Source organism: Stegostoma tigrinum, chromosome 29, assembly GCF_030684315.1.
Source record: "Stegostoma tigrinum isolate sSteTig4 chromosome 29, sSteTig4.hap1, whole genome shotgun sequence".
In the NCBI taxonomy this organism is placed as follows: Eukaryota; Metazoa; Chordata; class Chondrichthyes; order Orectolobiformes; family Stegostomatidae; genus Stegostoma; species Stegostoma tigrinum.
In genome coordinates this window covers 40,337,431-40,481,609 of record NC_081382.1, presented here as the reverse complement: position 1 = coordinate 40,481,609, position 144,179 = coordinate 40,337,431, and the positions used below count along the sequence as shown (strand labels likewise).

Genomic DNA, 144,179 nt, shown 5'->3' with positions numbered 1-144,179 from the left:
CCGTCAAAGATCTGGTTGAGAAAAAACAGCACACAAAGGCAAAGGATTTCTAAAGCTATCATTCACTGTCATTCTGATTATACTAAAAACTCCACCCTTAAAATACAAAAGGCGTCTCGAACAAAAAATACATCATCCTACACAACTGAGATGCAATCTGAGGTTATAGTTTAACTAGCAATTAATTTTCGGGTGCTACTTTAAAGGAAAGAACATTCCTGATTACTTTTCACTGCTCTGTCCAAGACAGTATATATCCAAACCTTTCAGCAACTGCAAGACCATGTTTTCACTTGCTTGGCTGTCCCTAGAAGTGCCAGAATTTCTTATTCCTCCTCACCCACTCCAGGTGTTGCTGTGGTAGTATTGACTCTCTCAGCCTCAACTATGAGACACCTAACGTAGGCATCATTATCTCAACCTTCTTCTCATCGCAATGTTCTCAGTTGAGAGAAGTCTGTGTTCGATGAATACAATCCAAACGTGAGTCTCCAAAATGCAGAAGACAATAACCAGCTAAGTCCTGGTAAAGGAATCTCTTCATCTGATTCATCACTCAAGAACAAGTCTTCTTCCTTCTCAAAATCAATGACTGCCACAAATAAATCTTTTCACAATCATTTTGAGTTCCTCAGTGTCTTCGAACAAAGCTTAGCAGCTATCATATCAGCAATGTTATGAAATATTCATAAAAGGTTGCTTGGCAATGACACATGCTTTGAAAGATAGAATTCCACTTAAATGTTCTATTTATAGCCGACATTGATCATAATTTATGTACTGTTACATGGCAGGACGGTGGCTCAGTGGTTAGCACTGCAGCCTCACAGCGCCAGGGACCCGGGTTCGATTCCACCCTCGGGCAACTGTCTGTGTGGAGTTTGCACATTCTCCCCTGTGTCTGTGTGGGTTTGCTCCAGGTGCTCCAGTTTCCTCCCACAGTCCAAAGATGTGCAGGCTAGGTGGATCGGCCATGCTAAATTGCCCGTAGTGCTCAGGGGTGTGTGGGTTAGGTGGATTGGCCATGCTAAATTGCCTGGAGTGTTCAGGGGTGCGAGGGTTATAGGGGGATGGGTCTGGGCGGGATGCTCCAAGGGGCGGTGTGGACTTGTTGGGCCGAAGGGCCTGTTTCCACACTGTCGGGAATCTAATTTCCTACCTGCAGTGCTTCCGGAAATTTCCCATGTTTTCACTGCAACACTAAAACTTGCTGCAATCCCTTTCAATTAAGTGCCCTCTTCCTTAAAATCTGACAATGGGACACTTGCCATCATTAACAACAGCCTCTCCAAGTAAACATTCCTCTGGAGGACACCAGACAGTCAGGCTATTTGACTGAAGGCCTTGATTCAAGAGTGAACTCAACATTCAGGGAGGCACTTTCCAGCAAAAATCATCGCATATCAGTCGCAAACTGCGTGTAGTTCTGTTCCGGGGCAGCTGTAGCATTAAATGCAATCAACAAAAGCAGCACAGAAAATAGTAATTTTGATTAATTGGCTTATGTAAGCAAGTGACTTTTCAAAAATCAGACGTAGGTAGATGGGTAGGAGTTTTGCTATTTGTCCATGGGACATGTATCACTGGCTGAGCCACCATTATTGCCGTTGAGGTGGCAGTGGTGAGCTGCCTTCTCAACCCACTGCAGCCCACTTGCTGTGGGTTGACCCACAATGCTATCAGGGACGAAAGTCCAGGATTCTGACCCAATGACAGTGAAGGAACGGCGACATATTTCCAAGTCAGGCTGGAGAGAGGCTTGGAGGGGAACTTGCAGGGGGTGGTGTTCCCATGTATCTGCTGCCCTTGTCCTTCCAGATGGAAGTGGTCTTGGGTTTAGAAGGGAAAAACTCAGCAGGTCTGGCAGCATTTGAGAAGAGGAACCAGAGTCAACATTTCAGGCCTAGTGACCCTTATTGCGAGTTTCTCCAAGTATTTCTGTTTAGGTTTCAGATTTCTGACATACATAATTGTTTTTTGTGGGTTTGGAGGGTGTTGACTAAGGATCTTTGGTGACTTTCTTCAGTGCATCTTGCAGATAGTACACGCTGCTGCTACTGAGCGTCGGTGGTAGAGGGACTAAGTGCTTGTGGATGTGGTGCCAATCAAGTAGGTTTCTTTCCTTTGTTCATTCATAGAGTGAGGACAGTGCTGGCGAAGCAGCATTTATTGCCCATCCCTAAATGTTAAATGTCAACCACATTGCTGCAAGTTTGGAGTCACATGTAGGCCAGACCAGGTAAGGATGGCAGTTTCCTTCCCTAAAGGGCATTGGTGAACCAGGTGGGATTTTCCCCAACAATTGACAATGGGATTCACGGTCATCATTAAATTCTTAAGTCCAGATATTTATTGAATTCAAATTCCACCATCTGATGTGGCAGGATTCGAACCCAAGTCCCCAGAACAGTATCTGGGTCTCTTGGTTAACATTCCAGTTATGATGCCACCAGGTCCTTGCCTCCTTTGTCCTGGATAGAGTCAAGTTGGGCGTTATTGAAGTTGTACTCATCCAGGCAAGTGAGGACTATTCCATCACATTCCTGATTTGAGCCTTATAGATGATGGATAGGCTCACAGGCAAGTTACTTGCTGCAGGATTCCTAGCCTCCAACTCGCTCTTGTAGCTTCAGTATTTATAACAGGTAGTCCAGTTGAGTTTCTTGTCAATGGTAACCCCCAGGTTATTGATAATGGGCAGTTTCAGTGATGGTAACACCATGGAGTGACAAGGGGTAGTGGTCAGATTTTCCTCATGCTGGAGATGGTCATTGCCTGGCATTGGTGTGGTGTGAATGTTACTTGCCACTTGTCAGCCTAAGCCAGGATATTGTCCAGATCTTGTTGCATTTGAACATGGATTGCTTCAGTATCCGAGGTATCATGAATGGTGCTGAACATTGCTCAGTGATGATTGCACACCCCTACTTCTGACCTAATGATGGAGGGAAAGTCATTAATAAAGCAGTTGAAGATGGTTGGACCTAGGACACCACTCTGACAACTGACCTCCAACAATCACAACCATCTTCTGTGCCCAGGAATGACTCAAACCAGCAAAGAGTTTGCCCTGGGTTCCAATTTTGCTCGGACTCCTTGATGCCACCTGCAGTTGAATGCCGTTTTGACATCAATGGCATCACTCTCACCTCACCTCTGGAGTTGTGAATTTGTCCACGTTTGAACAAAAGCCATTATGAGGGCAGGAGTCCAGTGGCCCATGCCGAACCCAAACTAGGTGCTAGTCAGCAGGTCACTGTTGAACAGGTGCTGTTTGATAGCACTGTTGTTGACACCTTCTGTCATGTTGCTGACAACTGAGAGTAGGCCATTGGAGCAAAAATTGGCTGGGGGCTAGATTTGTCCTGCTTTTTGTGTCAGGACATACCAAGGCAATTTCCCATAGCAACACAGATGCCAGTGTATTATCTGCACTGGAATAGCTTAGCTGGGGTGAAGCAAGCTCTGAAGTACAAATCCTTCAGTATATTAACGGAATGTGGTCAGGACTCTGAGCCTTCGCAGCATCCAGTGCCTCCAACTGTTTCTTGATTTCACGTTGAATGAATCAAGTTGGCTGAAGATTGACATCTGTGATGCTGGGGATCACTGGAGGTGATCAAGGTGCATTATTCACTTAGCAGTTCTGGCTGAAGACTGCTGTGAATACCTATGCCTTATCTTCTGCACCAGTGTTGGGCTTTTCCATTATTGAGGATGGGAACACTTGTGGAGCCTTCTCCTCCAGTGAGTTGTTTAATCATCCACCATAATTCATGATTACATACAATGGAATTGCAGTGCTCAGACCTGATCCAATTAGAGAGATAATTTATTCTGTCCATCACTTGCTGCTTATGCTGTCTGGTATGCAAGTAGTCCTGTGTGGTTGCTTCACCAGGTTAACACCTCATTTTTAGGTATGCCTAGTGCTGCTCCTGGCATGCCTTCTTACACCCTCTGCTGAATTGGGGCTGGTCCCCTGGCTGGATGGTAATTGTTGAGTAGGGAATATTTTAGGCCACAAGAGTGAAAATTGTGCTGGAGTACAATTCTACTGCTGCTGATGCCCAGTCTTGATTTGCTAGAGTTATTCAAAATCTGTCTCATTTAGCACAGTGATAGTGCCACACAACACAATGGAGGATATTCTCAAAGTGAAGGCACGACTTCTATAAGGACTGTGTAACAGTCATTCTTACCATTATTATTATGGACAGATTCATCTGCAGCCAGTAGATTAGCCAGGATACTCCAACAAATCACTGACTAGTGCCCCACTTGGACTGAACTCACTATTCCTGCTGTCATTAGGTTTATACCCTGTAACTTCCTGCTTAAGCAGCACTGTGACAGCCCTTACACTACAGGAGTGACAACAGGTCAAGATTCAGACCATCACCATAAACTCAACAGCAAAGATAGGCAACAAAACTCTCACCTTGCCAGTGATGCCAGAGATTCCTAAGTGCGTTGGAGACTACCCATAATTCCCAAGTGAGTCCAGCAGGCAGAATCATCTTCAGGTTTTGGGGGAATGTTGTAAACAAGCTGATGTTGAACCAGAATGTGTGCAACAAAGAGAAGCCCTGAGATGCATCCCAAAATTTAAATCCTTTCTGCAACTGTACAAAACATGCAAAATCTTGATCAAGACCAAGATTTGCAATAACACCAAAACTGTTTAATGAGAAATCTAGCATTGCCACATCGAGAAATTAATTTTGATGGAAAAATAGGGATGTTTACAACTGTGTTTCACACTTGGAGAGACAGGACTGAAACAGTCACTTGGAAAAACAAGGGCAAAATAGACTTCAAAAACAAAAGATTTTCCTCTGCTGCACCGTAAGGTGCCGATCCACAAATTCCCTACAAACACCTAAAGGCTAGTTAATAAATGGAGACTCATGGAACAGAGAGATGGCACGAGCTCAAATAGAAGACTGGTTTAAGTACAAATTGGAAAACATACTTGGTTGTCTTTTAGACCAGAAGGAAGGAAGTAGATGGTGAAGTTCCTGAAAGGTCACTGCCAGGACTGCCTTTTTTTGGTAGATATAGAATGACTTAGATATTGAAATAAAGCTTCAAAACTTACTACGGCACCAAGCTTGGAGGGGTGGCCCTACCTCTGAACTTGAAGACCTGGGTTTAAGTCTCACCTGTAACAAAATTCTAAACAGGTTGATTAAATTTTTTCTGAAGGTGTGGCAGGCTGAGATTGAAACTAATCAACTGCAACAATACTGGCCTTCACTGCAAGTGGAAATATCAAATGCTTAGCCTATTAAACCCTTTTGCAATCTTCCAGGTGTCAGATGAATCACCCCTCAGCCTTCTCTTTGCTGGAGGTTTAGAACTCCAGCCTGCTTAGGCTTTCCTGACACTCCATTTCAGTCAATACTTCCACCCTTTCCAGTGCTTCTATTCTCTTGTATCCTGGAAATGAAAACTGAGTACTGTATTCTAAATGCATGCCAACTAAATTTGATATTTCAAATTAAAATTTATGTAGTGTAGTGTGCATTTTCGTGTAATTACAGGTCCCATACATGTCACTTAGCAAATCATCCCGAGAACTTCACAGCAAACAATCACAATCATGTGGAACAATAGACTCTGGCTACAATTAACTAATGTTTCTAATTATAAATTTCCATAACAATGTGATCCTACACAGCCCACCTGTAGCATGCCATATATGAAGTAAATAAGGCTCAACCACAACAGGTTGTAACACTTTCCACAATTACAGTAAACATGCAGCACTTTGCTGCAGTTCTCAACTCCCAATTTCCAGAGAGAAAATATATCTAGGATACCAAATAAACAAATATTTTAAAATCTCACACAACGATTGGTGTCTCTCTCAAACCAAGGAGTTCCCTAAATTCAATTCCCCAGACAGACCTGGGTTAACTTCTCAACCAGGGTGGTAAATGGATGCTGCATTTGGCATGTGTGGGTGAGATCGGCAGGAAAATTAATTAAGCCTGGGCTGCACTTCAGACTGCTATCTGACTGGAAATGGTCTTCTTGGTGCTGGGAATATGGTTTCATTATGATGACCCCACCCCAAACCAATGTCCTCCCCAACCCATATCATAACTGAAAAGACCTTCTCTGCTAGAAGATCACTGCTGGTTTATTGTAGCCTTAACTCCACTTTCCTACCTATTGCTTATACCCTCAGATTCTTGACCAATGAGAGTCAATCTAAGATCACAGGAACAGGAGTAAGCCATTCAGCCCCTCAAGCCTGTTCCACCATTCAATGCGATCCTAACTGCTCTGTAGCTTAACGCCATATACCTGCCTTTGGTCCCAATCTTTCAATATCTTTGAGTAATGGAAAATCTCAGAATTAACAACTGATCCAAAATTTGATGCCAACTATAGAAGAGTTCCAAATCTTTCCCACTCTGTGTGCAGAAGTGTTTCCTAACATCTATTCTGAACAGTTGGCCCTAATTCTTAGGCAATGACCCCTAGTTCTAGAACTCCCAACCTGTGGAAATAGTTTATCGTTACCTAACCTGTCTAACCCTGTTAATATCTGGAAGACTTGCAGACTTGCTCTGCCTTAAAAATATTTAATGACCCATGTACACCTCTGAGAAAAAGGTCCGTAGACACTCAGACATCAAAATAATTGTCATTTACATCTTAACTGGAAGACACCTTATTTTGAAACCTGTCCCCTAGTTCCAGGTGCTCCTCCAAGGGCAAATATCTTTTTGTATTCACCATTTTTTAAGCCATGTTTCAATAAGATCACATTTCATTCTTCCAAACTCTGGATACAGACTCAATATTTCAACAGAAGACTCACCCTCTTATCCCAGGAATCAGCCAAGTGAATCTTAACTGCTTCCTTGACGGAACTACTTGCTACCTTTTTCAATAAAATTTGGGAAATCGCATGGAAACTCACTACATCAAAGCGCCTCCTAGCAGCGAATCCTTAGTTCGGAAGGGAAATGTTAAAAAGGCAAGACGGGATTAAATGCATTAAATTTAAAAACAAAAATAACATTTTGCATCAAAGGAGCCTTTTCACCAAAAGCCACTCACATCTACTAACAAGGTCCTAACAAGTGGTGTGAGCATTCAGGTACGGACTGAAATCAACATTTCCTGTAATCCTACTTGTTCCATTTTGATCAAATTGACAATACCTTAAAGTGAAGAAAAGATTAGATTAGATTCCCTACAGTGCGGAAACAGGCCCTTTGGCCCAACAAGTCCACATCCCCCCCCTTGAAGCATCCCACCCATCCCCATCTCCCTATAACCCACACACCCCTGAACACTACGGGCAATTTAGCATGGCCAATCCACCTAACCTGCACATCTTTGGACTGTGGGAGGAAACCGGAGCACCCGGAGGAAATCCACGCAGACACAGGGAGAATGTGCAATCTCCATACAGACAGTCGCCCAAGGCTGGAATCGAACCTGGGTCCCTGATGCTGTGAGGTTGCAGTGCTAACCACTGAGCCACCATGCCGCCCTAAAAATGACTTGCCCAGGCTGAGCACTAAAGTGACCAGGGAATAGGCTGCCCCCAGACTTGAACTCGGGTGGTCAGAAACCCGTGTGCTCACCATTACACCACGGCAACCAGAGCAAGTAAGTGACTTCCCCAGGCTGAGCACTAAAAGCCGGTGACAAAATTAAAATCAGTCACCAAATAGAACATTTTCCAGTTAAATCTGGTTTCAGTGACTCCAGTCAGAGAGATTCAAACTTGGAAAGTTCTCATTCTAACTCAGAACATCCTCTTCCCTCAGTTTGACTTTATTGCCGTTGCTAATAGGCTTTTTAAACATAAATCTCTCTACAAGCCATTTCATGTGATATCCTGCGGTATATTTTTTGGAACAGCAGGACTCTGCCCATAAGCTGCTAAACATAAATCTTTATACTTTAAATCGTGGGAGACAACATACATGTCAACCCATTTTTCCAGCCGCAAGGATCATGTACACTGTGAAGTTGACCCCCTTACCTAATTTTCATCCATGACTTGCTATACCCTGCATTAGTCAGCCACAGCTTTTCACCCTGCAAAATGCATAATTTTACTTACCACTACTTTAAAATAGGTGCATGGGATTAAGCAACTGTTGTTATGAGCAAGATTGCAAAGACAGGGGGGAGTTTACAACGAACCCAGTCTTTACTTCAGCTGACGGTATTCCAAAACAGCAATTAAACATACTGGCAATTTACCTTTAAAAGCCCGTCCCCACGTTTTGGAGGGCTTTTTTCCGTGGTTTCTCATACTCAACTTACATTCCAACATCTACAGTAGTGACCCTTTGTGGTTGAGAGTATCAGGTCAATTTATGAAACAAAATGTGTTCCACAATAAAAAAAATACACACAAGTCTATTCCCAACATGGCTCTCCCAAAATTGAAGTTGATTGTAAAACCTTGCTACATGATACAGAGGATCCAGATACACTCCCACACACAAAGCAATTTCCATTTTGCAGTAATGCATGGATGTTTTGTGGAACACAGCAGATACTCTCACAATTCAGGACAAAGCTGCTTCTTTAATTTGGAGCCCATCTTCCACCTTAAATACTTACTCTCTCTACCACTGGTGCAGCGTGCCTGGATAAACCACATTCAACTTGCCAAGTCTGCTGTGACAACACCTTTCAAAACTGTAGCCATGGCCTCCTGGAAGGAGGGGGGCAGCACGAACGTCGGAGCTCCAGCACCTGCGAGCACTCCAAGGAACACACCATCCTGAAATGAAGATCTATTGCCCCTGCTGGGTTAATGCTCAAACTGTCTAACAGCACAGTGAGTGCCTCCTGCACATCTTTGCTGCACTTCCTCAAGGCCAGTCGGTGACTAGTGATTAATGCTGGCTTTGCAAACTGTACTCACTTCCTGAGTGTGTCTTTTTTATCCCCCCCCAAAAAATGCCTCATTGTTGTATTAAATAAAAATCCAGGGAAACAAGATGCCGGATTTAAACATAAAACTCAAGCGATCCTCTTTGACTCCTCTCAGATTCTTTATAACCAGGGTATTTACAATGCTGTGAAAAAGGACCCTCCTAATATCACACAAAACAATTATCAAACTTTGTCAGCCAGCACGCAGCTTTGTACAAGAGCAATTGAAGATACTCTCTATCACTCTGAAGTTTAGAGTGCAATTTGTAACTTGCCATTTAATGCAGCTGTCACCGAATGACTATACCGGTATATGCCTTTCATTCAGCACCTATAATGCGTGATAACTGCCACAGCATTCTCACAAATGCATTCCTAAAGACAGGAGAAGTTGCTGTGTTTCTGTTGTACTGCAGACTAAACCTTAGTGAAGTTTCAGCAACTTAGTTTCGCAGTCTGTTTTAAAAGATAACACATTATAAAATTTGAAAAATAGTCGTTGGAATTGGTGAATGTAGTTTTTTGCGCTTAGCTCTTTCCGCAGTGCTTTCTCAAGCTCCACAATATTTCAGGCGGCTCAACTCTGCTTGGTAAGAGGAGCTATTTCTGGCAGCATCTCCAGAGTACAAAAATTAAACAATTCAGCTTCTCCTGTAAGTAAGCATAATTCACAAATCCTAATTTTATCCAATTATTACACAAATAAAACTGATTTTTTTTTGTGGATACATGCGTTTCTGTCCAACTAGGCATGATACTCAAATTGAACACTGGAATTACAGGCAGACTGACACAAGAGGGTACTGTGTCCAAATCGGGAATCAGCTGAATCCTGCCACTAACTGGAATAAAGCACTGATCGAACACAAGAGACAGTCAATAAACAACAGGAAGGTGGCATCTCAAAGCAGGAAAGTTTGTTAATCCGTTATCTGTATGGAAATCCTCTGCTTAATCCATTTTCTGATCTGGACAAGCCGACATTGGGATGATCTGTTGTTTCCCTCTGAATCCTGTCTAATCTGTTTTCTTTGTAGGTTTCCTGCTTTTCCACATAATGACAGCAATAAATGTTCCTGGGAGAAGAGGAGAACAACACAGGGTCAGCACAAATCCACTTTTATTGTGCAGAATTTACATCACAGAAACAGGCACGTTCAGCCCAGGATTCCTCCCACCCTCACCCATCAACAACACGGCCTTCTCCTCCTTCCTCTCCATCCCCCTCCCACTGTTTATCCAGCTTCCCATTAAATACATCTATTGTAACTGCTCCTAGTGATTCCACATTCTTTTCTCTCACTGGGTAAACTTTGCCCTGGATTCCTTACTGGAAATATCAGTGACCATTTTTTTTTAAAAACTTCATTCACTAGATGAGGGCATCGCTGGCCAGGGCAGCATTTATTGCCCCATCCCTGATTGCCCAGAGGGCAGTTAAGAGTCAACCACATTGCTGTGGGTCTGGAGTCACATGTAGGCCAGACCAGGTAGGGATGGCAGTTTCCTTCCCTAAAAGGATAGAATAACTTTTCAATTATGGGTGCTAGTCTAGTCTCCTTCACAAATAGAAATAATCAAATGCTTGAATCCCTACAGTATGGAAGCAGGCCATCCAGCCCATTGAGTCCACAACCACCGTCTGAAGAGCGTCCCACCCAATCCCTATATCTCTATGCATCCCATGCCCGATCCACTTAGCCGGCATATCCCTAGTCACTACAGGTAATCTAGCATGGGCAATCCAGCTAACCTGCACATCATTAGATTGAGGGGGGAAACCCACGCAGACTCCACACAGACAGTCGCCTGAAGCTGGAATCAAACCTGGGTTTCTGGTGCTAACCACTGAGCATCGTGCCACCCCATATCTCCACACTCACCCCATCAAACCTTCACAATTTTAAAGAGCTTTATATCATACTCTCAGGCTTTTCTTTTCTACAGTTAAAAACAAAATCAAGCCTGTTTCTGAAAAATTCTAATCTCTCATTTTCTTCGCGGCTAGAGGCTGTATTTTATGTCCTTTGACATCTTTCAGTTTCCTGCTGGTTAGAAGTATCACCTTCTCTTACTGCACGTGACTCAGGCATTACTTTCACTGGCTATGAACAGACATTGAAAGAACTTTAATTTATCCTGTGTCTTTCACACCCTCAGGATGTCCCATAGCATGTCAGTCTCAATGAAATATTTTTCAAGCATAGTCATTGTAGTTAAGGCAGGAAATACAGCATTTAGACACAAACTGCAACATGATACACAAGCAGGTCATCTGGTTCTTGCAATATTTGTTACGGTATAAATATTGACTAGGAGACAAGAGTCAACTTCCCTGCTTATTTTTGATTAGTGCAATGAGATCTTTTACATTCAGCACATAATCAGTTTCTTTTGGCAGCAATTTTAGGAATGATCACAAGTTTTTAAATAAAAAACTGAATCTGAAAACAGAAAGTAGAGTCCCAGAGCATCACAAGACACTAGAGCAGGAGTAGAAGTAGGCCACTTGGCCCATCTAGTCTGCTTTGCCATTTTATGGGATATGACTGATCTGATAACTCTGAAATCCACTTTCCTGCCTTTGTCCCAACACCCTTGACTCACTTACTGAATAAAAATTAGTCTCTTAGGCTTGAATAGGCTTCATGACCTAACTGCTATACTGAAGAATTCCACAGACTCACTACTCACTTACAGAAGACTTCCTCCGTATCTATCTTAAAAAGAGTGACACCATCCCCTCTATTCTGAGATTCCACCCTCTGCTCCTAGACTCTTTCTAAGGGAAAACAACCTCTCAGCATCTACCCTGTCAAGACCTTAATAATTTTGTGTGTTTTAGTAAGGTCACCCCTCAGTCTAAAATTCCAATGGGTACAAGTCCAACCTGCTCAGCTTCTCCTCATAACTAAATCCCTCCATGCCTGAGATCAGCCTAGTGATCTTTCTGTGGAATGCCTCAAGTGCCAGTGTATTTTTTCTTAAATAAGGGGATCAAAACTGTTCACCATACTCCACCTGTGGTCTAACTAGTGCCTAGCATAATTCCCTAATTTTTTACTCAATTCCCTGCGAAATAAAAGTCAACAGTTCATTTGCCTTCCCTATTACCCACTGAACCCAGATGTTAGCTCTTTGTGATTAAAACAGAGGGATTCAAAGCCTTCAGCCATTGCTCTTATTCATATAATATTCAACCTTTGTACGCTTCCTTCCAAAGTGCAGTACCTCACACTTTCCCACATGACATTCTACCTGCCACGTTTTTGCCCACTCAATTACATCCATATCCATCTTCAGACTCTGTGTGTCATCCTCACTACTTACCTTCACATCTACCTTTCTGTCACCTGAAAGCTCCTCTATAGTGCATATACTTCCCTCAAAGTAATTAACAGATATTGTAAATAATCGTGATCCCAGCAGTGAACGCTTTTTCACTTCACTAGTTACAGGTTGCCACCTGAAAATGCCCCCTTTATCCCAATGCTCTGTCTTTTACTAGTTAACCAAACCTTTACTCATGGGCACTCATTAAGTTGCCTTATGTGCAACCACTTATCAAAAGGTTTCTTAAAATCTCAATATCTTAGCTCGACCGGTTCCTCAATATTTATTCCGCTTGTTAGCTCCTTGAAGAATTCAAATAAAATTGTCAGGCGTGACTTCTCATTTAAGAAGTCAATGCAGCAAATAGTACTGGTAAACCAGAGGGCTAGCGAAGTTTTAAGAGCCAAACAAAATATAACCAAAATAAAAAGAGAGAAAATACATGGAGGGTAAACAAGTCAGCAGTATTAAAATGGACATCAGGAGCTTCTTTACACGTATAAAAATGGAGAGGGGGCCAAAATGAAGATAGGTCCCTTAGAGAATGAGGCTGACGAAATAACAATGATGAATCAGGAAACGACAAAGCAATGGAATAAATTATCTGCATCAGTCTTGGTGGTAAGGATGGCAACTGCCTTCCAAAAATACAAAGTAATCAATGATCAAAAGGGGCAGAGCGGCATAGAGAAAACATACAGGGAAATTAGTGGGTTAAAGGCTAGTAAATCAGCTGAATGCAAAAGGTTGCATCCTAGGATATTAAAGGAATTAGATGCAGAGATAATGGATGAACCGGTAGTAACATTCCAGGAACTCTTAGGCTAATAAGAAATTCCAGAGGTTTGGAAAATTGTCAATGTATCATCCTTGTTCAAAAGGAGAAAGACAACAACAGAACAACAATAGGCCATTAAGCTTGACATCTGTCATTGGAGGAAATATTAGAGATTATTATGAGGGATAGCAATCGCATAGCATTTAAAATTGTCAAAGTACTTTGTATTATGTATTTAAACATTCTGCAAGTAAGCCGTATTTGATTATGCTCTGGAGGAGTAGGACTTGAACTCAGATCTTCTGGTTCAGAGGTAGGGATACTACCAGCAAATAAGGCTACAGCAGTAAACCTGTAGCAGAGGAGGAAACTAAAGAGGTCAGCGCAGAAACACAGTCTTTTGTTGAAACAAAGAGTGAAGTCAGGCACTCACTTACCAACTAATAAAACCAGGAGAAGACCAGCAACTGCAGGCAAGATCACAGCATACTCACGCGGCAGGAAATAGCTGTGAAGAATATGGCTACTGTCCACAAATGGCTGCAACACAAGAATTGTTTTGGTCATTCTTTCTTTAAAATAAAAAAAAGTGGATAAATCCAGAGTCAAAAGCATTCTTACTCCAACGGGAGGCTGCAGGGTAACTTAAATATTCTCTGACTGGAGCGATTGAATTATAATAGGAATGTTCAACGGTGATTATTGTACATATAAATAGCCAGATTGCTACCACACAGGCTGAAAAGGAGATAAAAATGGAATTTCACAGCAGAGTGATTGTTGGAGACAGTGTGTGGCAGTCATTTTTGCTCCAAGTTGGGCGGTTGCAGCCTCTCCAAGAGTCCGTGCATGCAGATCAGCGTCGGCACATTGCTTGCAGCACCAACTTCTGATTCCAGAAGTCACTGCCGCACACGGAGGTCCACACAGACAAAGAAAACTAGCTGGCTGTAATCCCTCAGAACGAGGACGACACATGCTCGCTGCAAAAAAGTGCACTTAGAGTCATTTTGCACCACTGCTACTAAACATTTTAGGCTAACCAGGAAGCCAAAGCTGTCAACGTGTGGAACCACAGGAGATGGGTAACATTCTAAATGAGTAATTCTCATCAGTATTTACTGTGGAGAAGGATATGGAAGCTACAGACCTTGGGGAAATACAGTATTATTTTGAAACGTATACATATTACAGAAGAGGTGGTGTTAAATGTCTTAAAATGCATAAGAGTGGCTAAATGGCAGGACCTGATCAGGTGTATCCCAGAACTTTGTGGGAAGCTCGGGAAGAGATCGCTGGGCCCCTTGCTGAGAATGTTTTATCAATGATAGCCACAAGTGAGGTGCTGGAAGACTGGAGGTTGGCTAACGCGGTGCCACTACTTAAGAAAGGTGCTAAGGAAAAGCCAGGGAACTATAGACCGCTGAGCCTGACGTCAGCGGTGGTTAAGTTGTCAGAAGGGATTCTGAGGGACAGGATTTACTTGCATTTGGAAAGGCAAGGTCTGATTAGGAATAGACACCATTGCTTTATGCTTGGGAAATCATGTCTTACTAACTTGATTGAGCCTTTTGAAGAGACAAAAGACTGATGAAGGCAAGAGCCGTAGAAGTTCCCACACAGGCTTCAGTAAGATGTTCAACAAAGTTCCGAATGGTAGACTGGTTAGCAAGGTTAGGTCACAACAAATGCAGGGTGAGCTAGCTAATGGGATACAAAATTGGCTTGAAGGTAGGAAACAGAAGGTGAGAGTAGAGGGTTGGTTTTTAGACTGGAGGCCTGTGACCAAAGGCGAACGCAAGGATCGGTGCTGGATCCACTACTCCTTTCCAATTACATAAGTGATCTGGATGTAATTATAGGATGCATGGTTAGTACATTTGCAAATGGCACCAAAATTGGTGCTATTGTGGACAGCAAACAAGATTATCTCAGAATACGATGGGGCCTTCGTCAGATTGGCCAATGGATCAATGAATGGGAGATGGAGTTTAATTTAGACAAATGCAAGAAGCTGCATTTTGGGAAGGAAAATCAGGACAGGACTTATGATAGGGCCCTGGGGAGGGCTGCCAAACAAAGAGACCTATGGGCACAGGTGGATAGTTCCTTGAAAGTGGAGTCGCAGGTAGACAGGGTGAAGAATGCGTTTGGCATGTTTGCCTTCAATGGTCAGTGCAAATGGTACAGGAGTTGGGAAGTCATGTTCAGGTGTACAGGACATTGGTTAGGCTGCTATTGGAATACTGCATTTAATTCCGGTCGCCCTGCTACAGGAAAGATGTTGTTAAACTTGAAAGCATTCAGTAAAGATTTACAAGGATATTCCCAGGATTGGAGGAGTTGAGCTACAGGGAGAGGCTAAGTAAGCAGGAGCTTAGTTTCTCATGGAGTAGTGTCACAGGCTGAGGTTTATAAAATCATGAGGGGCATGGATGGGGTGAATAGCCAACTTCTTTTTCCTTGGCTAGGGGAGTCCATTGCTAAAGGACATAGACTTAAGGTGAGTGGGAAAATATTTAAAAGGTATCAGGGTGGGGGGTGGGGGGTGGGGGGTGGGCAAGCTTTTTGTGCAGAGGGTGGTGCGTGTATGGGATGAGCTGCCAGAGGTGGTGATGGAAGCTGGTACAATTATAACATCTAAGACATCTGGATGGGTACATGGATTGGAAGGGTTTAGAGGGATATGGGCCAAATGTTGGCAAATGAGACTAGATCATAGAATCCCTATGTGGAACCAAGCCATTCAGCCCATCGAGTGCACACCAACCCTCTGAACAGCTTCCCACCTAGACCATGTCCCTATCCTATCCTTGTAACCCTGCATTTCCAATGGCAAGTTGACCTAATCTACACATCCCTGACACTATGAGAAATTTAGCGTGGCCATTCCACTCAACCTGCACACCTTTGTAGTGTAGGAAGAATGTGTGAACTCTCCACAGACTATTGCCTGATGGTGGAATTGATCCTGGGTCACTGACGCTATGAGGTAGCAGTGCTAACCACTGAGCCACCGCACCGCCCCAGTTTAGGATATCAGGTTGGCATGGACGAGTTGGGCCAAAAGGCCTGTTTCCATGCTGCATAACTCTATGAATCCTGCTCTTATCATCAGTGATAGGTGCATCAGTAGGATTTACAGATCAACAATCAATCTGATGGGCTTTGCCCTGAGGTGTGCCTTGAACATGTACTTACTGGCCTAGAAATAAAAACACTACCCACTGTGTTATAAAACATCTTATTTGGAGGTCTCTATATGATGGAAGTTAATATCATAATTTGCTTCATAATTTTTTCAGGCATATCTTTTGGATCATAACTTAGCTCACACACTCATCAAACTGCCAGCTTTCCTATTGATAGAAATCTGCAACTTCTGGAACCGACTGCCTTGCCAATAGCCTAATATTTAGACATTACTTTAACGGAAACTGTTTAATATTAGATTACGTTGAAACTAAATACTTCCATTCAGAGATTGATAGACTTTTGGACACAGTGAATTGAAGGACATGGGCAGCAGGTGAGTAAGTGGGGTCAAAGTCCAGGATTAATCACAATCAGTAAATTGAGGGGTCACAAAAAAAGGAAACTTAAACAATTCTGGAAATTAATCCAAACTCTCACTATCTTTCTGATTCATGGAATTATTTAAACTATCTAAATCTATCGATGTCAAATACTTTTAAAATCAGCACTCACCAGAACAATGACCCAGATTGTGTAGTATGTGAAAACCACTAAGCTGAACCCCACCAGACCCATTCCAACCACTTGGTCTGCTCCTGTTGCCTGAGAGAGGAAAAGAGGAGGGGTTAAAGGAGAAACATTGAAAAGCATGCCCTTTCATAAACGGCCAGTAAAGTTCATACCAAATAACTGCCAAGCATTCTAAAAGGCAAGAATCTAACTATCTCCCCTTGACGCTCACAGTTGAATTCCTCATAGTCAACATCCTGGGTTCACCACTGATCAGAAACCTACCTGGACCTGTGCTGAGTAGCTCCACAAAGCCTGCTGCACTATTCATTAGACAAGTCAAAAGCATGAGGGAACTGTCCACTTAGTTGGAAGTGTGCAGCTCCAGCTACATCCAAAAACGTCAACACCACCCTGAGACAAAACAGACCACTTCAGTGACATACAAACTAGCACCTTCAACTTTCACTTCCGCCAATGCACAAGGGAATGGTACCATCAACAAGATGCATTCGGGCAACTCACCAAGTCTCCTTCAACAGCACCTTCCTAACACACAATATCTACCTCTAGAAAGAGGGGGGCAGCAGGCACACAGAGACACCACCACCTGCAAATTCCCCTCCGAAAGACACGCCATCCAGGCTTGGAAACGTGTCATTGCTCCTTCACGCAGAGAGTGTCAAGACCGTGAGATGTTATTCACTTGTGAGAAACTATGAAAAAGGAAACAGAGGAGCAGAAGTAGGTTATTCAGCCCCTGAAGTAGCCCGAGCATTCCAGATCATGGCTGATCATCGACAACAACATCACTTTGCTAAGCTATCCCCATATCCCTTACTATCGTAACTAACTATAAATTTATTGATCTCTGTACTTAGGGTACGACGAAGCTCCCACAGCCCTCTGAGGCACAGAATCATAAAGAGTCACCTCCTCAGGTAAGAAATTCTTGATCATCTCAATCTTAAACAGCCTGCTTTCCTTCTCACCCTAAAGTCAATCTAGTTCACAGGAATATTGTGCAGAAGAATGGTGAAATGCTGAGTAGAACAAACAACTGGGAAAGCTAATACAATGCTTTGCTGTTTGTTGAGAGGGGGAAATCAAACACAAAAGGAAGGAGATAACAAGGCGCAGAGTTAGATGAAAGGTTTTGGGCAGACAGGGAAACCGGGAGCAGTTGCGGCAAAAGGGAAACGTAAGTAAATCCAAACAGAAAATGTCAAGTATTCGGACTGAGACAAGTCAAAAGCACAAGGGAACTGTCCAATTAGCAGGAATTCGGACAGCACGGCACCCACCTCCACACTGACCCTCCCACCGTGAGGCGCTCCCTCAGCGCTGACCCTCCGACGGCGCCCGCTCCCTCAGCGCTGACCCTCCGACGGCGCCCGCTCCCTCAGCGCTGACCCTCCGACGGCGCCCGCTCCCTCAGCGCTGACCCTCCGACGGCGCCCGCTCCCTCAGCGCTGACCCTCAGACGGCGCCCGCTCCCTCAGCGCTGACCCTCAGACGGCGCCCGCTCCCTCAGCGCTGACCCTCAGACGGCGCCCGCTCCCTCAGCGCTGACCCTCAGACGGCGCCCGCTCCCTCAGCGCTGACCCTCAGACGGCGCCCGCTCCCTCAGCGCTGACCCTCAGACGGCGCCCGCTCCCTCAGCGCTGACCCTCCGACGGCGCCCGCTCCCTCAGCGCTGACCCTCCGACGGCGCCCGCTCCCTCAGCGCTGACCCTCCGACGGCGCCCGCTCCCTCAGCGCTGACCCTCCGACGGCGCCCGCTCCCTCAGCGCTGACCCTCCGACGGCGCCCGCTCCCTCAGCGCTGACCCTCCGACGGCGCCCGCTCTCTCAGCGCTGACCCTCCGACGGCGCCCGCTCCCTCAGCGCTGACCCATTGAAAGTGCCCGCTCCCTCAGCACTGACCCTCCGACAGTGCCCGCTCCCTCAGCACTGACCCTCCGACAGTGCCGGCTCCCTCAGCACTGACCCTCCGACAGTGCCGGCTCCCTCAGCACTGACCCTCCGACAGTGCCCGCTCCCTCAGCACTGACCCATTGAAAGTGCCCGCTCCCTCAGCACTGACCCTCCGACAGTGCCCGCTCCCTCAGCACTGACCCTCCGACAGTGCCCGCTCCCTCAGCACTGACCCATTGAAAGTGCCCGCTCCCTCAGCACTGACCCTCCGACAGTGCCGGCTCCCTCAGCACTGACCCTCCGACAGTGCCCGCTCCCTCAGCACTGACCCTCCGACAGTGCCGGCTCCCTCAGCACTGACCCTCCGACAGTGCCCGCTCCCTCAGCACTGACCCATTGAAAGTGCCCGCTCCCTCAGCACTGACCCTCCGACAGTGCCCGCTCCCTCAGCACTGACCCTCCGACAGTGCCCGCTCCCTCAGCACTGACCCATTGAAAGTGCCCGCTCCCTCAGCACTGACCCTCCGACAGTGCCGGCTCCCTCAGCACTGACCCTCCGACAGTGCCCTGTCCCTCAGCACTGACCCTCCGACGGCGCCCGCTCTCTCAGCACTGACCCTCCGACGGCGCCCGCTCTCTCAGCACTGACCCTCCGACGGCGCCCGCTCCCTCAGCACTGACCCTCCGACAGTGCCCGCTCCCTCAGCACTGACCCTCCGACAGTGCCGGCTCCCTCAGCACTGACCCTCCGACAGTGCCCGCTCCCTCGGCACTGACCCTCCGACAGTGCCCGCTCCCTCGGCACTGACCCTCCGACAGTGTCCACTCCCTCGGCACTGACCCTCCGACGGCGCCCGCTCCCTCGGCACTGACCCTGTGACAGTGTCCACTCCCTCGGCACTGACCCTCCGACAGTGCCCGCTCCCTCAGCACTGACCCTCCGACGGCGCCCGCTCCCTCGGCACTGACCCTCCGACAGTGCCCACTCCCTCGGCACTGACCCTCCGACAGTGCCCACTCCCTCAGCACTGACCCTCCGACGGCGCCCGCTCCCTCAGCACTGACCCTCCGACAGTGCCCGCTCCCTCAGCACTGACCCTCCGACAGTGCCCACTCCCTCAGCACTGACCCTCCGACGGCGCCCGCTCCCTCAGCACTGACCCTCCGACAGTGCCCGCTCCCTCGGCACTGACCCTCCGACAGTGCCCACTCCCTCAGCACTGACACTCTGACAGTGCCCACTCCCTCAGCACTGACCATCTGACAGTGCCCGCTCCCTCAGCACTGACCCTCCGACAGTGCCCGCTCCCTCAGCACTGACCCTCCGACAGTGTCCACTCCCTCGGCACTGACCCTGTGACAGTGTCCACTCCCTCAGCACTGACCCTCCGACAGTGCCCGCTCCCTCAGCACTGACCCTCCGACAGTGTCCACTCCCTCGGCACTGACCCTGTGACAGTGTCCACTCCCTCGGCACTGACCCTCTGACAGTGTCCACTCCCTCGGCACTGACCCTGTGACAGTGTCCACTCCCTCGGCACTGACCCTGTGACAGTGTCCACTCCCTCAGCACTGACCCTCCGACAGTGACCACTCCCTCAGCACTGACCCTCCGACAGTGTCCACTCCCTCAGCACTGACCCTGTGACAGTGTCCGCTCCCTCAGCACTGACCCTCCGACAGTGACCACTCCCTCAGCACTGACCCTGTGACAGTGTCCACTCCCTCAGCACTGACCCTCCGACAGTGTCCACTCCCTCAGCACTGACCCTCCGACAGTGTCCACTCCCTCAGCACTGACCCTCTGACAGTGTCCACTCCCTCGGCACTGACCCTCTCTCACTCACCATCTCCACTCGCTTCGGCCAAACTTCCACTTCCGGAGTCAGACGCAACGTCTTTGTTCCTGACCAATCAGCGCCTTGGAGGTTTAATTTCCCCCGCCCCCCCGTTCCCCATTCCTGCTCGTTTCCGCGGCACCTCTCTCCCATTGGCCCCTGTCGCCATCAATCATCACCCCGTGTCGCTCGCGCTCATGCCTGCAATGACGTCTGGTGCTGCTGCACCGCCCTCTGTCGGTGAGGGCCGGTAGTTTCCCCTGAGTCACTGATTCCCTTTCCCCATGCCACTCTCCACCACCACCAGCCTGCACATCTCCTGTCCCCAACACAGTGCTCAGTCCCAATCCCCTCATTCCCTTCCCCTCACTCCAAAACCTCATCCTCCATCCCTGCACCCCATCCCAAACCCAACCCCCCATCCTAACCCTACTGTTCCCGCCACTGCATTATTATCAATTCTCATTCCCACGCCCTTTTCGTTTATGTCCCATACTATCTGTTGAACTCTTTCTGGAGAGGTCCCTGCAGTCTGATGATCAAGTTAAAACTGTACGTTCCATCAAGCTCATGAGGTAGCCTCTTGTCATTGCAAAATCAATCTTCTCGCCCCATCCCAATCCCTTGGCTCCACCGCTATCCCAAACCCCAATCCCAGCCCCATCCAACACCAAATCTCTCCACTCCACCTCCTTTCTCAAACCCGTTTTCAAATCATTCCCAGACCAAAAATCAATCTTCTAATGCAAATATATCACAAATCCCAGCCCAATCTAACCAATTTTCCCAGGCCCAAAACCAACTCAGTTGAGCAGTCTCACAATCTAAACCATCTCTTCCAAACCAAATTTGAACCCCAAGCCCAGCCCAGCATATCCCAGCCCTCCTTAACCCCAAAACTGTCTCCCGAACCACCCAGCCCAGCCCAAACCCAATCCCAATCTAGTCCTCCAACCCCACCACACCCGGCACCTTCCCCTGCAACCGCAGGAAATGCTACACTTGCCCCCACACCTCCTCCCTCATCCCTATCCCAGGCCCCAAGATGACTTTCCATATTAAGCAGAGGTTCACCTGCACATCTGCCAATGTGGTATACTGCATCCATTGTACCCGGTGTGGCTTCCTCTACATTGGGGAAACCAAGTGGAGGCTTGGGGGCCACTATGCAGAACACCTCCGCTCAGTTCGCAACAAACAACTGCACCTCCCAGTCGCAAACCATTTCCACTCCCCCTCCCATTCTTTAGATGACATGTCCATCATGGGCCTCCTGCAGTGCCCCAATGACGCCACGGGAAGGTTGCAGGAACAGCAACTCATATTCCGCTTGGGAACTCTGCAGCCCAATGGTATCAATGTGGACTTCACCAGCTTCAAAATCTCCCCTTCCCCCACCGCATCCCAAAACCAGCCCAGTTCGTCCCCTCCCCCCACTGCACCACACAACTAGCCCAGCTCTTCCCCTCCACCCACTGCATCCCAAAACCAGTCCAATCTGTCTCTGCCTCCCTAACCTGTTCTTCCTCTCACCCATCCCTTCCTCCCACCCCAAGCCGCACCTCCATCTCCTACCTACTAACCTCATCCCACCTCCTTGACCTGTTCGTCTTCCCTGGACTGACCTATCCCCTCCCTACCTCCCCACCTATACTCTCCTCTCCGCCTATCTTCTTTTCTCTCCATCTTCGGTCCGCCTCCCCCTCTCTCCCTATTTATTCCAGAACCCTCTCCCCATCCCCCTCGCTGATGAAGGGTCTAGGCCCGAAACGTCAGCTTTTGTGCTCCTGAGGTGCTGTTTGGCCTGCTGTGTTCATCCAGCCTCACATTTTATTATCCCCAATGTAGTCCTGTCTCTCAACCTCAACTTAAACTTTTGTGTAGCCCAGTGTCCCAGTTCATCTCCAAAGTGATGGATTGACTCGTGCCACTCTCTGATTTTCAAGAACTACAGTTCCTCCTCCTCGTTGTCTCCTGGACAACCATTTCTCCGAATTAGAGAGTTGGTAGAAAGAAGGGTCTAGGCCTGAAGCGTTAGCTTTCCTGCTCCTCTGATGCTGCTTGGCCTGCTGTGTTCATCCAGCTCCACACCTTGTTATGTCAGATTTGTCTGAATGAGTCAGCCATCATGCAGATTTAGAGAGTTACACCACTTCATCAGCTGCAGGGCAAAGCTGTGGCACAGTGCAAATTGAACACAAATCACATATTCAGCCCATCAGGCCCCTGCTAGTGTTGATGCTCCCTTTTACCAGGAGGGGTTGTAGGTAAACAGCGCTCTAGAAACTCTTAGAATATTTCCAGACTCTGATATAGACCCTCTGGCCAGCTGGCTCTACCGCATCTTCCTTCATTCCAGCCCCCTGGACAAAATGTCCTTTAAACACCACCATCCCCCCCACCCCCCACAAGACTGCACTAACCATGTGCTCAGTTCTCTCACTGGTGCCTCTCCATTCTCCCCTCATGCCCTTTGTGGTTCTTACCTTGTCCATGAGACCCACATTCTGGCCATTCATACCTATTCCCACAAAAGCAATGGTCTTCCTCCTCTTTCCCTCCCTCTGTTAGATGATTTTACTAACGGTCCGCTCTTTTGTCTCTCTGGTGCTGTCCCTTTCACCTTTAACTTTTAAAAATTCATTCACAGGATGTGAGGCATTGCTTGCAAAGCCAGCATTTGTTTCTCTTGAAGTGAATGGCTTGTTTAGCCATGTCAGGGTGCAGTTAAAAGCCACCCATGTTGCTGTGGGTCTGGAGTCATGTGTAGGCCAGACCAAGTAGGGATGGCAGATATCCTTCCCTAAAGTAAACTGGGTGGGTTTTTACAATAACAAATGATGACTCTCCTGGCCACCTTTAGGTTTGCTGTTAACTTCACATTAACTAATTTTACCAGGAGTCCTGGTGGGATTCAAACCTGTGAACCAAGAACACTGGTGAAGCATAGCAATCCAATGATGTTATCACTTAACCACTTCCTCTTCTGTTATCACCCTTCTCTTCAAAAAGGTCTCCACTGTCCTTCCCACATCTCCAACCTCCCATGTCTCCTCAAAATTCTTGGAAGTGCTGCAAAGGAAGGATATTATCAAGGTGGAGAGGGTTCAGAAAAGATTTACTAGGATGTTGCTGGGTATGGAGGATTGAGTTATGAAAGTAGTCTGGGACCTCTTTTAGTAGGAGGTTGAGTAGTGACCTTATAAATATTTATAAAACTTATGAGGGATTTGGATCAGTTGACTAGCAAAGGGTCTTTTCCCTAGGGTGGGAGAATTCTGAACTGAGGGGCATATTTTTAAGACTCGTTTAGTTTGGGAACATGGTTGACATGGACTAGTTGGACTGAAGGGTCTGTTTCTATACTGTGTGATTCTGTGACTCTTGTCCTAAATCCAGGTCCACTTGTCCATAACTCTACCCAGTTACCCAACCAAGTTTACACTCCTCCAGTTGCAAAACAGCTCTTATCAAATGTCACAAGTGACATCCTGTGACAAAGTTAAATTTTCCCTCTTCATCCTTCTTGACCTGTCTGTGGCCTTTGACCTCACTGACCACATCATCCTCCTCTCCATGATGTCCTGCTGGGAATGCCTTTCTCTCACGTGGCTCCATTTGTCTCATTGCACCCACCTATGTTTTCTCTTGCTGCCCCTGTCTCACATCCTCTGGTGACCCCTCTCTCTCACCAAGAATGGATATTTTCCAATCAATCTGTTTGGAGATATTATTACACACCACTGGACCAAGTGGGACTTGAGCCCATGGAACACAACCACTGCACCACAAGAGCCCTTCGCAACAAGGATAGACACTTGGGGCCCTCTCATTTACACCTGCTCCTCACTGATATCATCTAAAAGCACCATGTTGACGTTCATACACCCAGCCCCGCTTCCCCACCTCTCCTCCACTCCTGCTAAATGCATAGACCGGAGAGTTTGCCCCCAGACACCCATTGATTCCAGTTTTGCTCGGGCTCCTTGATGCCACACGCGGTCGAATGCAGCCTGGATGTCAAGGGCTGTCACTCTCACCTCACCTCTGGAATTCAGCTCTTTTGTCCATGCTTGAACCAAGGCTGTAATTAGGTCATGGGGTTGAATGACCCTGGCGGAACCCAAACTGGGCATCACTAAGCAGGTTATCGCTGAGCAAGTGCTGCTTGATAGCGCTGTTACTGACACCTTCAATCAAAGAAAGGGACATCAACATTGAAGGAGGCAGAGATTTCAGGTGGGAATTTCTCCTCTGCCCAGCAGCTGAAGACATAGCCACTAATGTTGGAGTGATTAAAACCAGGGGAACGCTGAAGATATCGGAATTAGAGGGTGCAGAAATCTTTGGGGTCGGGGGGGGGAGGCAAGGCCGAAGAATATGACAGAGGCGAGGGAGGGATGGGGAGACCAGCGAGCAGCTTGAAAACAGGGGTGAGAATTTTAAGGCAAACTAAGAACTGCGGATGCTGGGAATCTAAAAACCGAAATTGCTGGAAAGTCTCTGCTTTCTGTCTCCGCAGATGCTGCAGACTGCTGAGTTAATGTTCCCGGTCCAGCGACCATTCCTCAGAACTGGTGGTAACTAGGAAAACCTTGGTATAAATGCTGAAGACAGCAGGTGGGAGAGGCACTGGGGGTAAAGGAGTAAGTGATAGGTGAAGCCCAGAGAGAGAGAGAGAGAGAGAGAGAGAAGCAAACAAAGAGGTGGATAATGGAAAGCCGCAAAAAAGCCCTGCTAATAAATAGGTGAGAATGGATTGGCTATGCTGAAAGGGGCCCATATGCTAAATTGCTCGTAGTGTTCAGGTGTGTGTGGGTTACAGAGGGATGTGTCTGGGTGGGATGCTCCAAGGGGCGGTGTGGACTTGTTGGGACAAAAGGCCTGTTTCTACACTGTAGGGAATCTAATCTACTCATCTAGTCATCAAGGCAGGGCCTGGGCTGTGGAGGTGAGTAAAGGACAGGGAAGGTACTGTTCAGGCCTTAAAATTGTTGAACTCGATATTGAGTCCTGAAAGCTGCAGGGTTTTCAAATGGAACATGAGGTGTTATTCTTCCAGCTTGTCCTAAGCTTTGCTGGAGCACTGCGGTATGCCTGAGACAGACATGTTGGCTTGGGAACACCCAAGGCCCAGACACACCTTCCAGGTGAAGCAACACTGCTCACAATGTGGTCTCCTCAACACTGGGGAGTCGAAGCACAGACCGGTCGAATGCTTTGCAGAACATAGAACAATACAGCGCAGAACAGGCCCTTTGGCCCTCCATGTTGTGCCAACCTGAGAACTAATCTAAGCCCCTCCCCCTACACTATCCCATCATTATCCATATGCTTATCCACGACTGTTTAAATGCCCCTAATGTGGCTGAGTTAACTACATTGGCAGGCAGGGCATTCCACACCCTTACCACTCTCTGAGTAAAGAACCTGCCTCTGACATCTATCTTAAATCTATCACCCCTCAATTTGTAGCTATGCCCCCTTGTACAAGCTGAAGTCATCATCCTCGGAAAAAGACTCTCACTGTCCACCCTATCTAATCCTCTGATCATCTCGTATGTCTCTATTAAATCCCCTCTTAGTGTCCTTCTCTCCAACAAGAACAGACTCACTTATGGTTCTGTCGGCAAAAACGACCACGAGCCTCCAATTGCCCGCCACTTCAACACACACCTGTGTTCCCTGGCCAGCATCTTTCTGTTTTTGTGTGTGATGAAAATTCTGAATGGGTCAGCTTCCATGAGCAGGGCTTATTGCAAAACTGAGGGGCCGTCCCAGTGTGAGAAAGGGGCCTGTACAGTCCCACAGGAGTTAACGTCACAGCTGAGGCTCCAGTACAAGTGGCTGACTGCAAACAGTTTCTCTTCAGTTGCTGACTGAAGCACACTTTCTCACTCCGATAATACTTACACGTAGAATCAGTGTGAGGAATTCCTCCCTGAGATGCCGAGCCTTGGAAATCTCCAGTGGACATGCTTGCTGCTGATGTTATGGGTTTCAGCCTCTGCCTCCCAGCAAGTCGGCTGCATTAAGGTGAACCCCTGCAAATGTATAATGCAGGATGGATCTGGGGTGATTAACCTGGCAGCAATGGGAGACGCCAATGGATTCCTGGAGAAGAATACACCATTAACCAGTTCAGGCAAGGAATCTGATCCCGAAGGTTCATTCTCATTTAGTCCCTGCCTTCCCTTCAGTGAACCTGCTGAATTTGCCTTTGAATGCTTGGAGGTGGCAGTTTGTCTCGTTCTCAGGTCCCGAGCTCCAAAAGGGGAGAGGGTGGATTTTCTCAACTTCGGAAGACATGAAAATAACGTGTTCAGCTACGACAACGATTCACGAAGCCTCACTGTCACTTACCCTGGTAATACACTGACTTGGTTTGCCTTTAGAAAGAAGGTAGTACGATGGCTCAGTGGTTACTTCACAGTGCCAGGGACCCAAGTTCAATTCCACCCTCAGGCTGTGTAGAGTTTGCACCTTTATGGGCTTCAGATCGGTATGACAGGTCGGCACAACATCGAGGGCCGAAGGGCCTGTACTGTGCTGTAATGTTCTATGTTCTCCCCGTGTCTGTGTGGGTTTCCTCCGGGTGCTCCAGTTTCCTCCCACAGTCCAAAGATGCGCAGGTTAGGGTGGATTGGCCATGCTAAATTGCCTGTAGTGTTCAGGGGTGTGTGGGCTAGTTGTGTTAGCCATGGGAAATGCAGGGTTACAGGGATAGGGTGGGTCTGGATGGAATGCTCTCCAGAGGATCAGTGTGGATTTGGGCTGAATGGCCTGTTTCCACATTTTAGGGATTCTGTGGAACTCTACCAAGCACACGCCATGCCCAAAAATGATTGATTTTTCAAAGTTTGTTTTGTTTCTGTAAATTTTCAGGAAACAGCTGGAGTAAGTTGGAACAGCTGCAAAGGACCAGTCTGGCCCTCTGATCTCCTGATTGTGGAAGTATGATCCCTGGATCCTGTAGACAATGAGTGTGCAAGGGTTAAATGTAGCCCCTCTGAGAAGAGAGGGGTAGGGGAGAGTGCATGCAGCCCCTCTGAGAATAGAGGGGGTAGGGGAGGGCATGCAGCCCCTCTGAGAATAGAGGGGGTAGGGGAAGAGTGCATGCAGCCCCTCTGAGAATAGAGGGGGTAGGGGAGGGCATGCAGCCCCTCTGAGAATAGAGGGAGTAGGGGAGGGCATGCAGCCCCTCTGAGAATAGAGGGAGTAGGGGAGGGCATGCAGCCCCTCTGAGAATAGAGGGGGTAGGGGAAGACATGCAGCCCCTCTGAGAATAGAGGGAGTAGGGGAGGGCATGCAGCCCCTCTGAGAATAGAGGGAGTAGGGGAGGGCATGCAGCCCCTCTGAGAATAGAGGGGGTAGGGGAAGACATGCAGCCCCTCTGAGAATAGAGGGAGTAGGGGAGGGCATGCAGCCCCTCTGAGAATAGAGGGGGTAGGGGAAGAGTGCATGCAGCCCCTCTGAGAATAGAGGGAGTAGGGGAGGGCATGCAGCCCCTCTGAGAATAGAGGGGGTAGGGGAAGAGTGCATGCAGCCCCTCTGAGAATAGAGGGGGTAGGGGAGGGCATGCAGCCCCTCTGAGAATAGAGGGGGTAGGGGAAGAGTGCATGCAGCCCCTCTGAGAATAGAGAGGGTAGGGGAGGGCATGCAGCCCCTCTGAGAATAGAGAGAGTAGGGGAAGGCATGCAGCCCCTCTGAGAATAGAGGGAGTAGGGGAGGGCATGCAGCCCCTCTGAGAATAGAGGGGGTAGGGGAGGGCATGCAGCCCCTCTGAGAATAGAGGAGGTGGGGGAAGAGTGCATGCAGAAGGTCTACATGTCTTGCTTGAAACTATTAAATACACCAGAGTCAGAATCCACGTTGGGGGCTGTTGTGGCACAGTGGAAGTGGGCCCTATCCCTGAGCTGGTAGGATGGATTCCAGTCCCATCTGATCCACAGGAATGTAATAACGTCTCTAAACAGATTAATTCAAAATTACCTGGCAAGTCCACCTTATTGTGTATTGTACCTTTAGGAGGGTTCACTTTTAGGTGATCCATCTACTGTGTACACAATGGATAAGTCCCAGGGCCTATGGTATCTACCTCAAGTTACTGAGAGAAGAAAGAGGGGAGATTGCTGCGGCCTTGACCAAGATCTTTGTAACCCATTGAGCCACTGGAGAGGTCCCAGAGGACTGGTGAGTAGCTAATGTTGTTCCTCTCTTCAAGAGGAATAGGGACTAATCCAGGAAACTATAGACCAGTGAGTCTCACATCAGTGGTTGGGAAGCTATTGGAGAGAATTTTGAGGGATAGGGTTTACACACATTTGGAAAAGCTTGGCCTAATTAGGGACAGTCAGCATGGCTTTGTACAGGGCAGGTTATGTCTCACTAAATTGATTGAACTTCTCGAGGAGTGAGGAAGGTGATCGATGAGCGGAGAGCCGTGGATTTTACAGCTGTCGATGTGGTCCCTCATGGGAGGCTCATCCAGAAGATTGAGCTTCATGGGCTCCAGTGACTTGGCCACATGGCTTCAGAATTGGCTTGGCCATAGAAGGCAGACGGTGGTGGTGGTGGAAGGGTGTTCCTCAGGCTGGAGGAGCGTAACTAGTGTTCTGCAGGGATCCACACTGGGAACTCTGCTGTTTGTGACATACAAACAGAACGTGGATGAAAATGTAGGTGGGTGGGTTAGTGAGTTTGCAGATGATACAACTATCAGTGGAGTTGTGGATACTGTAGAAGGTTGTCAAAGGATACAATGGGGTATCGATCGGACCGAGGAAATGGCAGATGGCGTTTAATCTGGGTAAGTGTGATGGGCTGCACCTTGGAAGATCAAATGTTAAGGAAGAGTACACAGTTAATGGCAGGGCCATGAACAGCATTGATGTACAGAGAGGTCTTGGGGTACAGGTCCATAGCTCCCTGAAAGTGACCACACAAGTCGATACAGTGGTAAAGAAGGCATGAGGCATGTTGTCTTTATTGTTCAGGGAATTGAGTACAAGCTTCTGGGTGTCATGATGCAGCTTTATAGGACTTTGGTTAGACTTCCCCCCTCCCCCCCTCCCCCCACACACACACAGAGTGTTATGTATAATTCTGGTCACCACATTCCAGGAGGGAGGTAGAGACTTTGGACAGGGTTCAGAAGAGGTTTACCAGGATGCTGGCTGGATTCGAGGGTAGGCGTGAAAAGGAGAGGCTAGAAAAAACAGGGGCTGTTTTCTCTGGAGTGGGAGAGGCTGAGGGGAGTCTTGCAAGAAGTCTATAAAATGATGAGATGCATAGCTCGGGTTGACGGTCAGAATCTTTTTCCCAACAGCTGAAATGTCTAATACAAGGGGGCATGAATTTAAAAAGGTGTGAGGGGTAAGTTTTTTTTCCACACAATGTCAAACCCACGGCTAGGAGTGGTGCTTCAGGCAGATAGGTTAAGAGCGTTTGAGGGGCTTTTAGGTAAGCATATGAATATGCAAGGAATGGAGAGATATGGACCAAACGCAGGCAGAGGGGATTAGTTTAATTTGACTTTATATTCCGCAGAACAGTATGGGCCGAAAGGCCCATTCCTATGCCGTACTGTTCTGTGCTCTAATAAGAAAGCTAACGGCATGCTGGCCTTCATGACAAGAGGAATTGAGTATAGGAGCAAAGAAGTCCTTCTGCAGTTGTACACGGCCCTGGTGAGATCGCACCTGGAGTATTGTGTGCAGTTTTGGTCTCCAAATTTGAGGAAGGACATTCTTGCTATTGAGGGAGTGCAGCGTAGGTTCACGAGGTTGATTCCTAGAATGGCAGGACTATCATATGTTAAAAGATTGGAACGACTGGGCTTGTGTACACTTGAGTTTAGAAGGGTGAGAGGGGATCTGATTGAGGCGTATAAGATTATTAAGGGATCGGACACTCTGGAGGCAGGAAGCATGTTTCCGCTGATGGGTGAGTCTAGAACCAGAGGACATGGTTTAAAAATAAGGGGTAGGCCATTTAGAGCAGATTTGAGGAGAAACTTCTTCACCAAGAGAGTGGTGGATATATGGAATGCTCTGCCCCAGAAGGCAGTGGAGGCAAAGTCTCTGGATACTTTCAAGAAAGAGATTAAAGATAGTGGAATCAAGGGTTATGGGGATAAGGCAGGAACAGGATACTGATTGTGGATGATCAGCCATGATCGTAATGAATGGTGGTGCTGGCTCCAAGGGCCAAATGGCCAACTCCAGCACCTATTGTCTAATGTTATGACTCTACCTGCCTGTGTCCCTGCTTTAGACTTGCAAGCGGGGCATACAAGAAATCATCTGAAATGTCTTTTTCATAATTTGTGTTTTAGTCAGTTTTCTGCTTAAAATAATCAATATCCTCAGACAGAATCACAGAATTGTAACAGTGCACAGGGAGACATGTGGCCGGCCAATGTTAGCACCGACTCGCTGTGTATTATGATTTAGTACCAAACGTCTGCCCTCTTCACCACAACCTGCACGATGTTTCTGTTTAAAACTCAAACGCGGGCGACAGATAAGATGTCCAGTTTTAGCAGGTTTGTTAATGTTTTAAAATTTAGTTTAGTGCTTATTGGGCTGTCGGATAACATGGCGTTCGCTGTGTCGTCCTCGGTCCCAGTCGCTATGTGGTTCCATGTTAAATTGACCCTGCTACCACGCTAGAGAAGCTGATTAGGACACCTTACCGTTAAAAGGGGCTATACAAATACAAGCGGTCGTTGTTGAATTTTACATTTTCCTTCGTTTCTTCTGTTATCTTACAGCATCACAGAGCAGCCCCTTACACACAGTGGTTCGGTTTAACTGCAGCTCCAGTCACTCTGTGGTCCTATCGCACAGCGCAGAGAACCCCAACCGGTTACAGATTGACGTTAAGAACCCTTGTGCCTGTCCCAACAGCTGTGAGCCTCAGGATGTGGGTCCGAGAACCATCATCTTAATCATGCTCAGCGTAGCCACCACAGTCTATTTCCTGTTTGGTAGGTGAAACAAGTTGTACTTAAAATAGTTCCTTTAGTGCACAGATCCCCAGGTACTGCACGGACATTCACAAAAAGAAAATATGAACGTGGAACGAGAGCCAACTTTACTGGCAGTGTTCAGGGGTTTGATTAATTGTTTAAGTAATAGAGCCAGTACAATGGGCTGAAGGGCCTCCTTCTATGCCAGAAACTGAACAGGTGTAACACTGTAAATAGAGTAGCCACAAGAGCAGGTCAGGAGGTTAGAGAATCCAAATCCTACAGTGAGTAACTCACCTTCTGACTGCCCAAAGCTTGTCCCACCACCATCTACAAGGCAGAAGTGTGATGGAATACTCCCCACGCGCCTGGGTGGGTGCAGCTCCAATAACACTGAAGATGCTTGACAGCTTGTAGGTCAAAGCAACCCCCTAAATTGGCACCACAGCTACATTGACAAAAATGCACTGCAGCACTTCACCAAAAGATCTGTAGACAGCGCCTTTCAAACCCCACAACCATTTCCACCTAGAAAGACAAGGGCAGCAAGTTCTGTCTGTCTAAGCCACTCACCATCCTGACTTAGTAAGGGAACAGTGATACACTTCCACCACACTTCAGGAACCCCCCCCCCTCCCCAACTGCACCACGTGTACGCACACCCTAAGGACCACCGGTGGCTCAAGGCAGCAGTTCATCACCACATGCTGAAGGGCAGCTGAGGATGGGGCAACAAATAGTGGCCCCACTTTGTGACTGACACATCCCATTACCGAAGAAATTCCATCGCTACTTGTGGGACTTAGCTGTGTGCAAATTGACTTTTCCTATTCCTATATTATAGCCAATAAAACACTATCACTCTAGCAAATCGTGGAGTAACAACTTGGGTTATGAAAAAGGTTTGTAGAATTGCAATGCTAGCTGTCTACAATTTAACCCATTGAAGGTGAATCAGAAAACTGGCAGCTTTGGGTTACTGGATCACTTCTGCGTTGAGATATCCAAGAGGTTTAGGCAATGGATTGAGAATCTATTTCATTCAGAGTACATGTGCAAATCCCACTCGTGCTGGTGCTGTATAAAATGTTCGAAAGCTCCTGTAGCAGAGTGGTAGTGTTTCTACAGCCAATTAAAAGATGTGGTTTTGAATCCCACCTGCTCTGGAAGTATCTCATAACCTGTCTGAACAGACTGTTCAGACATAATTTAAAATGCAAAGCTGTCTCCACCCTGCAGCAAGCCCACCGCCCCTGAAAAAAAAGAGTAAAGCACAGCAATTCTCAATGTTCCAGTCAACATTTCTCTTAATCACAATCTGAGCACTTGACTTTTTAAAAAAATCTTGCTGTACTCAAATTGACCGTGACATTTTCTGAATTACAGCAGTGACTAGTGTGGAAGTAGGCCATTCAGCCCACCGAATCTCAGCAGCATCCCATCCAGACTCAACCCCACCCAACCCCAAGCCTGCATTTCCCATGGCCTACAAATCCCCGGACACTATGGGGCAATTTCACATGGCCAATCCACCTAACCCACACATCTTTGGACCATGGGAGAAAAAACCTGTGCCGACACAGGGAGAAGGTGTAAACCCCACACAGTATTCAAGAGGAGTGGGAGTGAGGCAGCAGTGCTAAAGACTGAGCTGTCCTGCAAAGTTGCTAAAGTTTTGATTATAAACGAAAATAGCCCCACATTTCTAACTTGTGCTCCCAGTATATTTTAAAGAACAGCTCATGTTTAGTCAAGGTGCCTGTGTAAAATGAGCACTCAGGAAACCAGGAAACCTCCTTGATCTGCAGTCAAATGATCTACCACTGAGCGATACCCAGTGTGTGTACTGCACACAGTTAAGACACATACCAGAGCACTTAAAACCGTGAGATGCAGCCCAGTTTATTGAATCCGGGTGAACTCTGCTACTAGAATTATCAGCATGCATTCTGCAATGTACTCTCTTCACAGTGTACAAACACTTTGTTTCTATCTCAGGTTTCCAGTAACATCCCACAGTATTTTGCTTTAGACAGTTTTAAAATTGCAATTACCATCTCCAAGACCTTCCATTCATCACAACTGTTTGTTAAATGAGAGCCAGTGAAGTGTGAATTTGAGATCCGTCTCGTTATTTTCTCAGGTTTGTGCATACTGCGTCCAGTCAGAACTCCTAATGGTGTCGAAATCATTCCCAAAGAAAATATCTGGTGCAGTCTGTGCTATGCATGTGTGGAGAGGAAGAGAAAACAAGAGGAAGCCTCAACATCGCCCATGAAGTAAGATGGCCCAAACTGGAACTTGTATTAGAGACATGGTGTTGTAAAGGGTTCATACTCACCTCTCTGTCAGAGAATGGCATATAAGCCAAACAAAATACTTTCACAGGGTTGGTCTCGGTTTGTCAGTGTTTTCCAAGCCTGCTCCTTGATCTTCACAACTAGTATCATCAAGACACAAACATCAGATCGGGGGGCAGCAAGAGGGGCATGTCTCCATTGGGGGGGGGGGGGAGGGGGGGAAAGAGGAGGAGGAGGAGGAGGAAGAAGACAAACAGGGGGAACCAAAAAGAGGGAATCAACCATTTGTATGTAGCATGCAAGCGAGGAGGCAGTTTGGCCCATGAAATCCAAGGTAACCACTGACTAATAACCTAGGCTCTCTCAGGCCCCTGTAAATCTGATTGGGGGGGGGGGGGGCGCGCACTAAGCCAGAAGTCACACAACGCCAGTTTATAGTCCAGCAGCTTTAAATCTAAAAAAAATCACAAAAACTTTTGAAGCCACTTCACCTGACACAGAGGAGCAGCACTCCAAAAGTTTGTGATTTTAAATAAACCTGTTGGACTATAACCTGGTGTCATGTGAATTCTGACCCTGTAAATCCACAAGTTTATTTCCTTCAAATGTCCATTTGACTGCCTTTTGAAACCATTTCTGCTTCCGTCAAGCAGGTGAGAGAGTTCCAGGTAGTTACTATAGGCTGCATAAATATTATTTCTTATTTTCCCTTGTATCATGCTTAAATTCTGAAATCCAGGCACCAGTCCCCCAAAAGTCCTTCTACCATCAGCTTGTGGATAGAGATTTTTTTCTTTGATCTAACTTACTGAAGTCAGATACAAATTGTGCACCTCTCAAAGGTCATCTCAGTGCTTGGAAAACAAGCCCAACTTTTTCACTATAACCTGGTCACATATCATTCCTCATCCTCCTCCCAATACCACACAAGGTTCAAGCTTCTCAAACGTTTTGCGATTGCTGCATCAGGGAAATACTTATACCCACAGGGACATCCTGCATGTGCTAACACACTTCCAGAGATGCCCAGCCCTAAAAGTACTGACACCTACTGCAGGTAGTTGCCATAGCAGGGATGAGACTGGACTAAAATGTGACAGAATTCAAAAAGTTTGTGTGAGGAGCACAATGGAGGACTGATTTTACAGATGGGCTGACAATCCTGAGTTCCAGATGCATGAGCAACAAGCATGGTGGGTGGGTTGAATGGCCCAGTGCATAGTCTGTCTCTCTCTGCCACAGAATTGAAGGTTTGCTGTAAGGACTTAGACACTGGACCCTGCCATTAACACCTCAGTTGTACTGTAAAGTAAACACCAAAAATTGTACAGATGATGGATGCAGGAACAAATCCCTCCCTTGTGCTCAGTAAGATAATCTCAGTCAACTTGAGAGGTGAAACTTAACTCACTCTATAAAAACTAGAAAATCTGCTTAGGTTCCCACTGCAGAATACCATCCCCTGAAGCTACCTGCTAAAACGTGATGAGCAGTAATTACTGCGATCTGTTAATGGAGAGGAGGAGAGGAATTTCTTCACCCAGAGAGCCTGTCTCAAAGTCGTTGAGGCCAACATATTTGTTATCAAAGGTAGTAAAAGCACCTCTTGTGGCTAGAGGGATTAAGTGATATTAAGTGAAAGGGAGGGAAGAATTAGGGTATTAAACTCAAATGACCAGCCATGACCATACTGAATGGTGAAGACTGGGAGGGGTTAAATGACCTGCTCCGATTTTCCATGTTTTTATGTAGCACAAAAACCACTTGAAAAGGCATGAGGAACTCAGAGGAGTTTTATGGGACCTCAAAAGGAAAGTCTGAAAAAAGGTTTAAAAAAGTCAGATAGGAAAAAGATTGGCTGGATAAGACAGTCTCAAATGAAAACAGTACACCTTCAGCATAGTAGTCTTTCAGAGGCACATGGCAGTCTCTTGGTCTGGTGTGGCCTCCTAGTCTCAAGGCGATTCCTTGAAAGTGTAGTCCCACCATGGCTAAACACTTAAAGAATGTAATGTTTGAACTTTCAGCTTTATTTCTTTATCTTCTACTCTGCTTAAACCAAAGTCTGCAACGTGCAGCTTTTAACCTTATTTCCTATGCTTAACTTTGTTCTTTCTACCTTAAGATTCTTTATCTAGGTACTCCTACCTAAGATGACTTGAGTGGCTACATTATACACTTGTCATTGTATTCCTGTACTTTTGTACTTGAGTACATGACAATAAGATCAAAGTCAAATTGTAGGGCTCTATATCTCCCGTGAAAATGAAAAGCCCAAGCAACTGTGCTGAAAATAAGATTCTTATGCAAAACACAAAATAACAGCTTTATTGTTAATACAGGTCCCCAATATTATTTATTTCCCAGAAAACAGTATTACATGATACTGTTCCTATACACTTCAAAATATGAAACAAATAAGGTTATTACAAATATTTTTAACCAATTACAGTACATTGTGCATTCTAAACATATCTAAATGTTTTACAATATTCCAGCTGATAAACATTTCTATAAATTCCACATCCTCTGGGCATTTAAGAAACCTGTACACCCACCTCCATAGGATCACAAAAATAAGCGTCTAAATATATCTTTCAGAATACATTCTGTAACACCTTTACTTTTAACAAAATCATAGAAATCTGTCATCATTTACTTTTAGTTCAGAGTTAGGTCTCAGTGTTAAATCCATCTAAGGAAGGGCCTAATCTCCCAATGCATAGCTTCAAATGCTTTCAGAAATATACACATTTACTTAAGGCAAGTAGAGTGCCAGGGAGCCACACGTCATTTGCCCGATTACAGCTGGTTAAAAGGAGTTGTTCAGGATCACTGTTCTACTGAAGGTGCCACTTGGTCAGGTAATAGGCACAGTATGGATGTTGCCATCTTCAGAATGCTGGCATTTAATAAGCTATTTTTTTTTTAAAACGCCCTAAAAAAAACCTTAGTATTCCATATTAGTCCAGATTTGAGATGATGCTGCTTACTAGCTGGAAGGTCCAGAATCTACAAGATTCCCCACAATTCCCAGGTAAAGCAGGGAAATCTTGGAAATTTCAAAAATCCCAAAAAAGGTAACAAGCAACATATCTCAAGTGATTAAAAGAACAGAACACTAATTAAAAACAAAACTCCACTGGTAACTGGATGCTGGACTAAACAGCAAAGCTTACCAGTGAACCTGTGACTCCTTTAAAACAGCCAATGGGCCACTAGAACACATGATCAGCAGTAGGAACGACTTCTTGGAGTGTACAGCAATTTCAATTTCCCTCATGTCTGGCACATTTTGAAAAAGTGAAGTGTCATTTGTTAACAAAATTATCCAAGTAGCTGCAGTTAGTACAGCTTTAGCAATAAAAACTTTCCCACAGGGAATTAACTGTTCATTTGCTTGGAATTAATTCTAGTATCTCAATGATTTTTCTCCCCACCCACCACCCCCAAAAAATGATCTCTCTCATACACCCAGAGTCCGTCTGCCTGCCTTCTTCACACTCAGACTGACTGACACACGCACACCAAATAACTGTCAATCAATCTTTGGAATTAGGAACAAGTTTCCTTCAGGTTCTACGGTAAATTTTAGTTGCCTCCAAAAATCCCAAGCACAAGATTCTGAAAATTGAGGCTTTCACAGGAGACAGCAAATAGCTCCATAGGTCTCATATTCAATGGAAACATTATAACTAGGTTGTCTGCTGCTCATTAAAAGCAGCCTCTTGTGGAATTGGAAGAAAGTAGGATGCAGTATTGCGGAATTTAAAGGACCAAAAGAGATTAAAGGCTTTAGTTTTGATTTCGTTTAATACCACTGGAAGTTTATATTCTTTGGCCTTCCTATCCCTCCCTAATCTACTGAAATGATATTCAGCTGAGATTTATTTACCCATTATAGAATGAGCACACTGTGGGCTTCGTCTAACTCATCCAATTAACAGCAGGCACCATCCATTTTAACATCCAGAAGTGACTACATTTGATTGCTGCTGTTATATCTTGAATAGATGTACAACAAAACAAGGTTTTCATCGATTCTTCTTTCCTCCCCCCCCCCCCCCCCCCCCCCCCAACCAATAGTTGCTGCTGATAAACCATGAGAACTAAGGTACTGCAACATTTTGACCAATTAACCTGTACAATAACTGGGCAGGGACTGCCTTCGTCAGTGTGGCCTGATGGCACTCCATCATGCAAATGTCTTTAGTCAGAGGTTACAACAGTCCAATATAAATTCTCACACTAATACCAAAAAATGCTGCCTTTTACAAAAGAAAATCAAGAACACGATCAACATCAATGCGTAACATTCTAAACACCAATGTCACACTGGGAGATATTTAAGGGCTATCATCCCACTGTGACAACAATGACAATCCAGCCAGCCTGCTGACTGGAAGTACTGAAAGACAAAGAATCAAAATAATTCAGAAACAACTTTAAAAAATAAAGTGGTCAATATTGGACAGTTTTACAAATAAAAGCATTCACCAAATAGTTAGTTTTTTAAAATCTGTGATCAACATCTGATTGGCAGAAATTAAATAGGACTTGGAAAGTAAAAAAGTGCACCTGAGCTCTAAAAAAGTGGATGAATGGCTGCTACAGTATTTTCTTTAATGAACTGAGAAAAGCAAAACGCACAAACCACATCCAAGACGACAAACATTCTCACTGTTTGTGATCTTATGGGAACTCCAGTTTCCACATGTGATGCACTACCATGAACAAAAGTCTCAACTACTTTGTGTCACAATTAGACATTCTGCCACTGCACCTTTCAAAGTTACTGGTTTCATGAGGTCTCATCAGTAAATGCAACGTGCAGGACAGAGACCGCTTTGCAAGCCTGTTCTTATCAGTGCTGAGGTGCCAAGGCCATCGTTCTACTTAGAAGGAAATCTTACAGATGGGATGGTGCATTAGCATTCTAACATTGCTAGGCCATGATGTGGTAGCAAAGGAACCGATACCGAGACAAGTACAAAAGGCGAGGGAAAGGGGTAGGTGCCCACCTACCAGCTTTACAACTGACGAACAACATGAAAGGGCGAGGCGAGGGTGAACATAAAAAAGCATGTCAAGGGGAGCAAAATAAAAAAGGATTAACAGACTACTGGTCCAAGTCTCATTACCAAGATGTTCTGCTTTGGTCAAATTAAACTAGCTCCTCCAACAGCAACAGCCACAGCACAAAATGGAGCTCTGAGTAGGTGACAACTTAGTTTGCAATCCCTGCACTTAAAAGTAATGTGCAAACTGAAGATCTGTCAGTAGGGTCTGTAGCAAGGCGTTATCCTAATTATTAACAGAGCAAATAAAAACAGGAAAAACCTTTGCTAGAAAAAATAATCAATAAAACTGTTCCTGGTGAATTTAATTTAAAATTAATTGAACACCTTGACGCCAATAATCAAATGCTACTAAAATGCAAAACTTGTTATTCAAACTTAACCCTTGATCTGCTGGTTTCATTGCTGAAAGTATCTGAAAAAAGTTTAGTGATTCTTTGTTTAATAAAAGTCAATGGGGGGGGGGGGGGGGGCGGGCGCGCGGGGCGGGAGGGAAACCATGGTATTATTCATTTTATGGATGATCCCCAGTTTGTATGTAGCTCAGCTTCAGCAAAGATATTCTGTAGAAATTCCTGTAGTGTTGGCTCAGCTGCCTGTTTGCACTAAGTGTGTAGTCGGGTACTCCATTTCGACCTTAAGGCTATTTGTTTAAAACAGACAAGGTGATAAATCTATATGGTCAAGGACCAAATTAAAAATAACCTAAACATGGGTGGATCTAATTATATTGACATATTTGTTGATAATTAGTAAGTATATTGTTAGATAATGTTGCAGTTTTTTTTAAACTATGCAAATGAAGAGTCATAATTATCCCAGAGGATTATTGGGCTGCTCTCATCAGAGACACACGACTGGTGGTGGTTTAACTTGGGGGTCACCACACCTCAGGCAGGGGGAGAGCTTAAGGAGGGAGGACCCACAAGGAGAACTGAAAGTGTGCTGTTGGAGTCAGTCTGCATTGCAAACCAGCCAACTGGCACACCAAAAGCAAAACACGACTGCACAAAATATTCAGAGATAGTGGGAACTGCAGATGCTAAAGAGCATCCTAGACCCTTCTAGGCCCGAAACATCAGCTTTCCTGCTCTTCTGATGCTGCTTAGACCGCTGTGTTCAGCCAGCCCTACACCTTATCTGCATAAAATATTCAATAATTTAAGCTGAAATTAAAAATATTATTTCATTCAATATAATTTTGCCAGTGTGGCAACTTTCCACCTTGCAGATGTAGGAAGAAATATACTGGGCACAAAACTTTTGATGTTATTTACCCACATTGCTATAGAACTCCCTACAGGCAATAGGCGCACTTTACTGCTCTGATTAAATGCCTCCTGCAGACACTGTCAGGCCCATACAATAATGTCTCACTTCAGAATAACTGCACACGGGTGACTCACCAGCTCTGGCAAGGGACTAGCATGAAGTCAAGACAACATCCACACAGTAAAACACGAGGATGAGTTTGATGGGATTTTACATGTGTGTCGACACGGAGGAGCACACTATTCACTGAAAAGGAAAGACTTCCTACTTCTAGATTATTTGACCAAATGGGCTTGTGCTTCAAAGACCCTGAACTACAGTGATTAAACAAGTGGGAGGGGAGGCCAGGAAGATCATCTTGAACAAATATGCAGATTTTAGTTGCCTGAAGGTGGTTTTTCGGTTATTTAAGAACCAGTCTGTGCAACAGAAGTAATGTGCCAGCAGGTTAAGTGTTAATTTTGGCTCTGCAATCAAAAAGCTTAAGCAAGAATTTTCCTCACTGGTTGTCACAGAACAGTTCTTAGAACAGTACAAAAAAAAATCAAGAGATAAGATTCATCATAGCCTTGAATTTTAGGCCTCAAATATACCACAGATACAGATAGTGGACTAGTTAACCGTTCACATTACGTCAAACTGAGCCACAATATTCACAAGTGGCATGCAATATGCAATAAGCAAGACGACAAGGCTAGTGTAAGAAATGTACAGGTCTTCAAAGTGCATAGCTAACCAACACCAGGACATTCAGACAGGAACAGGAAAATGACACTGTTAAAGAGCTACAGCCTGTAGTCATGAATTACTGGACTCGTTTGCTCCAGAGACAACAGATGCTGCTTGCAGCAAACAAGCTCAGGCCTGAATAGGCCAAGATCTGGCATCACATTATGCGCTCATAGACCAACAGGTCTGAGGCAAGCAATGCAAAGGAGTGCACTTCCCAGACTCTCAAGTCTTCTTACTAGATTCTTCAAAGGGAAGAACTGAGTGTAGACTGGTGTCGTACTGTACAAAATACACAGCCAGCTGGTAATGCTGTGGAGCAAAAAGCCGTGACCACTACTTTAGTGAATCCCTCAGATTGACTGGGAAGTAAAACTGTACTCTACTGGCCCATCATCAATCTTGGGGGGTGGAAAAACAACAAATTTCACCCCCAAAAGGTTTACAGGAATCTGGTTTCAAAGCAGGAAAAGATTGTACTAAAGCCACTTACTAACGGCTTTTGAGACACTTGCCTATTATCGTTCTGAACAGTTGGGCATAAATTAAAGGTATTAATAGTCATCCATTGGCTGGTTCAGTGGTGCATCGCTAGGCTTTGCAAGTAGGAAGCACAGCACACAGGATTCACTTCTCCTCAGAATACCTTCTAACTAGATCACTGTTGTTGCAACAGCATGCCACTAGACTGGAACCTTTAAGGCCAGCCTTTTAGTAACAGTTTGGATAGTACTGATTAAAACACATTTGATTTATCTTTTGAAGCATAACTATAAAAAAAACTTGATTTATGAAGATGAATGAATCTGCTCCATGCCTGTAAAGAAATTTGCTCCTACAACATGCATTAACAATGTATGGGCATGAATATGGCAAGTCCCTGACTTGAGTCGGAAGCATCAGACATGAAAAATGTCACTACTGGACAAAGAAAAAATCCTATTACTTCATTTCAGGAGAAATCCAACACCCCACAGATACACAAATACTCTGTGCAAAGACATCACCGTATTTGATGTGTCTGTTAATAGCGTCATGGTTGATACACTGATTTGGAATTGGGACTATCACCATTTTGATAAAAAAAGAACCTCCTTCACTTGATGGCAATTATGCTGAAATTTAGAGAATTAAATGAAAACTTTGTTTTCTAGTGACCAAAATCACAATCAATTTTGGTGGATTAAAACCAAACTGATTTCCTCACACACAGCAACCTCAATATCTGGGGAAAAACAGAATAAAATCTTTCAAAGCATTTAAAAAACAAGTTTCTTTATGCAACAACATTGACAGGGCAATGTGCAGAATTTAGCGCTGGTCTACAAAATGGCTGAGGAGGGGAAGCAAGTACTCTGGTTCACCTTGGAATAACACTAGGATGACAATATTTCAAGGAAAAACTATCCCCTTTAAAACGCCTCTCAGCCAAGACTGTTTTGGCATTTAATTGTTGTTTCAAGAGGATTTCTGGAATGACATTTCAATGTCACAAAAACGATTACTTCTCAGCTTAAATCCTGATCTCCGTACTGGTTCAGTAGGTTCCAAAACAGAAACAAATGGAGGTCTTTTCTTTGAAATGGGAGCCAAGTCCCACCCAATTCCCTATTTACTCCAATGAAGTCAGAATCAACAATCGGCCAATTCTTGGGTGGAGAAGGTTTTTGGATACAAATGGCCACCCTCTTCTTCCAGTCCAGCTGAGTTGGTGGGTGGCATGACCTGATGGATAAGACTAGAAGTGCAGTAGGCAAGGAGCTCAAAATGGAAAGTGGTTAAGTAGGTGCAGAGTGGCTCAAGTTTCTCAGCGGCTCTCAATAACAACAGGCTCAAACACACCCGCAGACACCCTGTGGAGAAAGAAACAGCTCATTACTTACAGAAAACAGACTGAAAACAGACTGAAAACAATCATGGCATTTTCTTGCTGGGGCTCTGACACTAAGTGTAAGAACTGTAAGGACTCACTTGAACACAGTACAGGTTGGACGGTGGAAAATGCATTTTCAAAAATTGGACAAGATGCCCATTGAGAATTTAAACTCTATTGATGTGAGAGATTAGTTGAAGGAATAGCTGACATCCTGCATTTAACACTTCTCACCCTTAAAACATACCAAGGCACTTCACAAGGGCACTATCTTGTTGATAGCAGAGGAAGTAAAAAATTCTTTGCATAAAATGTTTTAATGTTTTCATAAGGAATGTGTTTATAATTTTAGTACAACTAGTACGAGGAAACGCTTTCCTCAGGGGGCGCTGTTCATATTGTGTCCAGTTCTGGTCGCCTCATTACAGGAAAGATGTGGAAGAGTTGGAAAAGGTGCAGGGGAGATTTACCAGGATGTTGCCTGGAATGGAGGGAAGGTCTTATGAGGAAAAGTTGAGAGAGCTAGAGCTTTTCTCTTTAGAAAAATGAAGGATGAGGGGTGACTTGATAGAGATGCACAAAATGGTTAGAGGTATAGATAGAGTAGACAGCCAGAGACTTTTTCCCTCGGGTGGAAGTAGCTACTAAGAGGTGAAATGGTTTTAAAGGTGAGTGGAGGTAGATATAGGGGAGACATCAGAGGTAGGTTCTTTACTCAGAGTGGTGAGGTGTGGAATGCATTGCCGGAGAGGATAGTGGACTCGGCCTCATTAGGGGCATTTAAGTGGCTATTAGATAGGCATATGGATGGTAGTATAAGTTAAGGGTGGAGGTTAGATCGACCTAAGGATCAGGGTAAAAGTTTGGTACAACATTGTGGGCTGAAGGGCCTGTACTGTGCTGTGTTAATGCGAAACAAAACCTCGAATCATGTAATTTATGCACCTGCCAATTACAACATTGCATTCAAATATTCGCAGATTTAAAGGATAAATAAATCTTACTCCAGAAAGTATTCCTCTGAGCAAAACAGCAGAATGGCAGTGATGACTGAAAGGGCCCAACTTCATTTGAAATACAACCCTCTTGTGATTTATCTACAGTACAAAAGAACCATTTTGAACAAAATCCCACACCAATATTCTGTGGTTCAGGATAAATTACCCAATGATACAGGTCTACTCAGCTACAGTTATGAAACACACCTGTTCCCCAGCTGAATGCCACCGAGTGCTGTTGTTCCATCTCTGCTTACAAACAGCCTCAAATTACTGTCTGAAAATGAGAAGAACACAACATCAGCATATATCGTACAAAAAAAAAACAAACAGCAGACACCTGCATAGCTTGAGAACATTTGCCTTGGGCAGCAGCTCTTTTTGAGAACACTAATTCAGACTTGAATTCATATAGCACCTTAACATGTCTATTAAAGCAAGTAACATGTCACATCATGAAAGTAGCTGTTTAGCAGGTAAAGACATCAGCCATTCTGCAAGTATATTTAAGGCCAAGATAGATTTTTAATCACTTAGGGAATTAAGGGGTAAGGGGTAAAAGGCAGGAAAGGAGTTGAGGATTATCGGATCAGCCATGATCTCGCTGAATGGTAGAGCAGACCCAACAGGCTGAATTAGTAGACTTCAGATCCTGTGTCTTATGGTCTTACAAAAACAGGGAAATAAAAGACCAGTTAGTTACAGCTTAGAGGAGTTTGCTAAGCAATTTAGCTCAGGGCAGGAGAACTACCAGCTCTCCTTGAAGGAATGGTGGCCTGACATCATCTTGTAATGTACAAGTCAATTGCAAACAGAGCGCAGTGGTGGGGGTGGGGGGGGTACGAGAATAGATGATTTCTTGGATTTAAAAAGATTCATTGAAGAGTTGGGAATTCTAATAATCTAGCACCCCATTGGTAGTGCAATGGACTGTTGCACTGAAATGGCAAAAGGATTGAGAATCAATTAGGTTATTTCTCCAACTGGAGTTTTTTTGTGACTGCTTCTCCCCCCAAAAGGTCAGGTTAGAGGATTTGCAGTTGACTGATGAATGTTAGAGGCCTGAGAATGAACATTTGGTTGAGAATCAGTGGAGAAAAATCATAAAAAAGGGGCCTAAAATAAAACACAAGAGACGTCAGAAGTAGACCATATGGTGTACTGAACCTGCTTTGCCATTCAACATCATGGCTGAATTTCAATTTCAACTCACTCCCCAAAACATGACAACAAAAGCTCAGCCCTGCTGGCCTTAAGTGTATTTAGCAAAACAGCACTGGAAACCTCTGCGATAGAGGCTTCCAAAGATTCACAACCTTGCATTAAGAAAATTTATCCTCATGTCAGCGCAAACTGAACAGCATCTTATCTTGAGACTTGATCCGGTCTTTTAGATTCCCTGGCCAGTGCAAACAACCCAGTATCTACCTTATCAAGTCCCTTTAAAAATCATCCATGTCTAGATCTGTCTAGAGAATAAACATGTAAATTTACTCAGCTTCTCTTCATTAGGATAACCCTATATTCCCAGGGACCAATCTTAAGAATCTGTTGTACTGGCTACAATGCATGTCTTTAAAAGAGACAAAGTGCTCCATCAACACACTTTCTCCCCGCAGCCCACCCCCAACTATAGCACAAATGCTGTCCCCCCACGGTTCATGTCAGGTCTGAAGAGTCATCTAGACTCGAAACATTAGCTTGCTCTCTCTGCATGGATGCTGCCTGACGCACTATGATCTCTAGCATTTTGGTTTTCCCAGTTCATTCTTTGGATGGAAATTATGTAATTTACAGGTACTTTTTGCTTCTTTGCAGAGGCAGATGACTGATTCAAAACTCTCAAAACCTTTCACTTATTGGTTAAAAAGCAACAATGTACAGCAACTGATAAACTGGCTTTCTTCAGGTATTTTCTCCTGCAAGGAGGGATGCAGCACCTCTCCTTCTGAACATCTGAAAAGCTTCCGGCCATACTGATCACATCCACAAGCTGTTAAACAATTCAGGAGCTAATCACAGCAGTTGGCAGTCAGATAAGCGCCCAACACTCCTTAAACCAAACAACCTCTCTTATTCTGGCCAAATCTCACTCGCACAGACTGCTGACTTTGTCTGCAACTGACTGCCCCCACTGGTTGAATAAAGCAGCAGTGTAATTACCAAGACTTGTAAAGTGGTGCTTATCTTAAGTACAGCAACCCCTTCCACAATCCTCAATTTTTAAAACCATTCTTTTCCAGTTGTGAAGGGTCACTGAACCCGAAACATTAACCGATTTCTCTCCATAGAGGTTGACAGATCTGCTGAGATTTTCCAACAATTTGTTTTTGTTTCTTTTCCAATTTCAGTCAAAAATACAGAAAGTTTTTATACTAACCATAACTTCCCGAAAACCCTATGAGCTGCAATAAAGGGCTGCATATTTCAATCTCATTCAAGAATCTAAAGAGAAGGCAGATAGACTGTCTTATCTTGTATGTGGGCAAGGAAGTCTTCCTCTGATCAACTGATGAAATGAAACTTTTACATTGAGCACTACTTGGAAGAAATCCTGAGGTGACAAGTGCAGATTGCACTCTGGATGAAGGATTTCAATCTCTATCAAAAGTGAGTTATTATAACCATTTACGACTGGACCTGCAGCAAGCAGTGAGGAACCAAGGAGGGGAAAACCTACTACACCTTATCTTCCCAAATCCACCAGCCACATATGCATCTTTTCGTCAGTAAGAGTAATCACTTCACAGCTTCAGCAACAAGAAGTGGAGTTTTTAAAAACAGAGCACAGAAAGCCATTCTCCCCATCAGGCCTGTGCCAGTTCTTTCTAAGAGTTATCCAGATTCAATCCCATGCCCTTTCTATGAAGTAGCCAACAGTTTTCCCTTTCCACATACGCATCCAATTCACTTTTGGAAAGTACTGAATCTGTTTCCACAGTCTTTTAAGGCCATAGATTCCTAATTATACCCTGTGTAACAGAATATTCTCATTTCACCTCTGGCTTTTTTTGCCAATTATCATGTCTGAGATAAAAACAAAGTGCTGGAGAAACTCAGCAAGTCTGATAGAATCTGTGGAGCGAGAACAGAATTGATGGTCACATCCAACATGTGAGCATTAGTTCTGTTCTCTCTCCACAGAGATGACCAGACTTTCAGCACTGTTTTAATCTTGTTCTATGCTTTGTGACACAGACTTTTGAAACACATTATAATCTCAGCCTCAAACTGCAGCAAAGCTAAGAGTGACTGCACAAATAACTAGGAAATGGAGCATGAAGGAGTACAGGAAAGACAGTTAAGTGGAATGAGATCAATTTGGAGATATAGAAGAATACAGCCAAGTGTCCCAGCCCATGCTGTAATTTCTACAGTACTTGCGTGGTCCAACTGGCAATACTGAGGTAAGATTTGGCAACTGCCGAAAATCAATATATTTCTACAGCTCTCGTCACACAGCACACATTGTGGTTTTCTCTATGAGTAATGGAGGCATGTGATAAACTTGGTGGCAGAGCCCAGATTCTTGACAGTAACATCAATCACACTGCTGGACAGAGATGGAGGTCAGCACACACACACACACATCTAAACAACACTCTGCCTTTTCTTGCGAATGTACAAGTCATACCAACCTCAATATATCTTCAATATTAGATAGCATTTTGGAAGGACGTAGACTGACCAACCACCCCCATCTCCTCTTTCTCCACCCACCCCCCCAACTTGGATGGTTTGACTGTAAACAGTCCTCCTATCTACTGAAAAGGCAGCACAACCACTTGGAGGAGGTAACAAATAGCAGACAATGTCCCTGAAATAAGAGTGGGAGCTTGGCAAGCTTACCTTCAGCATTACTGACATCTGTGAAATCTTGACTCTGCACGATTTTTTCCACAATGTCATCTGCATCGATTCTGGTGTCATCAACCCAAGTAGGTTGACTCTCGACTGTTTCCTTTTTCCGTCTGAGGAACGTGAAAGCCATTAGGAACAATAGGCTTAAAAATTAGATCAACAGCCAGTGCACGAGGAGCCTCAAAAGTTAGCATAACCTCTATAATACTTTACTGGAATGCTGACTGACAGGCCTTTCCTGTCAAAGTCATTCTAGCTGGATTTGGATATTTCATCTTGTGAATCAGCAAAAATCCATCCGGTCTCTCTCCCCAGCAAACCACACACCTGCATTTTCCAGGTGACGTGCAAAAATTAAAAGACTAACCGCAGCATCATCCACACAGGTCAGATGGGTCAGCACAGCATAGGGAGCGACACAGCATCTGAGAGATTTAGACACAAAGTACTTGTTTGCCAAGCCACCAGCACTTTGGTATTGTTAGTGATCCCGAATCAGAGTGGAATTTACAGACAGTGCACTGTGGTGCTGATAGATTGCACAATACTTCTGCAGCACAGGCACAAATAGGCCAAGGTCACAGATCCACAATGCATTAAGTTGCTTTTTTGTCCCTTCGTTATTGGGAGTACATTGTTGACACACTCCAGGTTTGATAATTATTTCTAAACTTTATGCTTTTTTTTTGCACAGTCAAACACAATACAGGTCAGATAAAGATTCATGTACTTTTTACTTTGTCCACATTCCTTCAAGACCAATTCAGTTTTTTTTTTTGAAAGAGGCTGCATATTCAATACTAAAAACTGTAATGGAATATTCAAGTCTCAGACCACACAGAATCACCCAGTAGAATAATCAAGAGGGATTACCAGTGGTCATTCCATACAGGACATTTGCTACCAGCAGAAACAACTTTCATCAAATAAGTCTGATTTGGACTGGCCTATGAAAGGTCAGCTTGTATCCTAAATAAACAATAGTTTGGGGACAAATCAACACAGTGCCTCTGAACGTCTTAACTTGGTCGTGAGACAAGATACATGGAGAGAGGCTAAATTCCAGATATTGAGCTATTTGAATCTTGCTCATTTGAATTTATTTATTGCTCAAACAAGGAGAATCATGTAGTATCTGACAATAAGTGAAAAAAGAAAAGCACAATTTCAATTTGAACAAAGAATTGAAAGTTGCTTCATTTGGATCATGTGCAGAATGTCTGCAAAACTCAAGCATCTGGAGCTATAAAATACCCACCCGTTTAGTGAGACTTTTCCAGTTAGGGAATGTAGGGTGTGAAGATGCATTTGCTGACAGTAGAAAATCTTTAATTGGACAAGAATGCTTTATCTACCAGGTTTTTTTTTAAAAAAAAGAAAATAAAATGTGCAGAAAGTTAGACTATAGACAAACATTTTCTGATCTGAAACAGACAGATCTCAGATACAGGACAGTGCGGAGTTTGAAGAAATGCAAAGACAACATCACAAACTGGTAACAGTAACACCCTTCACATTAAAACTGTACACACAATGTTCCGTGGTCTCACCTTCTATGGGTCCTGCTATCAGGATGTGCACTATCCAGAGATAGGGAACTACCTCTTTTAAAGAGAACAGCTGTGTACCTGGGTGGCCTTTCTGGTGGGAGTGCTGGCCTCGGGGGCCGGGGTGGTCTCTCCGCTTTGTGTTCCTTCTCCCCCTCTGTGCTTTCAACAGTTATACTGAGCCCTCCAGAGGCACTGCTGCTGCTGGATGTGTTACGCCGGTGAGTTAGGTCCGAAAGGCTAGAGGACCGAGAGTGCTCAGTGCTGTAACCTGTGTTTTAAAACAATATTGAAATTGGAAATAAAAATGTCTCAATTACAAAGAATTTTCCTCTGCAGATTTTAACCGTGCACTGATTTTCCAATTTTGGGACCATTCTTCTTTGTTCTAATTTTAGTCAATGACAATTAGCTAAATGTTGCTATTCCATTTGGGCTATTAAGAACGAAACTATTCATTTACAGCACTACTCGTATAGCATAATGAATCTAATTCAATAAGTTGACTTACCCCCTGGCTTTCTAAACAGAAAACCACCTCAAGGGGATATGGGCGTCATGCAATAGACTGTGATTCATGCAACTCAATTCCTCTGCATGTGATCACACTATGCTTTCATTGTGGCATTAAATTTTATTTCAAGGATCATTTTCACATGAGATTAGTGTACATTAAAATAACAGGGAGTAAGCAGAATCTGGTGTTTAATCTGTTCATGACATCATCCAGAGCACAAACAATCTGCAGCTGTAATATGCATACCAGATGTTTAATATCTCATTATGACAGTTACCACGATAGTCAACATGAGCATTCTTAGCTTAGTGAAGACTTACACTAGTCTTTTTTTTGTTAAAAAAAAAATGTGGTTATCACTGGCAAGGATTACACTGAGTACTGAGGAAGGGTCACAGCCTGAAACCAGAGCTGCTGAGTTTTTCCAGCAATTTATTTAGTTTCTGATGTACAGCATCTACAGTTCTTTCATTTTTTTTAAATGAAAGGTTACATTGGTTGTCCTTCCCCAATTGCCCTTGAACTAAGGGGTTCGTCAGGCTGTTTTCAGAAGGCAGTTAACAGTCAGTCACATTACTATGTGTCTAGAGCCAAATGGGGACCAGACCACCTAAGGACAACATATTTCCTTCCAAACAGTCTGTAATCAAGTTTGGCAGGTTGACAGTGACTAAATAGAGGCATTTAACATAGTAGGAGATTTGATTGGGGGGGGGGGGGGTGGTAGAATAAGGAAAAGTGTTCCTTGATGGTGGACTTGTGTGTGTTGGTAAGAAATATAGACCTTGTCATTCATATCCATGATCTTGGCAGCAATATCAAAATCCACTGATCTGCACAGGCAAACCCAATTTATCAATCTCAGCCACTTGTGCAGTGGTGCACTGTACTAAAATAAATCTCAGACAGGCCTCAGAGCAACAAGGTCAAATTAGTCCCCAAAGCCAGTACTCAGGAACCTTTTGAGGAAACATTAGAAAGAATTTAGAAGATTTGGAGGTAACTTGATTTAAACAAAAAGATCCTGAGGGGTCTTGACAAGGTGGATGTGGAGAGCAAGTTTCCTTTTATTGGAGAATCTAGGACTAACAGGGTCACAGATATGACCCAAAAATATTTTGCTCCAAGTCTTTGAAACTCTCTGCCCAAAAAGGCAGTAGAAATAGAGTCATTGGATATTTCAGACAGAGTTGGATAGTTTCTTGGCAAATAAGGGGCATAATTTATCAGGGAAGATTACAAATGTGGATGCCATGAATAATCAGATAGCCATGATTTTTAAATGGCAAGGCATAGTTTTGGGGGGTGGGGGTGGGGGGGGGGGGGGGGTGGGGGGTTTAAACATGGCCCTACTCTTCTTGTAGAGAGTATTTAGTAGACACGCTAAATGTAAAACTTGGTTTAATGTGCTTAGCTTATTTGCACCTAACCCTGCATTGACAACTATGCTGAAACACATGCTGAGAGACACCAATTCCACAGGGGATCCTGAACTGCTCCCATTATACTGCACTGCAACTGAAGCCAGTATGCAGATTTAACAGATTTTTTTTGGGGGGGGTGGGGAGAAGAGAAAGAAGTTGGGTGCTTTATGACCTTACTCGTAAACAGCTTTAGCTCTTCATGTACTCAAGCTTTACTCAGGTCAAGCTATAGCAGCTTTCCTGGGCCTTGCTTTCAAATGGTTAGAACATAGAACATTACAGCACAGTACAGGCCCTTCAGCCCTCGATGTTGTGCCGACCTGTCATACCGATCTCAAGCCCATCTAACCTACACTATTCTATGTACGTCCATATTCTTGTCCAATGACGACTTAAATGTACCTAAAGTTGGTGAATCTACTACCGCTGCAGGCAAAGCGTTCCATTCCCTTACTACTGAGTAAAGAAACGACCTCTGACATCTGTCCTATATCTTTCACCCCTCAATTTAAAGCTATGTCCCCTTGTGCTACATCCGAAGCATGGAACAAGAATTTATACAATACCCGAAAGTGTGTGTATTTTAAATACTTATGAGAAGACAAAAAAAATTAGGGACAAAATCATTTCAGGATAGAAAATGAGCAACTCTCCCTTCCTGGTGGTTTAGAATTTGCTGTGTAGAATGTAAGGAGCTTTGCAGCTAATTGGGGTTATAAATACTCTGCAGTGAGTGACAATTACAAGGTGGCAAAATAAGCAAGCTCTCCTTTCCTCAGAACTGACCCCTTTTTTACTCTCACTCAGCAAGGCAGCAAAACAGTTTAAGAAACAGATATAAACATAAAAGGTGAGAGAATCCAGGACAAGACACATGACACTGGGACGTTAAAATCTGGAAAACAACCGAATAGTACTCCACCCCTAATACAGGATCAGATTACTCTGTCAAAATGGAACAAAAGACAAAGATGTTTGCAGACAAATTGTTGACAGTCATTGCAACAGAAAAGGCCACCAAGAGTTCTGATGCTCTGTTACTGTCAGATCTTTGCATTTGCTTCACCTGAAAGTCTGGGTCCACAGTCATTTCTTGCATCTTATTCCAGTCCCTTTCTTTTAGAAACTTGAACCCTCTACCCCATGCCTAGCTAGACATTATTGCTAGCAGCAAGTAACTATTTGTCAAACCTTAAGTGCACTGGATAAGAGTGACTAAAACTCAGATGATATTTGCTGAAGAAACACTACACAGGCTAGGGTTGTTTTCCTTATTGCAGAGAAGACTGAAGGGAGACCTGAGTGAGGCTTTCAAGATTATGAAGGGCATAGATAGGGTCATTAGGAATAATGAATTCCCTCCGTAATTACCAAGACGCACAATTTTAAGGTAGTGTGGGAAAGAGATCTAGAGGATGTTTGAGAAGAATTTTTTCACCCAGAGGGGGCATTGGGTGTCTGTAAGGGTGGAGGAGGCAGGAACCATTACAGCATTTAAAGTAGTGTTTAGATGACCACTTGGAATCCAACAGCATAAAAGGCTATGGGGCCAAGAGCTGGGAAATAGGATTAGGTTAAATAGGTGCAGACACCATAGGCTTGAGGGTGACTCTTCTAAAAAAAACCTGTCTATAAATTTCCATTGCTTAAAACCTTGCAAAAGGCCAATCTTTTTTTAAAAATCTGCAGTACTGGAAAAGCTCAATTCACCTCATCTTTACATTGAGCAACAATAGATAAATGGGATTGAAGGGTTGTGTGGAAGCATTTGTTTAGCTTCTAATCTCACAGCTTTGTTTCTTTCAAAATCTGGCCTAATCCTCACATGGGCTCTGCATCCTGCCTTGGTAGCCTGGGTGTCACTTTATTCTAACAACTGCTCTTCTACACTGTCCATTTTTACTGTCCGGGAATTCTTTCCCCCTTAAGATAATTTACTATTCCATCCAGGCCTGCTGATCTACCCTCAGAAATTGTGGTTTGTGCTGAACACAAGGCTGGGGAAAGAAAATTAGCCAAACAATAACGAAACCCATTTTCCTATCATCAGATCAATATTGTGTTAGTCCAGTTTACAGACAGCACTATCCTAATGTCTAAGACTGCAATTCAGAGCCTTCAAGCTCCCCACAAATTGGCAGAGACACGAAGAAGCAAAAGGAAATATTTACCTGACACTTTAGAATGCTGACTGGCATAGCTGGAATTCCGAGAATGACCAGTTTGAAACACTTCATCTGGACTGGAAGGAGTCTGATCGGCATCTTCAGTCAGGCCTAGCAGAAACCAATGCAAACACAGGGAGGTGTTGTGAGCAGTTCTTGGTGTTCTTATAACAAGATGAATTCAAGATTCACGCAGGGCAATGCACACAATGGTGCAGCAAGGCAGCTTGCCACCCTGACACTTGCGGAAACCCATCTCTGCTCAACTAATGAAGCACAGCGACTGATTGGGGCTGAGTCCAATCTGTTCCACCTACCTGACAACAGGAGTTTCTGCTGTGGAATATATGAATGAGTGGGAGGAAAGTCATAGTTATACTTGCCTTTAAAAGCAAAAGCCATTAAAACAGGAATGAGAACCCTCAGTGCCCCCCCCCAGCAGCATTCAACACAAACACATTACGCTCAGTAACATTCTATTCTTAAAATGCACACATCCTCGAAAATGGTCTTAGTTTTGTGCCCTGATCACTTAGTATTTTAAATTTTTAAAAAAGGCATATTCAGCAAATTTGCCGTGACATCGCTGATGGTAAGATAGATATTTAGTCATTGGCAAAAAGTCAGAGGTGGAAGGAGGACGAATATCTTTATACAGTCTGTTAACTGGAATCCAGTGCCTGAAAAAAATAACAATTTTCAAAAGCACGTGAGAAATACTTGAAAGTAAGCGAACTGCAGGGCTATGAAGGAACGATGGAGTACAGCTAATTGAATTGCTCTTTCGAAAATGACAATGGCTGAATGGCTCTCATGTTCCGCAGGTCTTGATGATCTATTGTATGAAGCTACTGTTAAGATAGACAATGAAATGCAGTTATTATGCTAACATGCAGTTGGGCATAACTAGTGTGCTACTCGGAGACCACAAAACACAAATGTTGTAAATAGCTACATCCTAATATCACCTCCTCATTGGCAGTTTATATTTCCCATTTTGATGGAGGTTTACATTTTTGAATCTAATACCCAAGTGTTGGGGTTCTTCAGCACAAGTGTAATGTACAGCAGTTAACCTTCCTAGCACATAAAAGGTGTTCAACAGATCAGGCAGGACATAAGAGCACAACTTGTTCACATAATAAAAGTGCCAAGATGTTCCATACCAATAAAACAGTTTGGGTTTACAAGTCAACAGGAAACTGAACTTTTGTTCTAATATATAATAGCTTCTTAAGACAAGAGGATACTAATTGATATCCCTGCTGATCAGACAATAGGAAGTCAATAGGAACACTAAGGAGATGCCATAAAATGGTTGGCAACACTTAAAACATGACCACTTGAGCCTGATTGATGGGTCAGGCAGCCGACTGCAGTGAGCAACATGGGTCTGATCAACATAAGCAGTGGCCGAGGCCCAGTCAGATTACCAAGGACGGTAAAAACAACAAGGAAATTTGTTTACTTGCAAGGAAGACTCGGTTTGCACAGACTGCGTCAGACTCATGTCCAATGTGCTTCTTAAATTAAAAATCCCCATCTCGATTTCCTTTGAGAAGGTTGCTTGTGGAACAGAGCAGCAAACAGCTCAAGGGTATTCAGTGCAAATTATAACACTTTTTACAAACCCTCAGATAACGAGGAGTAAGCAAGTGATAAACAACAATGTCGGGCCCATTTAGTCAAGTCAGACTAATGGGTCTGTCACATTAGATCATCCTTAACCTTTACAGGGAACATAATGAGTCTGTGAAGAACTGTATTGTTCACTGCAGATTGGTGGAAGTGAATACATATAGCAGTTGCATTTCATAATTTATATTAACATAATAAAAACACCCCAAAGCAATTCACAGGGCCATTGGGAAACATTCAACACCACATGCATTCAAAAATACAGAAATTTTAAGTTAATGATAAAAAGCTTGGTCAAGTAGGTAGGTTTCAAGGAGCGTCATAAATGTTGGAGAGATGTAGGAAGGGAATTCCCAAGATTGTCTAGACATTGACCTGCTTCCACTCTACAGGGATTCATTCAGCCAATCAAGTCCACAGCAACCCTTTGACTATCTTACCCAGATTCACTCTCCTCCCTTATCTCTAACTTAACATATCCCATGGTGAATCCACCGAACCTGCACATCCCTGGATACTATGGGCAATTTAGCATGGCCAATCCACCCAACCTTTGGAATGTGGGAGGAATCTGAAGCACCCAGAGGAAACCCATGCAGACAGACATGGGAGAGGTGGAAGGAGGAGGAATGTCTTTGTACACAGTCTGCTATTAAGAACTGGAATGCAGTGCTTGAAAATATAGATGTGCAAACTCCATGCAGACAGTCACCAGAAGCCAGAACTAAACCTGGGTCCCAGACAGTGAGACATCAGCGTAAACCACTAAGCCACCATGCTGGCAAATCTGAAGGCAGTCACCAACTGTAGATGGATGAAAGTCAAGATATGTAGCAGGCCAGAATTAGGGGAGATAGTGATCTTGGAAGGCTGCAGGACTAGACGGGATTACAGAGGGAGGGGTAGACAAGGGGATTTGTTAAGAACAATATTAGAATCGCAACTTTGATCGATTAAGGATAAATATAGGTCAGTGAGCAGAGTGTAATCAGAATGAGACAAGTTAATACAAGGAAAGAATTGTAAATAATATTGGTATGTGGAGGGTCGAAAGTGGGAGGCCAGCTGCAAGTGTATAGGAATAGTGAGGTCTAGAGGTAATGAAGGCATGAATAAGGGTCAACATTCATTTAGTTCAAACCCATAATTGTGTGCTGGGAAACTGATATCACTCAAGTCAGGGAGATAGGGAAAAAGAAAGAAAATGCAACCTTCACTACAACTGGAATAACGACATTTACCTGAAGAGAGTGGAGGCCGAGGCTTTGGCTGCCTCACTGAATGCAAGCCCCCAGAGGCAACAGTATTGTCCGTGGTCCCATCTCCCTTACAGTCCAGCTGTAAGGAGCTGTCTTGGCCTGGTATTGAAATAGACTTGGCAGTACACGCAGGCCTGTGAAGCCAACACAAGGAGTTAGCTGCAATATCTTTGCAATTTCGTTTTTTAGTTGAAATACTTGGACTGGCAGCGTAATTTTTACAGCCAGGCAGAAGAGAAGGCTGGCAGAACTGCAAACTTTAAGCCAGTTCATCCAGCAGCGGGGCTGTTAAGAGATTGGGCTGCAGATTAAATACAACATTATCTCTTCAAGTGAAACCGCATTAAAATACCAGAATAGTCAATAAAGTTATGACAGGAAACATTTAGAAAGGAAATCCTCAATAGTTTAGTGAAGCAAAAAAAATAGTGATGTTTGCAAGTTACTGGCATGAAAGCTAGGGTCATCTAAACAGTGACCATTGCAACCATCTTAATTTCAAGAGCATTTCAGAGTTTCCATATTGAGAAAACAGCTATATATCAATTCACACATTTATCACAGGCTTTGATTGCTGGTCTGTTAAGTTTGTTGCTGTCAGTTTAGGCAGTGCTGCGACTTAAAGCCCTTGGCCAAGGGGTACCATAAGTGGGGCAAAAGGGGAGAGGGGAGTTGGTGGAAGTCAGGCTGAATGCAGCTTAGTATTGCGCCTAGGTACTAATGGACTGTTGCAAACACCCACAAGCACTTGGCCTAGAGATACCTTGGGCTTCAGAGAATAACACTTGTGAAAGAAAGAGTGGGCTATTGGCACCTGTATAACATCAGTTTGACATTACCTTCAGGATGGAGAGCAAAGATAAGTCGCTAGAAATAACTTCTCAAAATTCTCAGAACAAGTTAATGACCTGAAAATACCTCCAGGAATGAGAATAGCATTTTTGCCATCACTGCAAGCAGGCAAAAAGGTACGAGCAGCAAGTAGCCATAGGTGCCAATAGATCGCTGAAAACTGCAGTTGAGGGGAGGGGCAGTGAGGCAAACAGCTCGACCACTGCACTAATCTCTAACAGGTCAAGGCTGGAACGTTTGATGCTGTCTCAGAATGCTAACACGCCCATAAAGCATTGTCGTTTAAGATACTACCTATCTTCAGTAAATGTCAGAAGGAAATCAATCCTCTGTAACCATGAACAAGCTTCCCAATAGTGAAAGGCATAAATGTATACAAAAAACAAAAACTTTCCTGTTCTAGACATTCTTTGTTCCAAAATGTAAAACAATGGCGGGAGAGCGCACAAAGGGGACAGGGGAAGACAGAAGATGAGGGAGAGGAAGTATCTAAACTCATGCCTCCAGATTCTTAGGCCGATAATCCAGAGACTGACTATTGCCATAAAATGAGAGAAGCAGCAGCAAAGTGGGAGTTCAGAGGACTCCTTCTCCCAAACCCCAGGCTAACAATATTGGGAAATGAGTTTAAATCATGTTATGATAGATGATAAAATTGGAATTTAACAAAAAAGTGGGACAAGAATGGCGACTGTTCAGTCAGCTGTCATAGAAACACATTGGTTCATTACTGTCCTTTATGGCAGGAAATTCACTGTCCTGACCTGGGATTCCATAAGTGCCAGCTTAGCTAGCTAAACACTCATCCTACGAGCAAATTTTTAAAATTATTGATACCATACCTTGTTAAAACTGTCTTTCTTCATTTGTCTCAATCATATGACAAAGCTATTCAAAGAATCAGTAGTTACAACAAGTGTAGTGGCCATTCAGCCCATCATGTCTGTGCTGATTGTCTGGAAAATTAGGTGTTTTAGTTCTTTCCCCCCACCCCCCCCCCACACCCCACCCCCCACCAAACAGTTTTACAAATTCTCTTCAGGTAACTGTACAACTCTTGAGGCAGTTGATAGAATTGCATCTCCAGCACATTCTCAGGCAGAGTAAGGTATAAGAGACTTACCAGACCACAGGATTGCTCTCATTAGAGAAAGATGACTGGTGGCAGCTTAACCTGAGAATCACTACACCTCAAATCGGGGAGGGGGGTAAAAAGAGGAAGGTGGAGGAGAGTCGAACTGATGGTGGGTTACCACACCCAAGGCAAAGTGGCACCTTCCTAGTAACTTCAGCCAGTTCATAAACTGAACTCATGCTGTTGGCATCACTTTGCATTGCAGAACAGCTGTCCAGCCAACTGAGCTGACTCACGCTGTTAGGCAGAGTATTCCAGATTCTAATCACATTATAAAATTGCATTTTTGCCATTGCTGATCCCTTAAAATCAACATCCTCTAGTTCTTGACCCTTATGCCAAGCTGTATGGTTTCTCCCCATCCAGTCTGGCCAGATGCCGATTCCCCTCAGATCTTGATGTGGAATATGGCCTAGACAGCCAAGAACACTAGAGGGCAGCAGACACAGGCACTCGGTACTCAAGCAAAATATAGAACCAATGAAACAAAATGGAGATTCTCTAACTGGTATTGTAAAGATTGGTCAGTAATTGCAAAGGAAGTACTGATAGCAAGTTAACTTTAGCTCCAGTGCATTCAGAACTAAAAAAACCAAAACAGTCACTGTGAAGAAATTTAAGAAAAGGGCCAAAAAGCACAGACCAGAACCAGCTGACTCTGACAGAGAATTATCGACTTTATACTTCACCTTGACTACACAGTGTCCAATCATTGTGATCCCAAACTGCTGCCAGCCTTGCCTCAGTGGCAGTATCCTTTGGATCAGAGATTCATGGGTTTGAGTACCATTTCAATGATTTGAATACACAAATCACCCTGATTACTTAAAATTTAAAATCAGCAGAAACACCCTTGCAAGAACCCTCACAACCACAAGTTCATTCTGATTTAAATAGATCCTGAAAGTCAAGATTTAATTGGTCAGTTACGTATGCCAGGGCAGGGCAGGGGTTTTTTTAAAAAAAATGGATATTGCTATTCATAACAGGTCACGGTCACATAGACACACACACCTCTGTCAGAGGCTAATCGCAGTAATTGCGATGTGGAAATGCCCAAGCAGTGTCAACACTGCTGGGAACTGACGTAGCGCCAAGGTCTACTACAGACTGCAACTCAGCAACTATCTCCGTTCAGTTCTCTCCTCCCGTGAAGGTTACTATTTGATATAGACTTCCTCAGGCCTGTCAGGACCCTCAATCATTTGTCCAAAAATGTGTTTAATTCATGCATACACTTGCAATGGCCACCCATTGCCTTCAGACTGCTACACATTGGGGGAAATTCTGGCAAAAAGGCAAAGCCAGAGCCCAGACCAGCTCTCTGCATTTACTAAAATGCCCTGGTTGTTGAAAGTTAAATTCAATCAATACTTCATGAAATTAAAAACTTGTGTCAGTAATAAAGACAATGAAATGATCATTGATGGTCATATACATATGACTCCAGATCCACAGCAAATAAACATGACACTTAACTGCTCCTCCCCAAAAATGGCACAGCAGGTTACTCAGTTAAGGAACAACGGTGGATAGGTAACAAACACTAGCCTTGCCAGCTATGCCCAGATCCCATGAAAGAACAAAGCTAAAATGAACCATCCATCAAAGCCAGTGTTACTTTCTGGAGGTTTCAGTACCCCACCGTATTATATCACTGCGATCCAACAGGAGCACCAAACAATATGGATACATATAAAATTACACTGCTCAACCTGAGAGGCAAGAAAAGAATTCAAGGTTTCACATGATACCGTGGGTGCTCCTCACCACATGCCACCCAGTTTAGATTTTTGAATAGTCAATTATTTTAAAAAGAAACTTTGGCATCCATTTGAAGTCTCTTTCATATGATGTGAGTTCAACCTCCAAATGTCCCAATACTGTAGTTCTTTCAAGAAAAACCATTTCTTCCTGCAGTTGCAAAGTACTGACAGCTTGCTTTTGTGGTTTCTTCAATTTTTTGCAATACTCCACTCGTTCAGAAAGTCACAAACTGTATTTTCTTCAGTTTGTCAGTCATTCTTCAGCAATGTAACCTTGGCACTGGTTTTGCATTATGTTTATGTAAAACCTGTGACTGTTGCTGCAGTTACAACAGCAGTAAAGAACACAGTTTCCATTTTGACAATAGAAATTCAAAGCTCACAATAATTCTGTTGATTATCGAGCCACTTCACTTATCCTCACATGAACTCCCAATCTCAAACATGAGTAACTGAGGTGCTTTCAGAGTTGCTTTGGACACAGAGGGGAGAGGGGAAAAGAGAAAGGTATGAAGGAAGTGTCAGTTACACATGTCCAGTCAACATGTGGTGCTATCATAATGTGCACTGTCAGACAGAGGAGGCATACCAGGCTCCAAGTAGTGAAGCAGAATTAGTATAAGAGAGAGAACACTCCTTAAATGGTTAAGAAAAAAAAAGTGATTCTGTAGTTCAATGCAATGCTGAGCCAGACACTGCAGCATCATCCCAGGTTTCTATCTAAACTGGATCAACAATAACAACCAGACACAAGACAGAAGACCAAACTTATTACCCATTCTAACAAAAGTGGCCATTTAGTTAAGGTCTTGTTTGGCAATGAAATTGTTGCATGAATTTCACAGGAGGAAGAACACCGAGAGATTAATGTTGTAAGTGCTGATAACTAATGGATTTTGATGCACTGCATAGTGCGAATTATAAAAGGTCCCCCTTGTATTGCTTTACACTTAGTGCATAGTTCACATATGCAATCATATATATTCAAGGCTGACATATTAAAAATCTAAGATAATCAAAGGTTATGGGAAAGGCATGATAGTGGAGTGGAGGATTATCAGATAAGACGTGCTCTCAGTGAACAGCAGTGCAGACACAGAACCGAACAGATTACTTGAGCTAAGCCTTAAAAATCATGGACGAAAAGTCCCAGTTTCAGAGAAAGCAGGGGGACGCTGATATATAATTACAACCTGACAGGAGGAGAGGGGAAGGTAATGACAGGGATTCCTGTCAGGGAAGGAGAAGAAGATTCTTCAACCTCAAAGTGTTAATTGCATCAGGAACCAGCCCCCTTCACAGACTTCATTCCAAGATACTTTGCAAATTGATTAAGAACTGAAAGAAGATTTCACAAAACAGTTTCAAGTGAATCACCATACCTCTAAAGTCTAACATTAAATGAAGATTTAGAATGATGATAAAGTCAATTCTTAGTGCAAACATAGCCACAAAATTGAATCTGTTCTTCACAACTTCCATTTTTCACTAACTGAAGGGTTTATATTAATAATCAGAGTTATAATTCCTGTGACTTAAGCTGCTGCATGTGCACAATCCATTACACAGGCTCTGTACAGACTTCACTGACAAGACCATACCAAGAAATGATTTCTGGCCTATTTGATTGCTGCTTCTCTCCAAAACAAGAGTATGGAACCATCCTTCACCACCAGTACAATATAAAAACTTTTAAAAAATAAAAACTAAAGACATTTATATGATGGAATTATTTTGCAAATTAACAAAACTATGCTGAAAAGAAAAACTGAAGTGATACAATTGCTAAAATTATTCTTAGCCAACATCGCGCAAAGCTGTCTAAGCTGATAACTATGAAAAGGAGGTAAGATTATACTAATTTTTTTAAACAATTTTATTGAAATGGATGCTGCCTGACCCAAATGTGATCTCCAGCATTTTGTTTTCAGTTCAGATTCCAGCACCTGCAGTAATTTGCTCTAGCACAAAACAAGTTAGGAAGCCTTTGAAGTGGCCTGTAAGAGGTCAAATTTATTCTCATATTACAGCGCGCAACTGGTTTTATTCAGTAGTGGGATGTGCGTGTTGCTGTCATCTGTACGCACTCTTAAGGTGCTGGTGGTGGTAGTGAATCGCCAAATTGACAATTCAGAGGACAGCTAAGAGTCAACCACATTCCGGAAAACGTAAAAAACTCAGTTCCCCTGTATCATCAGCTCAATGCTTCTATGACATTCAGTCAAGATGTTTACTCAACTTAATTACTATACTTAATATCTCTTAAAAAAAGGGAGATTAAGGATTGAGGTTTAAGATTCAATAGAAATTACGACAGCATAAAATCTCTACACGTGGCATTGACAGCAATGTACATCTTTGCTGCACTCACTGTTTTTGGCAGACAACTAGACCACACAAAGCTGCTCAGGTAGAGGAGATTCAACCAATTAGCAAGACCCCACAGACTGCAGAGCATCCTGCATTCTGAGTCTCTGCCCACACAATGAAACCCCTCTAAAAATGGGTTATACCAGTTAATTTATGCAGAAAAAAAATCAACCTTGAAGAGGATCTGTCCCAAACAGCTATTTCAGACAGCAACAACCCAGTGGGTTTTTTAAAACCCAGATTTGCAACTCTGTAGGACAGCCACTAAGATCAATGTAGGCCCTCTCACTAAACTATCAGACTTCAAAAAATTTCATCCATTTTTTTGACTGAACAAGCAACTGTTCTTTCTAAACCTTTAAAAATGTTTGTCTTTTGTGGAGATTCACAGCTGAATCTGGTAATGCAGTGGAATTCTATATGAACCCCAGAAGTTGTTTTCAGTTTTACAAAATAAAAATGCCAAGGTTTTCTTACCGGATTGAACAGTCACTTTACAGTTTCAACTGCTCACTTTACAGTTTCAACTGCTGAGCAATTAAAGCAAATTGGAGCCATCTATAATTATTTTATTATACTTGGATTAGTTACCACCATTGGGTATTGTTTAATTGTTTTGTCTTGACAATACAAATGTTAAGTTTTAAACACAAATAAAATGGTTTTAAAACATTTAGTATTATTTTACCATCTTTTCAGTTATCAGTTTACCCATCAAATGCTGCCTAAAGATTTTGAGAAGATTTGTAGCTCAGGTTGCGGTTCTGGATGTGAGTTTGTTCGCTGAGCTGGAAGGTTCGTTTTCAGACATTTCATCACCATTCTAGGAAGGGCTTCGTCGGAGGCTCACTGATGATGTTACCTAGAATGGTGACGAAACGTCTGAAAATGAACCTTCCAGCTCAGCGAACAAACTCACATCCAGCTGCCTAAAGATAATTTTAGCCATTTGATCATTTCATTTTGTTTTGGAGGTATATTGTCAGCTTCAAACAGAATAATTCAGACAATACATGAGGTCTTGCTCTTGGAAGAGCTCTATCACTATCAAATTATATTGTTAACAACTTTAAAACAAAATCTGTACCAGAGGGTTGCCAGTCACCAAATTCCTATTTTGAATCTGTCACTGCTACACTGAGGTGTAAGGGAGTAAATATTCCTCTGCCACATTGATTCTGGTTTATCCTGTGCTCAGGCAGAGATGGGAGATGCAAGGCCATTTCCTGGCAACTTCTCACCACATCCTGTTTCATTTGACTGAAACAGGCTTCTGGCAACTGTGTGGTCAATATTAGATTCTTGAGATAGTGGTAAACACAAAATAAAGGAACTGATGTTGGGAGCTAAATTTTCCTGCTGTATTGCTCTGCCGCTGACCCAGAACAAACATCTAGAGCAGTTACTTTTTAAATACAGGAAAATAAAGTATGTGCGCGCAGATCATAAACTTCCTTTACATTGTATCAGCATCTAGAAAAAAAGAGATTGGTTTTTGCTGTGAACTCAGCAAATTGCTGAATTCATGCTCAAAGCTCAGGTAATTGTTGGTGAAACACTTACGTTTTGAAACAAGGATCTCCTGACAACAGTTGCATGCCTATGGTGACCTGCAAAGAGAACCAGTTTGGGAGTGTTACTAAATGTCTTTTGCTAATGAAATTAATTGCTGCTTTTCAAGCAGCCATGAAAAAGTGTGAGAAATAGCTGTTGAACAAAACTAAATTATAGATAACTGAGTGATTAAAAGGCACTGATTTCATCCTGGGATCAGAAAATCTCAAAGCAAAAAGTTTAAGCGCCAGCTAAATTCCTAAACAAAATTGCAAGCCTGTAATTACTGCAAATCCCTTCCCTCCCAACTATTATTGATAATATCTTGCAAATTCAAAAACATGTTTGTATTTGGTTGATGGCATGGAGATCCACAGTGGACTACAGTGTAATTTTTCAATGGGTCTACCCTACACAATCCCCACAGCAAGCCATCTGGTAGTAAGTCAGTGTGGTAACAAACAGGACAGGTGAAACCAGATGTGTTTGGCGTTCCAAAGGCATTTAATAAGGTACGCATGTATAAGGCTACTTAAAAATAATCACCCATAATGTTGAGGGTAGTATATCAGCATGGATGGAGAATCAGCTAAGTAATAGAAGGCAGAGACTTAAGACGAAGCAGCTTTTTCATGCTGCAGCCTGTAATTTTGAGTGTTGCAAGATCAGTGCTGGGGCTACAATTACTTACAACGTAATGACTTGGATGAGTGAAGTGAATGCTGTGGATGACAAAAATAAGTAGACGAATGGTGAGGATGACAGTGTACATAGGCATACAGACAGGTTAAATTGAGCAGGCAAAAACAAAAGAAAACTTAAAAATTAATATAATGTTGGGAAATTTAAGTTTATGCACTTTGGTATGAAGACTAAAACAACAGATTATTTAAAATGGAGAAAGACTTTGGGAAGTGGCAGCACAGAGCGATTTGGAGGTCCTCATGTATGCATCACACAAAAAACTAGCATCCAAGTTCAGGAGGTAAGAAGAAAGACATACTGATTGCTGGCTTTTATTTCAAAGGGAATGACAAAAGTAGTACAAACAGTCAGACCACAAAATGGAATATGTGAACAGCTTTGATCAACTTTATCTAAAGGAAGATGTACTGCAATCGAGAGCAGTGAAGGATTACTGGGTTGATTCCAGATCTGGAGGGATTTTCTGATGAAAAAGAGATTGAGTGGGGGAGGCCTATATTTATTGGAGCTTAGAAGAAAGAAAGGTGACCTGATTGAAACATACAGCAATCATAGGGACAGGATAGATGCAGAGAGGTTGCTTTCCCTTGGAATGTCTAAAACCAAAAGGGCACCACCTCAGAGTAAGGGGCCGCCTGTTTAAAACACAGGAGGAGGAATTTCTTTTCTCAGAGGATAGTGAATTTGTAGAATTCTTTACCAGAGGGCTGTTAAGCACATTCACATCTGTGCTGGACTTTTTTAATCTGCAAGAAATCAAAGATTATTGGAAAAAGGCAGAAAGGTGGAATTGATGATTATCAGACCAGCCATGATCTCGGAATGACAGAGCAGGCTCAACAGCCAAATGGCTTACTTCTGCTCCTAAATACAACAGAAGTTCTTTCTCGACCAAAAAAAACGCTATGTGCTTCTCAAGCTACAGGCACTCTGGGTCTGCAGTCTCAGGAAGCCACCTGCTGCCCATAAGCTGGACTGCAGACCCAGAGGTAGCCTCTTAATTAACCACTTCCTCTTGGGAGATTCTGATGTTTTTGTCAGAGTCAGGACCTTGAAGTGATCCTGACTGATTTCATACTCCAAGAGCTGATTCTAACCTCTACCCGCCTCCCTATACTCTCATGCTTCCGTGCTAGCTGAGTTATATGCAGCATTTTGGAACGAGGCAGAATGGCCAGACACCAGAAGAATTTGCTGGGGATAGTAGGAACTGCCGATGCTGGAGAATCCGGAGCTGAATGAACACAGCAGGCCAAGCAGCAGCAGAGCGGGAAAGCTGACGTTTCTTCTGAAGGGTCGAAGTTGGAAACGTTAGCTTTCCTGGTCCTCTGATACGGCTTGGCCTGCTGTGTCATCCAGCTCTACACCTTGTTGTCTACGAATTCACATTCTTTTTTGAATAACCCATGAGATTTAGCAAAGATTTTAAACTGTCCACACAAAGACACCTTAATGCTTAGGTTAGCTTCATTATTTTCAAAATGACATTTTACACCTCAATATCCCCACCTTCTACTGCCCCCAATGTTACCTTAAGGATAGAGTTGTCCTGTCGTGTATTCTTTGTGTCATAGCCCTCCAACAAACAGCAGCGTGCAGTGGAGCCTGAACCAGCAAACTCCGCTAGATTGAGGTCAGCAAATCCAAGCTGGTAATTGGTGTAAAAAAAATTTAAGTTTAAAATAAAACCAAGAAAATTTCTACAAAAATTCTGGCTAGTGGCTGTGAGGAGAAAAGTGCAAAGTCTGATGACATTCATTTCACATATCCTCACATTTATACATTAGCTCATTAAAATGTTCTAAATCTAAAATATCCCATTGGATCTGCATTACATAGCTTTAAAATTTTTCAAAAATAAATAACTCCAGAGAAAGTCACATACATGCTTTCCTTACACTGAAGTGCACACGTGTAAACAAATTTATATAGTTTTTATTATTGGACAGCTAATACGATTTAAAAGAAACAATTGAAATGGAACTTTACAATTGCCTCCCAGGCCTCTGAATAAAAAGGAAACTGCATCACCAAGGAAATCACACTGGACAGATTCATGCATGATTATGCAGCTCCTTCCCAGAAAGTACACTGAAATAATGCTTACGTGGCAGTGGCTACAAACCCATACTGTAAACTAAATTTTCAGGAACCGGTTAAGCATGACAGAAAGAAAGTTGATCTCTAATCACTTCCAGCAGTTAAAACTTGTAAACTAAACAACACAGTTGCACTTTGGTGAAATGTAAAACTGCAGATTTTAAAGCTACAGAGTAAGTTTTTCCAGAAAAACCACCACACTACGCTGCAGGTTCCCTGAACTGAACCATTAAGAGTTTGGAAATATCAAATCTAAGGAAAGACATTCAACTTCCAAAAACTGCAGACAATCAGTTCAAACATGAATGTGAAAGTGGAGATCATGACAAACTTTTTAATTTGAAGTGGGAGAGACATTGCAAGTGTATGATAAACCCACAATTCCAACTGGATACTGTCAGCATACAAATGGAACATGTCAGTTGTCAAGTGTACACTGATTAGTCAGCTCTCTCACACACCAGCAGCTCAATTCTTACACTGTCTACACTGTCACACTTCATGGCTAACATCCAGTCCTCCAGAATGTTGGCACTTACTGAAGTCATAACCACTGCTTCAGGGCAATTTGAATGTGTCCATTCGGGTTTTCAGTCACTGGAAAACTAGAATGGCTCTCAAATTCAGAAATGATAGCCTAAATGATTGTCAAGTGTAAACCATCCTTCCACATCCTTTTCAACCTGTCTGCAAACACTGCTAGTTTGAAGTCAGAAAATGTAAGCTGGTTAGTAGTTTGTGTGTGTGTTAGCGATGGCGGTGGAGAAAACAGAAGCAAAAAATTCAAATTTCAAAAAAGGTTGCCTACTTCATTCCCGGCCCAGTCTTTCTTTGGTATAGCCAGAAAGTCATTTGCAAAGGCTTCTCTTCCTGTTCCAATGTCAATATCTCTGGTGTACCCCAGGGGCCCCATCTCTGACCACCTTCTAGTTCTCATCCACATCTATTCGTGTGGATGCCCACATGTACACTGGCAACACATAGCACCTCCATTGTTGCCAAGTTACTAAACTACTTATCTATGAAGAAACTTCCTCCAGGCAAATATTGGGGTGATTGAAACTGATTTAATATCCCCTCCAGACTCCATTCCCAATTACAGATATCCCCATCTCTGGCAACAATGAGACCATACCAGACTGGTTGTTATCTTAGTGTCATACTTGGCCTCAAGATAAGCTCTTGATCCAAGCTTTATGCAACTACTAAGACAATCTATTTTCACCTCTAACATTGGACTTTGTCTTTTTCAACAGATGAACTGAAACATTCATGCTTGTTACCTCTAGATTTAACTAGTACAATACACAAGGCTGGCTTCTCGTCCTACCCTCCCATAAATATGCGCTCGTCCAAGCTTTGGCATCTATGTCATGCTCAAGTTCTGCCCATCTGTTACCGGTGCTCAGACATCCACAAGGGCAGGAGCCAAGCAATGTTTTCAAAAAGTTTTCATTCTTCTTTTCAATTCCTGCCATAACCCAGTCCCCTTCTCCCTAGCTTTGTAACCTCCTTCAACACTCCAAACTCCAAAATGTTTTTACATGTTAATTCAGGACTCAACCGTTCCCACTTTTAACTACTAATGCCTAAGCCTTCAATTCGCTTGGTTTTTGCTTCTGGAATTCTCTCCCTATACTTCACCATCTCCCTACTTTCTTCAAGGCATTCCTTAAAATTTGCCTGTGATTTGGTCATCTGCATGGATGCCACATGTGGCTTTGTCTAATTTTGTTTGATAACACTCCTGAGGAACATCCTGGTAATGCTTTACTATGATCAAGCACTTTGCAAATGCAGGCTATTTTTGGCAAGATAAATAGTTTGAGACACTCAGACACAACTACTCCATCAGCACAATTTGCCCTGCTGCATATTCCTGCCACAGCTTTATCTGTATCTAAATGAAAGATTTATTTTACTGTTCGCACGTATAAAAAAGTGTGAAATGTGATTATGGTGCCTATGGAACTGTTCCAACAACTAACGAAAGCCCAAAAGAAAAAGCAGTACTGCATTAAATTCAACCAGCTGGATTTGAATAGCACACATGAATAAATACTGAAGAGAGACCAAAATATTTTAATATGTGTTTTCATAAGGTGTTTTGAAAAACCCTGAATAACATGTCAAAAGAAAGGTCACTGATGAAAGTGGCCTCCCACAGCCAATGCAGTGACTGGTTCTGCTTGGCTGATGTCTCGCACTAAAGTAAATCAGCTAGATTTTCCAGTAGGAAAGAACAGTTGTGCATTCACAAAGTTCAGACCTTGGTTTTGTATGCAGTCAGGCCGTGTCAATCTTTTAAAGATGGAAATTACTTTTTAACATATCCATAAACACTTATTAAATTGACCTGCACAGTGCTGAACAACACAGGCAACTATGTGGGTCAAAGCAAGTCATTTAGACTAAATTTTTTGTTTTTAAAAATCCAGTTGCCAATCATCTGTTCATTCTTCACTCCCTCACCCCCACAAACTGAAGTCACATTATGGATATTTGCAGCAAGGAGGGCCGAAGGGCCTGTACTGCACTGTAATGTTCTATGCTCTATAGTGGAAGAGAATGCCACCAGGTATACAGCTCACTGCGGCTCTTCCTCCTACTAATCTGTTATTCCAGACATAGAAAATATATAAAGCTTGCAAAAAGAATTGTTTCAAACACCTTTTCCCCCACACATGTAGTCCGGATTATTAGAAATTTACTAAGCCCCTTCCCACTGCTACCCTACTGCCCAGTGTGAAGGGTACTACAGTAAAACTCTAGTTATGGGAATATTAACTGCAGAGGTTTGGAAACTGATGATCTTTTCTTTATAAAAGAAATGTTTACAAACACACTATTCAGAGGCCTTAATGTTCAAAAGTCACCAAAAATAAAATTTCTCTATATAAACAGGTTCCTCAGTAGCTATTTGACCAGTAATACAGCAAGTCAAAGAGATTTGCCATTCTAGCTCTTTAGTGCTGCGGTACACAACAAGCTTCTACTTGGCCTGCACTGCCATATTATCCTAAATAATAGACACTTTGAAAAAAATCCACAGAGGAGATTCTGTTCTCATTACTATTAAAAGACTCCCCATCTGTAAAATGTCCTAAGGCAAGGCATGCCAGTTAATGGGTTATCCCAGATATACTAGCAGGTGTTTGCCACCAAAGAAGTTTAATTGCATACTCTTAACATTGCTGATTAAATTGACAAATTTAGACTATGCAACAATGTTTAGTAGGAGGTCACTTCAGAATGAAACAAGAGACTCATTGTTCTAGTCTCTTCTGAGCCTATGTAGGAGAGCTGTAAATACAGTTTTAGAAAAAAAATCAAACTTCCTGTAACCCACAATGTAAAGGATAATTTAAGCTTTTTCTCAAACAAGTACAAGATGTTAGCATTTTTCTTGCCATTTACAAGAATTGATTTATCAACTGCATAACAGACTACATCAAATTTTCACTCCTTGTAACAGATTCCCTTCTCCTAATTAGGGCTGGGCAGAAACAAAAAAAAGTATCACATGCATAAGAATGACATGAGTATCAGGTCTGCACGCCTCAGTTTGCTCAATACTTCAGTCAATGTCCAGATTCGAAACAGTTTCTCATCTGTCCTCCAAGTCGAGTGGGTTCTTGACATTTAAAGTGGAAGCCACATTATCCACAGGCTGCACAATTATTTCAATTTTAACCGAGACGGGTGGCAGCCTCTATAGTCATTTTAAAGAAACATGCACAATCCAGTTGGAAAAGATTCAACAAATGAAACTTGAAACAGTTCAGAAAAGACTTACAAATATGTTGCCGGGGTTGGAGGGTTTGAGCTACAGAGAGAGGCTGAATAGGCTGGGGTTATTTTCCCTGGAACGTCAGAGGCCGAGGGGTGACATTATAGAAGTTTATAAAATCACGACCGGCCAGGGATAGGGTGAATAGCCGAGTGTTTTCCCCCCAGGGTCGGGAGTGCAGAACTAAACAGTACAGGTTTTAGGAGAGGGGAGAAAGATTTAAAAGGGATCCAACGGGCAACATTTTCCACACACAGGGTGGTGTATGTATGGAAGCTGCCAGAGGCAGTGGTGGTGAATGGTACAACATTTAAAAAGGCACTTAAAATAGGTATATGAATAGGAAAGGTTTAGAGGGATATGGGCCAAATGCTGACAAATAGGACTAGATTAATTTAGGATACCTGTTCAGCATGAATGAGTTGTTCTGAAGAGTCTGGTTCCGTGCTTTATATCTATGACTCTAACTGTTCAAAGCTGGCACACAAATACTGGAGAAAACCTTACAAATTGTGTCAGATTATTTTGAGAATTGAATGCAAAAATATGCCAAGAACATGAACTGGACAAGGTAGGCTTTATTCGTTCACAATGGAGATGTCAAATGATCTCATTCCCAAGGTGGGTTGCAAAGACATTGTAAATGCTTCCAACTGTGCTTGCTATTAGCTAACTAGGAAGTATTGGGGGACAAGTCTTAGCTGATAAATACGTTATCTTGGACGGCAAGGAAAGGATCAAGTCAGTTGGGAATGGAGGGGCAAGTAGAACGGAGAGGTGTTAAAATGATTTTAGGCTGATGGAAACAGATTAGATTTTCTGCTGCTTAATACATTCAATGTAATAAAATTCAGAATTAATCTGAATTAACGTAAACTGGTAAAACAGAACAATGCTACATTTCTCCAAAATAATCCTTTTTGATACCCGAGTGAGACACCTATAAAACTAAACTTTTGATCAGGTGTAAGCTGTACTCGAGATGTTACTTAAGCACTGTTCCAAGGTCTGGCTCTTTATCTGAATCCTTAGGTGCTCATTGAAATAAAATGTTCACAAATTGCTCACTTTACCATAAATTTTTATATGCAAGAGTTGTCTCAATCCAACTTTTAAGCCAAGACATCAAATACAACACATTTCTCATTGCCAGAGTCTTGGGAGAAGCAAAAACACACTGAATCAATGAGCAGTTGAAGTAGTCAGTGTTTCAGACTAGTTGACCCTGCAAGTTAGACGGGAAGAGGAACAGCACCTAACAGGATTTCGTGTTTCTCTTTGTTAAAAACAGCTATTTAAAACAGACTAAGGGAATGCAACACGTGAGAAGAGGAAAAAACAAGGAAGTCCATGAAATCTTACGTTAATGAAGATGCAGTCAGACTGCAAAGAACCTGAAACTATAGAACCTCTTAAAATACCAGAGAAATGGTGAGAAAAATGCTTGCTCAGCTTGGAAACAATAACATGTACAAAAACCTCCTCTCCTTCAGCTGCAGCACAAAACACAATTAACACAGCCTGTGTTATTCCACTGACCAGTTAACACATTACTCAGTCTAATCATTACTTTTCAAATATTGAGAAACATACCAGGCCTTGGAAACAATTTGTCTATGGGTGAGTATTCACCACATGAACAGCACAACCCTTAAAAATAGTCTAATTACAAATTTGGTGCAATTCCAATAACCATTTGGAGGTCATACTGAAAGTAAAATGCGTACTCACATTGACTGCTATCTTGCAGCTTCACCATAGCAACTGCAACTGCTGACAAACAGTTGACTTTTGGAAAAATTGTGTCACTGTTGAAAACTGCATTGATCAGGGAACATGCAATTTTTCCTTTCAGGGACAATGGATAATGTTCAATAGTCACTGGAAAGTGTATTATTAGGTCACTAATATAGCCCTTTACAAAAAAAGGCATGCAGATATATCATAGTAATAGTAGGAACTGCCAACGCTGGAGAATCTGAGATAACACTGAAGCTGGATGAACTGAAATCTCATGCTTTGCTGCAGGTTCTGCTAAGGAGCTAAGGGCTGTGAGCTCCAATTCCTGGGACATGTGCAATTTTCCCAATACACTGCGTTTCTTAAATCACATGCTTACGTCATTATAGTAAGGAGGCAGACACATTTATTATAGATGGTCATCATATTTCTGAATAAATCTCTCAGCACTTCACATATTACTACTGAATGTATGGGTACAAATATCTTTGTAGTTACAGCATATAAACAGTTCGGGACAAGTTACCCAAGTTATCCCTTTTTTGAAGCAGTGTTGGTTAAGGAACACTGGCCAGCATAACCAGAGAACTCCCAGCTATTTTCTGGCATATTTCATACCCACCAGAAACAATGAAAATGCAGGGAAAACTAGTTTTTAACATAACCCAATGGACAGCAAGTCCAGGTGTTTACTTATTGCTGCATTGTAACATCATGTGAGATTATCCACTCGAGAGGTCCTAAAGCCACTAACATCCAGCAGAAGCAAGGATTTTGCCACCTGAATCAAGGGTTCTGCTCCAGTTTGGGTACAGTTAAATTCTCCGGTCAAGAAACATTTGGGCTGAAATTATGGGTTATTCTTTCATTATTTATTCTTCCACAGAATGTGGGTACCACTGGCAAGACTGACATTAGTTGCCCATCCGTAACAGCCCTTGAACTAAGGGGTTTACTTCGCCATTTCAGACAGCTGTTGAGAGACAAGTGTATTGATGTTGAATTGGATCTGGATCTGGAGTCAAATGTAGGCCAGACCGGGTTAAAGAATAGCAGGCTGTGTATCTTTTTAAAAAAAAGGGACATGAGTGAATCAGATGGGTTTTGCAATGTTCATGGTTGTACAGTCATCATCACTGCCAACTAGTCCACCAGTTACTGTGGTGGGATTTGAACCCACGTTCCTGCTGCATTAACCCGGGCCTCTCGATAACTAGACCAGCATTACCACTATGCTGCCATCTCCCTCAAAATGGGTGGAAGTTGGCGGGCCGGATCAATTCCCTCTGTAATGGGACTTCTCAGCAAATGCCTCATCTAACTCAATAACAACCACCTGTGAACCCCATAACTCATTCCCTCAGTCTATAGCTCACATGTCAATGTCTGTATAAAGATATGTGATCCTACCTTAGAAAACGTCTTTCCACCTTTCAGTTCCTGCAATAAAACAGGAAGAAACAAATAAAGTTACAAAAACTCTGCTCTTAGCATTCCGAGACACCCAGAAGGGTCAATAAAATTTACTATTTGCTCTGCCAGGTACTTTAAGGACCTGCAAGAGCACCCTCCTTGTTGAGATTTAGCTGCAGGTGTAATACTTCAAACAGGAAAATATATGTTTGCAAAATATTTCAATGTTACTAGATGAAAAGTTTTGACTGGAAAAAGGATGGTGGAACTACTAAACATTAACTGATTTTTTCATCAAAATAAGATGTATAAATGATGAATAGAAGGGTAATTTTGAACACCAAATGTTTAAAAGGAATACAAAAATATGGTCAAAAACTTGAAAGTCATGAAAATCTTGAAGTCATATGTAATACTTGCCTATGACCACAATGTTCCAATAAGTGGAATATGATGCACAGGTCTTTTTACTTACAAAACTAAATACTGTAATATCCTTTTCTTCACTTTATTTTTACTGCAAAATTCACCACAAACTGCAAATAGGGAAATAAATTAGGGGAGATGGAGAGAAGCAATAATTGTGTATTGAGAAAACAGCTAACAAAAATAATAGGTTGGATCAGCCATTTAAAACACAAGCCTTTAGGATGTCAGGGACCATCAATCCATTTCAGACACTTAAAACACCAACACTTTTGAGCTCAGTTCTGAAGTAGGGTCACTGAACTTGAAATTTCAACTCTGCTTTCTCTCCATAGATGCTGGAAGACTTGCCGAGTTTCTCCGGCAATTCCTGCTTTTAATTACTTTTCTGAGAGGACTATCTGGGCCATTTGTAAACCCAGCCATTCACTTCACATACAGTTGCCCAGAGATACTACTCTGGCTTGTCTGCAGGAATTTCTATTGATCCTGTATTTAAAGTGCTATGCCCTCTCAGGGTAAATGTGGAATCTGAGCAGGCACGCTCCAGGAGATTCTTCAACCAGATTAAAGAATCCTCACTGATAGGTTACAAATTAGAAAAGGTGAAGAATAGGAAACAATTGCATTGCAAGACAAATTTAAGGTTGGGATATCCAGACAGGATGAGATGAAAAAAGGAAATAAAAATTACTTTCATTTTAAATATCAAAATCAAGATCTCCAGCAATAAATGGAGGGAATGAGACTCCACACTTGCAATTTTTCCTCTTCTGCACTAGCCCAAACCCCTCCCACCCCAGGCCAAAGAGACTGAACAGTGGCACTCATTGTTCAATCAAATCAAAAAGTACTTAAAATGCCTTTACCATAGTTTTAACCTATTAAAGTAAAATTTGGACCACGATGAAGTCAAGTTCTTCGTGATTACAATGCACAAGACACAACTGCCCATATTTTAAGATCCTCTAATATACAGGATGCCCAAAGTTCTCTTATGACGTTTGGGAATAAAAGTTACATCTGGATTGATTAAACATCCAAGAAGAAAATGAATCCATTCAGGTAAAGAAAACTATTCCTACAAAGCATCTCCTTCACGTGAAATCACTAGTGTTGAACACTGCGCAATATACGGTGGTTATGTCATTTCACAAAATACACACTAAACTCAATAAAACAAACAAAGTCTCTTACGTGTGTTTTGCATTGTGGGATAAGATAGAAGTCTTTAGCTCCGAGATACTCACCTTACGTACAGATACTCTGCAGATGCAAGGATCCAGAACACCAGTTGCTGGATTTGCACTCATCTTGCAAATGAAACTGAATTTCTTTTTCCAACGAACACAATTCTCTTGAACTTCCTCCCTATAACCAAACAAAAAGAATGACAAGTTTGCACCTTAGTTCTTGCATCACATTTTCAAGAAATATGGTTTGAAGATCAAGCAAACTGGAATTTTCCCCCCCTCTATTCATTAAGTCAATTTTTTAAAAATTGGCAGGCTTTGTTCCACAAATACCACTGAATACATCCTCCAGCCAAGGCTTTCAGTGTCTGAGGCCTGTTCTGATCAAAGCCCTCTCACCACTCGTCAGTCTACTGGAAGGCTCTCCAATTGCTTTTGAAAGCTCATAGCCACACTTTGAAAAGGCATAAAATGGAGGTTAAGACTGGGAATACACCTTCAAGGGAGGAAGTGAGAGGCTCATCTTCATTTATAATCTAAAGTACAGATGGCAAGACTAGTTCAGGCATGAACTTTAGGGGTTCTGTTTGACATTTCACATTCATAAAAAGGGAAGTACATCATTTTGAAAACTGAACACAACGATCTGTCAAATACCTCACGCTGTGTAAGTGAATGATTTTCTTCAGGCGAACCAAAGTAATTTGTTCTATTTAGGACATTTAACGCAGCAAATTATCTTAATTATAGGAGTGTTTATATAAAGCCAATCCGGGGGGGGGGGGGGGGGGGGATTTTTTAGAATGGATGGCCAAAAGCATGTTCACATCACAATACTTGTTCAAATCTACTAAAGGAGGAGAGATTGCAAGCCAGAGAAGATTACTTGGGGAAATCACAATTAAAGCCTGGGCAAGTGAAAAGTCATCAATAGTGGAGCAATATGAATTGGGGCTGTGTAAGTGGCCAGAATTTGAGGGATATAGCAAGTTGCAAGGCTTACAAGGTTTCAGAACAGGTCAATGAACTGTTAAGCCAAGGTGAATATCAATGCTGCAGTTAGGAGCATCAGGTCATTTTATAAGCAGCAACAACATAATTTTGTCAATAAAATTTGAAGATTATTAGAATGAGTTTTGATTACACAGGATACATGGCACAGAAAACACCATTTGAGTAACAGGTTCCACATGCTCTCCATTCTTTGGAAAATAAATTTCAAATTCCCTAACGGATTTCTTGAGAAAACATTGAGCTAGATGGAAAATTGTGGACAGATTCTGGGTTGATAAACTAAAAGTGTCAATCTGAATCCTGTGGTGTAAACTTAATTTGACTTTATCCTGGTCATGGGAAGGAACATGCTCTCTCCATGCTTAATATGGCTCCTTAACTCTAAATATAACGCCTCTTGTTAAATAAAGAGTATTGAAGATATTCTATTTCATATCCTGGATTAGGGCATTTGAAATAATTCTCCACACTGGTTGTAAACAATATAAAAAAAATCCAATTTTTCAAACAAAAAATCAGAAAATTAGAAAACAAGATCTCATACTCTGTCTACATAGGGTCATTGTCTACTTACACTTACTTAGCAAAAACTGGCTTATGCCTACCATGTTTAACTTAAAAAAGGTACAATTAATTTTAGTTCCATTACTGTGGCTCAGAATGAGTGAAGAAACAACTTGATGCTCAGAACTTCAGTTAAACGCTCCCAGATGAGACTAACTGCAAAGAAGTTTCACATTAAATAATTGAGAACTTGGGCTTTGAAGGGTGTGTGGAAATATACATTTCAAGTCTTGTGGATAATCCTTGAGTAATTTCTTTAAAGTTCACATTGGAGAATCTTTTAAGAACAGCTTTCTAGCAACATTATCTGATGATAGTTATTTGCTTTGTCTATAGGTGAGACATTTAAAAAAAAATGCGTGGCTGGCTTGGAGAGATTCTGGTTTCATCCAGTTCCTTTGGAAAAAAGCCTGCTAGTAACCAGATGAATTGAAGGAAAGCTTGCAATGAACAAGCTTGCCATCTGGTCTCTTCCATTTCTGAAAAGAAAACCTCCACAACAATGCAGGGTAAAAGATAACAAAAAGTAGTGTGGAGCTGGAGGAACACAGCAGGCCAGGCAGTATCAGAGGAGCAGGAAAGCTGACATTTTGGGTCAGGACCCTTCTTCAGAAAAGATGGTATTTCTGACTCCAGCAATGGCAGTTTTTGCTATCTCAGTGCAAGGTAAAACCGGCTGAGGTTTAAAAAATAAAAGGTGTACTCCCTTAGTAATTTGTATCTGCAACATTATACAGACAACTGTTCATGTTTATGGACTCGACCGTGCTTGTTAGAACAGATATCAGAACTTTGAGTGCTTTACCCATTTGCCTTCAAGAACACCCAATGGCCAGAGTGGTGGTCTTTTCAGAAAGCCAATCTCTGCAAAGAAACCAGTTTTTATTCTGTAATGGAGTATGCACACATTTGGGGAATAAGCATTTATATTTCTACATTACTGTCCAGTTATTTAGCCAATTATTGCATCTTTATTTAATAATTTTGTTTGATAATAATCCCGTAGCTTTAAGGAATCTGGTTGATAGACCTTTTACCTAATACAGAAAGTATTTAATTGGTCATCTTGGATGCTGTAAAAATATTTTCGTGCTACAATTCATGCAGTAGTGGGACTAGAATGACAGTGCACGCCTCCAGCCTTGATCATGATACTTTTTCAATTTCATATGAAAAGCAGACATCTTGCATTGGAGATTGCAGGCATCTGCTTGTAAATCTAGTTTAATCACTTCGTTATTTTATCACAAGTTCAGATTTTGTGTATTCTAGCCACATGTAGAATTTAAATAGCAAGTTGTTTGTGTAGTGAATTATGCTGTTAATAGACAGAGAAGCTTGTCCAAACAAAAATCAAAAGGTCAGGTCAATCTTAAAGAGTTTGGCAAACAGAAGACAGAAGCAACAGCAATAGCACAGGTTTTACTACAGCCAGTCATAGCAGTGGGCAGCAACGACTAAGGCTATTAAGGGCAAGAATAACAAAAGATGTTCCAATCTTTGGAATCTTCCCATACAACAACTTACAGAAAAGTATTAGAACGAAAGGAGCTAGTCCTAAACCATCAAGCAATGCAGCAGTCACAAAGAAAAACAGGACAAGGGTGGTCCTTCATTCAAAACACTCGACTTCTGAATTTATTCAAGATGAATAGTTTGATCAGACTAAAAACTATGAAACTGAAGCAGTGCAAGAGCAATGTGTTATACTTCAGTTGGCAAGGCACTAAGTTAACATGAATGCAAAAACATGAAACATCCTGCTTCACAGCATCAACACCTTTCTTAAAGAGCATAAAATTCACCTTCTGTTCCAAAAGGATTAAAAACATCCTGGCGCAATGACTCACGGGCAACAAACTTAACACAGCCTAACAATCATGTACATTCTGTGTTGCAAGATTTTGGGAGGTATTCACAGAACACAGTATTCACAGTTAACGCATTTGGATAAAAAGAGGAGTTTAAGTTTCTTACTGGTGGGAACATGATGCAGTTCTGGTGATATGCAGAACAGAGACCCAAGGACTGAAGTAAATTCAATCTCAAACTTCATCAGAATAAAATCAGTTGAGTTGTGGGTGAAGGGGGACAAAAAGGTTGTGGGGTGACCCTGGCTCCTTCAAATATCAAAACTATAAACAAAAATCTGCACTTTTTCATATAACCATAAAGTAGGTGCAATAATATTAAATTTACAGAGTTTTAGGAGTAGAGATAAATAATTTTCAGCCCTTTAACAGAATTACACAGTGGAAGTGGTATAAAACAATTTTATAGCCAGTGACTCCTAACAGAAAGCTTGCAATTTTGGGCAAAAATAAGCTCAACACAAACTACAAACAAATAAATAATTGAGTTTGCACCAAAACATGTCCTCTGACTACACTGCAGATGACTCAAGCAGCGCAGTCTTAAAACTGTAGTAGTGATCTGCTTCATGCTGAGACTGCAGCTGTACAGAAATGTAGCTCCAACTGTCTGCAAAAACATTGCATTTGGTAAAGAAAACAATGGGTTTTTTAAATTAACATGTCTGCAGTGCTTCCCTGCAGCCTTGTGAATAGCTCTGGATGCTGAAATCCGATGGAGGTTACACGTAACGTGAGCTTCTTTGTGAAGGGGTATGAGATCCCTCCTCCACCCGCCACTCTTATCCAAAGGCCCCCACCTCAACCTGTCCACATTGTACCTAAACCCACCCACTCCTGTTCACATAGCACAGCCACAAAGGAATCAAGACGTGCTTGGCTCTGCTCAGCACATGCAGAGTCAACACTTGTAACACACGCCCTTTACATCTGTACAGGTTTACACTTGGAGATAAATCAGTGCCTCTCAAATCTTGTCACCCCATTGTGAGGGTGGAAAATTGTCACAAGCCCCTCATTGTGAACTGAAAGGGGAGGTGGGGGGGGAGGAGACCTGAGTGAGTCAGGGGGCTTGAGGTGGAACTGCACAGCTATTATTGTTCCTTGAGCTCAGTAAGCAGAAATTCTCAGCCTGTGGGAAAGAGGGATAGATTCACACTGTCAGAGCAAACCTTCATGTTGACTGCATTAAATTTTAAACTATTCCAGAGTTACTTTTACATATCAATATGTAAAATTAATTTTTTAAAAATTTAACCTCTTTCAAAAATCACCCTTTGAGATATTAAATACCTGGGGAAGTTGGGACTTAACCCAGAACCGGGAGGCCTGGGTTCAGGGACACTTATGGTTATAATCAAATCCATTTGGTTTTGAACACAAACCTCAAATGAGGCTTTCATCAGCATCAGGTGCTGCGAAACGACAGAACCAGCATCCTTAATTTTCTGAAGACATGTTGAAAACTGAGGTACGGTCAAAAATTACAGTAGTGAAGCAATATTTAATAGTGCAAGGGGTGGAAATGAAGACTCCCATGATCAACTACGTAATGGTCACTAACCGTGAACAGCTTTCGATTCCGGATTTATTAACAGAAGATCATGGTAGAATCAGGATTATAACAACTATAAGTAATAGGAACAGGCTGCTCAGCCTCTCAAGCCTGCTCTGCTATTCAATAGAGCCATGACTAATCCAGCACTCCTCTCATTCATTTTCCTTCCCTTTCCCATTACTCTTGAATCCACTACAATGTCTCTACAGCATTTGCTTGGGCTTCTGGATTAACAGAATAGTGTCATTATCACTGCACCATCATTGCACCCCTTTAACTGTCCTGACACCACAAACTGCACGAATATCCTGACAAAAGCAAAATGAATTTTTCCTTCATATCCCCAGGTCTGTCAAAGGCCAGGAACCAACATTTCCCCTTGCGCAATCAGAAACGTGTAGAGTCTTTGGTCAAGGACACACCTACGGTACACAGATGCATCAGAGCAAGGGCACAGAAATATTAGAGAAATGTTACAAAAAATATCCTCTTCCACCACACCTCAAAAACATAAGCCATGCTAAAAACCCATGAGAATGAAAACATTAACTGCACTTCCGAAAAACCTCTGTTTGGGGGGGGGGGGGGGGGGGTACCAAAAAGCTACACTGACTCATTCTGGAAAGAGACGAACTTGAAGTCTTATGTCAATCTTACAGCTGTGGATACTTCCTGACAACTTCCTTTGCTTTGCTATATTACAAGTTATTGTGTCTCCATTTACAATAGAAACTGCCTATGTAAATTTGTGACATTGGCAGGTTAATTACAATGTATCTATAATTACACCCTAACACTCCTAACCTGCTAAATTTGCAAGGGTAATTTCCATTGCAGATGTGTACACAGGCATTTAGAATTGGAATAGCAAGACAAAAATGCATCTTTTAAAACAAAAACCAAAATTAACTCTTTATAACTTGGTCACAGTATTCCAAAACCTCCATCCCACTGCATCCAAAAGAATACAAAGTGTGGAGCTGGATGAACACAGAAGGCCAAGCAGCATCTCAGGAGCACAAAAGCTGACGTTTCCGGCTTGCTGTGTTCATCCAGCTCCACACTTTGTTATCTCGGATTCTCCAGCATCCACAGTTCCCATTATCGCATCTAAAAGAATGTCTGGTTGTCATCTCATGTGAGACAACATTAAAGATAATTGAGTATAAGCACAGCTCCTTTTCTCTTTGGGAAAGCATCAAAGATAGAAAGTGTTATCATTTCCAGCCTCATACTCAAGTCTTGCACAAGACTCATTATTTAACAAAATACAGCCTTAGAATTTAAAATATTTTCCAGAGTGCTCACACTAAGTTCTCTTCTTTTTCAAAGTTTCAATTTTAAAAATACAATAAACACTAGTCAGCTTTATAGCTCGTTATTTACAGATATTTTATACAAACACCTTGAGACAACAAACAATCCATTGCTTACAAGTTGCAAGGAATGCCATCTAGAGAGAGACAGGGCCAGTCCCAGCCAAACATTTCTGAAGATTTGCATTGAGGAGCTGTTCTCTTCCAAGACAAGCTTAACATATAGCTCCTGTACTCTGGAATCAATGTAGTATCAACATTTTATTGGATGTTTCCTGCAAGAATTCAAAACTAAACTTGTAGTGTAAGATATATTGTGATAATTCTGAAACACTAAATACACCTCCCATTCAAACTTATTTGGCAAAAGCATTAATACCAATTGAACACGTTGCTCCCAAATAGTAAAAGTTTGTTTTATTCAAGGTTTTGAGCCTTTGAGCTGTGCAGCATTTTTATACAGGTTGAAAAGCAGGAATGGAAAGCAGCCAAAAATGTAATCAGTAGACAGACATGCTGATGACTTTGCACATTACAAAAAAGGTCAAACTTTTAAAATTTTCTGCAGAAGCAATATAGGTTGTGCTATTTTTTAAAAAAGGCCGTGATCACCTTGCAAGTTGTTAAAACAAATGAACCCAACGGTGTTCTCAATGTCAGCCAGGGCAACTGCATCACCACTTTTACAACTCAAAGGTTTCTCATCTCTAGACTGCCCTGAGCTAGCTAGTCTTCTTTGGCTGACAGCATAGGGGTGAACAAAAAAAACAAGCTGTCCTTTGGATACAGAGACAGAAAACAAGATTCATTTCAGTTGCAATTTTTAACTGGGAAATAACCCAAAAGAACATGAACCGAGACCAGGCGCAAATTCACGGTGGTAACAGATCCCTTAACCAGCTCATCCGTGAATTAGGGCAAGGCTCAAATACCACCACAATCCAAGAGAAAACCACCATGTAAAAATGAGTGGCCAAATCAGAGAAAAAGATTAAAGATGCAGTCCTGAACAAATTCCAATGCTAAATTTAAAGTTAATTTTTATATTATACTGCTCTTTGTCAGCTATGGTATCAGTGTGGTCCGAGTGAAAAGTAGGAAACAAGACGAGACAGACTAAAACTGGTGGCCTTACTACCAATGGTGAACATAGAAAGAACCCACGAGTTTGTCTGAAGAGCTTTTCCTTCCCTATCCCACCTCCTCAATTAGGTCATACACAATAAAACACTGCATTCAGTGATTCAGAACAATTTTATGCTATCATGTGGCTCTGGTGTACAAAGAAGACTTAATCTCCAACCACCCATTCCAAGCACTGGATGTTCTAAATCCAATTACAGACCAAAATCAGTTTTCACATGGCTGATGTTGGTGTAGAACTACAACTGTAACTCTACATTCAGTTGGCCGAACTAGATAGTTGTTAGTCCAATGCAAAGTATATCTCACTGATAATAAAATGTGAGGCTAGATGAACATAGCAGGCCAAGCAGCATCTCAGGAGCACAAAAGCTGACGTTTCGGGCCTGGACCCTTCATCAGAGAGCTCTCTGATGAAGGGTCCAGGCCCGAAACGTCAGCTTTTGTGCTCCTGAGATGCTGCTTGGCCTGCTGTGTTCATCTAGCCTCACATTTTATTATCTTGGAATTCTCCAGCATCTGCAGTTCCCATTATCTCTATATCTCACTGATGCTTCCTCAGTTGATAATCCAGCATGGTGTTTGATGACGGTTCTGGGTATCCACTGTCAAACACCAGGGCTCCTAAAGCTTCCTTTTCTGCATTAAAATATCCATATCTGCCATGGTTTGTAGAGATGGTTTGGTGAACACCATTTGGCTTTCCAAGCTTCACCAGGGTCAAAAGATAAAGTGCACAAATCCAAAGGATCTGAGGAGTAACTCTAAGGTCCTGACTGACACATTGGTTTCCTGCAACTTGCAAAGCATCAGTGTCACAATAAATAGCAGAGTGTGATTTTTGGGGATATATGAGTATTGCTGTCTAGGCCATCATTTATTGGCCATTCTTAATTACCCTGGAGAAGGTGGTAGATAGATACTTTCTTGAACTGTTGTAATCTATTTGGCACAACTACATCAACACCACTGTTAGGGAGAGGTTTCCAGGCTCCTTGATTTTGTTAGTTCTGTTTGGAAGGGTTTAAATTAACTCAGTGGGAGTTTGAGAAGCAGGAAGAAAATAAGTAATGTCAGGGCCTCAAAATGTTAGGAGGCACATACATTAAATTACAGAACAATAATTAAAAGATGGAGCTGGAGTAGGAGAAAGTAATGAAGCTTAAAAAATCAGGCTTGTACTGCAAGAATGTGAACACAGTAAAGCTAACACGACCAGGGTGATACAGGCACAGGTTGCCATGTGGGATGATAATATTGTGGCGATAATGCTGATCTGGCTTAAGGAAAGACCAATGTGCATGTTAATTATTCCTGGTTATAAGCTATTCTCAAAAGATAGGAAAGAGAATAAAAGGAATAGTATCATTGTGGGTAAGGAAAGCATTGCAGTACTGCAAAGTCAGGATATTTCATAAAGGTTCAAAGACAAAATCAATTTTGCTGCAGTGAAGGAACAAGAGAAGTACAATTATATTGGTGTTATCTAGAGATCACTGACTAGTAGGAAAGAGTCAAAGAAATTACACAGTAACGTAAACAATACAGCAGCAATAATGGGCCTTTAAATTACCTGAATATCAATTGGGAAAATGGTAACATAAAAGGGCAGCATGGGGCAAGTGTTCCTGGATTGTATTCAGGAGAATTTCCAGCAGCAGGAAATGTCCAAACCAAGAAGAAAGGAGGCACTACTAGATAATACAATGTGAGGCTGGATGAACACAGCAGGCCAAGCAGCATCTCAGGAGCACAAAAGCTGACGTTTCGGGCCTAGACCCTTCATCAGAGAGCGGCCTGCTGTGTTCATCCAGCCTCACATTTTATTATCTTTATTATCTTGGAATTCTCCAGCATCTGCAGTTCCCATTATCTCTGAGGCACTACTAGACTTGGTTTTTGACAATGAGACAGGCCAAGTAGATCAAGTGATAGTGTGGTAATATGTAGTACGGTGATCATAGAATCAAAACATTTAGATGATGGAAAATTACATTGTTCAATCCAGAATAAGAACAAAACTGGCAGAGAGCAAGACTTCGATTGTAAGAACAAAGCTATCAAGACTGGAACAAAAAAGGTTGGCTGCAGAAACAACAGGCAACCTTCAAAGAGAATACTAGAAAAAAAAAGGTATTTCTTTTACAATTGAAAAAGTAAGGTGAAACAATTAGAGCTCCCTGAATTACAAAGGAAATAATTCGAGAAAGTGTGCTTGGAGATGTCAGGCCGTAAACTCAATGGAGACCAAGCAGAATGAAAGGGGGGTGGGGGGGTGAAAAAGCAAAGCAAACAGAGTATGGAAGACTGGTAGCTAACAAAAGGAGTCCCCAAAGTCATCTATATGCACATCAACAGTAAAACAGAAGTAAATCAAGTAGGGTCAATTAGATTTAAAAAGGAATTTATATAGAGGCAAAAAAAGGTATGGCTGAAGTATCACATGAATACTTTGCATTTTACTTACAAGGCAGATGATGCAGGACCATGGTAACAGAGGAAGAAACTCGGCCACGAGGTGGTTTAAAGTTGGTAGTACTGGATTGGTGGTCAGTATTTAAACTTGATATGGCACCAGGACTGGGTGAGGTGCACCCTGAGATACATTCAGATGAGGTGACCATCTTTAATCGTCCATGGATTCAGACCTAGTACTGGATACTGGCGAATTACAAACATACTGTACTTATTCGAATAAACGGTTGTAAAGATCAATCCAGCAATTATAAACCAGTCAGTTTAGCTTTGGTGGTGAGGACACCTCAAAACAGTTACTTGAGATGTAATTATTAACTACAGAAAAACGTGGGCTGATTCAGGACAGTCAGCATGGATTGTTAGGGGGTATCGCGCCTGTCTAATTTGCTGGAATTTTTTGAAGAGGTAACAAAGTTGACGAAAAGGCAGTTAAATTTTGGACTTTTTGATGATTTGCACATGAAACATTTGAGGTGGGTACATGGAGTTTGGTATTGGGATGGTGGTACTGGTAATGGGGTGATAGCGACATGATTGTGTTTTACACAGAAGTTTAGATAATATTGTACAGGAGAAGTTCACAAACTGTAGATCACAACCACAAACAGCAAATGGGATTTCAAGTTCATCCAACATTGAGTCTTCACCCACACCAGCATTAAGACCAAAGTGGCACCTCCAGAACTATGCTCAGCTTGCTCTCTCTCTCCAGGCCATGAACCGACTGCAGTTGATTCACTAAAATGTCTGTTACTAGATGGGTGCTTTGGATACTATGCTAAAGCAGCTGGAAAAGGTGGCAGAAATAATTTTTAAAAAGTGGAGAGGAAAATAAATGCACAACCACTTCTTTCAGAGCTGTAACAACATGAGTGTAAACTGAAAAATGAAGAGGCTCATTTAGCCCACGAGTGGGCGCAGGGCTTTTTTTGCATCCGCTGCTGTGACATCTGCAAGCCGGATGCATAACTAATACACTTGAACAGTGTCTTTCATATTCTCAGGACGTGATAAGTACTTTATGGTTTGAAGTGCAGTCACTCATGGTTTGCAGGCAAATACAAGGGCCAGTTTGCACACAGCAAGGCTACAGCAATGAGACGGCAGCTCTGAGCTTTAATAATGGTTAGCATTATTACAAGTAAAACTCACTGCCTGAGGGACAGTTGTTTTGTTACTTCCAGTTCTGGTATATTTAGATAGGCCCAGAAATAAATTTTTTAAAAAAAAGTACAGAAAACAACCTGAAGTACTGAGAGCAAAATTGTTTTCATCTTATGAAAATGCGACAGTGGTCCCTCGGGGAATATCAGTGTAGGACAATAGGGGAACTAAGACGAGTGAGGTTTCCAAAGTGGTTTGAACAAAATGCAGAAAATAAAGTAAAACATCTAAACAGAAATAAGAAAACACAAATTAGAGCCAATTGGTTCTTTCCAGCAAGGTTGAATACTACAGAGCTCATAGCACACACCATTAATCCACCGAGAATTTCAGACCCAGATTCACAAACAACTAAGAATATGTTTGAGCTGGTCACAGATGACAAGACTTTTGCTGACTGTCATATGATTGTATTACAGCAATGTTTGGTAAGTGTCTTGTTTACATATACAGTAGTTTTAACAGTTTAAATGAAAGGGATGAGAGATTTTTAAAAATAGCAACCCTGTTCCAAAAGTCTTATTGGGTGACTTGAAACATTGTCATCTCTCCTCCTCTCCACATATACTACAGATCAGCTGGGTCTCTCCAGAATTTTTTTGTAAGCCAAAGCAAGCCTTAAGACTTACCTCGCCATTGCAAGGTTTCATGAAGAACTAACAGCACAAAAACAGGCCATTCAGCCCAAATGGTTCATGGTGCTTCTACACTCCACAAAACTCCTTCCCACCTTGCCCTTTATCTTGCTATTCCCTTCCCCTTCGTTTATACATCTGTTACAACCACACCACATGGTGCAAGTTGCATTCTTGTCACTAACTACGTAAAGAATTTCTCCTAAATTATTTATTTGATCTAATCATTTACAGCAACCATACATTTGGATGTTATGTTGGGGCCCAGAAGCATGTTGAGATTACAAGATCTGTATGAGTGATCCAGAAACAGACTTGACTGTAAACTTTCAAATCATTTTGATCAAGCATACTTTTGAAAAAATCCTCAGTTTGTTCTCTCATCCGTTTCCTGCTTGCACTAGCAGACTTCCAGTATCTTGACGCCTGATCCCAGATTGTGTCAGTGAGCTTAAATGACCTTGACAGGCATTGGAATGAAGCCCAACACTGTCGTCAACCAATATTTGTCACAAACAAGTCAGGTCGACAGCAATCAGCAATGGAAACCAATAATGAAGGGATACTCATTGCAAGGTTTGTTTTTTGCCACGTATTATACATTCTCGCTACCCTGTGCAATGCAACTTAAAACTTTGTTCATTGATTACAAATTCATAGCTAGATGACAGCATTTTTATTTGGTGGCAAGGGGAAGGAAGAACATGGAACCATGGAAATTGAAAAGATGGAATCTTCTCCAATAAAAGAGAGCTTGTTTCAGCCATTGAGTCAAATAACGAGCAGGCGAGATCGAAGTGCTGCATGCTGATGATATTCACTTTCCAATCACAAATATATTGACAAAAAAGTACATTACTCCACATAGGTTGAAGCTATACTTATAAAAGATACACCATTGTGTTTCTAAATGTTAAGCAAACAGATTGGCACTAGTATTAATGCCACTACCTGCATGGTATCATATTGCAATTCAGTTTATTTTTGCCTTGGAATCACAGAATGGTTACAGCACTAGTGGTCATTTGGCCCCATCATGTTTGCCCTGGTTTTCCAGAACATTACAATTAAGAGTGCATTCCACTAGAGAATCAAAGAATAGACCAGGAATGTTTTGTAGAGGCAACACTGCTACAGAGGCAAAGCACAATAATCCACGATTTATTTCACAACAAATAGATGAATTTATAGAAACTTTCATTTTAAAAACATACACAAAAAATACTAAATGTTCTACATGGAACATGAGACAAAACAATCATACTCTGGGGATTTAAACAAAATGCGTGAAGGTTATGAGAACAATCTCTGTTTGCTTTTAACTTGAAACCAATAGTTGGTAACAGTTGTTTAAGTGCCACTAGTGCGCAAGGAGCATTCCGCCCTTGAAAAACAGGTATATTTCAATCCACTTCACAGAGAGGTCCATGTTAGGTCACGCACTATTTTCAGAATGCAACCTCTGCAAACCTGGCATTCCTCCCAAAAGTACATGACTTATTTCAAAAGATAACTACTCAAAACTGCAGCTACACAGTCTTGTATACATAGATTCAGGTTTCATTGTCTAATAAAGACTTAAGAACAATGGATTTATGCATGTTTTGTAAGTCACAGTGCAGCGAAGATCTTGAATTAGGATATGCAGAATTTCACCTCAACTCTAGCAGGGAGCAAAAATCAAAATACACTATTACTATGCCCAAACAAATAGTTAAACTGACAAAATCCCCTTATTTTCACAGCATTCTGATGCACCACACAAATGAACACGGCTTTTCATCATTTGCTCAAACCAACACCTCCACAAAAACTAATACATCTCAACAATTTCAAGTACAAGGCAAAACCCTGTAGGGTGCCAAAATAAAGCAGAAAATGCATGAAAAATTCCAGTCTGGCAGCATCTGCAGAAAGAGTAACAGAATTAATGTTAAGTCTGATATACTCTTCTTCACAACAATTTCAAAGTGTTCCAGCTAAGTTTTATTCCCTTGTGTGAAACCCAAATTAATCTACTGTTAATTACGAAATCAACTGCACCAAAACATCCACCTCTACCCTCCACTTCTAATGGAATCACTCACCATATCTGCCTAGGCTGCCTGCTGGAACTTGTGAAGCACTGGCAAAAAGCAAGTTTATAAAAGAAAACCCCTCATCCACATATTTACTGGTTCAGCTGAGTGGCCGAGATAGAGACAGCAAAGCGGTCTCACGATCAATTCCAAGTTCATGTTTTAAAAATGATGCGCAGCCAAGGTAGCATGAGGGGGACTCCAGCACTTACAGAATGATAAAAAGATTAGTAAGATTAGGCAGTGTTCCCACTACTGATTGCTAGATGATGAAATTGCACGCAAGGTCAAGATTGGGCTTTGACCGTCCCTGTGGCTAAGATACACCTCAGCTTCATTCATGACGACACTTCAGCGAGGAACCAATGTCTTCAGAAGAAATAAGGAAGAGACAAAGTTTACACGAAATGCACTAGGGGAAGCAGAGAAAATAAACAATTCATTTTGGATTTACCAAGTGCTCTTAAACAAAGAGAACTTTAGGTGATGCATGGCACTGGTCAGAGGAGAGTAAAGAAAAGCCATTGTGCTGAAGGGAGATCATGATACAAGGACCAGAAAAATTGTCTGCAAAATTGAGCACATTCATTTTCCACCTCCAAGAACCCTTCATTGTGGGAGGTGTAAAACTTTGAGGCAAGAGTGCGGAAAGGATGTCTCAAGTAGGCAAAAATAATTGTAATATTTTCTTCCAAATGAGGAAAATTAGCCTAGGTTAATTCACCTTTCTTCTTCTAATACTGGCAACATTTGCTCATCAAGAGACATTGCATTATCACTGGAAATCTGAACTTGCAAATTCCAATTAAAAAATCACATCCTGGTCAACAGCAATGTTGACATGCAACAAGACAAACTAGGTGGTAAAGATTTTGCATAAGTTGGATAATGGAAAGGAAGACCTTCAAAACGAGCACAGACCGGGTCTTTAAATGTGTCAGACATGGGAGATGGTGGTATAATGGTAAGTCACAAGTCACATAATCCAAGAGGTCAGTGCATTTTGGTTCAAATCCCAACATGGCAGCCAGAAGAATTTAGATTCCATTAAAATCTGAAAATGAAAACTAATGACAACCATGAAACAACAGATTTTATGAAAGCCAAATCTGGTTTTGACAGGAGAGGAAATCTGTTGTCTTACTTTACATGCAATGCCAGATCCACAGCAACATGTTTAGCCCATTTCAAAGAGAAGAGCCAGAGAACCAAATCAGTTCAAGGGTGGTGAGAGAAGGACATTCACCAACATTAAAAAAAGTCAGGAATAAAATTAAATTGGAAGAGTGTCTTCAGAAATAAATCTAAAAATCTGTGATTACAAAATTTCATTATCTCTAATGTTTCTTTAAACAACAGCGCTTTGTATCTGATTGAACAATGGAGGAAATTCTCGAAAGTAAACTTAAAACTGAAGACAAAGGATATTTTACCGGCTGAAACAAGAAATTTGTTTCATCATCCTTGCGGCATTCAAATCAACTGCAAAAAAAAAACTTAGAAAGGAAGGAAAGTAGTAGGATTTTTAAAGAAACATTTGTGGTTTAGTCAAAAGGTGCTTCAAACAAGCATAGCTTTAAACAAGGTTTCTGATGTCAAATGCATTTAAACACTCAGATTAAGTGTGAATTTAGATTAGACAGACCACAAGATCCTTTCATCTGGTAAAAGGATCAAGACTGATTATAGAGAATGTGGTCCCAGAATACATCAGTTGCTTTAATTGAGACACAGACAGACAAGCTGGGAACCCACTATATACATCCTTATGATCCAATAAGAACTCAATTTACATCAGCTGCCTCAGACTCCAAACAGGTTAGAGGGTCAAAACCCTCCTCGAGCAGGCTGTAACTTTGCCATGATCTTATTCTTATCCAACTATATAGGAAAACAAAAAAAAGTGTGAAGTAATGTCTTGTATGCTGTAAGGTAGGCTGGATACAGAGGCTGAAGTTGGCACAGCAAAGAAATATTTGAAATTTTACTGTGCCTTTCAAAATCGCAGGCTCTCCAAAGCACATTTCATCCATTTGAGTACTTCTAACTTTTCACCACACTTGTAGTGTACAAAATGCAGCAGCCAATTTGAGTGAAGCAAGATCCCACAAACAGATTATCTCAACATGTTGCTGTTTTAGTGATGTTGAGGTCTCATCTAGAAGTACAGAATTTTGTTTTTAAAAAAGTGTGCATTAGCTTAAAACAACTTTTTAAAGATAGTTCACCATTAAAAAACTGAACCTATCCGAACAGATTTCTCTCAGTAGGAATTTGACTCAGTCTGGCCTGAAAAATCAGCATTCAAATCTGTTAAATCTGTTCTTCTGCCGGGTTTTGGTGGTCAGGAGAAATTTTTAAAAAAATATAAGTTTGAAAATCTGAAAATAGATTGCCTGTAAAAGCATAGGGCATAATCTTCAGAAGCAGGCTGGATGTATATCTGAAAAGCAGAAAATCTGATGACAAGCACAGGAGTGGAATTTAACTGGACAGCTCAAAGATAACAGTGTGAAGCTGGATGAACACAGCAGGCCAAGCAGCATCTCAGGAGCACAAAAGCTGACGTTTCGGGCCTAGACCCATCAGAGAGGGGGGAGGGGAGGGGGTTCTGGAATAAAGAGGTGGGGGGCGGGGGGGAGGCAGCGGACCGAAGATGGAGAGAATCTTCGGTCCGCCTCCCCCTCTCTCCCTATTTGTTCCAGAACCCTCTCCCCATCCCCCTCTGGAGGGGGGTCTAGGCCAGAAACGTCAGCTTTTGTGCTCCTGAGATGCTGCTTGGCCTGCTGTGTTCTTCCAGCTTCACACTTTATCTTGGATTTTCCAGCATCTGCAGTTCCCATTATCTCTAGCACAAACAGCTGGCATAGTGTTGGTGGTCTAAATGGCCTGCTTTTTGTGCTGTATCATTCTATGTGGCACAAGGGGTTTTGACAAATCTGAACATCCCAGTTAAAGTCAGTTAAAATGAAAACTGGAGTGTTTTGGACAGGAGTGCGTCTTATCTAAAAGACCTACATCAAGTATGTTATATTTAGCATTTCCAAGCTGAAGAGACCAGCAGGAACCTAAAAAGGGTCTGAGCTCACTAGTGCATGACATTAAATCATACAACAGACTGACAGCTCTAACTTTGCCAGAATCAAATACCTGCATTCTGATGTAGCCAAGCAGTGCATTGGCACTAACTAGCACCTCACTGCAAAGCATCCCACTGTATGTGAACATGCAATTTCTAACATGGACTATGGGCACGAAATTCTGGCCAATTCATTTGTTAAAATTAATTATCAAGCCAGGGGAATGCATCTCACTAGAGAACCAATGTACCACGTGTCATAGTCAACCTTTTTAAAAAAAAAATCAAAAAGGAAAAGCAAAATGTCTAAATAACTTACTAACAAATGGAATGAGATTCTATTGTGCATGCCATTGAAAACACGAACAACGTTTTTCGGGTAGGTGAAAGAGAGAGGAAGAGCGCGAGAGAATGTGAGGGGCATTAGAAGTTTTGAAAACACTAACAGGAACACAATGTGCAAGAGATCATAAATGTCATCTGTAGCACACTGCAAAAAAGTCAACTTGAAAGGCACTTCTGCACCATTTGAAACTAATTTGTGCTATAGACAGATCATATTTCTCAAGCAAAACCAATGATTTTTGAGAAAATCATTTCCATTCCTTGTCTGAATGGTTTGAAAGGTTTCGTTCCGTCACTAAAATGTGCGGCACAATTGTGACACTAAAATCTAGAGAATTGAAAGGCAGATTGATGTTTGGCAGCTTTAGTGCTTACAATAAACTACAATTGCACTTGAGCTGATTTTTATTTAAAATCTGGCCCACTATTCAGAAAAGTTAAACAGAAAGTTGCCATGCAGCTATTTGGAAGATAGTAAACAGGAAAATCAAAAATGAGTGACACTCATGAAAGGAAGTCACCAACACCTCTCCTGTTATTAAGCAATCATGTCAAGCTTGGACAATCAGCAAGAAAACAGGAAGAGTCAAGCGCAATACAATATTTGCTCCAAGCCAACTCCACGTCCAATAGCGTGCACAAATCATTAAGGCTGGGAGCCAAATAAATGCTTTCCCCTCACTCAGGAGTAGGAAGTCAATTAAACTGGAATATTCCAGCCTAAAAAGGTCACTAAACCAGCTCCAAACAAGTTCCTCCTTATTTCCATACAGATTACTGGACCAACTCTCAGAACAATAAAGCTTACATTCAAAACAGCTCCTTTCACAACTTCAGGATGTCCCAGTGCGCTATGCAGCTAACCAAGTACAATGTGCTGTTTAGGTACTATTGTAATGCAGGAAGCAGGGTTGCTTAAACAGCAATGCAACAATGGCCAGGCCATCTGCTTTAGTCCTCAACCTGACATGACTGTGCGGGGAGCGCAAAATGTTACTGAAGATGCCAGCTTGCACAGTTCCTGCAGCATAGTGGTAATATCTCTACCTGGAGGCCAAAAGACCTGGTTTCAAGCCTCACCTTCTACAGAGTGACTTGTGAATCTTGAAACTTGTCAGGACACCAAGAAGCACTTCTGCACAACACTTTGAAATAGGATCACAGGCGCTTTCACACTTTAAAAACCATGTGAGTCAGAGGTTCAGCTACTCATTTGAAAGTACTGTCAACAACTGACCCCTCAGTACTGCATCGAAGTACAGACAGAAAGTTTAAAAATCCCATTTTTTTAAACATTTTGCAATTCAGATTTTAACCATAATTTTTAACCATACTTCAAAGTTTATTTACATCTTACATTGAAAGAAGCATCTGCAATAATCCAACCTCAAAGCGATGCAAGATGTACACGTGAAAACAACAATGCTTCATCTAGAATACCTGCCACTATTGCCTAGAGATGGAAGACAATAAACGTCAACACTATCTTTCAGCCCCTGCCCCTTGAGTGAAATAGCACCACAGAATTCTATTCCATGCAGGATATAGGCGAATCATGTCAGCTAGCAAAGCTCCAGAATCAAACAAGAGCACATCATTATCAAATCCACTCAGTCATCACACAAAGACAGGGCTGTTATGGTCTCCTGCAAACAAGCAGCAAGCCTGCTTTCAGATGTTTAAAGTACGAAGTGCCAAACGAGACAAAGCACAGCTGGTACGAGGTAACACTCTTACCAGGTGAATTTCTGGTACCAGAAATGCACTGCTGTCAGAAATTAATAGAATGAAATGAAGAGAAGGAATTTTAAAAAATATTAAAATTAGGCAAAAAGCAAAATACTGCAGATGCTAGAAATCAGAATGACTGCCAGAGAAATTCAACAGGTTTGGCATCATTTGTGGATGGAAACAGTTCATGTTTAGAGGTCAGAACGACTCTTGAAGTCATACTGGTTCAAAATGTCAACTTTCCCTCTTCACAGATACTGCCAAACCTGAGTTTCTCCAATTAATTAGGTGCCCTATGGTTCCTCATTTTAATCTACCAGTCACTTACAAGGAATTGTGTTTGATATACACAGAAAAAGCACAAATTTATTTCAAAATGCAAGATGCCAACCATCTGGATCTATTCTGTTTATTCTACCAGACTAAATTTAAAGTACAAAGGCAACAGTGAAACCTTGAACTGAATAATTACGGAAATAATGATGGGAAACTGAAAAATAGCCAGGAGCAAAAGATCCACGACAAAAAAAAGCCGAGTTTCGACAGACACTGAACACCACCTGGTACCTCTTCCACATGTTCACTTGTATGCCAGAACAGGATTATCACAGTTCAATCTGAGCTGAGCCAGTTTCATAAACTCCACAGATGCAATGGTTGCTATTTCCCATTCCAAAGTTTTAAGAACACAAAGGGTAATTTTTGTTACCCTATTTTGCCCCAGCCCCACCAAAAAAAAAATCAGACAACAAAATAAAGAGCAATTTGAACCCAAGTCTCCTGCTCAGTTTAGTAATGCATGCTAGACGTGATTGACCCATTTCTTGACTGGTGGTGGAACCACAAATATACAGCTTTGCATATTTTTAAATGAATATGCATATTAACAAAAAAACGTAAAATCTTTGAAGATCCTAGTATTTACGTCAACTGAAATTTCTGCTCCTTAGCCAAAAAGCAGGTCCACAAAATGGCACACGACTGACTCAAAGTTAACGAATGGCAGACAAGTTCAACCACACATGAGAAGCAAGATGAGGAGATAATGTCAAAAAACCCAAAATCACTATCTACAACATTTTGAAGGTTTAAGTTATGCACTTCATCTGACAAACAGGCCACCATGGTGGGGCAAGGAAGAGACAGACAAGTTCCTAGGCTAACCTATATTCCAGAGAATGCAAAAACAGATTTCCATCTGGCTTCAACAATTATCTAAATAATCACATTCTCGAAACAACAATAATAAAAAAAACTCACTATTAGCTCACTGACAGCAAGCTACCAACAAATTTCATTCCTGAAGTACTGAAGAATTGGTTATCATTAATATTCAGCCATACATAGAACTATCTATCCATCCAAAACTGGCATGATCTGATGCGATGCCGCAATTGAAATACAACGAACGAACAATTGTGCGATGGTTAATAAAAGGAAATAAAACCTATTCTGGGTTTCAAAACTGAATGAAAAGCCATTTTAAAAATAATTTCAAAAGTAAGTTATTGCCAGTATTAAGGTTTCAGCTCTCAAATCACTAGCCTTGAAACTTTCATCTAATTGACACATGCAGCATAAACCTTCAGCGAAATATAAAAAAGGAATGAGTAAGCCATTCAGTCCTTTGAGCCTGCTGCGCCAATCGATACAAGGGACCTAAGGGGTAGCATTTACACAGAGCGCTGACAGTGTATGGAATGAGCTGCCAGAGGAAGTAGGGGAGGCTGGTACAATTGCAGCATTTAAATGGCATCTAGATGAGTCCATGAATAAGGAGGGTTTAAGAGGGATATGGGCCAAATTGGTGGCAACTGGAACTAGATTTAGGCTATCTTGTTGGCATAGATGAGTAAGACTGAAGGATCCGTTTCTGTGCTGTATCGCCCTGACGTTATCACAGCTGATTCTTCAACTCAACAGACAGTAGGAATTGCAGATGCTGGAGAATCTGAGACATCAAGGTGTAGAGTTGGATAAACACAGCAGGCCAAGCAGCAGAGGAGCAGGAAGGCTGATGTTTTGGGCCTAGGCCCTTCTTCAGAAATGAGGGAGGGGAAGGGGGTTCTGAAATAAAATAGGGAGGGGGAGGAGCATAGAAGGTGGATAGAGGAGAAGATAGGTGGAGAGGAGTCAGCCAGGTCAAAAGAGGCAGGGATGGAGCCAGTAAAAGGAGAGAGTGTAGGTGGGGAGTTAGGTCAGTCCAGGGAAGACAGACAGGTCAGGGGGGCAGGATGAGGTTAGTAGGTAGGAGATGGGGGTGGGGGAAATAGGTGGAGGAAGGACAGGTTAGGGAGGTAGGGGCAAGCTAGGCTGGTTTTGGGATGTGATGGGAGATGGGAGAGTTTGAAGCTTGTGAAATCCATATGGGTACCCTGCAGCCCAAATGGTATCAAAGCAGAATGAGGTGCTGTTCCTGAAACCTTCAGGTAGCATCATTGCGGCCCTGCAGGAGGCCCAGGGTGGACATGTCGTCTGAGGAATGGGGGAGAAGGGGGTGGGGGGTGGAGAGAGAAGCGGGGGGGGGGGGGGGGGGGGGGGGAGGGGGAAGAGAAGAGGAGAAGGGTTGAAATGGTTTGAGACTGGGAGGTGCAGTGCTATCTCCGTTTAGCTTCAGTGCTATTTCTAACTCCTCGAAACATTCAATGTTTTGGCCTCAACTGTGTTCTGTCCAAGAATTCAACTGACTCACCACTCACTGGACAAAGACATTTCTCCTCCTCTCGGTCCTAAATGGTTTTATTTCCTTAAACTGACACCTGGATCTGAAATTCCCAGTCAATGGAAACATCCTTCCTGCATTTAGTCTGTCTATTCCTTTTGGAATTTCATAGGTTTCCAAGAGATTTTCCCCTCATTCTTCTAAACCCTAGTGAATAGTAAGCAATCCTGTATCTTTCAAATGTCAGCCCTGTCATCCCAGCAAACAGGTCTGGTAAACCCTCATTTACACCTCCCTCGTAGCCAGAAAACCTTCCACAGGAAAAGGAGACCAAAGTGCACACAACTTCAGGATACAGTCTCACCAAGGCCCTGTTTACAGCAAGACATCTTTGCTGCTGTACTCTAGTCCTAATGCTATCAAAACAGCAACACATTTGTCTTCATCCACTGCACCTGCATGCTTACTTTGTGGCTGATGTTCAAACTTATTAACCACCACTGGGAGCGAGCCATTGATCAAAAGGTTCACATAATTAATGTGAAAACACGTTAAGTAACAGAAATATAATGCAGGGGGATATACACACTTACAAATTACACCATGAACTATTTACATAAGAATGCAACTTTACCTTAATAAAAGTTACAGCAGACAGCCTTCCTACTTGCACCCTCAACTGACTGGACTCCACAATACAGTACACATCTGTTATTTTTGCCAGTTAAAACAAAATTTGCTGTACAAGGACTGGTTTCATTGCCTGTCCTTTCCCAACCTAAGCCTATTAACATAACAATCTGCCTGTTTTTGGCACCAAAGTGGATAACATTGCAAATGAACCACATTACACTTTATCTACCATGCATTTGTCCACTCACTCAGCTTGCCCAAATCATACTAAAGCACCTAAGATACAAGAATCTGTGATTCTATAAATGGTATGACTGTTTAAAGAGTTAACTGTAAGGTTAGACTGTTTAAACTTGGTTTGCATACCTTTGAGTTTGGAAGGTCAAGCTATACAATTTTGCAGACCTAGCAACAGAAAAATAGTTGTTCTTGCGTAAATACTGTTCCAAAGTCATGTTTGCTCATTTCTGACTACACAATTTTCCTGACGTTCCCCTGTTAGGTCTTACTGTAACATGTAAGTGCTTTTGCTATCAAGAGTTGTGCTCTTAAGCAGTTAGGCTAAAATGCTGATCTTAGTCACAACCTTTTATGTCTACCTGATTGCCTAAGGAGGAAGGCACATGTTGAGAATTAACTACCCTTTACAGTGGTGTTCTCCACTTCCATGTTAATGGGGTTCCAACTACAGAACCTTACTGAGCCACTGATTGCAAGCTATACTGCAGTCAAACAAAAACTCAAATCAAACAAACATGAACAATTTATTTCAAGATCGAAAAATCAAATACTATTTCTTAGTCAAACTAATACGTAAATCCTTTTAGCATAAATATTGAAACTTCTCCCCCTGCAGTGGTCTAGAACGCCCTTGACCATGTCTCCCGCATTTCCTGCAACTCCTCCCTCACTCCCCACCTCCGCAATAAACCACCAAAAAGAAAATCCCAGAGTCCTCACATACCACCCCACCAACCTCCGGATACAACGCATCATCCTCCGACACTTCCGCCATCTACAATCCGACCCCACCACCCAAGACATTTTTCCATCCCCACCACTGTTTGCCTTCCAGAGAGACTACTCTCTCCGGGACTCCCTTGCCCGCTCCACAATCCCCTCCAAACCCACTACACCCGGCACTTTCCACGCAACCACAGGAAGTGCTGCAGTTGCCTCCACACCTCCTCCCTCACCCCTATCCCAGGCCCCAAGATGACTTTCCACATCAAGCAGATGTTCACCTGAACATCCACCAATGTGGTATACTGCAAGCGCTGTACCCGTTGGGGCTTCCTCTACATTGGGGAAACCAAGCGGAGGCTTGGGGACCGCTTTGCAGAACACCTACGCTCAGTTCGCAATAAACAACTCCCCCTCCCATTCCTTAGACGATATGTCCATCCTGGGCCTCCTGCAGTGCCATAATGATGCCACTTGTAGATTGCAGAAACAGCAACTCATTCCGCTTGGGAACGCTGCAGCCCAAGGGTATCAACGTGGATTCCACCAGCTTCAAAATCTCCCCTCCCCCAACTGCATCCCAACACTAACTCAGTTCGTCCCCACCTCCCTAACCCGTTCTTCCTCTCACCTATCCCGTCCTCCCACCTCAAGCCACACCTCCATTTCCTACCTACTAACCTCATCCCATCCCCCTTGACCTGTCCGTCCTCCCCAGGCTGACCTATCCCCTCCCTACCCCCACCCCCCCATACTCTCCTCTCCATCTATTTCGACTCTATCCATTTTTGGCCCACTTCCCCTCTCTATTTATTTCAGGATCCTCTCCCGATCCCCCTTTTCTGATGAAGGGTCTAGGCCCAAAACGTCAGCTTTTGTGTTCCTGAGATGCTGCTTGACTTGCTGTGTTCATCCAGCTCCACACTAGATCATATTTGCTTCCTTGTTGATCATTCAACAGTCAGAACCGCAATGCCATTACATAACTGCCTATGAAGGCAAAAGTGTGGTTAGGAAGCAGCAGGCATCTAATTAGTGAAACTTCAAGACAGTGCACAGGTATGGATATGAAGTAAAACCTGGCTACGTTTTTCCCACTGCTCTCAAATAGCATTCTCCACGCAAAGGCTGGAAGGGAGAAAACCCGAAAAGAACAAAGGAAATGAAAAAGATGACTAAAAGGACAAATGGTGATATTCTGCCAAGTTAATATCAGAATTTTGCAAGACAGAGAAGGAGGCCATTGAACGTACTTTATCAGTACTGACTCCTGGAAAAGCTACTCAGCTAGTCCCATTCGCCAGTCTTACGTCCTCAATTCATCACTTTTCAAATATTAAATCAGCACTCCTTTGAAACCTCCACCACTCACCCAGGCAACACCCCCCCCCCCACCACCACCAGCACCCCCCCCCCCAGTTATTAACACACCAACCACTGGAAACATAATATCACTTTTCATCTTGTCAAAATTGATCAATCTTGGACACTTCCATCAGGTCACCTCAATCTTCAATACTGCAAGGAGAATAAGCCCAATCTCTATTCTTTATTTGTATCTAAAATTCTGGTATCTTCCTTAAATTAATGCGTAAAAGTGAACACAACACTCCAAATGTATCAGGGATAACGGGAACTGCAGATGCTGGAGAATCCAAGATAACAAAAAGTGTGAAGCTGGATGAACACAGCAGGCCAAGCAGCATCTCAGGAGCACAAAAGCTGACGTTTCAGGCCTAGAGAGAGATAATGGGAACTGCAGATGCTGCAGAATTCCAAGATAATAAAATGTGAGGCTGGATGAACACAGCAGGCCAAGCAGCATCTCAGGAACACAAAAGCTGACGTTTTGGGCCTAGACCCTTCATCAGAGCTCTCAAATTCTTCAACTCTCAAATCCCCTTGTACCTTTGAGCCTGTATTGTGTTACTTCTACCAAAATGCATTATCTCACATTTCTCTCCATTGGAATGCGTCTGCCAAGTGGGCCAACTTGTCAATGTCCGTCTGAAATTGCTTGACATCTTGTCAATTCACTATTCTCCTGAGCTGAGAATCATCAGCAAATTTAGGACGCTGTCCTCAGCAGCCATCTCCAAAAACTTTGCATAAAATCAGAAAAGGAAAGGGTTCCAATACCAATCCCTGGTGAACACCACTTCCAACTCACCTGATCTGAGAAATGCCCATGAATTCCCACCCTCTGTTTGTCTTTTAGTCAGCTTCTAATCCATGCTGCCAAGGACCTATCAATCCCAAACATTTCTAATTTGCTAGCCAACCTGCCATATAGCACCATAACAAATGCTTTCTGAAAGTTGAAATATAAAACATCCACAGCACTATTCTCATCCGCTGCCTACATCACCTCAAAAGAACCAAATACGACTCATACAATTTATTAGGAGCACAAAGCACTGATCAGAAAGGGGGTTGAGGCAACACCACATAATCACTGCAATGTCAAAACTGGTACAGTTCAACTAAACTGAAATTATCAAATCAATTTGTTGATGTCTCTGATCAAAGTAAATAAATAAAATTCGAGTGACTGGCCAGATAAGGCTTCAACACTCAATTTCACCAAAAAGAAACTTGAAAAGCAGACTTGACTTTGATTTATTCATCGCTTCAAATGAAGGTTAGCTTATTTTAACTCTTTCCAACTTCTAAATGGAACTTTGAAGTTCTGAACCTCAAATCCCCATTAATCCCACAACCATCTAGTATTAGCCACACCAGGAAGTCAGATGATTAAACAAATACACTTCAATGATGGTGCAGTCACAAGTTCTTTTCCTTACAAACCTCCTTTCCCAACCACCATTTAACTCTAGTGATCAGAGATAATGGGAACTGCAGATGCTGGAGAATCCGAGATAGGGTCTAGGCCCGAAACGTCAGCTTTTGTGCTCCTAAGATGCTGCTTGGCCTGCTGTGTTCATCCAGCTCCACACTTTGTTATTTTTACCTCTACTGAACTAGGTTATCTTGTTACTCAAAGAAAATCTACACAACTGTGAACTTGTATTTATATTAGAAACAGAATCTCAAAAACACCAATGTTAGCATAGCAACAGAACTATTTGAATTATTGGATAATGCAGTGTGGAGTTGGAAGAGCAAAGCAGGCCAGGCAGAGGGGGGAGGCAAGTTAATATTTTGGGTCAAGACCCTTCCTTGTTTTTCCAAACCTGCAATTAGCTCTTAATCATATTAAGTTTTTAATTCAGATTACCCTGCCAGAGTAGATCAGAAATACAGGCATGTTACAATGTGATTCAGCTACTTAAATGTTAAATACATCAGCATCAGGAAGAGGAAATCAGGAGCCAGTCTTTCCATGTCTTCAACATTCCAAAGCAGTGGCAACAATCCAAACTGAAAGTATTCAGGAAGACTCCTGGCTAAACATTACCATTTGATTTTAAATCTTCTCACAGCTTTCCAGCCTACCTTCATGAAGCAGGCTGTACTTAACCACTTTCTATAAAATGTATAGATAGGAAATGGGCACTTTTGGCAAGCCCAGCACTTCTTGCCCAAGAGAAAGCAGCTTTCTTAAATTTCTGTATATCTTGCCAAATGGGCTGCAGAGTTTTGTTAGAGAGGGCATTCTACAAACTGACCTTGCAGCCATGAACAATCAATTGGTGAATTGCAAGCAGTAGTGCTCCCATCTACCAGCTGCCACTGTTCCTTAGGATGGCAGAGATAGGTTTCAAAAGGTGCTGCTGAGAAAACATCGGTGACTAGCTGCAGGGCCTTGTATATAGTGCTCACTGCAGCCATGATGCACTTTTGGTGGAGTGAATTAATATCTAAGATGATGGATGGGACACTGATCATGCAACCTGGTGACTCTTTAAGGCATCCAGATCCTTGAGTGCTGCTGTACCTGTACTAACCTAGGAAGTACAGAGTGGTCTATACACTCCTGACTTGCTCCTTGTAGGGGACACTAAGTAGTTGAATTACTTATTGCACAATTCCCAGCCTCTGATCTGGTATTGTAGTCAAGAACCTTAATGAGGTTGGTCCAGTTATATTTCTGATCAGTGGTGATTCAAGATATTGAAGGCAAATTTAATGATGTCTTTATAATACCATTCAATGTTGAGGGGCGGATTAGACTTGTTCATTGGAGGTGGTGACAAATATCACAAATGACATTAACTTCCATTGATCAGCCCACGCTCAAGTGTCATTGGAATCTCAGAAATACTACACAATACTGAGTACACCACTCATTTGTAATGCCTGCGTTAGATGTCTAAATGAGCATCATGACCCAGGGCAGGACAGCAGTACTTTCTCCACAACACACCTACTTTTAATCCAATAATTATTTGATGGCCTTCTGAATGCCTTGATTGAATCAGCCTACACTACATTTAGAGAGAGTGCAGTCCTGGCCTGAACAACTCACCATGTGCAGATGTTTTCTCAAGTCACATTAGTTTCTTCTGCAAAATTATAAACCTGTGCCTTCTCATTCTTGATCCATTTGAGCTTCTTAGGCTTTTCCTCTCCAAGCAATGTAGTTCTGGGGAGGTGACGGCCTAACGGTATTGTCACTGGACAAGTCCAGAGACCCAAGTAACACTTTAAATGCCCAGGTTCAAATTCTGCCATGGCAAATTGAGATATTTTAATTCCAGATATTTACCTTGAGTTGAGTTAAGAGTCTAACAATGACCATAAAACCCATTGCCAATTATCGGAAAAACTAATTGGCTTTAATGTCCTATTGGGAAGGGAGCTATGGCCTACAAAGTGACTCCAGGCACACAGGAATATGATTGACCCTTGACTGCCCTCTGGGCAATTAGGGATGAGCAATAAACGCTTGCTTAGCCAAAAACACCAATGTCTCACAAATGAAAAAAAGTCCCAACTTTGCCAATCTACCCTTATGACTGAAGATTTTCATTCCTGGAACCATTTACCCAAACATGCTGATAATACATTCACATCCTTCCTAAAGTGTGGTGCCCAGAACAGCACAAAAACATTCTAGACTAGTGTCTTATCCTGGCTCAGAAGAGCTTCACTGATCTTGTACTCTAAGCCGCCATTTTGTCCATAGCTTGCGCCATACTTGCACAATTGTTTCATTAAGTGAGAATGTGAACAAAACACTGCAATCAAGCAAAATTCCCAATTTACCCAGATCATGGATAATAAACTTCAAATCAATCTACTTGAAACATCCAATTGATCAAATTATGCATAAATGCAAATTTTATTTTTTTGATTACGTTCAGTCCATCTTCAGTTAAAATTTTATGTTTCTTGCCTTTTGATCATTTTGCACGCACCATACATTACTACTTACTCTCATGAATGACAAATTAGATTAGATTAGCCTGTGACAAAACCATAACTTCAATGCCGAGAAGCAAGGGTAGCATTTATTTTCCTCAAGCTATTTCAGTTTCTGGGCAATGGCCTAGTGGTATCATCGCTGGACTGTTAATCCAGAGACTCAGATTATGTTCTGGGAACCAAGGTTTGAATCCTGCCACAGCAGATGGTTGAATTATAATTCAATAAATTGTCTGGAATAAAAGAGAGAGTCTAACGATGACCTTGAATCCATTGCCAATTGTTGGGAAAAACCCATCTGGTTCACTAATGCCCTTTAGGGAAGGAAACTGCCATCCTTACCTGGTCTGGCCTACATGTGACTGCAGACCCACAGCAATGTGGCTGACTCAACTGCTCTCTGGGCAAATAGGGATGGGCAATAAATGCTGCCGAGCCAGCAATGCCCTCAGCCCCGAATGAATTCAAAAAAGCTAAGGCCCAACTCAAAACGATACCAAATTTATTCCTTTATAAAAACACTAAATCAGAGCTCACCAAATATAACCGCAGTCATCGGCACTGAAATTACTGCAGAAGGCTTTAGTGTCTGACAAACATTTCTGGAAATCAATTTTAAGAAATAGTATATCCAAAAGAATCTGTCTGTATAGTAGAGCACAAAAAATGCTGTATGTAGGATACAACTTTAATTCATATTCTAGAATAGATGACCAAATGAAAAGCCAACATGTAGTACAAAATGGTCAGATACTACAGTACAGAACAAACCCAACATTTGCATTCTTCTTACACTACATAATATTACAATAAATGTGCCCCACATGATGTAACTGCTTGTTAGGCAATTGAAAATATAAGAACTAAAAGGGGTTAATTAAGCAGAGCTCAAGCTCTTTTGTACAAAGGATTCTTCTGTATTGAGAGATTGTGAGCTGAATGAGAATAAGACTAATAGTCTGTGCTGTGCTGGAGATGCCTGGTGCCACATTAAGATAGACACCTTTTTATATTCACTCATGTACTGTTCAAAAGCTGTTGCTGACTGGACAAGAAAAGGATTCAATATTTAGGCTGCAACAAGTCTTCATTGGTAACCTGTCTGGCTAGTATAACTAAAATTTGGAAAAATGCAGTTCTAGCCTGTAAGGAAACTTTCTGCTTGGATCAGCATTTTTGCAGTCTGCTTATTAACAACAAATGTGTAATATCTATGCCGCAGTGTACTTAATCATTTTGCTGCAATCAAATGAAAATTCAAACAATTACACAGAATAGATTTCAAAGGGTACATACAAAAAAAGCACCATGTATGGGGATCATAGACCACAGTATATGCAAAAAAGGTAATAAATCTTTTGTACCAGATCAGGAACATTTATTTAATCAGTATGCTTAGAAAGGAATCCTTTACAAGGGTGAACAAGATTTTAGAAAAGGGAGAGAGCCGCTTGAATTGGAAAAAAAGGAGCCTCAAGTCGGCCTATTAAGACAGCTCAGGCTCAGCCTGCTAAATGTGAGATATCGAAGTGACTATCCCCACAAAAGCTAAACAACTACTCCACCATCTGAAGTTCTTTGAGAATCAGGAGAGTTGTTTAAGACTTACATTTCATTTAAAATTGAGAATTTCAAATATTAATTTTGCCCAGGTGAGGGGAAAAAGGTTAAGACACTGCTAACCTGCAAATAATTTAAACATCAAAAGTAATTTGAGATTTTTGGTCAGATCTAATCATTTTTCACCTCCACAGGTGCTGGGCTAACAATTCAGGTTGGTGACCTGTCAGTGGAGCAATTTCAAGATTACTGGAGGAGCAAACCTTCTGGCTATTGTATGGACTTTACATACCTTTGCACCAAAGAATAAATAAATACCACCACAGGACAAAAGTCAGAGTATGGCTGGATTAAACTAACTAAAATCAGTTCCATTTTGGGAAACGTCAACAGGTCTAATTCAGATGACAGTTTTGGACAGAAATTTCCAGCCATACAAGCTGCACTTCCAGCCAACAATTTACAAAAATTCTGAAATAGAATGCTTGCATTAAAATTACGTTTTATTAACCAAAATTAGACGTACGAAATAAAACTGCAGCCAATTCATGTGAAATGGAATGAACAGATTTGATTTGATGGGGAGGAGCAGCAAAGGGCTCCAAAATCCATGCTGCAATAGAGACAACAACTTATTTCTTCAAGACACAAATCTTACAGGATCCGAAAGCAGATTATCCAGCAACGAACAATTTTGGGAAAGGGCTACAATACATGCCAGCAGAATTTGCAAATTAATTTAAATGCGTTCGTACAAAGAAAACAGGCTGTGGTACAAAAGAATTTATCTTGCAGAGTCTGGTAATGTTATCATACTAGTAACCACAATGTAAAGAGTTAATAAAAACATGGGCCAGGTGGTACAGTGCACAAGTAGTTCACAAATTATGCCACTCTGCACCAAAGCTGCATGGCCAAGCTTCAAATCATACTGACTTATTATAATTCAATTACTGAAACAGAAATTGCCATGCTGCAAGTCTACAGCACTTTTTAATGTTAATGATACATTTTAGTATTAAACAAGTATTAAAACAAATATATAATCATAATTTAAGAACTTAAACTAAATACTATCCAGTAATTCAATGAGCTCTCAAACTGCACAGCATAACATCAATAACTGATCCCACCGCAAGCAGTTTTCCCAAAATCCATTAAGGTACATAGATAACACCTCGACCCAGAATTGCAGGAGACGAAAACAAAAATAGATCCAGCAAAAGAACCTGGAACAGAAATCGCTGAATACCATCTGGCTGTGGCAACAACATCTTAAATCACAAACACACTAACCTTCGAATAAAGCACCTTAAATATACCCTTCACAGTGCAGGCCAAATTTTATTCTTGCAGAGAACAGTGTTTTTTTTCCTGGCATATATCTCAGCCTTGTGTTCAGTCACAAATTGAACAGGTGGAATCAAAATAGTGAAAAATAAAGCAAATAAACCAATATGGAATTTCTCACAAGATGTGAAGGCCCTTGAGAAGATGTAGAGGGAGATTTATCTGAATAGTTCCAAGGATGGCAGCATTTAGTTTGGAAAGGGTGGGGTTTTGCCTTGAGCTAAAAAAGGAGATCTGATAAAGACGCAGAAGGTTATGGACTTGGGTAATGTAGGCCAGAAAAAAATTAAATTAGTTGATAAATCTATGTGCAAAGGACTTGTGTTAAGACACTGGGCAGGAAATTCAGGAGACTGTCAGGAAGAACAACTTGCGTGGAAAGTTGAACTGACTTGGACTCCCAAGGGCAGTGGATGCCAAAACAATGATTTTGAAACGAATTTGGATGGACACTTGAAGGAAATAAACTTCCAGGGATACAAACATTAGTGACGGAGTGGGATTGACTGGATATCTGTGTGTAACTGGCACAGATGTGATGGGCTAAACAGCTCCCTCTGTGCCATAAATGACTAAGTAGCCCAGTGCACTGGATAGCACATGAACACAAAATTCCCTTTGGCATAAACATTACAAAACCAACTCAGAATACTCAATGATAAAGAAATTTTGGTGTAGACATTAAATATTTTGAATTTAAATCCATAACCATGCAAGAATGATCACTAGAAATCAGTATTCGCAATTCGTACACAAATATTTCAGATGCACAGAATTCTAACTGGCAATGTAATTTGGGGTGTTTAGTTCAGAATAGCTGTGCAAATTCAGACATTGGCCTTTCCCCAAAAATCAGGCAACAGTACTAAATTGCTTAAAACTTTAGTTGTTAAATGGTCATTGGATAAATATATGGATGATAGTGGAATAGCGTAGGTTGGATGGGCTTCAGTTTGGTTTCACGTCGACACAACATACAGCGCCGAAGGGCCTGTACCGCACTGTAATGTTTTATGTTCTTTCGTGTCAGCCTGCTTCAATTATACAATTATCAGTAAAACAAAATACTTAAATGTGCTAAGATTCTACTCTGGGATATTAACACACAAAAAAGAGATTAGTCTTAGCTTTCTTACGAACATTATGCTATTAATGGCATGATCACAGTCCTTCCACCAGTAATTGCTTCAGATTATTATGATGAAGGCAACTTCCAGGCCTCAAATACAAGAGGTGGCTTTTTCTGGATTTGAACTGCGTTTGAAAGCATGGGAAACTATTTTTCTTCATGGCCTCAAACACAAACAGTGCAAATCAGCAGCACTGTCTGCACCATTAAGACAAACAGTGCTTGCCAGGTCACAGATCTGTCTCAACATCACTTCTTGCAATCATCATGCATAAAAACCACTCTAGATTCAGTTTGCAGTGCCATTTCTCTTCATGATTTGGCCATGAGCTTCTTTTAAACAAAAACATTTGCTTTGCTTGGTTTTTGAGTAAAGCAAACTCAGGAGACCTAGATTTGTACCTCCTCTTGGAATTTCTGTTACTTCAAAAAAGTAGAAGATCAAAAGGATTCCTTGCAATGTAGCAAAGTGGCAACAGAAACAGTTTTTTAAATTCATCAACTTTTCCTTTTCACTCTTTAGGTAGGGAATTGCTGTTAAAATGCAACTGACAGCACTTCTCACAAACCACTGAAGGCCAAACAGCAAGTTGATCCAAGCACCACAGTAATTACGTACATCACAAAATATCACTTGCTCCCAGGCTCAGATACAAGGATGGATGCAGACTGCGTTTTGCAGGTGCTTAAGCACGAGTTCAAATATTTTAAAGCAAAACAAAAACGCATTTTAAAAAGGCACACAGATAAGTATTCTGCAATCTTAGCTCTAAATTCCAAGGCAAATATTTTGTATGTAAGAAAAATAATTGATCAAAAAAAGGAAGAGTAGTGGACCAGGGTAATTCAGTTTAAACAGATGTTTTACAGAATGTATTTTTTAAACCAGTCTAATGAAACTAAAAACAGGTACTGGATCTTTTCCATGTAGAATACATTGGGATTCAGGTGATCCAAAGCAACAAGTTAATTATACCTGACTCCATGACGACTCCTCTTTCAGAAAAAAGAAATGTGAGAAAGTAAGAAATAAAAGGAACAAATTACCACCACTCCTACTAGTCGATATATTTTTCCCAAATCTCTGAACCATAAAAAACATATATCAGAACTGTTCAGCCACAGGAGTATATACTATTGAATACAAGGTTGTGATCGGATTTGGGTCTTGAAATATTAAACAGGAAAAGGCAGGGTACACAAAGAAATTACTTCCACTAGTTGGGGATTCTAGAATTAGGGGCCATACACTCAAAATGTAGGGCCTGGCTGTTGAGTAGAGATGTTTGAAAACACTGGAGAAAAAGGTGAAGGAAGTTTGGAACTTCCACAAACAGGAGTCAATGCAGGATCAGTAATTTTAAATCTGAGATATATACATTTTTGTTAAGGTATTAAGGTACATGGATAATTTGTGGTCTCACCATCTACTTGGCTTTGACCCAAGCGAATGGCTGATACTCAAGGGGCTGAATGGCCTATCTTGTTCTAATGTTCCAATATACGCACTTTCAAAAAGGAATTCAGTTAGTTTTACTCCCTAGTACTCTCCCCGTATTCTCTGCAGTTGTTTTTCTCCAAATGTTTATCCAATTATTTCTTAAAAGCTACAATGCGGGCACTCTCCCAAAAACTGGTTGCTGAACATCAAAAGGCTGACTTTTTAAATTGATCTTTACTTGCTTTAAAATTGTTTGCATTGAGGTAGGAAAGCATGAAATATTAAATTCAATGAAGAGCAAAGTGACAGCCAGTGACCTTAAGTGCTTGGTAGTCATAGTAAATGATTTCCTTGCACCATCCATTCACTTTCTGCTTTAAGGTGCACCCTTCACAATTAACACGTCAATTTTCAGAAAAACAAATGTAAAGTTTCAAATGACAGTCTTGTCATCTCTAGTCAATCATGTAAATCTGCACTCTTAGGTTAATCAGCCCTTCAGCCATTAGCAGTAGTTTTTTTTCTCTTCCTTTTAAAGAAACACTGATTAATTTTAAACACCTCTATCAAATCTCTTGCCCACCCCCACCCCAAGGAAAACAATCCCAGCTTCTCAAATCATGTAGTCCTTCACACTCAAATCATTCTCAAATCTACTGTACATCCTGTGAAGGCTTCAAAATCTTCCACCGGATTTTAAACAAGTCCATTACTTAAAAATAAAAAAATCACAAGGAGGCAATCTAAATGGGACAGGGACAATAGGTCCCACATTAGCCTTTAACCACTGGGACCTGGGTTCAAACCCAAACTAATACAAAGAAGTCCCCTTTGCTACCTTGCTTTGAAAGATCTTGTGAAACAAGGGAGGTTTGTTTCAATCTCAACCTCGGAGATGGATTTAAGCAAAACAGTTGCCATTTCTGCACTAGTGATAATGGGAACTGCAGATGCTGGAGAATCCAAGATAATAAAATGTGAGGCTGGATGAACACAGCAGGCCAAGCAGCATCTCAGGAGCACAAAAGCTGACGTTTCGGGCCTAGACCCTTCATCAGAGAGGGGGATGGGGTGAGGGTTCTGGAATAAATAGGGAGAGGGGGGGGAGGTGGACCGAAGATGGAGAGAAAAGAAGATAGGTGGTGAGAAGAGTGTAGGTGGTGAGGTAGGGAGGGGATAGGTCAGTCCAGGGAAGACGGACAGGTCAAGGAGGTGGGATGAGGTTAGTAGGTAGGAGATGGGGGTGCGGCTTGGGGTGGGAGGAAGGGATGGGTGGGAGGAAGAACAGGTTAGCGAGGCAGAGACAGGTTGGACTGGTTTTGGGATGCAGTGGGTGGAGGGGAAGAGCTGGGCTAGTTGTGTGGTGTAGTGGGGGCGGGGGGGGAGGGGGCAAACTGGGCTGGTTTAGGGATGCGGTGGGGGAAAGGGGAGATTTTGAAGTTCGAGAAGTCCACATTGATACCATTAGGCTGCAGGGATCCCAAGCGGAATATGAGTTGCTGTTCCTGCAACCTTCGGGTGGCATCATTGTGGCACTGCAGGAGGCCCATGATGGACATGTCATCTAAAGAATGGGAGGGGGAGTGGAAATGGTTTGCGACTGGGAGGTGCAGTTGTTTGTTGCGAACCGAGCGGAGGTGTTCTGCAAAGCGGTCCCCAAGCCTCCGCTTGGTTACCCCAATGTAGAGGAAGCCACACCGGGTACAGTGGATGCAGTATACCACATTGGCAGATGTGCAGGTGAACCTCTGCTTAATGTGGAATGTCATCTTGGGGCCTGGGATAGGGTTGAGGGAGATGGTATGGGGGCAAGTGTAGCATCTCCTGCTGTTGCAGGGGAAGGTGCCGGGTGTGGTGGGGTTGGAGGGCAGTGTGGAGCAGACAAGGGAGTCACGGAGAGAGTGGTCTCTCCAGAAAGCAGACAGGGGTGGGGATGGATAAATGTCTTGGGTGGTGGGGTTGGATTATAGATGGCGGAAGTGTCGGAGGATGATGCTTTGTATCCGGAGGTTGGTGGCTTGGTGTGCGAGAACGAGGGGGATCCTCTTGGGGCAGTTGTGGCAGGGGCGGGGTGTGAGGGATGTGTTGCGGGAAACGCGGTCAAGGGCGTTCTCGATCACTGTGGGGGGAAGTTGCGGTCCTTGAAGAACTTGGACATCTGGGATGTGCGGGAGTGGAATGTCTTATCGTGGGAGCAGATGCGGCGGAGGCGGAGGAATTGGGAATAGGGGATGGAATTTTTGCAGGAGGGTGGGTAGGAGGAGGTGTATTCTAGGTAGCTGTGGGAGTCGGTGGGCTTGAAATGGCCATTTCTGTACTAATTGGTAATCTTCCAAAGGTTGCTCCTTATTTTAACTGACATGGGAGAACTGGGTGTGGAACCTAGAAACATTCACTTACAGAAGCATAACACCTTAATTAGGATAAAATTTATACAAATTAAAGTTAGTGAATTATGTAACAAAGCAAAAATCTTATTGACAATTGAAGGCAAACTCATTAGTGGAGTAACAGGCTGTAGACAGAATCATATCAAGTCACATTTTATGTGAAAGTTTCACTAATACTCCGACAATACCTCGCACAATTTCCATTAAGATCCCAGACTCTGTTGAGGCGGCACTAGGATTCTGCCTGCTGTCCCCCACAAATTCTGCCAGTCTGCAAATCAATCTTCAGTGTGGAAGCAGGCCATTCAGCCCATCAAGTCGACCCCACCCATCTGAAGAGCACCCCCATCTCTGTAACTCTATATTTACCATGACTAAACCAAGCCTGCAGACCTCTGAACAATACGGGACAACATCCCATGACCAATCCACCTAACCTAGATATCTTTGGACTGTGGAGGGGAAACCAGAGCACCCAGAGGAAACTCTCAGACATGGGGAAGAATGGCTGTGTGGAGCTTGTACAGTCACTGAGGGTGGAAGTAAACGTGGGTGAGGCAGTGCTAACTACCAAGTCACAGTGCTGCAAATCAGCATCCCAAATTCTAAATGCTAAGTTCTTATTTCTGGTCACTACCAGGATGTCTGGTGAAAATAAACAATGGAAATCAGCCAATATATCATCCACAAAAAGGGATATGACAGAAGTAGAACCTAGTCCCAAAGAAACACCAGGTGCAAAGTGAACATGAATTGCCAGTGATTTGTAATTGACAGATTTACCGAAGCAATTCCATTTCCAAGCTCATGAAATGGCCATGAGTAAAAACAAGCAACATGGACAATAAATCTTCAACGTTCATGTCTGGTTAAGGAAAGAAACTAAAAAATAAATGCACAGTATGGATTTTGTATGTTAAGAGAAATGCATCCATAGAAGTTAGCTAACAGGCTGACCTGTCAGCCCGTGGAATTGAAAACTATTTTACAGAATTCAATTCACAGTATGCAAACATTTGTTCCAAAACCTCTCAGTTATATAAAGTGATGAGTGGCCACTGTGGAGTTATACATGAGAGCTGCTAACATCTGAACTGTGCCTAGGTACCTACATCATAATCAGGTTAGAAAATCTCACGACTCTCACAGAAAGCACTTCAACTTTGATTACTTATATCAACAGCATAATCTAAATGTTGCAAAGATATGCTGGACAGTAACTTGAGAAAGCAATAATTCAACAAGTGGACAAATAGTTGGCAGTTTGCATGTTGGACATGATTGCATCAGTATGCGTAAACACAAGATATATTGGAATGAGGGACAGCTTTTTCAGGAAATTTCATGGTTTTCTACACATTTGCCTTTAACAGGGAGGCAATGGCCTAGTGGCACTGTTGCTAGACTATTAATCCAGAAACTCAGCTAATATTCTGGGGACATGGGTTCAAACCCCACCAGGGCAGAGGATGAAAGTTAATTCCAGATTCTTTATTGAATTTAAGAATCCAATGATAACCATTAAGCCATTATGAATTGGTGGAAAAATCCATCTGATTCACTTTAGAGAAGGAAATCCGTCTACCCTACCTGATTTGGTCTACACACGACTCCAGGGCCACAGCAATGTGGTTGGCTCTTAATTGCTTTCTGGGCAATTAGGAATGGACAAACATGCTGGCTTAGCCTGTTGCCTCATTACAGGAAAGATGGGGAAGCACTGGAAAAAGTGCAGAGGAGATTTACCAGGATGTTGCCTGGAATGGAGGGAAGGCCATATGAGGAAAGGTTGAAAGAGCTAGGGCTTTTCTCTTTAGAGTGACAAAGGATGAGAGGTGACTTGATAGAGGTGTACAAAATGATCAGAGGTATAGATAGAGTAGACATCCAGAGATGTCTTCCTAGGTAGGAGGTAGCTATTACAAGCGGCCATAGTTTTAAAGTGAGTGGAGGTAGATATAGGGGAGATGGAGGTAGGCTCTTTACTCAGAGTGGCAGAAACTAAGAATGCATTGCTAGAGAGGGTAGTGAAGTCAGCCTCATTAGGGGCATTTAAGTGGATATTAGATAGGCATGTGGATTATAGTATAATGTAGGGGTGGAGATTAGATAGAATTTAGGATTAGGGTAAAGTGCAGCACAATATTGTGGGCCAAAGGGCCTGTACTATGCTGTACAGTTCTATGTTCTAGCCAGAGATGTCCACATCCCACGAGTGAAAACAAAACCTTTCAAACACGACTAGCACATATTGTAACCGATGAACACAGATTTCTGAACTGTTAAATACACAGACTTTAGATGGTAGCAGAGTGACTTAGTGTCTCAAGAGCCTTCTGCAATGAAGGTGCTGTACTGAGTTATAAAGATCAGGAAGTTCACACATCCAATCCTTAGTCTGTGCTGAGTTAGATTCTCTGTTGTGAATTCTGAATTTAATCAGAACCAGGAAACTGTTAAAGTGGGTAAAATACATGAAAGGCAGGAAAAAGCCAAAATTTCTATTTTCATATGCAGAAGAGACTTCCATCAGTTTATTTATGGATTTCACCTGACTAAGAAAGGTAGTGTAAACCCTAGTGAGAGACAGGGATTAGTAGCATGCAGTGAGTGTAGTAGAAGGAACTTTGCATTTTGAAGATGCACAACAGCAGGGTGGCATTAAGCCAAGGTCATGCCTTAGTCACATGGATATAAAAAAGTCAACGAGCACAAGATACCACCTAGTGACCTGGAAAACACTTCCACTATTAACAAAACTAACTGATCGATTATGCTGTGTGCAAACTAGTAATTGTTTACCTCCAGCAACTACTTCTACTTCTGAACGCAAAACAAAGCATTGAGTGAAATAAGGGGAGTATGCAAAATGTAACTATCTTCTCTTTGTCTTTCTCAAACATAGATATTCTTAAGCAAGAATTTGGCAACAATCCCCATGTCAAAAAGCTTGGACACCAACAGCCCAGTCTCACGCAATGAGCGGCCACTTGGGAGTTATACAAGGGAGCTGCCAACAGTTGAACTGACCCCAGAATGAGTCAGTGTCTTCAGAACCAGGGTGGGGGAAAACAGCGTGGAGAAGGTGGGGGGGGTTGGGTGTGGGAGTAGAGGGAGAAAAGTTTGATACATAGCAATTTAAACCAAAAAAACACAAAACAGATTCTACATTTGGAATTTGATCTCTATAGTTTAAAAGGGATCTTGTCTTAAACCAAAGCTTCTCAATCCATCTGGTCATAAAGTCAGCTGTAATCCATTTGCTCTGTACCACGGCAACCACTAAACTGAACCACACAAAAAAAAAATCTATGATCTAGTAAATGTCAGTGTTCTGCATAGCGTTTCCCGTGTAACCCAATCTAACTCCTCCCATCCCCCACATCAGATTGCACTTTCATCTGACCCTCAACTGGAGTACATTGCCTCCTTTTCCCATACATTCCAGTGGAAAATCTTAAACCACTGCCATGCAACTTTCTTTCATTACTGTTTTATATAGAATGAGTAACAAATGTTTTCTTTTGCCTTCAGCTCTCAATTAAAAACTGCACATCTGGTACCAAAAGGAACATGTCTTTAATGTTATTTTAACCTGGAACTTTATTGTCAAGTCTGCACAAATCACTTCTGGACCATTTATCAATCTTGCCTAAGGTACATAGTGACTGACCGTCAGATCCAATCACCATTTTATGCTCCAGATTGAAAACTTACATTAGAAAACCTCATGCCCTTTATCCCAAAAGGGATTACAACAGGGACTGTTTAGAATTGTTAACACTCAACACAAACCACTGTACTGATGGCTACATCAATAACCATTTAAAAGGTACGTAAGTGCATTCCGCACAGATTTAGAGCATGTCACTTAGTGGACTTGGGATAATGTAACATGCTGTGAAAATAAACTGCTAACCGTTAAGTGGGATAGTTGATAAGAAATCATTTCCCAATATTAGTGAAATATTTCCTTTCAGTCATCATTACTTGTTATGTAAAGGCATCATACTAACAATAAGGCAGATTGCTCCATCCTTAACCCAGATCAGGTCATTTTCATTCTTAACACAACAGACCAAGAGGTGATCTCAAAATTATAGAATATTCTGGACTTCTGTTGAAAGAAATAAAACAAACCTCACCCAAAGTACCTGATGTTCAGGCTCTTAAAAAAGACAGGAAGACAAGTGATTACGAAATGGAGCATTGTATCCAGGCTTACGCTCCCTCAGCGTTTGAGTGCTGCTTTCCAGAGCGGATGTCACACCATTAGCCTCACAACTTGGGTACTTCAGAGAAGGTGGAGTGTTAAAATTTATCCCTCAAAACGGATTATTTGGTTCCAAATTTATTAATAGTGTACTATTTGTGGCAGCTTGCTATGCACAACCTGGTTACCACATTACTACTGTAACTTCACACCAAAAAGTACTTGATGGGAAATGCTTCGAGATGTTTGGTGGTCTTAAAGCTCTATAAAACAAACTTTTTAAAATCCATTGACAACTCTAAAAGGAATGGACACAAGTCCTGTCAAATATCTCGACTAACAGAAAAATTGCAGACAAGTACGTTAACATCCATCCTGCACAGAATGTCTTCCACTTTAGACTACTTCATTCTAATTAAAAAAAACTGCCTACAGCTTCCAGTCTTTACACATTCAAGTAAACTACACAATTTGTCACTAGAAAGTTGTCAAAGCAAGCAATGCTTTCTGTCTGCATAATCATAAAACTAGTTTACTCATTACCCCATGGTCTGCAGCTCATTGCATCACTGACAGCATTCTCTTAAAAGAAACACATGGCAGCCTTGTAAAAACAAAGCAGAACTGTATGCAATGTTATTGTGCATCATTCCTCCACTCTCCAACCAACAATAGCTCAAGTCTCAGCAGTCACACTGTACAAAGCACTGCAGAGCTCCAACTTTAAATTGCAATTTAAAGGGCAGGCTGGGTGATGTATCTACCCTTTGTTTGGAAGGTTTCTTTTGAATGTACAAAGACAGGCACTACCATCAGCTGCCTGGTACTGCTAAATCCTGATGAATTTCCTTACATCAGAATTTGAATGTAGCTGAAGACAGCAAGACTCGGAACCTCCAGATGGGTCAGTGCATGTATCCATTTGCCATTCAATTGTTTTGCTAGACTGCAAATATCTAACACCACCCATCGGAACGCTAGCATCTGCTGACACTTGTCACCTTTGAACTATGACCTGAAGCAACACCTGCTCATCATTAACAAAGAAACAGCAAAGACAAAAAACAAGGCATGCAGAAGTACAAAGCTCAGTTACAATGAGTCTCACACTGGCCAAGAAACAGCAACTGGGAAGTCAGATTTTACAGTATGCGTAAAAGATCACCATAGCATGAGAATTAAGCTTTTCTGTAGATTTAAACTGTTAGCAGAAATATACTGCTTATTTCTATCTTAAAAAGATGAACTGTACACCAGGCCCACACTGATATGCTGTGCTGTGGCAAAACACCACATTTACCCATCAGACTTTGTAGAGGAAATTCAAATTTTAGCTTAGGTATCAAATATTTACATTTGCCACATTTTTACAGTGACACCATCTTTCACATTATGAGCTTTCCCAGGCACAGCCTGAAAACAATGCTAAGGTTTGAGATGCCACAGTCTCTTGCTACTTTTCAGGCATCCCATCTGATCATGGCAACTGCGCAGAGTGTCGAACAGAAAGAGGCCAAGGAGGGAAATATCTGTTGCTACTGGTTTACAAGTATAGGGCAAACACACAAGATCAAATCAACACCATTCGCTGAAGTACATCAACTCTGAGAAGGGCTGCCCTGTCTCTAAAACCCTAATGGGTCTGCACGTGCACACGTCCACACTGCCCAAATTTCTTAAAGTAAATCACAGCTGAAAAAGATTTCAATTTAATGTGAATTTTTTTTAGCTCATAAGTCAAACCAACCAAGTTTCCAAATGAATAGTTAATAGGAGAGCTGAGAAGTCTATGAGGCAGCATATGGTGTATCTTGAGCGCATCTTGCTTCAAAAGAAAAAGGACTGCGTAAGTATTTAAGATGACAGGGTGTGGAACTGGATGAACACAGCAGGCCAAGCATCAGAGGAGCAGGAAAGCTGACGTTCCAGTTCAAGACTCTTCAGAAAATTCAGATTCTCCAGCATTGGCAGTTCCTACTATCTCTGTAGCAAGCTTAAACATTTATGCCGTTTCTTCTAAACCACATGTAGTCCTATTCAACAAAAAGTGTTCGTGGACAGTTAGTGACATGTTAAACAAAAGACAGCATATTGGAAACAAAAGAATAGTCAGCATTGGGGCAAACACATTTAGGGTATAACCTATCATCAGAACTGATCTTGAGAAAGCCTTTTGCCACAGTGGCGATTTGTACATTCTCTAAGTATGCACTGACTGACCAGAGTTGCATTCTAGCACTTTGGGTTTTTTGGTTTGCAGCACTAGCAGCTTTATGTTTACTTTGATTTATTGCTACTTTTTTTTTAAAGAAAAGGAGTTGGAGGGAAAATGCTTTTTCTGAAGAAAACACCCACACCAAAAGCAGCAAGAGTAATTTGCATAAACAATCATATAGAACTGCGCAATTTCAGCACATAGTTATAAAATGAAATAAATATACAGAACAAGGCTAACTGTACAGTTACAAATGTTCACTCAAAACATTGCAGGATCTGCACTCAATTGTCTGAAATATCTCTGGATACCAAAGTAAAGAACTGTGGGAAAGCAATTTTTTTTTAAACCCTAAATTTATGTGGCTCACTGCAAGTGAGGAGCCAAATGAAAACATCTGTGCATCAAACTCACGATCTTTATCTAAGTAAATGCCACGTTTTAAGCTACTTATAAGTTACTTTCTTCCCTCATCTCCAAATCCTCTTAAGTGTTCATGCTGGAAAACAAACAACAGAAAGGCTAATTACAACCAGAGTTTCACCAGATTGTGTTGTCAACTGACAGAAAAAGTAGGACCTCAAGCCAGAATGAGATTAGTTACAGAATACTGTTCAGAAAAGAAAATATTAAAAAAGTGAAGATCATGTATGTTGCTATGAAACCAGGTAGCATGAATTCAAAATCAGGACAACTTTATTTCAAGTCAGAACTAGACCCTGCTTCACTTCAGATTCATTTGTACTAATGCATCTCATATCCTGAATCAGGATATATGTAAACTGGTAGAAAGTAAAGTCTCTCAAAACACCTACATTTCATGACCATTTAGGCACTGAAACTCATTTTATATTTTAACAGGGTTCACTGATCTACACTTGCCCAGGATCAAGCAATTTCTTGAATTTATCCTGGTTTACAAAATCCTAAACGTGGCCTTGCCTTTCCCTATCTCTACAACCCCCTCCAGATTCACAGTGCTCAGACATCAGTGTTCTAATTCTGGCCTATTACGCATCCTGAAGTTTTAATTGCTCAACCAAAAAGGTCACGTCTCAGGTGCTGGTGTCTCAAGCTCTGGAATTACCTACCTACACCTCCACTTCTTATCTTCCTCCTTAAAACGCATCTCTAACAAAACATTAGATCAGATGATTAAAAGTTGTCTCCAGTATAATCTCAGTGCTTCTCAATTCTCTACAAATGAAACTTCTTTGCTTGATTTAGAAAAATGTCAAACATTTTAGTAACGCTGTCAGTACTTCACTGAAGTGATGACAAAGGCCATCCATCTGCCAACAGCCATGTTGTTGGCTTGCTGGGTAGCTAAGAGATTGTGGATGCAAACGATACTGCCAGAAGGCTTCAGACCTCCAGAAAGAAAGTCCAGCATGTTTCCCAGTAGTAGAAAATACCTAATATCTGAAGAAAGCCAGTTTACCTTCCCTTACCAGATGTTGCAAGCTGTTGCTTTTAAACCAAGTTAAATATTTTATAACTCATGACATTAAAGTTTTTACTAGTAGAGTTAAACTTCTGACAATTCATGTTGTTTACCTTCAGCTAGAAACCAGCTAACTAACTGTTCATAATAACCAAGAATCACTAAACCTGGTCCATGCTAATTCAACTTGGGTCTACAAAAACACAATTTGGGGATTGTGCATGCTTTGGTAACATCTTTAACTTGTGATGACACCAGGAGCTTGATTTCCAGCATGCTACCACCAGGGACATTTGACCACAGATTATAGGCTATGCCAGAAATTAACAAATGCTTATATTTATTAGAACACTTAGTGAAAAAAAATTCCAAGGCATTTCACAGGAGCAGCATTAAACAAGGCACTGACCAAATGCCAAAAGAGATAGGTGTCAAATTATGGAAGGATTATCGGTTTGAAATGTGACTATTGTTTTATCCTCTGCCAGTAGATGCTGCCTGACCTGCTCAGCATTTCCAGTTCTTTATTGCCATTTCAGATTTTTAACAAAAGCAGTATTCTGCTTTCTGAAGCTTTAGGAGACACCTGAAAAGTAAGAGTGGAAGGTAGCATGGCAGAGTGCTGCAGGGAGACAGTACAGCAGCTAGATGGTTGACGAAACAATGAATTAGAGAAAAACAGCACGCTCAGTCTAGTACCATACACAAGCTTAAAAAACAAAATTAACATGAATTACACAAATGACTTGTAAATACTGAAGCAGCCATTTTCCAAGGAGACTTGGAGCTTTGATAGAAGTAGACTCAACTCTAATACACAGAGCAACAGCCAAGCAGAACATGAAGACATGAAGAGTTCAAAAGTCTGAAATACTAGGAGGCCAGGGTCCAATCTCAGGTGAGAACATGAGCAATGACAAGCAGGATTAGGTAGGGCTTAGATTTGAATGAGCTGCAGGTTAAGAAAGAATGAATGTGGAAGGTATAACCATAGCCATTTTAGAACAAATGTTGACCACAGCACAGGAGGCCTTTTGACCCACTGCATCTCCACCAGCTGAATGAGCAGTTTACCCAGCTCCAGTGCCCAACTTCTCTATTGTCTCGCACATTTTTCCCTTTCAGATAATTCTCATTTCTCCAAATCTACTTTGCCCTCATGATTTTGAATGCATCGATCAAATATCCCCTCAAAACTTCTAAGGAGAACAGTCCTGTTTCTCCAATCTGTTATCCCTCAAGTCCATGAAAACAGATTACACAACCATGAATCTCACTGCTGATTGTAAGCGTTTGCTGTGAACAAATTAGTTACTGTATTTTCCTACAGTGAGTGTAAATGCCAGAAGTACCGCACTGGGTTTGAGCACTTTGGAGCTTTGAGACTAGGCCTGCAATTCTTCCTTTTGTTTTTGCAAACAGGACAGAAAATCTGAAGAATTACTTTCAGCCAAGTCAGAGATAGGAACACTGGTAAAGACAAACAAAAAAAAGTGAAATCACAGCTTTCTGTACAAGTACAACACCAAGACAGTTTGTTAAACTTGAAATAGAAAAGTAAAGCTGCATCTCTGAATGAATTTCAGCTTTGCCCCTACTTATTGATGAATAAAACAAACTTCAAGCCAAGCAAAAATACTGAGCATGCTCAAATAACCAGAAAATGCTGCCCACTTGGGTGTTAGTTGTCAAATATGTAATGCTACTCATGGATATTCTATGAAGCTTTGATTCTGGAGGACAAGTAGATTTACAGCAACCAGGAGAATAATCATGTAAAAAGTATAGCTGACTGTGTACAAACAAACACAGCTGGCTTCACAATGAAGCATTCAGTACAATTTGAAAATTCCTACCTTAACATTTCAGCCACTATAACCTCGTGCACAGAAGAATCTGAACATTTCAACAAGTCTTTAGGAACGGCTCAAGCTCAGTAACAGCAACGTAACAAAGCAATGCAAGTTAAGAAGGCTATAATATACTTTAAACACTGCAATCAACTACTACACAACATTTTAAAAAATACAATACAAAAACCGCAAAGGGAAAACCATATTTTTCTAAGACCCCACTGTCTATTCCTTCTGCCAAGGAGTGGAGATAACAAAATGGAAAACAAGTTAAATTTTAGGAACACAAATTGAATTAAAAAGTCAACTTGAAATTGAATGTGTTAATAAATAGTTGGAAAATAAGCAAACACATTTAGAGAATAATTTGAAGGCTAAACAGTCTGTCACTATTTCCTTCTGACATGTTATCTTTATTATGCACCTGCTGTTCTGCAAGATTAGATAATCAATTCCATACAATTTAGCTCAAACACCAATCTTGCTCTAATCCACTCATGTACTAATAAGCACCACAAGCATAGAAATTACACACTGAAAAGACTTAAATATTCTGCACTGCCCAGAACTATTTAAAAACAACCCAACTTAGTGTTTTTTTGGGTTGGGACTTTTGCAATTCGCTATCTACAATAGAAGCATATGTTTAAACAAATAACTTTCAAACTATTGTTGCTACAGCAAAATTAAAAAAGACTAAGCAAATGATTATTCCGCTCCCCCCACCCCGCGCAACTCCCCTTAGGATGCTGCTTGGCCTGCTGTGTTCATCCAACTCAACACTTCTCAGATTCTTCAGCATCTGCAGTTCCCATTATCGCTTCCCATCCTTCACCTTGAGCTATGGGTCCCAGCTATAATCTTAAACTAAGATGAAAACTTTTTGGGAGAAAAATATACTTAACTTCACACTCAACCCTATCTTTCATAAGGTATCAAGTTTTGCCTGCTGTTTATTTCAATATGGCATCTCTTCTACTCTAGCCTCAATCCCAAAATGCAGAAAAATGGGCAATATTTAAGTTTTTAAAATTTCACCCACTCAATTCCTGTAATCATCTAGTCAGCATGAACAAACACCAAAAATAAGAAATCAGAAGAATGGAATGCTACATGAATTGGGAATGAAAAGACAGACAGTAGGAAGCAGAAATACAGCTTTAGAAAATGATTCACCCAGACCAAATCACTCACTGGATCAAAACACCAAAAACATCTAAAAACATCTTAAAAACCGTATCCAATGGTGACGAGATGTCTGAAAACGAACCTTCCAGCTCAGTGAGCAAACTCACTTCCAGAACCTCAACCTGAGCTACAAATCTTCTCAAAACTCGCTAGCACCGTATCCAACTCAAAACGTTTAATGTTTGATACAAATTCTGACCTCAGAAAGCTGAGAGATAGCCATGCTGCGAACTGAATATTCTTTCCCCCGTAGCTATGTGATACTCCCACCACAGCCAGGTTAAGAGAGCATATCTGGCACATAGTGTCTAGTTCTGTTCACCTCATTATAGGAAGGATGTGGAAGCGTTGGAAGAGGTGCAGAGGAGATTTATCAGGATATTGCCTGGAATAGAGGGAAGGTCTTACGAGGAAAGGTTGAGAGCACTAGGGCTTTTCTCTTTAGAACGACAAAGGATGAGAGGTGACTTGATAGAGGTGTACAAAATGATCAGAAGCGTAGATATCCAGAGACTTTGGCCCTCAACGTTGCTCTGACCTGTGAAACCAAACTGAAGCCCACCTAACCGCCACTATTCCATTATCATCCATACGTTTACCCAAAGACCATTTAAATGCCCTTAAACTTGGCCAGTCTACTGTTGCAGGCCGGGTATTCCACGCCCTTACTTCTGAGTAAAAAACCTACCTCTGACATCTGTCCTACATCTATCACCCCTCAATTTAAAGCTATGTCTCCTCATGCTAGCCATCACCATCCAAGGAAAAAGGCTCTCTGTCCACCTTATCTAATCCTCTGATCATCTTGTATGTCTCTATTAGGTCACCTCTTAACCTTCTTCTCCAACAAAAACAGCCTCAGGTCCCTCAGCCTTTCCTCATAAGACCTTCCCACCATGCCAGGCAACATCCTGGTAAATCTCCTCTACACCTTTTCTAATGCTTCCACATCCTTCCTATAATGCAGCTACGAGAACTGTACACAGTACTCCAAGTGCAGCTGCACCAGAGTTTTGTACAGATGCAAAATGACCTCATGGCTCCAAAACTCAATCCCTCTGCCAATAAAACCTAATACACTGTATGCCTTCTTAACAACCCGGGTGGCAACTTTCAGGTATCTATGTAAATGGACACCAAGATCACTCTGCTCATCTACACTACCAAGAATCTTACCATTAGCCTAGTACTCTATTCCTGTTACTCCTTCCAAAGTGAATCACCTCATACTTTTCCACATTAAACTCCATTTGCTACCTCTCAGCCCGTGTCTGCAGTTTATCTATGTCCCTCTTTAACCTGCAACATCCTTCCTCACTATCCACAACTCCACCGACCTTAGTGTCATCTGCAAATTTACTAACCCATCCTTCTACACCCTCATGCAGGTCATTTTTATAAATGACAAACAGCAGTGGCCCCAAACAGATCCTTGCAGTACACCACTAGTAACTGAACTCTGGGATGAACATTTCCCATCAACCACCACCCTCTTTTTCCAACTAGCCAATTTTTGATCCAAACTGCCAAATCACCCTCAATCCCATGCCTCCATATTTTTTACAATAGCCTCCTGTGGGGAACCTTATCAAACACTTGACTGAAATCCACATACACCAGATCAACCGCTTTACCCTCATCCACCTGTTTAGCCACCTTCTCAAAGAAAATCACTAAGGTTTTGAGGCATGACCTACCCTTCACAAAACCATGTTGACTATCCCTAATCAAATTATTCCTTTCTAGACGATTATAAATCCTCTCAATCCTTTCCAACACTTTACCCACAACCAAAGAAAGGCTCACTGGTCTGCGATTACCAGGATTGTCCCTCCTCCCCTTCTTGAGCAAGGGGACATTTGCTATCCTCCAGTCTTCCAGCACTATTCCTGAAGATAATGACTACAAAGATCAAAGCCAAAGGCTCTGCAATCTCCTCCCTATCTGCCCAGATAATCTTAGGATACATCCCCTCCAGCCCAGGGGGCTTATCTATTTTCACACTTTCCAGAATTGCTAACACCACCTCCTTGTGAATCCCAATCTCTTCTAGTCTAAGAGCCCCTCGACAACATCGTCAGTATTCACACAGGAAAAAGACAAGAAATATTCATTTAGCGCCTCTCCTATTTCTTCAGACTCCACGCAACAACTTCCCACTACTATCCTTGACTGGCCCTAATCTTATTCTTTCGTTCCTAGCATACCTATAGAAAGCTTTAGAGTTTACCTTGATCCTACCTGCCAAAAGACTTCTAATGTCCCCCTCCTGGCTAACTTGTAATTCTCAAGCACCCTAACTGAGCCTCCACACCTCATCTTTACAGAAGCTTCCTCTTCTGGAGAGGAGATTCAACTTCTTTAGTAAACCATTGTTCCCTCGCTCGAGCACTGCCTCCCTGCCTGAAAGGTACATGCTTATCAAGGACACACATTAGCTGCTCCTTGAACAAGCTCCACATTTCAATTATGCCCAACCCCTGCCCCTGCAGTTTCCTTCTCTAGCCTATGCATCCTAAATATTGCCTAATCACCTCATAATTGCCTTCCCCAGCTATAACTCTTGCCCTGTGGTACATACATCTCCCTTTCCATCGTAAAGTGTAACCGAACTGTGGTCACTATCACTGAAGTGCACACCTACCTCCAAAATCTCACTTGGCCTGGTTCATTACCCAGAACCAAATCCAAAGTGGCCTCACCTCTTGTTGGCCCATCCACATACTGTCAGGGAACCATACTGCACACATTGGACAAAACTGACCCATCTAACATTCAGCCTATAGAGTTTCCAGTCAACAACTACCCTGTTACCTTCACTCCTATCCAGAATCATCTTGGCAATCCTTTCCTCTACATCTCTGGAACTTCTCAGAGGCCTACAGAAAACTCCCAATAGGGTGACCTCCTTTCCTGTTTCTAACCTCAGCCCATACTACCTCAGTAAACAAGACCTCATCAAATGTCCTTTCTGCCACCGTAATACTGTCCTTGACTAATAATGCCAATCTCCCCTGATCTTACTGAAACATCTAAACCCAAGAACCTGCAATAACCATCCCTGTCCTTGCTCTATCCATGTCTCCGAGATGGCCACAACATAGAGGTCCCAGGTACCAATCCATGCTGTAAGTTCACTCACCTTACTCCAGATGCTCCTGGCATTGAAGCAGACACACTTCAAACAACCTTCCTGCCTGCTTGTACACTCCAGTGACCTTGAAACCTTAGTAGTAAAGTCGTAAATCGCAACCTCCTGGACATTGGAGCTACAATTCAGGTTCCCATACTCCTGCTGAATTAGTTTAAACCCTCCCAAAGAGCAATAGCAAACTTCACCACACACCCCCCATCCAAAAAGGATTTGGTACCCCTCTGGTTCAGGTGTAGACCATCCCTTCTGTAGAGGCCCCACCTACCCCAGAATGAGCCCCAATTATCCAGGTATCTGAATCCCTCTTCTCCTGCACTGACATGTTCAACTGTTCTCACTCCCTATTCCTCACCTCACAAACATGTGGCACGGGTAACAAACCAGAGATGATAACTTTGCTTGTTCTAATTCTAAGCTTCCACCCTAGCTCCCATCCCTTTTCCTACCTATGTTGTTGGTGCCAATGTGGGCCACAACTTGACACTGCTTCCCCTCCCCCTTAAGGATCCTGAAAACATGATCCGAGATATCATGGGCCCTGCCACCTGGGAGGCAACACACCAACCGCAAGTCTCTCGTTCCCACAGAATCTCCTATCTGTCCCCCTAACTATGGAGTCCCCAATGACTAATGCTCTCTCCTCTCCCCACCACCCCCTCACTTCTCTTCTGACCAACAGGGACAGACTCTGCGCCAGAGACCTGCACCCCATGGATAACCCCTGGTAAGTCACTACACCCCCGCCCTACCTGTATCCAAAACAGTAGACTTGTTATTGAGGGGAATGGCCACAGGGGATCTCTGCACTGTCTGCCTATTCCTATTCCTGCCTGTCCCCCGACTGTAGCCCATCTACCTCCCTTTCACTCCTCTCAATTACCCCCTCAGCCTCTGAAGTTCATTCAGCTCCAGTTCCCTAACACCATTTGTGGGGAGCTGGAGTTGGGTGCACTTCCCACAGATGAAGTCAGTGGAGTCACTGGTAGGGACCCTTACCTCCCACATTCTACAGGAGAAGCATGCAACTGCCCGGACACCCATTCCTCGGTTCTAAATTCACTCGGACTACTGAAAGAGAAAAAAAAAAGTAATCCTACCAAATCAGTGCTCAGTTTTTTTGGTTCGAGAAGGATGAGTGGGAGACACTACCCAAGTAGTGTTTCGGGTAAAGCAACCACCCAAATATATTACCTCACTTACCTTGCTGTCGGCACTCTAGCTCACGCTGCTGCAGCTGAAAACAAGGAGGGCTGCTGCTGCACAAGGTGAATTTTTATACCCAAAGTATAAACAATGCTAAAAAAAACACAGCAGGTCTAGGAACATTGAGTTCAGTGACTCTTTGTTGGTACAAAACATAACTGGGAAAGCGAGGAGTTTTTAATGCTGAAGATAGATTTGGGGGTGTACTGAGCGCAAGCAAATGAGAGTGCACAACAGTGAGAGATGCAAGCAAAAAGAGAAAGCGGAGAGAGTGACAAATACTGGTGAGGGTGCTAGCAAGTATGGACAATGGAAAATGGGTTGGCTGTGGAGGGAACACCATACAAACACAGAATCTGTGGATACGGAAGACAACCAACATGGAGAAGGATGACCATACTCTGCAATCGTCAAACTCGGCACAGAGTCCTGAAGCCTGTAAAGTGCCTAGGCAGATGAAGTAATGCAAGCTGAAGGAACTACAAGCCTGAACAGAGCATGCAGCAGGACTGAGGCAAAAATGTTCACATGGAAAGAGTGGTGTACCAAAGTAGCAGGCAACTGGAAGCTCAAGGTCATTTTTGCCAACTGAGCATAGATGTTTGTCAAAGCAGTCACCTTGTCAAAAAACCTCGACTGCATTTCTTGCGTTTCCCACATCTGCTTTCACACCCAAAAATAAACAGAATCCCCACTGTCCTCATGTATACACCCCACTAACCTCCAGATTCAACATATCATTCTCTGCCATGTCCGCCACCTAGACTGACTCCACAACCAAGGATATATTTCCCTCCCATCCACGATCTGCCTTCCATAGTGGCTGCTCTCTCCACAACTCCCTCATCTGCTCCACTCTCCACTAGCCCCACCATCCCCAGCACTTTTTCCTGCAACCACAGGAAGTGCTACACCTGCCCCTACACCTCCATCCAAGAACCCAAAGACAAAGACAGAGATTCACCTGCACAGTCGCCAACGTGGCCTCCGCTGCATCGGTGAAGCCAGAGGCTCGGAGACTGCTTTGTAGAATGCTTGCCATTCTGTTTGCAACAAACGGCACCACCTTCCAGACACAAACCATTTCAACTCCCCCTCCCACTCCCACTCCCTGGGTGACACATCCACCCTGGGCCTCCTCCAGTGTCTCAATGACTGCCTGGAAACTGGAGGAGCAGCACCTTGTATTCGTCTTGGGAACCTACAATCCAATGGTCTTAATGTGGCCTTTACTAGTTTCAAAAATCTCCCCAGCCCCAGCCTCATTCCATGACCAACCCTCCCTCATGCCCACTTCTGACCTGGCACAACCTGTCTGTCTTCTCTCCCACCTATTCGCACGTCTCACCTCACTGACCAATCCCTACCTACACTCACCAATCACCATCCCACCAACCTGACCCAGCCCCATCCCTCCTCTATTTATTTCAGAGCTCCCTTCCCCGCCCCCAAATAGGTCCTAATCCCAAAACAGCAATTTTCCTGCTCTTCTGATGCTGCCTGGCCTGCTGTGCTGCTCCAGCTCAACACTGTCAACCATCTGCATTGTGTCTCAGGCAATTGCCTATGAAATCTTTCAAAACACATAGGTTTACAGCAGCACTTCCTGAAGACAGCGATGGAACCTCTAGCAGAGTGACGAGCTAAAAGTTTGAGTTTCAATCAGCAATGCAGCTCTACACGGCAAAGCCTCACGCACCCCCCCCCACCCCCCTCTTCCAGTTAAATCAATAAACTTCTTTTTACTGATTGAAGCTATTATAACCTACGTGTGCATTTCATTTAAATGATTTATGTTACTCAAAAAGCTACAAACTTGCAGGTCAACAGGCTATGAGTGAAATGGTGCATTTTACCAAATGAAATAATCCAAACAGTATGCACAAAAATTACTATATGCTTCAACCCAATCCAACACACAAATATAATTTCCTGAATTGTATTTTCCTCCCTGCTTCCCATTTGCAAACTTAACCTCAATTATTTACAAGTGACCAGGCAATCCATTACCCCCACAACACCCCACTCCGACCACACAAAATCTGGTTTTAAATGTCAATAGTAAAGTACTTGCTTTTTAATAAAACTTTCTAATTTGAAGTCATCTGGGATTGACACTCAGGAAGTGTAATATTGGATTTTGTCCAGAGTAATTTTTCTGTTAGAGAATATATTGTTCCACTCCCATTTGCCAGTTCTCAAAAATACCTCCATTTTGAATTCAATTGTTTCCTCCACTACTGACAGAGATCCTTATTTGACAAGCCAAACATGGATATATTGTAAAATAAACTAAATAGACAGTAACCCCCAAAGAACTTTCAAGCACAATTTTTTCCATGATTCTGAGCAGTTGAGCAATGACTAAACATTTCAAACTCACTCTTGGCTGCACAAATGAAAGTCAGACACGAACTTAAAAATATAAAATGGGAGAAATAAGGATTTGGGCAGTGGTAATGCCCATTTCTCTGGGCCAGGAGGCCTGGGATAAAGTCCCACCTGCTCTAGAGGTGAGTCATAACATGTCTGAAGAGATTGATAAATACTTCCAGCAGTAAAAATGCATGCACTGCTTACCTCACTGCATTTGAGCTGCTTGTTCATTCTTTTAAAAAAAAATTCATTCATGGGATAAGCGAGTCGCTGGCCAGGCAGCATTTGTTGCCCATCCCTAACTGCCTCTCATAAGGCATTTGAGTGTCAACCACACTGCTGGGGGTCTAGAGGCACATGTAGGCCAGACCAGGTAAGGCAAGCAGCTTCCTTGCCTAAAGGGTATTAGTGAACCAGGTGGATTTTTCCAACAATCGACAACAGATTCATGGTTATCATTAGATCCTTAATTCCAGATATTTTAATGAATTCAAATTCCACCATCTGCCGTGGTGGGATTCAAACCCAGGTCCCCAGAACAGTATCTGGGTCTCTGGATTGACAGTCCAGTGATAATACCACTAGGCCATCGCCTCCCCATTTGGCAGAGAATGAAGCAGCACTGAAGAAAGTCGCGAGGCTGTGGAGTTCACCAACACCAAAGTGAGTGAAGGTTACAAAGGGACGTGAAAAGAGAAAAATCTTAAAACATTTGTATGTTATCACAATTTGACCCATCATCCCATGGAGGTCTCAATACCATCTGATTTGGGACAGGTGGACAGGGGAGCAATTATAATTATGAACACTCCCACTGTACAGTTAAGCAGTGCTTTGCAGATGGATAATGCTGGGGAAACTCAGCAGGTCTGGCAGCATCTGAGGAGAAAGCAAAATTAGTGTTTCAAATCTGGTGATTCTACATCAAACAACGCTTAGGGTACAGATTAGGCTGGGAATGGATTGAATATGCAGCCACAATCAAAATATTACTCTGGTGAAAACACAAGACTTCTCTCCTAAATAAAGTTAAACTAATTAGAATTACATAGAGATGGAAGATATAGCCAATGCCAATTAAGTGCACAATTTCTTAAAGGAAAGATCAAAAATAATCTGTGCTACTCAAGAACCAAATCTCTTAGCCTCCCAGATTACTATTGGAAGTTTAAACCTGTATTCATCTTTACAGGCATATGCTGATTATTAAAACAAAGCACAAAATGCACTATAAAGCATATCACATTCCACAATCTTTTACAACAGATGGCTTCCCATTTCAATTCTAAATATTATACAAATTGAAAACAAAACTGTAAATGAGAAGTACCTAAAATAAATTCAGAGCACAATCATTCACGCAGGTTTTTTCCTATACTTGCATAATGGTGAAACCATAAAATACAAATGCATGCACTGGAATAAGACAATATAAAATATCAGTGAATTCAAACTGTAGATTGTTTAATTACTCAAGTATTTAGAAAGACCCTGGATAGAGTCAGCTGTACATCAGTTAACTACAGGTCATCCCAAGTAGTTTGAACTGAAAGACAAAAATTAAAATACATCAATAATTACAGCAATTATCTGAACTATTTATCTTGAATCTGGATTTTGACAGATTAAATGGAGTGACATATTGCGGTTAATTAGTTGGATCCTTCACCACAATTCATTTGTGAACATTTACAAAATACACAACAGGAGTTCTAAAATCGAGTCACTGCACAAACTGTCCTTGCATGCAAGAACAGCCAGAAGGTAGGTCACCCAAGCTAACATTTGTCAACATTTCAGATTGGAAAGTTTGCATGAGAATGCACTTGAAGCCACAGAACCAATATCACCTTTCCAACCGTTGCTCATAAGCTCTGCGGTTACTAAGATAACCTTGGCTTCCTCAGAATGAAACAATGTGCAATGACTGAGCACGTACACTGAATCAAATATTTTCAAGCAGATAGACACGAATATAAACACCTATTCACAGAAGAATCTACACAGACCTCACTGGATACCAAGTACCATGAAAAATCTTTTATCTTTTGATGATATTGGAGTTAGAAGCTACAACAGCTATTGTTTGTAGCCATAAGCAAATGGCCTTGCTTCTATAGTACAGTAACGCAGCTCAGGATATTACTTTGCCTGATCTTTCACCTGGGAACAGGGAGTTAATATCAGCAGCAAGAGTGCTGAAAATGCTTACCAGTATTTCCATGTCCTTGGGCAAGGGGCAGGAGATTAGACAGACAGACAGACACACACCTCACCTCCAGACAACCACCCATAATCATTCTCTAGCGACACGTATGGAGAGCAACATTTTGTACTAGGCAATATTAAGCACCACTCAACAAGCATCATATCCCGGGAAAAGAAAACAATTTTTTTTAAAGAAAGGTTTAATAGATGATATGTCACGTGTGAACAACAGCTTGCTATTGTGGACCAAAGAGGTTTACCTGCCTAGTTTGTACAGTCCAATGAAAAGCAAGTTTTTTTTAATCCATATACTTTACAGGAAATGCAAGGAACAGGAGACAGCAGCACAATGTCATTGGGCTAGTAATATAGAACTCTAGGCTAATATGCTGATGACATGGGTTTAAAATCCACCAAAACTGCAGTAACGAGATAATCTCATTATTATGCAACACCGCCAGTTGTCATAAAAACCCATCTGGTTCACTAATGCCCTTTAGGCTTCCCTGATCTGGCCTACATGGGACTCCAGACTCTCAGCAATATGACTGACTTTTAACAGCTCTGTGGATGATTAGGGATGTGCAATAAATGCTGCCTAGCCAGCAATGCCCACATCCTACTGACAAATTAATAAAACAGTGGGGTATGATTTTGAAGTGGACTCCATTAGGGCAGATAATACCTTCTTTCATAGGGAGAAAGGTTTAAGTGTTTTGACCTCCAGGAAAGGGGACCACTAATAATCTTTCACTTCAACGCCATGCTGTTACATAAAGAGTAGCAAGAAAGTACAAATCTTTCAAACTAATGCTTAGGCAGGTTTTATACAAGCAGGGAAATATTAAGTTATGACGCAATACACAAACCAATAGGAATAGTCAGGAAGTGTGCAAGACAAAGTCTGAGCGAAAAAGTTGCAACCAAAATAGCAATAAATCAATAATATGAAAACAGATCAAGGACTATTGATTAAAAGTCCAAATAAGTTACTGTATGATGCTTCATGGATTGTATAACTACTGTGAAAGTGGTAGATCACCTGAAAAAGAGGCTTTAACTAAGTTAAGACTTGGAACTACATGAAGGCTAAACCAGTTGGAGATGTCAGGTACCTCTCCATGAAAGCAGATTTTCCTCTAGTATTGTAACTGAATGTACGCTCTCAACTTGCATTTTGCTAATTCAGTATTGCAACACTCATCTTGTGTACGCATCTGTTCAGAATGGGTCAGAAACAAAACTCATTTCAGAAACTGAGATTGAAAATAAATTAAATGGAGGTCTTTTTAAACAGATATCAAAATAATAAAAATCTTAATGTTGTAAACTTAAAACAGATTGGAAGCAGAAAAATACAAGACAATGGTTTAAAAGATCAAAACTCAGTGACAAAAACAGACTTGTTCTTTTATAATGTCTGTCACAACCTCAAAGCATTTTACAACTGAACAAGTACCATAAACTAGTCAGTTGTTTAAAATGTTTGTAAGAAATGTTAACTCTGCTCCTCACAGAAATAAGTTTACAGAACAGATACAAAATAAACCATGGAAATTTAACCCACGCTGTTTGTCTCTGCATCACAAACCAACTATCCAGTCAACTGAAACAACAAAACCAAAGTAACAGCAAAATGTTTATGGAGTGAAGCTGCCACAACTATGGCATGAAGTGAGATGGTTCTCTCAACTAGGAGGAAACTGCACATGGAGCACCAGAGGGAACGGCATTAAAGTAATGCTTCTATAAACACTATTAATACACACTTAACATGCAGCACTTTTACACAGTCATTTCGATAAGTGAATGATTATCAATCCACATGAAAAGGGGCCTTTTAATCAAGTATTCAAAAGCCACAGCTCTGAAACTCTCAGTCTAATAAATAGGAAGTCCAATAGTGAAGGTTAATGAACTAATGGTTTCAGCAGTATGGCACATACTAAAAACTTCACTTTGCACTGAAACACACCCTTACGTCACTCAGCAAAATCTACAAACTGACAAGTGCAATCAAAGTAACTGATAATACACAAGATTAAAAGACAGTATTAAAAACGTGTTACATAAAAACGTGTGGTCTCAGCATGCTGCAGTATAAGAGAGTTCAGAAGTCAACATCCCTCTACCTCCAGAGGTTTCAAGAGCAAACATCAGAGGTAGCAGCTGACCAACCTGTCAAGCAAACGAACATTCAACAACGAGTGAGCTCACTAAAGAAACTTAAGGTACAGCAGAAAAGTAAAAATAGAACAATGCAGGTCTACAGGAAGAAAATTAGAGGGCATGAATACAAGTGCAGACATCCAATCTCCTTTTAGAGTGTAATTCATTAACTGCAAATACTGGCAGTCAGTGCATAGAAATGCATCACAAAACAACCTGGCTAGCACACTTCATGTAATTGGGAATGCAGATATTTTGAAAAGACAAAGACTCTGCCAAAATCTGGGAAGCACAAGTGATATGAATTCAGAATTCCTTCACCTTGGTTGCCAAGTTCTACTGTTCTAAGCTTTGACACTGAGTCTAGGAGAAATTGTATATCTGAGCCACTGACACAGCTGACTGCATACTGTAAAAATACTGCACTGTTAGCTGTTTCATTGACATTATGGCCATATAAACATCCAAAAAAGGACTGTGGTTTAAAGATTGCATAGCATTACTGCAAGAGCAGCATTACGGTCTTCTTGGACACCCTGATCAGTAATTATCCAATCATCATACTCATAGATCATTGGGCCATTCTTACACTGTTGTAAGGTGTTCAAACTGGCTAACACATTTCCTACACTGCAAAAACATCTGTTTCAAAATACTTTACAAGCAAAGTTATAAAGGCACTACATAAAGACAAGTAGTTTTTAACACAAAGGGGAAGATAGACCTCAGGGAACCTTCCTGCAGGGCTTCAGCATTACAGCTTGTTAGGGACAATTATTTTGCATCTAGTCACAACTGTTACAGGACAGAGGGAAGCTGATCAACCAACCTTGCTAATAACAGCTCTCTAAATGTCACTTGGTGATTCGCTCATTTCTGCTGCTTTCCCCACATAATCCTGCACATTTTTCCTTTTCAATTAACCATCTAATTCACTTGAATGCCTGGGTTGAACCTGCCAAATTTCCTGAAATGCACTGTCTGAGCTCTGTGGGAAAAGCCTTGCCTTATTGATGCTAGTGCTACTTATACCAATATTTAAATCCCCTCAGTCTTGATCCTCTCACTTGTGGGAGGAGTTTCTCCTACCCACACTGTCTGTATCGCTAACTCTTCAATTTGAGTCAGATCCCCCTCATTTCTCCACAAGAAAAAGACGTAACTTCTCCAATTTATCTTTGAGAACAGAATTTCAGATTTGACACCACTTGGCGCAAATAAAATTCCTCATTTGGCCTACAAAAGGTGAAATCATTCTGCACACCTGCACTCCTTTCAGGTAGAGCATTTTGCTATTTGTCAACAGAAATCACTTCATGTATTTTTTCCATGATAGTTTGCTTAAAAGTTCCACAACATTTGCAAGTGAAAATTGGGAGGGGGGAGAAAAGACTAATGATGGACCACTGCTGACTGCAGGAAAAGTTCTGGTTTACTAGCACCCTTTAGGGAAGGAAATCGGTCCTTAGCTGGTCTGGCCTACACACAATTCCAGACCCACAGCAATGTTGTTGACTCTTAATTGCCCCCTGAGACAGGCAATAAATGCTGAACTAGCCAGCAATGCCTACATCCTGTGAATTATTTTAAAAAGACTGGACCCAAAAGCTAAACTACCCTGGAAGTGACTCAAAGAAGTCTGCAAGTTGGTGTTTTGTCAAAGTCCCATGAAACTGTTACAATACTGTTCTATAATTGCATGTGCAATGCAATCTCGAATAGTTTTACATTCCATACTTTAGTGCTCAAAATAGCGCGAGACAGCATCTACAACCACAATAAGAAACATATAATTCTGTGTTTCAATTAGAGGCTCATCACTATCTACCACTTCCTATCACACTGACTAGACACCACTTTCCTGATGCCCCATAGCTTTCCTGCCACCTAAGCGCCATCGGCATCAAATACTTCATTACTGTTCTACCATTAGTCATCCAATGAAGACAAAAAGCTTCAGCTTTGAGTCAGCTACGTTTAAATTCTAAACTACCAAGCATTTATTTTTAAATAAATGAAATGGGTTACAACAAATAATGCACTTCTTTTGCCATGAGCCAGTGAATGGAAAGAATTGCAGGTAAGTGGTATTGGCATTGTTGGTCTTGCACTCTTCAGAACAAGGACCCAAGAAACAGTCAGAGAGAAACCGTTTTATGTAGAATTAGAAGATGCTGATCGGTTGAGCCATAATTGGCGTGGAGTTACAGCAAGACGAGTTCACTGCTGATTTTAACTCCCAGGTGAAATAGATTCTGATTGGTCAGAGTGTTATCATGGGGCTGCAACTGACCCACTATGAACCTGTTCTTCACAAAAAGTGCAAATTTTTTGCCTTCATAAAGCAGGGTCCCAAGTACTTATTCATAATGCTTCAAGCACACGCAAATACACCACACTGCAGGACCAGCTAACGATCTTAAATCGGCTTCCAGTGTAACTCTTAGTCTGGATTATTTAATGTAAAGGAGAGTCACTGGATTCGAAATGTTGACTGCTTTCTCTCCAGATGCTGCCAGACTTGCTGAGTTTCTCCAGATCTTCAGCATCCACAGATCTTTAGTTTATTTCACTGGTTTTTTTAAAATATCTAATATCCAATTATTTATGTATCAATTAAAACTCAGAACACAAATCACTTTCACTTAACAGGTTTAGCCAAAGAATTTCTGGTTAATGAAACACTTTCTTCTCTGCATTTCTACTAGGCAGAAAACAGTGAGGTGAGTTCATTTCCAATATATCTCCAAGTCACTCAAAACCTTTCATTTTCTATAGCACAGCATTAAAAAAAAGTGTCTCATGCGACTGCAAGAAAAATGCCGTATAGCTCAGATATCCTAATAAATCAGAACAGAACATAAATCCATCACAATCTGCCCTCAACGGCCAACAATAGACAAAAAAATGAGCTGTAACAAAAATCAGGCACTGTACTTCCATAGGAAATAAGTACAAAATCTAATTCAAAAGATCAGGCTTTAATTGAGTATTAACAGGTTTAAGGACAAGGCATGCACGTAACCAGAGGTAAGACAGCACAGATCTGATAAATTGCTCAAAACCCATAGGATCCTTCAAACCACACAAATAGTAACATTGTTAGTCAATGAAAGCAACTTTCAATTTGTATAAGACAGCTCAAACATTCACAGAAACAGATCTTCTTGCACATGGTGCTGATTCATTCTCTGAACTGCCTGACTGAGGGTGAATATTTGTGCAATATACAGCCAAACAAACAGATTAGAAGCTCAAGTTTAATTACATGCCAGCTGAAGTGGCAATGACGTGCTACAAGGAGTTTCAACAAGCCCAAGAACTGACTGGGAATTAAATTAGCTGGGAGAGCGTGTGCACATAACGGATGTCAGGACTGAGCCGTCATGATACATTCACAGACAATAATTCACACCAAGACACGTGGATAAAGGACGGTCACAACAGAGCTTCCTACACTGAACAAAATGCATTACCTATTGCAAAAAAAGTTACCATCCTCAGGGAACAAATAGGAACAGAAATTAGATCTAGCCAAGTTAAAAAGTAAATAACAGTTTGAGGCAGTCCCACTCAGCATTACATCATCTGCCAGCTGTCAAACAGTGACATAATGCCACAGTAAGAATGCAAATTTGTGAATAAAACCTCCAGATTTCTAATAAAGTCCACTTCAGATGAACATGCAACACAAAAAAGGGATTCGGCCCAACTCTTTCTTGCTGCTGTATTTGCAGCATGCAAGCCTCCTCACAACCTCTCCCATCTAATCTGACAAGCACCGCTTCCTATTCCTCTCTGGCCTCAAGCTTCCCCATAAATGCATATGAACTATTTGCATCAACCACATGCTAATCGTTCACTCACGGCATACAAACATTACTGGTTAGGCCAGCATTGATCTGCCATCCCTAGCTGTCCTGGAAAAGGTGATGGTGAGCTACCTACTTAAAAGTTTAACAGCTGCTTTGGTGTAGGCACCCTCACAATGTCATCAGGGAGGGTGTGAAGAAGATTTTCCCCAAATTCGGTACTGAACTTATTAGTGGACCCCAGTTTCAGTCTCTCCCAGAAGCAGGAACATCTTGTGTCTGCCCTATCAAACACTTCCATCATGAGATCCATCCCTTTATTGGTATAAGATAATAAAATGTGAGGCTGGATGAACACAGCAGGCCAAGCAGCATCTCAGGAGCACAAAAGCTGACGTTTCGGGCCTAGACCCTTCATCAGAGAGGGGGATGGGGGGAGGGAACTGGAATAAATAGGGAGAGAGGGGGAGGCGGACCGAAGATGGAGAGTAAAGAAGATAGGTGGAGAAGGTGTGGGTGGGGAGGTAGGGAGGGGATAGGTCAGTCCAGGGAAGACGGACAGGTCAAGCAGGTGGGATGAGGTTAGTAGGTAGCTGGGGGTGCGGCTTGGGGTGGGAGGAAGGGATGGGTGAGAGGAAGAACTGGTTAGGGAGGCAGAGACAGGTTGGACTGGTTTTGGGATGCAGTGGGTGGGGGGGGAAGAGCTGGGCTGGTTGTGTGGTGCAGTGGGGGGAGGGGATGAACTGGGCTGGTTTAGGGATGCAGTGGGGGAAGGGGAGATTTTGAAACTGGTGAAGTCCACATTGATACCATATGGCTGCAGGGTTCCCAGGCGGAATATGAGTTGCTGTTCCTGCAACCTTCGGGTGGCATCATTGTGGCAGTGCAGGAGGCCCATGATGGACATGTCATCAAGAGAATGGGAGGGGGAGTGGAAATGGTTTGCGACTGGGAGGTGCAGTTGTTTGTTGCGAACTGAGCGGAGGTGTTCTGCAAAGCGGTCCCCAAGCCTCCGCTTGGTTTCCCCAATGTAGAGAAAGCCGCACCGGGTACAGTGGATGCAGTATACCACATTGGCAGATGTGCAGGTGAACCTCTGCTTAATGTGGAATGTCATCTTGGGGCCTGGGATGGGGGTGAGGGAGGAGGTGTGGGGACAAGTGTAGCATTTCCTGCGGTTGCAGGGGAAGGTGCCGGGTGTGGTGGGGTTGGAGGGCAGTGTGGAGCGAACAAGGGAGTCACGGAGAGAGTGGTCTCTCCGGAAAGCAGACAGGGGTGGGGATGGAAAAATGTCTTGGGTGGTGGGGTCGGATTGTAAATGGCGGAAGTGTCGGAGGATAATGCGTTGTATCCGGAGGTTGGTAGGGTGGTGTGTGAGAACGAGGGGGATCCTCTTGGGGCGGTTGTGGCGGGGGCGGGGTGTGAGGGATGTGTCGCGGGAAATGCGGGAGACGCGGTCAAGGGCGATCTCAATCACCGTGGGGGGGGAAGTTGCGGTCCTTAAAGAACTTGGACATCTGGGATGTGCGGGAGTGGAATGTCTTATCGTGGGAGCAGATGCGGCGGAGGCGGAGGAATTGGGAATAGGGGATGGAATTTTTGCAGGAGGGTGGGTGGGAGGAGGTGTATTCTAGGTAGCTGTGGGAGTCGGTGGGCTTGAAATGGACATCAGTTACAAGCTGGTTGCCTGAGATGGAGACTGAGAGGTCCAGGAAGGTGAGGGATGTGCTGGAGATGGCCCAGGTGAACTGAAGGTTGGGGTGGAAGGTGTTGGTGAAGTGGATGAACTGTTCGAGCTCCTCTGGGGAGCAAGAGGCGGCGCAGATACAGTCATCAATGTACCGGAGGAAGAGGTGGGGTTTGGGGCCTGTGTAGGTGCGGAAGATGGACTGTTCCACGTAACCTACAAAGAGGCAGGCATAGCTGGGGCCCATGCGGGTGCCGCAACTTCCCCCCCACGGTGATTGAGAACGCCCTTGACCGCGTCTCCCGCATTTCCCGCGACACATCCCTCACACCCCGCCCCCGCCACAACCGCCCCAAGAGGATCCCCCTCGTTCTCACACACCACCCTACCAACCTCCGGATACAACGCATTATCCTCCGACACTTCCGCCATTTACAATCCGACCCCACCACCCAAGACATTTTTCCATCCCCACCCCTGTCTGCTTTCCGGAGAGACCACTCTCTCCGTGACTCCCTTGTTCGCTCCACACTGCCCTCCAACCCCACCACACCCGGCACCTTCCCCTGCAACCGCAGGAAATGCTACACTTGTCCCCACACCTCCTCCCTCACCCCCATCCCAGGCCCCAAGATGACATTCCACATTAAGCAGAGGTTCACCTGCACATCTGCCAATGTGGTATACTGCATCCACTGTACCCGGTGCGGCTTTCTCTACATTGGGGAAACCAAGCGGAGGCTTGGGGACCGCTTTGCAGAACACCTCCGCTCAGTTCGCAACAAACAACTGCACCTCCCAGTCGCAAACCATTTCCACTCCCCCTCCCATTCTCTTGATGACATGTCCATCATGGGCCTCCTGCACTGCCACAATGATGCCACCCGAAGGTTGCAGGAACAGCAACTCATATTCCGCCTGGGAACCCTGCAGCCATATGGTATCAATGTGGACTTCACCAGTTTCAAAATCTCCCCTTCCCCCACTGCATCCCTAAACCAGCCCAGTTCATCCCCTCCCCCCACTGCACCACACAACCAGCCCAGCTCTTCCCCCCCACCCACTGCATCCCAAAACCAGTCCAACCTGTCTCTGCCTCCCTAACCGGTTCTTCCTCTCACCCATCCCTTCCTCCCACCCCAAGCCGCACCCCCAGCTACCTACTAACCTCATCCCACCTGCTTGACCTGTCCGTCTTCCCTGGACTGACCTATCCCCTCCCTACCTCCCCACCCACACCTTCTCCACCTATCTTCTTTACTCTCCATCTTCGGTCCGCCTCCCCCTCTCTCCCTATTTATTCCAGTTCCCTCTCCCCATCCCCCTCTCTGATGAAGGGTCTAGGCCCGAAACGTCAGCTTTTGTGCTCCTGAGATGCTGCTTGGCCTGCTGTGTTCATCCAGCCTCACATTTTATTATCTTGGAATTCTCCAGCATCTGCAGTTCCCATTATCCCTTTATTGGTATGTTGGCTCAGTGATTAGTACTGCTGCTTCACAATGCCAGGGACCCAGCTTCAACTCCAGCCTCAGGCGACTATGTGGAGTTTGCACGCTCTCCCATGTCTACGTGGGTTTCCACTCCACGCTCCAGTTTCCTCTCAGTGTGAAGATTTGCAGGTTAGGTGGACTGGCTATGCTAAATTGCCCAGGCTAGGTAGATTAGCCATTGGAAATGCAGAGTTACAGGGATAAGGCACAGCATGGATCTGGGTGGGATGTTCTTCAAAAAGGTCAGTGTAGACTCGAGATGATCTACATTATCTTTAAACTTTAGGTAAAATGACCAACTACAAGCAGATCATCACAATTTTGTTTCATAGATCTTACTGAGCATAGATGGGCCACTGTTTTCCACTCTTAAGTTGTCATCATACTTCAAAAGTACTCTTATAAAAAAGGGTTTTTGGAACATCTTTGAGAGTATAATCTTAAACTTTTGGCTGTGCTACACTACTTCAGACAGTGCACCAATCTGCTGCAAGGTCACTAAACTGTTAACCTGCTTCAGTCTTCACAGGTGCTGAGTAACCCCAGCATTTTGCCAGCTTTGAAAAATCACCGTCATCTTAAACGGGCCTTTCATGAGTTCAACTTGTGTCCGTGTTCTGCTCCTACAGTTAAATTAAACCATTTGCAGATTTACCTTTTACCACCTTATTGCTTTACAAATATTTCCTTCCCAGAAAGAAAATTTCAACTTTGACCATCACTCACTTTCAGCTTTGCCCTGTGGGCCTTAACCCACTGATTTTGTGGCCCCTTTTGTCTGGCCTGCTTCTTTTATCTCAAGTGATAATGGGAACTGCAGATGCTGGAGATTCCAAGATAATAAAATGTGAGGCTGGATGAACACAGCAGGCCAAGCAGCATCTCAGGAGCACTCAGTGCTCCTGAGATGCTGCTTGGCCTGCTGTGTTCATCCAGCCTCACATTTTATTATCTTTTATCTCAAGTGTTGTATTTCAAACAGCATACCCCAACAGCACAGCCCAGTGTTTAAAACCAAACTAAGCAGTTCCAGGCTGAAGAATTCAGCGCGTTTTGCTGCACAATGAATCAACACACCGGCATCAAGGCACACCAAAAGTTAAATTGCAAAAGAAAACAACACTGTCACATTCCTGTACAGTCAAATCTGGGGATAAACCAACACAGCACAAAGTAGGGTTAAAAAGCTCACATTGACACAATCTTCTACAACTTACAATTGAGGATACTGTCACAATCATACCCCAATTACAGTCAAAATGGAGGTCAGGTGGCAGCCAGTCATTGCCCCTACACGTTATTTCTCTAGGCAATGTAATTATCAGCAAAAGTTAATTTTCTGGACTTGCACATGCTCAAACAGAAAACAACAATTGTTTGGGAATTCACATACGATTCTGTACACCCAAAAGTTAGGGTCAGGAGGACAGGATGTCAGCAAGAGAGAAGGTCATTAGCGCACAGAGGGGTGGGCAATGTTGGCAACAGTGCACCCGAGGAGAATGACAAGTAATCCAAGCCGGGGAGGTGGGGTGGATTAGGGCTAAAAGTGTGGAGCTGGATGAACACAGCAGGCCAAACAGCATCTTAGGAGCTCAAAAGCTGACATTTCAGGCCTAAACCCTTCATCAGAAAAGGGCGTTGGAGAGAGGATTCTGAAGCAAGTAGGGAGAGAGGAGCGTATAGGTGGAGAGGAGAACGTAGGTGGGGAGGTAGGGAGGGGATAGGCCAGTCTGGGGAGGACAGACAGGTGAGAGGGGCAGGATGAGGTTAGTAGGGCTGTTGGCAGGAGGGGAACCTGCAACAGGACACTGAAGGGTAACAGAACAACCAAGCTTGGGTGCAGAGGACAGGTGGAGGAGAAGAGCACATGATGGAACAGACATCCAGAGCACATTAGGTATACAGTCATTGGAAGCAAGGGAGCATTAGGCACACAGCTGGGGGTCAGGGGCGCTTCAACAGGGCACCCAGACAAGGGGCACAGGCGTCGGGGGTGCTTCAACAGGGCACCCAGACAAGGTGGGGGGGGGGGGGGGGCAGGCAGAAAGAGACACACCATAGGGAGGGAGGTGTGTTTATTTGATTTTACCTGGTTGAGAGCTGGGTGAAATCCCCACCGTCCAGGAGGCGGATTTTGCAGAACAGCACCCCCGTTGACAAAGGGCACGGCGGCCAGCTCCTCCAGGCTGAAGAAGGTCTGGAACTTGAACTTCTTCTTCTTCATGATGAAAGCCATGGGCCCGGCCAGAGTGTGTGTGTGTATGTGTGTGAGAGAGAGTGGGGGGGGGGGGGGGGGGGGGGGTGAAGAGGTGTGTGTGTGAGAGAGAGTGGGGTGGGAGGGGTGAAGAGGTGTGTGTGTGGAGAGTTGGGGGGGGGGGGGCGTGTGTGTGTGAGATGAGATTTCGGGGGGGTGTGTGTGTGATGAGAGTTCGGGGGGGTGTGTGTGATGAGAGTTCGGGGGGGGGTGTGTGATGAGAGTTCGGGGGGGGTGGTGTGTGATGAGAGTTCGGGGGGGGTGTGTGTGTGATGAGAGTTCGGGGGGGGGTGTGTGTGATGAGATTTCGGGGGGGGGTGTGTGATGAGAGTTCGGGGGGGGGTGTGTGTGTGATGAGAGTTCGGGGGGTGTGTGTGTGATGAGATTTTGGGGGGGGTGTGTGTGATGAGATTTCGGGGGGGGTGTGTGTGATGAGATTTCGGGGGGGGGGTGTGTGTGATGAGAGTTCGGGGGTGTGTGTGTGATGAGAGTTCGGGGGGGGGGTGTGTGATGAGATTTCGGGGGGGGTGTGTGTGTGATGAGAGTTCGGGGGGGGGGTGTGTGATGAGATTTCGGGGGGGGTGTGTGATGAGATTTCGGGGGGGGTGTGTGTGATGAGATTTCGGGGGGGGTGTGTGTGATGAGATTTCGGGGGGGGGTGTGTGTGTGATGAGAGTTCGGGGGGGGGTGTGTGTGATGAGATTTCGGGGGGGGGGTGTGTGATGAGAGTTCGGGGGGGGTGTGTGATGAGATTTCGGGGGGGGGGGTGTGTGATGAGAGTTCGGGGGGGGGTGTGTGTGATGAGATTTCGGGGGGGGGGGGTGTGTGATGAGAGTTCGGGGGGGGTGTGTGATGAGATTTCGGGGGGGGGGGGTGTGTGATGAGATTTCGGGGGGGGGGGTGTGTGTGTGATGAGAGTTCGGGGGGTGCGTGTGTGTGATGAGATTTCGGGGGGGGGTGTGTGATGAGAGTTCGGGGGGGGGTGTGTGTGTGATGAGAGTTCGGGGGGGTGTGTGTGTGATGAGATTTTGGGGGGGGTGTGTGTGATGAGATTTCGGGGGGGGGTGTGTGTGATGAGATTTCGGGGGGGGTGTGTGATGAGATTTCGGGGGGGGGGGTGTGTGATGAGATTTCGGGGGGGGTGTGTGTGATGAGAGTTCGGGGGGGGGTGTGTGTGATGAGAGTTCGGGGGGGGGGGTGTGTGTGATGAGATTTCGGGGGGGGGTGTGTGATGAGAGTTCGGGGGGGGGTGTGTGTGATGAGATTTCGGGGGGGGGTGTGTGTGATGAGATTTCGGGGGGTGTGTGTG

The 144,179-nt window shown here is 42.6% G+C and overlaps 2 protein-coding genes across 3 annotated transcripts; both read right to left on the bottom strand.

The window, feature by feature from the left end:
• Positions 1 to 8,990: 8,990 nt before the first annotated feature.
• dpm2 (dolichyl-phosphate mannosyltransferase subunit 2, regulatory) lies at positions 8,991 to 20,540 on the bottom strand. Of its 2 annotated transcripts, none has more exons than XM_059638293.1 (4): positions 20,502 to 20,540; positions 16,742 to 16,831; positions 13,471 to 13,573; positions 8,991 to 9,998 (listed from the first exon to the last, which is right to left on the bottom strand). In XM_059638293.1, exons 1-4 carry the CDS (start codon positions 20,502 to 20,504, stop codon positions 9,940 to 9,942), a joined length of 255 nt encoding a protein of 84 aa, XP_059494276.1. In that variant the 5' UTR covers positions 20,505 to 20,540; the 3' UTR covers positions 8,991 to 9,939. The 2 variants fall into 2 exon arrangements, with proteins under 2 accessions (XP_059494276.1, XP_059494277.1); XM_059638294.1 differs by lacking the exon at positions 20,502 to 20,540 and adding an exon at positions 19,528 to 19,616.
• A 21,561-nt stretch (positions 20,541 to 42,101) lies between these two features.
• LOC125465416 (early estrogen-induced gene 1 protein-like) lies at positions 42,102 to 142,890 on the bottom strand. Its single transcript, XM_059638392.1, is given in 12 exon segments — positions 42,102 to 42,696; positions 43,922 to 43,991; positions 47,564 to 47,685; positions 49,204 to 49,393; positions 53,235 to 53,339; positions 56,108 to 56,259; positions 63,812 to 63,858; positions 66,039 to 66,155; positions 73,548 to 73,577; positions 75,227 to 75,347; positions 142,706 to 142,767; positions 142,769 to 142,890. Coding segments are annotated over 12 exon segments (1,146 nt in total). The 5' UTR covers positions 142,853 to 142,890; the 3' UTR covers positions 42,102 to 42,650.
• Between the last annotated feature and the right edge of the window lie 1,289 nt (positions 142,891 to 144,179).

Bases quoted from the DNA above. Each gene is read 5' to 3' on its own strand.
- dpm2 (XM_059638293.1), bottom strand. The intron at 13,574-16,741 runs GTGAGTGCTGAT...CTTGTGTTGCAG, and splicing joins CAATCTGGGTCATTGTTCTG to CCATTTGTGGACAGTAGCCA. The intron at 9,999-13,470 runs GTAAGTGAGTGC...CTCTTCTCCCAG, and splicing joins TCTCCTGGTTTTATTAGTTG to GAACATTTATTGCTGTCATT.